This window comes from Gallinula chloropus (assembly GCF_964237585.1).
Source record: "Gallinula chloropus genome assembly, chromosome: 1".
Taxonomy (NCBI): domain Eukaryota; kingdom Metazoa; phylum Chordata; class Aves; order Gruiformes; family Rallidae; genus Gallinula; species Gallinula chloropus.
Window position 1 is genome coordinate 66868135 of NC_140085.1, and position 141214 is coordinate 67009348.

Here is a 141214-nt window from a genome sequence, read left to right on the forward strand (position 1 = left end):
TTACTCTGGGAGTTTAGCTTTTCGGTTTTATTCCAGGTTTTAAGGTTCTGCTCTTCTGGATGTACCCCCAACTCTGAGTGATTACCAGGGGTGTTACAGCATTTTCCACCTCCTCAGGAATGCCTTCACTATTTGACCTGCAAAAATAACCTTTTCCCTTTCCCGAGGGGTCTCCTCAGCACCCCAGCCGCCTCCAGAGATGCCCGCGGGAGTGACCCGTGCAGAGCCAGCTGCGGGCTTGCCGGAGGTCCCGACATTTGCTGTTGTTGGAGAATCAGGGAGAGATCTGGGGCAAGACAAGTTCTGAAACCGTTTCCATTCGGCATCACAGGCAGTTTGCCGGGAAGGGCACACCCGGAAGCCGGGAAAGCTCATGCCACCTGCCGGACACCACCGCCCCAAACCCCTCTGTGTCCTGCGCTCCGGCAATTCCGACCCCGTGATAATCTCTCCTGGCAGAGCTGCCGCTCAGGAGCCATGGAACGCCCGGATAGAGGGACAAGGACCTGCAAAGGTGAAGGGGCGAAAGGAGAGGGCCCGGGGGGAGACGTAGCGGGGCTGCCGTGGCCGCAACTAGGCGGGGAGCCAGGAGACCCCGCCGGACAGAGGGGCCGAGAGCCGGCGCTCCGTTGGTGTCTGGGGTGGTCGCCAGGCCATTTGAGCCTTCTGGTACTGGAGCCGCGGGTCTGGGCGCGGCGGCAGCGGCCCGGCGGTGTCCCGGGAGCCCACCCACCTCCGAACCAGCTCACCGCTGGCTTCTGGAAGGCAGGTGCGGAGCGAAGGTGGCTCTGGAAAGCTGTCGCTGTGGGACAAAGCTGGACATTGCTCAGGAGCAGTTCTGGGCTCTGGAGTTGGTGGGTTGTCTTCTCTTACCCGTGCCACGTTTGGGCATCAGGTCAACCTCGGCCTCGGTGCCTTCACCCTCGTTTGTCCCATGCTCATTCCTTTTTCCATCCCGCTGGAGCACAGGGAGCTACCTGGCTATTGGGTGAAGTTCTGAATGATGTAAGTAAATTTGAGAGCCAGTCAGAGTTCTTGGTAGCTACAGAGTGTTGTGATGCCAAGCTGCATGTCACACACTTCCTGGGCTTCTTCAGCTCTGTTGCTGGCCTGCTCTCCCCCAGAGAGTGACTTTTTTGGGGAGGGAACAGCTTCACAAGTCCTGGACCCTGTCAGCTGGCTGTATTTCTGTTTTGGGTTTTATTTTAATTCATCAGGTGGGGTTTTTTTCAGGTCTGTGCTCAAATATCTGGCTTTGGAGAGCTGTTGCTGGAGTCCTTGCTGCTGTTACTTTGATTGTGTGTATTCTGCTTGGTAAGTGTTTAAATCATCTAAAAAGAGAATGCAGTTGGCCTTAGAAATAACTGGAGTTTTAGATTGTCAGAAGTCCCTGAAAAGTTTCATTCGGAACTTCCTTTACCTCCAGGTTGAACAGAAGTCTCATGAGATGCCAGGGTTGTTGACAAGTACTGGAGCAGTGACTCCACTAGTTAGTGGGGTTCGAGGGGGCTCAGTTTAGTCTTGGCATTCAAGTTCATAACTGCATGGTTGGTCTTAATCCAAGGTCAAGGAAACAAATAGCAAATGGAAGATTTTTCTTTGCAACCCATCTGTTCTCCTTCAAAAAAATGTCAGTATAATAAAGCAAGCTATTAATTCAGCTGCAAGGGAGCAGTGCTTGCAGAAACTATACTCCCCAGAAACATTGAAGCTGTACAAGAGTCCTTGGAGGATACGTTATCATCACCCTCTCAGCTCCTCCTACCAACCTCCCCCTTTTCACCACTGTAAAGGTGTGTCAGCAGCCACAAGCGTGCAGCAGCCAGAGTGTGTAAGGAGTTTACAATAGATATTTCTGCTGTGCAGCAGTAATAATGCCATGGTTAGACTGCGATGATTTTAGACGATGCAGGGAGAAGGCAAGCTAAAAGAGCTCCAGGAACCTTTACCTGTTGGAAAAAATATGTGGAATGTTTTTTTTATCGTTTCACAGCAAGACCTTATTCAGCAAAAGATGTTCCTGTCTGTCCTTCCCTGCAACCCTGTCCATCAGGTTGGCTGCATTTCCAGGGCAAATGCTACTACATCTCAGAGGTTGAAGATGACTGGAGCTCCAGTCAGAGGTTCTGCTCTCAGCACAATGCTTCCCTTCTGGTGATTGACAATCATCAGGAACTGGTAAGGGAACAAAAGGGGCATCCTGGATTCACCCCATCTCACTTCTAGGGAGCTTCTCCATGAACCAGTGTGTTCTTCCATCATCTTAAACTGACTGGTTTGAACAGTGATGTGAAGACCGAGAGGAGTCAGGGCTTGCAGAAAGCTGCATGCCTCCTCTCCTTGCAAATCTCAAACCTCAGGTTTTGCAGTTGGTGTTTTAAGAAGTCCCAGAGGCTTATCTGAGCTGAGTTTGGCACTGGCCACAGTTATAAATACTCACATTGAAGGCATCTACCAAGGTGAACACTGTTGCATGGGAAGGTGGTTGGAACTAGATGGGCTTTGAGGTCCCTTCCAACTCAAACTGTTCTATGAGTTTATGAAATTTAAAATACTGAAATAATAATTGGGCAGGGGAGGAGCTCCTACATGCCAGTCTGAAATTCAGGAAACACCTGCATGTACCAGCCTATTTAGACCCAGCTGCATACTAGAGATGATTAAACATAGAGACACAGCCCATTGGTGCCAATGTTATAGATAACAGAATGATAAGCTAGTCTTCCTCAAAAGTCTCAAGAGGAATTTGCTTATTTTGAGACCTCATGTTGAAAAACATGCTTTTCTTTTCTCTCTTTTTCTTTCTCTCTAGCATTCTTTAGCCAAGCTTTTGAAAATAGCTAACTGCTGGATTGGATTGCAGAAGAGAGGTGAAAGCTTCTACTGGGAGAATGGCACTGCCTTGAATGTGAACCTGTAAGTGCCTTGTGATTTTCTGACATACTTAAGCAACTGTGCAATTGGGGTTTACAGCACAATGTTACTTCTAGAGGGATTCTTTTTCTTCCCTGACATTTGGAAATATGAGTTTGAAAATTCACACTTTGCAGTTATTACTGGTCTGACTCCATCAGCATCAATGTAGAGAAGGCCCTGACTCAAGAAGAATTTTTGGTAGCTCAGCTCATGAAGATAATAATGCTGATATATCATGTATTTACCTTAATTTATTCATATTTATCATTACATTGTATAGACGTTTCAGTCGCTTTTCAGATCTTCAGGATTCTCAGTTTCCAGTGTGATTCCTTGTGCTCTGCTGTCTGAAGTACCCAATATCTGTCAACTGTGCACACATTTTTATAGGGGTGAAACAGAATGAAGTGACAGGTAGGGGGGATTAATTCAGGGGGGTTAAGCAGCTTGATAAGAAAAATCATACCTGCTTTAGTGAGTTTGTCATGACCTGCAGCCAAGCCAGATTTCACCCCTATTTATCTTAGAAAATGTGTGGGCTATAGCAGCTCTGCATCAGGCCCATTAAACAGCAGTTCCCATTGCCTTGCTTTCCAGAGCATTTATCACCCTGGTAATTCTAGGCAGGATATACCATGAGCTGTCTTTTCTCTCTCCTCCTGGTTTTGTAGGATGTCTGGTATGGACCGTTCATAGTGACAGAGATTGGTGTAACACTCATGAGCTCAACAGGCTTTTCTAACACCATTGATCACTCCCTTGCTCTTAGCAGCTGCAACTGCCGTATCTGAAGGGACCAAAGTCAGCTGGAAACTGCTCCAGCAAAAGCTTTGTTTTACAGCAAGCTAAAATACTTGGGCCACTAGTAGAAATTGTTCAGTAATCCCTGTTTTCTTCCTGTATTTTGTCAGGTTCCCGATACAGGGTCTCTCCGACTGTGCCTACTTGGGTGCCTTTGGTGTTTCTACATCAGCGTGTTCTGACCACAGGCGTTGGATCTGTATCCACCTTCCCTGAAGGGATGACTTGGATCTTAATTTGATAGGGGCAGCTGAGATGTGTCCATTATAAAGCCCCTTTGGACAGATGTCCTATCTCTGGAGGTCTCCTAGGAGAGAGGGCTATGTTCAGGGTTGGGTGTTTGTATCCCATGGAAGCAGTGTTTTTTTCTGTGTAAAACCCCTCCTGCTGCTGGAAAGAGAGTGTGGTATTCACTGATCAGGGAAGGTCATGTTTGCAGCTGCCAGGTGTGGCAGGCAGGGACATGAGAGCTGCCACCATTTGCTGCCCCTCTGCTGAAGCTTCCCAAGGCCGGTAAGCGCAGCCCCTCAGCTTCTCCATCCCCAGGTGAGTGTGGGGCGCCCACAGGAGCTTCTGAGAGTTGTGCTGTGTGGCAGAATTCTCCAGCAGATGGGGTACAACAGGGAGCTGGGGATAGTAATAGGCAGGTGCCAGTGATACCAGCTTCACACTCTTGTACTTCCACAGCCGATTGCACTAAGCTTATCCCTGCTTTGCACTGATGTATATGAGGTCAGAACCTGTCTTCTCTGTCTCAGATGTTGTGCAGGTTGGTATGATGTCTAATTTTGGATGTTCCCTCGGGAATTCTGAACCAAAAAGTTAACCAAGAACTGCCTTGAATAAATTCCTCTTGTGTAAAGCTACAGGTTTTGGTTTGTGTTTGTTTAGGCTGAACTAAGCTCTTTTCTGTTTACCAAAGGCCTTCCCCATGTTGGCAGGTTTCAGGGATGGGATACTTTTTATGGTCAAAAGACAAGTATTCAGTCTCAGGTGCTGAAGACATACTGTACATGTGTGCCAGAGTTGCAGTCAATGGCTCAAAGTCCAAATGGAGACAGGAGATGATTTGTGTTCCTCAGGGTACAGTATTGGGACCAGCAGAATTCAATGTCTTTGTCGGTGACAGGGAGAGTGGGATCAAGTGCACCCTCAGCTGTTTGCCCAGGACACCAAGCTGTGTGGTGAGGTTGACACCCTAGAGGGAAGGGATGCCGTCCAGAGAGACCTGGACAGGCTTGAGAGGTTGGTCCATGTCAAACTCATGAAATTGAACAAGGCCAAATGCAAGGTCCTGCACTTGGGTTGGCACAATCCCAAGAACTAATACAGGCTGGACAGGGAATGCCCTGAGAATAGCCTCAGGAGGAGAAGGATTTTGGGGGTGCTGCTTAATGTCGAGCTCAAGATATGCCAGCAGTGTGTGCTAGCAGCTCAGGAGGCCAACCATGTCCTGGGCTGCATCAAGAAGAGCATGGCCAGAGGTTGAGGGAGGTGATCCTGCTGCTCTATTCTTGTGAGACCCCATGAGACCACCCTACATGACCTGTAACATCAGTGCCATTTGCTAGAAGATGTACCCATTATCTGCCTTCTTGGTTTACACCCTCCACTAGACCAGGGTGCCCAGAGCCTCATCCAGCCTGGCCTTGAACACTGTGCCAGGGCTTGACAAGCTGCCCTGAAGAAATTGGTTTTGCATTTGTGAAGAGTTCTCCAGGAAAGTTTCCATTGTCAGGTCCTTCAGCAGTTTCAAGAATGAAACTGTATTACCAAGAACGTTTTTTCTTTGCCAGGGCTGGTGACCCATGGCAGTGGTTCTCTCCAGTTGAGACTGGGGCCTGGCCACCTCCTCCTACCAATTTCACTGAGCCTCTGCAGACTACCCAGGATGTGGCTGCAAAGAAAGCCAATCCCTGGGATGCAGAGGGGGCAGAAGGGATGCCTTCCAGGACTCAATCCCCTGGGCCAGTGACCTTCCATGGAGGTCCTGGGCACCTCACTTAGTGTTAGGAGGCCCTGTCTACAGTGGCTGAGTGCTGGATCCTGCAAGCCCAATGAGGCCAGCTAATTCAAGCAACTAAAGATGTCTAACTTTGGTACTTCTTAATAAGGCAAGTGTTACCCATCTCTTATAGCGGGGTGGTACAGAAATGAGTTACTCCAGGTGTAATCTAAAAGCTGCTCTGCAACCACATGAAAAGACAGGCAATGATGCCCCTTCCCACTTCTCTGGGGACATGACTGGTTTTATTAGCATAGCATTAGCATTTTTACAGCCATGTGACAGCCCTCATTTGCAAAGATATGCCAGTTTATTTCCAGTGGCATGTGTAACAGGATAACTGTTCTACTTGGAGAAAAAAAAGCCTAGACTGTCTTGCTGCATAGTATATTGAAAAGAAAACTCACAAGCTTACCTCAGATGGCTCTCCATTCACTCAGAAGAACTTGTTTCCATTCCTGCACAGCCCAATCCAGAAGTCTTTTATTTGTATTAGAGACATTGGAAAGTTCTAGGCAAATCCCAGACAAAAACGGCATATGGCTGTGAGAGGGTTTCAGTGATTATGAGTTTAGAGCTTTTTGTACAAACAGATATGAACTGCAACACAGAATGTGCCATGGTGGACTTATCCCCTCCTCCCCAGTGACTGATGTTTTACTGCTAAATTTAATTAGATTAGATTCTAAAGGAAACCCTGGATCCATTACTAATGGCCAGTGAGGTCCCAGCTATGTAGTTGGCAGTCAGGCCGAGTGTTACAGACCCTTCCCCACCTCGTCATTAAAAACACCCACATGTCACTAAAAATACCATATCTCATCCCAAAAGGGTCAGTTAGTACAGGGGGTCACTGTATCACCAGGAGAACGGTGTTTCGGTACAAGGACGTACGTTGAGTGGGAACACAAGAGCCTGACACAGCACAGGTTGCCTTGACTCTTACCTCACATAATTCCTTGGATATCAGTTACCTTGTGTCTCTATCAAATCCAGGTTACACTCCTAAACACCCCCACCCCCACCCCCCCCCAGCTTCCCAGTTTTCACACTTCCAGTCCTGACAAGAATTGTGTGGTGGGTGAGGTCATTCTGTTTTCCTGTCTCTCCTATTCCCAATCTGAAACTCAGCTGGGATTGTCTAAACCCGAAGTCTGGGAGGTCTGAGGCCCCACAAGGAGTTTATAGTTTGCAGGGTGGATAAAACAAAGTCTTTATCGATTCTTTTCTTAGGGTCCTGCAGCCAGCACTGAAACACATTTCTAATGGCACTAACACAGGAGAAAGAAAATGGTTTGAATGTAACAAAACCCACAGGTAGAACCTACTGCTCAGACCAGGTACTTCTCAATGCCATTGGTCCCACCATCACATAACCACAGCCAGTCTTCTCCTTTTGGGGAAACAGGAGAAATGGAGTATTTTGCCCAGAACTAACAACACATTTCTGTTCCTCTGTTGTGCTTGAGAAAACACCCTGTAAATGAGCTGTGCCCTTCAAGAGTATCGAGAAGGTACAACAGACAGAAGTGCACCTGTGTTCTGTAAACTCAAAATGAGTCTAATACATCTGTGTTGTGGGAATTGCTCAAATGCACTTTTGGGTGCCCACAAATGGAGGGAGTGAACGTCAAGAGGGTGTGAAGGGAGAGGACAGGACTTCAAACAAACACATAAATTCCCAGTTTAAAAAAATCCCAAGAAACCAAACCCACACGTTCTGTATTAGCGATTAGGAGGCACAACTCCATTTCTAAACTCTTTCAGCCTTTACTTTTAACTGCCACACAGTTTGCCTTTTAAATTGAAGAAATACCCTCTGAGGTGAGAACAGAATTTCTACAGTGGATTTAATGAACAGACCACGTCGCCCTGAAGAAGTCTGGAGGCTGTACCAGGACATCAGGTTTCCAGCCCTACCAGAGAACAAGAGATGGAATTACAGAAGCCCTTAGGGCAGCAGAAGGAGCATGAATCCAAGGTGCTGGACACCTTATCAGCTCTTGTTGGCTGCCAATCACTGCAAGGGAAACGCCATAACTAAAGCAGGACTCCTGGCTGGAATTCCAATCTGCCACAGCTCCTGAATGACAGGAACACTTCTTCTTATGGTACAGCCAGTCATCAGGGCACAGCTCTGTCTGTTGAAACTTTGGTTGATCTTTTGTTCAAATTAAGACATGATGAGAATGTTACTTACTTGTCATTATGTGTTTAAAATCATAGAATGGTCTGGGTTGGAAGGGACCCTGAGGATCACAGAGTTCCTACCCCCTGTCACAGGCAGGACCACCAACCTCCAGGCCTGGATCTACACAAGGTTGCCCAGGGCCACATCCAGCCTGGCCCTGAACACCTCCAGGGACGGGGCATCCACCACCTCTCTGGGCAGCCTGTTCCAGCACCTCACCAGTCTCTCTGTAAAGAGCTTCCCTCTAAAATCTAATCTAAACCTTCCCTCCTTCAGCTTCAATCCATTCCCCCTTGTCCTGCAGTTGTCTACCCTTTAAAACAGCTGATTCCCCTCCTGTTTCTCTGCTCCCTTCAGGTACTGGAAGGCTACAGTGAGGTCCCCCCACGGGCTTCTCTTCTCTAGGCTGAACAAGCCCAGCTCCTTCAGCCTCTTTTCATAGGGGAGGTGCTCCAGCCCCCTGACCATCTTCATGGCTCCTCTGAACCCTCTCCAATAGTTCTATATCTTTCTTGTATTGGAGCCCCCAGGTCTGGACACAGCACTCCATGTGGGGCCTCACGAGGGCAGAGTGGAGAGGGACAATCACCTCCCTGTCCCTGATGGCCACCCCTCTGCTAATGGAGAAGGGGGGGCTGCAGAGATGGCTGCTGCAAGAAGGAGATAGAAGCTCTCTGTAGGCCTCAGAGACTAAACATCGTCCAATTCAAGGCCAGAGTTGCTGCTGACCAAGGCCGAGCCAATTGGCAATGGTCACAGCACCTCTGGGAATCACATTTAGGAGAAAGAAAACCTCAGGCAGACACATTTTGACACCAGAGAATGGAGTGGGAAGATGTAAGAAGCTGTGCAGACACCAAGACCAGGGGAAAAGGAGGTGGAGGGGAAGAGTGAGGTGCTCCAGGTGCTGGAGAGAGAGATTCCCCTCCAGCCCATGGAGAAGACCATGGTAGAGTGGGTGTCCCCTCATAGCCCTTGGATAATGACGGGGAGCAGAGACCATCTACGGCCTGTGGAGAGGCCGGCCCATGCCACAGCTGGTTTGCCAGGGGACTTGTGACTGTGGGGGGGACCAGGCCGGAGCAGTCTGGGCCCAAAGCTCAGCACCCCATGGAAGGGAGCCACGCTGAGGCAAGTGGTGAGGAGATGACTCCCCGATAGAAAGGGCTCTCACTGGAGAAGTTCATGGGGGACTGTGTCCCCTGGGTGGGAGCACGTAGAATAAAATGATGAATGAAGTCTGCTAAGAAGGGAGGGTTCGGGGGGAAGGTGCTTTAAGACCTGGCTGCACTTCTCATTACCCAACTCTGGTTCACTGGGTGTGTAGTTGTAATAAATTAGTTTTCTTTATTCCCTGTAGAATCATGACACTAGTTGCTGAGTGATCCCTCTCTGTCCTTATCTCAAATCCTAAGACTCTCAACATAGATTCTCTCCCCTTTCTGGCTGAAAAGGGGAGTGATAGAGCAGCTTCGGTGGGCATTTGGCCTCCAGCCAGGGCCAGACCACCTCAGTCCCTTTTGGTGCCCAGACACAGAGACAGGGACACAGGTCTGAGGACAGAAAGAAACATGAATGCTCACCGGGTACTAAAGCCCATGTGAGGAACTGAAGACTCGAGGAACAACCCAACGTGCAGAGACACACGAACTTCACGGAGATTTTCCACACCCTTCCAGCTGCCCCTGAGGCGACTCCGTGCTGCAGAGCTTCGGCACGTCTGAAACTCCAGCAGACTGTTTCCCAGCTTTTCAATTCCCAAACCCCTCCGAAACACTCGCAGGTGTCCGAGTGCTCAGTGTCCCCGGTGCCGCCCTGGGGACGAGGGGCAGTGCCCCGCGGCAGCCGGTCCGCGGTTACTCCTCCTGCTCCAACCCGTCCCGTCCCGTCCCGCCCGCTGCTGGGAGCCAGGCCCCGCCCAGCCGGGCGAGCCGCCCCAACGCTTTGAGCAGCGCGTCCGCCTTCGGCCCCGATACAGCCCGTCCCGCTTGTCGGCAGATCCTGACAGCTCCAGCCGGTCCCGCAGCGGATCGGAGGAGAACCGCAGCAGAGGGAAGGAGCGAGAGGCCGCGCCTGCAGCCGGAGGGGCCGGGGCGGCTCGTTTGGTGCTCGGGGGCCGGCGGCAGCGGCGCTCAGCATCGAGAGACGCTCCGGCCGCAGCGCCGAGAGCAGGTAGGGTGCTGCTGGGGTGCTGGCTCGGGCCGGGGTCCCGCATGCGGCCCTCGCCGGAGCCGAAGGGAAGGTCGGGCTGCAGAGCAGGACTAAAGCGGAGGGAAGTGGTTTGTGTGGAGGGAGGCGGCAGCCTCCCTGTGTGTGTCGGGCAGGCGCAGGCGGAGGGCAGCCTCCCCGTGTGTGGGGGCGGCGGGTCCCCCGGTGCCTCCCCCAGGCGCTCGCTGGCGGTTGCCGGGCCCCCCCGGGCTACACACGCGGGTCGGGCGCGGCCGGTCCCGGTCCCGTCGTCGTCCCCCACCCCGTTTCCAATCTGCTGACACTTCTGTTAATTATTTTCTAAAGGAGACTAATTTTTGTTAATGTTCAAAGTGAGTCGCTAGTGAGGCCTCATGTCCCACAAGTGTGAACTCTGCCGCCTTCTTCCTTCCCCTTCCCCTTTCATTTCAGTATCTAAAACATGGAACCCCTGCGTCCCGTCCCCCCTCGCACCCCCTCCCCGGCTCACTGACAGCGAGCGGCCGCTGCCTGGTACCCAACCAGTGCCCAGGCACTCACATGCACAAAGAGTTTTGGGGATGAGCAGAGTCTTGACCTTCTTGGTAATTCCAAGCCTTTCTGCTTTCGTAGGATGGGCCAAGTGCAAGTGGAGCCTGAGTCTTGGAGATATTTAGGCACCTGATTAGCATAAATAATACCAGCAATGAAACTAAAGCTCCTGAAGCCTTTTCTAAGGAGGAGTGGTTTATTTTTTCCTTACTATTACCTAACTGATACCTGAATGGAGCATACAAACAGGAGGGGAATCACTTTTGTCTTCACACAAGAGGATCAAATATAAACAGTTCACACTGGGACCCAACACAACAGTTATCTCCTTTTTCATGACTACCACTTTGCCTAGAAGGAAACTCCAGAGTTTTGTCTAATCCAAGCCAGGGGACCACCTGGATTTGGAGCTGTTCTTCAGATTTCCTGCAGGAAGGTGCTTTACCAAAGGAAATAAACATCTGACATTTTGACTTGAAGAGCTGCTCTGTGACACCTACATGGTCTGGAGAGGGATATTCACTGTACCCTTCTGTTATCGCTCCAATATGGGATGTTTTTCTTAAATTGATGTTACTGAACGGAGGAGTTAAAACAAAAAGTCACCCAGAGAAGAATTTGCAGCTATAAACATTATTGTGTCAGTGCAGAAATGTCAATGTATCCATTCTGACAGCAAATACTTATCTCATTCTTTAGTTTACTGGGTCTAATGAAAGACAGATCATTGCAGGGAGCAGTGTAATATTAACCCATGGCAAATGCAGTTTCTGTTGCCTGCTGTCATTCTTTGCTGTGTTTGATGTAGATTGTTGCAAACTTCTGGAGCAGTGACCTCTCTTTATCTGTACATCCACAGATAAAAAGCTTTACATTTGAAAGCCATACAGGGATTTATTGCAAGGGCATGTAGTGATAGAACAAGGGGTAGTGCTCTTAATCTGAAAGAGGGTAGCTTTCCATTACATATTAGGAAGAAACTGCTAATGTGAGTTGTGAGTCCCTGGCACAGGGTGCCCAGAGAAGCTGTGGCTGCCACCTCCCTGGCAGTGTTGAATGCCAGGTTTGATGGAGTTTGGGCAACCTGGTGTAGTGGAGGGTGTCCCTGCCCACAGTAGGGGGTTGGAACTAGGTGATCTTTAAGGTCCCTTTCAAATGAACCCATTCCATGATTCTATAGAATAGGCAGCCTCCCCGTGTGTGTGGGGCGGTGGGTCCCCCGGGCCTCACGCGCGGCTCGTGCGCGGTCACACCCTGTTGTCCACCCCACTTACAATCTGCTGACATTTCTGTTAATTACTTTCTAAAGGAGACTAGGTTTGCTAATGTTCAAAATGACTCGCTAGTGAGGCCTGATGTCCCACAAGCCACTCACCCTGACTTCTGCTACCTTCTTCCTTCCTCTTTTCTTTCATTGTCGAAAACACGGAAACTTAAAGGTAAGCAAATGCTGCCTATCCAGCGTAACTATTTTACTTTGGGAATTTAGCTTTTCAGGGTTTTTTACATGTTTAAGGATAATTTTTACTAGTTCTGCTCTTCTGGATCTACCCCGAACTCTACTTGTGCATACCATGGGTGTGATAGCATTTTGCACCTCCTCAGGAATGCCTTTGCTGGCCTTGGCTTGTTCCTGCAACATGGAGACTCGTGTCTTGACAGCTTTAGATTCAGAGGTTAATAACAGAACTTCTCATTTCCTCAACAGGTCCCATCCTAAAAGTGGCAGGTGGCATTCAGGCATATGTGAGAACTGTTGAATTCCCATTGTTTTCCAAGCTTCAAATGTACAGGGGGAAAGAAGGCACACTCTTGTGTTTTCCCTGTAGCACCCACAACACTTATTGCTTCATCAACCCCAATGGTTCGGGGAGGCACTCTGCTTTTGGAGGGGACACTCACTTCCAGTACTCTTCCTTTTTACAGTAAGTACACAGATTTTCCTCATTAGCCAGTTTATATAACAGCCATCAGTGATTACAGTACTTCATGAAGTTTTCCCCTCACCTGGGGCTCTGTCAATCTGTGTCCAGTGTATTAAGATACAACCCAAAGGTGACTTTTTCTGGATGCCTCCCTTGGAAAATTCCACACACCTCCCCCCGCCACATTAAGTGTAAATAATGAAACAACTCTCTCATCTGCACACACAAACCCCCAAATTTGTAGTTCTGATAACCAAACCAGAATTCAGAGACTGATTAAGACAATTAAACAAGCTGGGGACTCTAACCCCTTTATCACCAAGTTGGGGGCTTGAATCCTCTTTCACTCAGGAGTTTTCCAGCCTTTTGTCTGAGAGAATAACTCAGGACTCAAATCTCTCCTGATTTGCGTCTACAGCCCAACCCTCTGCAGCTTCCTCTTCATCTGATGGGTGCCTGGCCAGCACACCAGTATGAAAGACACATCTTAAACTTACATTGGCTCTTACTTGGAGCTCTTCACTGTGGGGATTGCAGGTTCTCCCTGAGAATCCCTCAGTGCTGGCTGGAGGTCCTGTGATGCCAATTTGGGAGTTTCATTCAGCAGGCATTCCTCATGGCAGTGCTGGGTGCACGGGGGCCGCTCCAACTCCAGGTGCATCCCAATGCACGTTGCACAACAGAAATGTTGGAAACTTCAAGATAAGCCAGTGCTGCCTTTCCAGCCTAACAGTTTTACTCTGGGAATTGTAGGAACCTCTCAGCATCACCCTGGAAATGTATCAGCTCTACAGAGTAACAGGTGCTGGAATGGTAAAATATTACTGCTATTAATGAAGAAATGTCTTGCTGTAGAGATGAACAGACAACTAATGAAGAACAAACTTCAGGAGCAGCAAGCAAAGAGCAAATCTCACGATATTTTCTTCCCTACTTACTGGCAGGATTCCTGCAGCACAGAGGCGAGCTCAGGGCAGGAGGCTTTGGGGGGCAGCACAGGGGGAGCATTGCACACAAGCCGAGCTGTTGGCTCGTTTTACGGGGGGCCTTTTTTTACCTGCAAAAAACCCCTTTCCCTTTCCCGAGGGGTCTCCTCAGCACCCCAGCCGCCTCCAGAGATGCCCGCGGGAGTGACCTGTGCAGAGCGAGCTGCGGGCTTGCCGGAGGTCCCGACATTTGCTGTTGTTGGAGAATCACGGAGAGATCTGGGGCAAGGCAAGTTCTGAAACCGTTTCCATTCGGCATCACAGGGCGATGCGCGGAGAAGGATGCGCGGAGAAATCGGGAGAAGCGCATCCCACCCACCCGACACCGCCGCCATTCCATCCTCTCCGGGTCCTGCGCGCCGGCAATTCCGGTCCCGTCATCATCTCTCCCGGATGAGCCGCCGCTGCCGAGCCTGGAGCCATGGAACGCCCGGATCGAGGGACAAGGACCTGCAAAGGTGAAGGGGCGAAAGGTGAGGGCCCGGGGCGGGGGGAGACGTAGCGGGGCTGCCGTGTCCGCAGCCGGGCGGGGAGCCAGGAGACCCCGCCGGACAGAGGGGCCGAGAGCCGGTGCTCCATCGGCGGCTGGGGCGGTCGCCGGGCGGTCCCGAGCCCTGGGCGCCATTTGCTCCGGCCGGCCGGGAACGGAGCGGCGGGTCTGGGCGCGGCGGCAGCGGCCCGGCAGTGTCCCGGGAGCCCACCCACCTCCGAACCAGCTCACCGCTGGCTTCTGGAAGGCAGGTGCGGAGCGAAGGTGGCTCTGGAAAGCTGTCGCTGTGGGACAAAGCTGGACATTGCTCAGGAGCAGTTCTGGGCTCTGGAGTTGGTGGGTTGTCTTCTCTTACCCGTGCCACGTTTGGGCATCAGGTCAACCTCGGCCTCGGTGCCTTCACCCTCGTTTGTTCCATGCTCATTCCTTTTTCCATCCCGCTGGAGCACAGGGAGCTCCCTGGCTATTGGGTGAAGTTCTGAATGATGTAAGTAAATTTGAGAGCCAGTCAGAGTTCTTGGTCGCTACAGAGTGTTGTGATGCCAAGCTGCATGTCACACACTTCCTGGGCTTCTTCAGCTCTGTTGCTGGCCTGCTCTCCCCCAGAGAGTGACTTTTTTGGGGGCAGGGGGAACAGCTTCCCAAGTCCTGGACTCCATTCCCCTGTCAGCTGGTTGGGTTTTTTTTTAAATTCATTTGGTGTTTTTTTCCAAGTCTGTGCTCAAATATCTGGCTTTGGCGAACTGTTGCTGGAGTCCTTGCTGCTGCTACTTTGATTGTGTGTTTTCTGCTTGGTAAGTGTTTAAATCCTTTAAAAAAAAAAAAGTAATTAGCCATAGAAATTTGCAGAGTATTAGGTTGTCTTAATTGTTTTCTTGAACTAGGATTAGCAAATGGAAGATTTTTCTTTGCAACCCATCTGTTGTCCTTCCAAAAGTGTCAGTATAATAAAGCAAGCTATTAATTCAGCTGCAAGGGAGCAGTGCTTGCAGAAACTATACTCCCCAGAAACATTGAAGCTGTACAAGAGTCCTTGGAGGATACGTTATCATGACCCTCTCAGCTCCTCCTACCAACCTCCCCCTTTTCACCACTGTAAAGGTGTGTCAGCAGCCACAAGCGTGCAGCAGCCAGAGTGTGTAAGGAGTTTACAATAGATATTTCTGCTGTGCAGCAGTAATAATGCCATGGTTAGACTGTGATGACTTTAGACGATGCAGGGAGAAGGCAAGCTAAAAGAGCTCCAGGAACCTTTTCCCGTTGGAAAAAATGTGGAATGTTTTTTTTATCGTTTCACAGCAAGACCTTCTTCAGCCAAAGATGCTCCTGTCTGTCCTTCCCTGCAACCCTGTCCGTCAGGATGGCTGCATTTCCAGGGCAAATGCGACTACATCTCAGAGGTTGAAGATGACTGGAGCTCCAGTCAGAGGTTCTGCTCTCAGCACAATGCTTCCCTTCTGGTGATTGACAATCATCAGGAACTGGTAAGGGAACAAAAGGGGCATCCTGGATTCACCCCATCTCACTTCTAGGGAGCTTCACCATGAACCAGTGTGTTCTTCCAGCATCTTAAACTGACTGGTTTGAACAGTGATGTGAAGACCGAGAGGAGTCAGGGCTTGCAGAAAGCTGCATGCCTCCTCTCCTTGCAAATCTCAAACATCAGGTTTGCAGTTGGTGTTTTATAAAGTCCCAGAGGCTTATCTGAGCTGAGTTTGGCACTGGCCACAGTTATAAATACTCATATTGAAGGCATCTGTCAAGGTGAACACTGTTGCATGGGAAGGTGGTTGGAACTAGATGGGCTTTGAGGTCCCTTCCAACTCAAATCATTCTATGAATTCATGACATTTAAAATACTGAAATAATAATTGGGCGGGGGAGGAGCTCCCATATGCCAATCTGAAATTCAGGGAACACCTGCATGTACCAGCCTATTTAGACCCAGCTGCATACTAGAGATTATTAAACATACAGACAGACACAGCCCATTGGTGACAATGTTGTAGATAACAGAATGATAAGCTAGTCTTCCTCAAAAGTTGCAAGAGCAATTTGCTTATCATTTTGAGACCTCAAGGTGACAAACATGCTTTTTCTCTCTCTCTTTTAGCATTCTTTAGCCAAGCTTTTGCAAATAGGAAACTGCTGGATTGGATTGCGGAAGAGAGGTGGAAGCTTCTACTGGGAGAATGGCACTGCCTTGAATGTGAACCTGTAAGTGCCTTGTGATTTTCTGACCTACTTAAGCAACTGTGCAATTGGGGTTTACAGCACAATGTTACTTCTAGAGGGATTCTTTTTCTTCCCTGTCATTCGGAAATATGAGTTTGAAAATTCACCCTTTGCAGTTGTTACTGGTCTGACTCCATCAGCATCAATGCAGAGAATCATAGAATTGTAGGGGCTGGAAGGGACCTCGAGAGATCATCGGGTCCAACCCCCCTGCTAAAGCAGCTCCCTAGGACATATCACTCAGAGAGGCGTCCAAGTGGGTCTTGAATATCTCCAGAGAAGGAGATTCCACGACCCCCCTGGGGAGCCTGTCCCAGGGCTCTGTCACCCTCACTGTGAAAAAGTTCTTCCGCATGTTGGTGCGGAACTTCCTGTGCTCCAGCTTGCAGCCATTGCCCCTTGTCCTGTCTCCACAGACCACTGAAAAAGGGCTGGCTATTTCTCCCTACTTCCCATACTTTTTCTGGGTGCCTCCCTTAGACAATTCCACACACCTCCCCCGGCCATATTAAGTGTAAATAATTTTTTTTACCTGCAAAAAACCCCTTTCCCTTTCCCGAGGGGTCTCCTCAGCACCCCAGCCGCCTCCAGAGATGCCCGCGGGAGTGACCTGTGCAGAGCCAGCTGCGGGCTTGCCGGAGGTCCCGACATTTGCTGTTGTTGGAGAATCACGGAGAGATCTGGGGCAAGGCAAGTTCTGAAACCGTTTCCATTCGGCATCACAGGGCGATGCGCGGAGAAGGATGCGCGGAGAAATCGGGAGAAGCGCATCCCACCCACCCGACACCGCCGCCATTCCATCCTCTCCGGGTCCTGCGCGCCGGCAATTCCGGTCCCGTCATCATCTCTCCCGGATGAGCCGCCGCTCCCGAGCCTGGAGCCATGGAACGCCCGGATCGAGGGAGAAGGACCTGCAAAGGTGAAGGGGCGAAAGGAGAGGGCCCGGGGGGAGACGTAGCGGGGCTGCCGTGTCCGCAGCCGGGCGGGGAGCCAGGAGACCCCGCCGGACAGAGGGGCCGAGAGCCGGCGCTCCGTCGGCGGCTGGGGCGGTCGCTGGGCGGTCCCGAGCCCTGGGCGCCATTTGCTCCGGCCGGCCGGGAATGGAGTTGGGGGTCTGGGCGCGGCGGTAGCGGCCCGGCGGTGTCCCGGGAGCCCACCCACCTCCGAACCAGCTCACCGCTGGCTTCATAGAATCAGAGAATCACAGAATTGTAGGGGTTGGAAGGGTCCTCAAGAGATGATCAGGTCCATCCCCTCTGCTAAAGCAGCTCCCTAGGACATATCACTCAGAGAGGCGTCCAGACGGGTCTTGAGTATCTCCAGAGAAGGAGACTCCACCACCCCGCTGGGCAGCCTGTCCCAGGGCTCTGTCACCCTCACTGTGAAAAAGTTCTTCCACATGTTGGTGCAGAACTTCCTGTGCTCCAACTTGCAGCCATTGCCCCTTGTCCTATCCCCACAGACCTCTGAAAAGGGGCTGGCCCTTTCCCCCTGCATCCCCTGCTTCAGATAATTATAAACTTTAATTAGGTCCCCCCTTAGTCTTCTCTTCTCAAGGCTGAAGATTCCCAGCTTACTCAGCCTATCCTCATAGGGGAGATGTTCCAGGCCCCTAATCATCTTCGTGGCCCTTCTTTGGACTCTCTCCAGGAGATCCCTGTCCTTTTTAAACCAAGGAGCCCAGAACTGGACACAATACTCCAGGTGGGGCCTGACCAGGGCAGAGTAGAGGGGGAGGATCACCTCCTTTGACCCCCAGGTCCTTCTCCACTGAACTCTTCTCCAGCAGGTCATCCCCCAGCCTGTACTTATACAAATGGTTGTTCCTTCCCAGGTGCAAGACTTCACACTTGCTTTTGTTGAACTTCACCTGGTTTCTCCCTGCCCAGCTCTCCAGCCTGTCCAGGTCTCGCTGGATGGCAGCGCAGTGTTCCTGCGTGTCAGCCACTCCTCCCAGCTTTGTATCATTGGCATACTGGCTGAGGGTGGATGCTCTTCCCTCATCAAGGTTGTCAATGAAGATATTAAACAGAATTGGACCCAACACCGAGCCCTGGGGAACACCGCTAGTAACAGGTGTCCAGTCAGATTCTGCTCCTCGAATCACAACCCTCTGGGCTCGGTCCAACAGCCAATTCTCAACCCACCTCACCGTCCACTCATCTATCCCATGCTTTCTCAGCTTTGCTATCAGGGTGTCATGGGAGACAGTATCAAAGGCCCTGCTGAAGTCAAGGTAGATGACATCCACTGCTCTCCCTCCATCTACCCAGCCTGTTATGAGATCATAGAAGGCTATGAGATTGGTCAGGCACGATTTCCCCTTGGTGAATCCATACTGACTACTCCTCATGACCTTCTTCTCTTCCAATTGCTTAGAGATGGCATCCAGAACAAGCTGTTCCATTACCTTCCCTGGGACAGAGGTGAGGCTGACTGGTCTATAGTTACTAGGTTCCTCTTTCTTGCCCTTTTTAAAGACTGGAGTGACATTGGCTATCCTCCAGTCTTCAGGCACTTCTCCTGTCCTCCAAGACCTGTTGAAGACGATAGAGAGCGGCTCAGCAATCACCTCCGCCAGCTCCCTCAGCAAACGTGGATGAAACCCATCAGGGCCCATGGATTTGTGTGCATTAATCCCTTTGAGCCGCTCCTGGACCTCCCCTACCTCAGCCACAGGGAAATTCTTCGTTTCCCCAACACTCCAACTTTCATACAGGATCTGTGGGTCCTGAGGGGCCTTTGAAGTGAAGACCGAAGCAAAGGCAGCATTCAGTATCTCCACCTTCTCAGCATCCCCTGTTACCAGGACACCCTCCTCATTCAGCAAGGGTCCTACATTATCCCTGGTCATCCTCTTACTATTCACGTATCTAAAGAAACCCTTTTTATTATCCTTTATGTCCCTTGCCAGCTTCGTTTCCAAGAGGGCTTTAGCCTTCCTAGTTGCATCCCTTCAGGCCCTGACCACATTCCTGTATTCTCCCCAGGTGCTCAGACCCTTTTTTCATAATTCATAGATCTTCTGCTTCTCTTTGAGTTTACTCAATAGCTCTGTGTTCATCCATGCAGGTCTTCTGCCTCTCTTTCCTGATTTCTTGCTCAAAGGGATGCATGGTTCCTGTGCTTGGAAGAAGCACTGTTTGAATAACAGCCAGCTCTCACAGGCTCCCATTCCTTCAAACAGCGTAGCCCATGGGATAGCCCCTATTAAGTAGCGGAGGAGATCAAAGTTAGCTCTTCCAAAATTCAGGGTAGCTATTCTACTTTTTGGCTTGCTGCTTCCACCCAGGATCTTGAATTCAACCATTTCATGGTCGCTTTGTCCTAAGCTGCCCCCAACCTTCACTTCCCTAACGAGCCCGTCCTTGTTGGTAAAAACAAGTTCCAGCACCCGCCCTCCCCGTGTAGGCTCCTGCACCATCTGTAGCAGGAAATTTTCTTCAACACACCGCAGAATTTGTCTGGACTGCATACGACTGGCCGTGCTGCTTGCCCAGCAAATATCTGGATAGTTGAAGTCCCCAATAAGGACCAGTGCCTGGGATCTGGAGGCTGTTTCTAACTGCTTATAGAATGCACTATCATCCTGCCCCTCTCGATCAGGGGGCCTATAGCACACTCCCACAACAATGTCACACGTAGCAGTTTGCCCCTTTGTTTTAACCCACAAGCACTCAACAGATTGTTCATCCTTTCCCAGGTGGAGCTCAATACATTCCAGCTGCTCTCTCACATAAAGAGCAACTCCTCCACCTCTCCTCCCTAGCCCATCTTTCCTAAAAAGCACGTAGCCATCCATGACAGCGTGCCAGTCGTCCAGGCTGTCCCACCACGTCTCTGTGATTGCAATGAGATCCTGGCCCTGCGACCACACAAAGATCTCTAATTCTTCTTGTTTGTTGCCCATGCTACGTGCATTTGTGTGAAGGCATTTTAGTGGGGCAGCAGATGTAGGTACCCTCAACAGTCCACAGTGAGATTTCTGACAGGGGACTGTCAAAAGTGGCTCCACTGAGGAGTAATCAGGGCAATCCACAGAATTTTCACTACTGCCACGTGGAAAAACGTCCCCAAGTCCACCACTGCGCTTTTGGTATTTACCTTTTTCCACCATCAGCTCCCGCTGTGACTCCTGAAGTACTTGCCTAACCCTAGCAGCCTTCGTGGTATCCCCTTCCCCCTTCCTAACTGGTTTAAAGCCTGATCGATGAGCCCTGCCATCTCCTGGGCAAGGATCCGCTTTCCTTTATGGGACAGGTGAGCCCCCTCAGCAGTCATCATGCCAGGAGCAGAGTACATCATCCCCTGATCAAAAAACCCGAAGTTCTTCTGCCATCACCAGCCTGTCAGCCACACATTCAACTCGTGGGTTCTCTTGTCCTGCTCTGAGCCCCTCCTCCCACAAGTGGGGATAGAAGAGAATATTATTTGGGCTCCTCCCCCCTCAACTAAGCACCCCACGTCCAGGAATTCCCTTTTGACAGCTTGCAGGCTGCACTTTGTGATCGCGTCCCTGCCTGCTGGAACTATCAGTAATGGAAAATAGTCAGTGGATCTTACCAGCCCTGGTAGCCTTCTGGTGATGTCCCTTATCTGGGCTCCAGGGAGGCAACACACCTCCCTGCATGTAGGATCTGGTCTACATATAGGCCCTTCTGTCCCTCTAAGAAGGGAATCCCCTACTACAAGTACCTTTCTCTCTTGCCTAACAGAGGCGGTCTCAAGGCGTGCGGATGGTCACCTCACTCTAGGCTTCCGCTTTCTCTGAGGCACAGAGGCTCCATTCACCTCCTCATATAACTTCTCCTCAACTACCAGGGCCCCGAACCTGTTGCTTAGGGAAACCTGGGAGAGTGGGGAAGGTAGGCAGGGGGAGTGCCTACAACGATGAGTTGGGACTGTCTTCCAGGCACCCTTGGGGTTTGGGTCCCTCCCATTTACCTGGCTAGGGCAGAGAGAGGAGACCATCTTCATGTGCAAGGTGTCTTCCAGACTCTGGAAGGCAGGTGCGAAGCGAAGGTGGCTCTGGAAAGCTGTCACTGTGGGACAAAGCTGGACATTGCTCAGGAGCAGTTCTGGGCTCTGGAGTTGGTGGGTTGTCTTCTCTTACCCGTGCCACGTTTGGGCATCAGGTCAACCTCGGCCTTGGTGCCTTCACCCTCGTTTGTTCCATGCTCATTCCTTTTTCCATCCCGCTGGAGCACAGGGAGCTCCCTGGCTATTGGGTGAAGTTCTGAATGATGTAAGTAAATTTGAGAGCCAGTCAGAGTTCTTGGTCGCTACAGAGTGTTGTGATGCCAAGCTGCATGTCACACACTTCCTGGGCTTCTTCAGCTCTGTTGCTGGCCTGCTCTCCCCCAGAGAGTGACTTTTTTGGGGAGGGAACAGCTTCCCAAGTCCTGGACCCTGTCAGCTGGCTGTTTGTGTTTTGAGTTGTATTTTAATTCATCAGGTGGTTTTTTTTTCAGGTCTGTGCTCAAATATCTGGCTTTGGAGAACTGTTGCTGGAGTCCTTACTGCTGTTAGCATTTTGATGGTGTGTATTCTGCTTGGTAAGTGTTTAAATCTTTTAGAGAGAAAATGCAGTTGGTCTTAGAAATAACTGGAGTTTTAGGTTGTCAGAAGTCCCTGAGAAGTTTCATGCGGAACTTCCTTTACCTCCAGGTTGAACAGAAGTCTCATGGGATGCCAGGGTTGTTGACAAGTACTGGAGCAGTGACTCCACTAGTTAGTGGGGTTCGAGGGGGCTCAGTTTAGTCTTGGCATTCAAGTTCATAACTGCATGGTTGGTCTTAATCCAAGGTCAAGAAAACAAATAGCAAATGGAAGATATTTCTTTGCAACCCATCTGTTGTCCTTCCAAAAATGTCAGTATAATAAAGCAAGCTATTAATTCAGCTGCAAGGGAGCAGTGCTTGCAGAAACTATACTCCCCAGAAACATTGAAGCTGTACAAGAGTCCTTGGAGGATACGTTATCATGACCCTCTCAGCTCCTCCTACCAACCTCCCCCTTTTCACCACTGTAAAGGTGTGTCAGCAGCCACAAGCGTGCAGCAGCCAGAGTGTGTAAGGAGTTTACAATAGTTATTTCTGCTGTGCAGCAGTAATAATGCCATGGTTAGACTGTGATGACTTTAGATGATGCAGGGAGAAGGCAAGCTAAAAGAGCTCCAGGAACATTTTCCCGTTGGAAAAAATATGTGGAATGTCTTTTGTCTTTTCACAGCAAGACCTTCTTCAGCCAAAGATGTTCCTGTCTGTCCTTCCCCGCAACCCTGTCTGTCAGGATGGCTGCATTTCCAGGCCAAATGCTACTACATCTCAGAGGTTGAAGACGACTGGAGCTCCAGTCAGAGGTTCTGCTCTCAGCACAATGCTTCCCTTCTGGTGATTGACAATCATCAGGAACTGGTAAGGGAACAAAAGGGGCATCCTGGATTCACCCCATCTCACTTCTAGGGAGCTTCACCATGAACCAGTGTGTTCTTCCAGCATCTTAAGCTGAATGGTTTGAACAGTGATGTGAAGACTGAGAGGAGTCAGGGCTTGCAGAAAGCTGCATGCCTCCTCTCCTGGCAGATCTTAAACCTCAGTTTTCACCTTTGGTGTCTTAAAAAGTCCCAGAGGCTTATCTGAGCTGAGTTTGGCACTGGCCACAGTTATAAATACTCATATTGAAGGCATCTGTCAAGGTGAACACTGTTGCATGGGAAGGTGGTTGGAACTAGATGGGCTTTGAGGTCCCTTCCAACTCAAACCATTCTATGAGTTTATGAAATTTAAAATACTGAAATAATAATTGGGCAGGGGAGGAGCTCCCACATGCCAGTCTGAAATTCAGGAAACACCTGCATGTACCAGCCTATGTAGACCCAGCTGCATACTAGAGATGATTAAACATACAGACAGACACAGCCCATTGGTGACAATGTTGTAGATAGCAGAATGATAAGCTAGTCTTCCTCAAAAGTTGCAAGAGGAATTTGCTTATCATTTTGAGACCTCATGTTGACAAACATGCTTTTTGTCTCTCTTTTAGCATTCTTTAGCCAAGCTTTTGCAAATAAGTAACTGCTGGATTGGATTGCGGAAGAAAGGGGAAAGCTACTACTGGGAGAATGGCACTGCCTTGAATGTGAACCTGTAAGTGCCTTGTGATTTTCTGACCTACTTAAGCAACTGTGGAATTGGGGTTTACAGCACAATGTTACTTCTAGAAGGATTCTTTTTCTTCCCTGTCATTTGGAAATATGAGTTTGAAAATTCACCCTTTGCAGTTGTTACTGGTCTGACTCCATCAGCATCAATGTAGAGAAGGCCCAGACTCAAGAAGGATTTGTTGGTAGCTCAGCACATGAAGATAATAATGTTGATATATCATCTATCTACCTTAATTTCTGCATATTGTTCATGACATGGTATAGATGTTTCAGTCACTTTTCAGATCTTCAGGTTTCTCAGTTTCCAGTGTGATTCCTTGTGCTCTGCTGTCTGAAGTACCCAATATCTGTCAACTCTGCACACATTTTTAGAAAGATGAAAAAGAATGAAGTGACAGGTAGGGGGGATTAATTCAGGGGGGTTAAGCAGCTTGATAAGAAAAATCATACCTGCTTTAGTGAGTTTGTCATGACCTGCAGCCAAGCCAGATTTCACCCCTATTTATCTTAGAAAATGTGTGGGCTATAGCAGCTCTGCATCAGGCCCATTAAACAGCAGTTCCCATTGCCTTGCTTTCCAGAGCATTTATCACCCTGGTAATTCTAGGCAGGATATACCATGAGCTGTCTTTTCTCTCTCCTCCTGGTTTTGTAGGATGTCTGGTATGGACCGTTCATAGTGACAGAGATTGGTGTAACACTCATGAGCTCAACAGGCTTTTCTAACACCACTGATCACTCCCTTGCTCTTAGCAGCTGCAACTGCCGTATCTGAAGGGGCCAAAGTCAACTGGAAACTGCTCCAGCAAAAGCTTTGTTTTACAGCAAGCTAAAATACTTGGGCCACTAGTAGAAATTGTTCAGTAATCCCTGTTTTCTTCCTGTATTTTGTCAGGTTCCCGATACAGGGTCTCTCCGACTGTGCCTACTTGGGTGCCTTCGCTGTGTCTACATCAGCGTGCTCTGACCACAGGCGTTGGATCTGTATCCGCCTTCCCTGAAGGGATGACTTGGATCTTAATTTGATAGGGGCAGCTGAGACGTGTCCATTATAAAGCCCCTTTGGACAGATGTCCTATCTCTGCAGGTCTCCTAGGAGAGAGGGCTATGTTCAGGGTTGGGTGTTTGTATCCCATGGAAGCAGTGTTTTTTTCTGTGTAAAACCCCTCCTGCTGCTGGAAAGAGAGTGTGGTATTCACTGATCAGGGAAGGTCATGTTTGCAGCTGCCAGGTGTGGCAGGCAGGGACATGAGAGCTGCCACCATTTGCTGCCCCTCTGCTGAAGCTTCCCAAGGCCGGTAAGCGCAGCCCCTCAGCTTCTCCATCCCCAGGTGAGTGTGAGGCGCCCACAGGAGCTTCTGAGAGTTGTGCTGTGTGGCAGAATTCTCCAGCAGATGGGGTACAACAGGGAGCTGGGGATAGTCATAGGCAGGTGCCAGTGATACCAGCTTCACACTCTTGTACTTCCACAGCCGATTGCACTAAGCTTATCCCTGCTTTGCACTGATGTATATGAGGTCAGAACTTGTCTTCTCTGTCTCAGATGTTGTGCAGGTTGGTATGATGTCTAATTTTGGATGTTCCCTCGGGAATTCTGAACCAAAAAGTTAACCAAGAACTGCCTTGAATAAATTCCTCTTGTGTAAAGCTACAGGTTTTGGTTTGTGTTTGTTTAGGCTGAACTAAGCTCTTTTCTGTTTATCAAAGGCTTTCCTGATGTTGGCAGGTTTCAGGGATGGGATAATTTTTTATGGTCAAAAGACAAGGTTTGACTTGAGGTCAAAGGCTTTCAGGCAGAACAAGCAACTGGCTTGCTGGTCAGTGATATTGGCACACAGACACTGCTTCAGCTTGGTTTTCTGGAACAAGTATTCAGTCTCAGGTGCTGAAGACATACTGTACATGTTTGCCAGAGTTGCAGTCAATGGCTCAAAGTCCAAATGGAGACAGGAGATGATTTGTGTTCCTCAGGGTACAGTATTGGGACCAGCAGAATTCAATGTCTTTGTCGGTGACAGGGAGAGTGGGATCAAGTGTACCCTCAGCTGTTTGCCCAGGACACCAAGCTGTGTGGTGAGGTTGACACCCTAGAGGGAAGGGATGCCAGCCAGAGAGACCTGGACAGGCTTGAGAGGTGGGCCCATGCCAACCTCATGAAGATCAGCAAGGCCAAGTGCAAGGTCCTGCACTGGGGCCGGCACAATCCCAAGAACTAATACAGGCTGGACAGGGAAGGGCTTGAGAACAGCCTCAGGAGGAGAAGGATTTTGGGGGTGCTGCTTAATGTCAAGCTCAACATAAGCTAGCAGCTCAGGAGGCCAACCATGTCCTGGGCTGCATCAAGAAGAGCATGGCCAGAGGTTGAGGGAGGTGATTCTGCTGCTCTATTCTTGTGAGACCCCATGAGACCACCCTACATGACCTGTAACATCAGTGCCATTTGCTAGAAGATGTACCCATTATCTGCCTTCTTGGTTTACACCCTCCACTAGACCAGGGTGCCCAGAGCCTCATCCAGCCTGGCCTTGAACACTGTGCCAGGGCTTGACAAGCTGCCCTGAAGAAATTGGTGTTGCATTTGTGAAGAGTTCTCAAGGAAAGTTTCCATTGTCGGGTCCTTCAGCAGTTTCAACAATGAAACTGTATTACCAAGAACAACATTTTTTCTTTGCCAGGGCTGGTGACCCATGGCAGTGGTTCTCTCCAGTTGAGACTGGGGCCTGGCCACCTCCTCCTACCAATTTCACTGAGCCTCTGCAGACTACCCAGGATGTGGCTGCAAATAAAGCCGATCCCTGGGATGCAGAGAGGGCAGAAGGGATGCCTTCCAGGACTCAATCCCCTGGGCCAGTGACCTTCCATGGAGGTCCTGGGCACCTCACTTAGTGTTAGGATGCCCTGTCTACAGTGGCTGAGCACTGGATCCTGCAAGCCCAATGGGGCCAGCTAATTCAAGCAACTAAAGATGTCTAACATTGGTACTTCTTAATAGGGCAAATGTTACCCATCTCTTATAGTGGGGTGGTACAGAAATGAGTTACTCCAGGTGTAATCTAAAAGCTGCTCTGCAACCACATGAAAAGACAGGCAATGATGCCCCTTCCCCACTTCTCTGGGGACATGACTGGTTTTATTAGCATAGCATTAGCATTTTTACAGCCATGTGACAGCCCTCATTTGCAAAGACATGCCAGTTTATTTCCAGTGGCATGTGTAATAGGATAACTGTTCTACTTGGAGAAAAAAAAGCCTAGACTGTCTTGCTGCATAGTATATTGAAAAGAAAACTCACAAGTTTATCTCAAATGGCTCTCCATTCACTGAGAAAAGCTTGTCTCCATTCCTGCACAGCCCAATCCAGAAGTCTTTTATTTGTATTCGAGACATTGGAAAGTTCTAGGCAAATCCCAGAGTAAAACGGCATATGGCTGTGAGAGGGTTTCAGTGATTATGAGTTTAGAGCTTTTTGTACAAACAGATATGAACTGCAACACAGAATATGCCATGGTGGACTTATGCCCTCCTCCCCAGTGACTGATGTTTTACTGCTAAATTTAATTAGATTAGATTCTAAAGGAAACCCTGGATCCATTACTAATGGCCAGTGAGGTCCCAGCTATGTAGTTGGCAGTCAGGCCGAGTGTTACTGACCCTTCCCCACCTCGTCATTAAAAACACCCACATGTCACTAAAAATACCATATCTCATCCCAAAAGGGTCAGTTAGTACAGGGGGTCACTGTATCACCAGGAGAACGGTGTTTCGGTACAAGGACGTACGTTGAGTGGGAACACAAGAGCCTGACACAGCACAGGTTGCCTTGACTCTTACCTCACATAATTCCTTGGATATCAGTTACCTTGTGTCTCTATCAAATCCAGGTTACACTCCTAAACACCCCCCCCCCCCCCCCCCCCCAGCTTCCCAGTTTTCACACTTCCAGTCCTGACAAGGATTGTGTGGTGGGTGAGGTCATTCTGTTTTCCTGTCTCTCCTATTCCCAATCTGAAACTCAGCTGGGACTGTCTAAACCCGAACTCTGGGAGGTCTGAGGCCCCACAAGGAGTTTATAGTTTGCAGGGTGGATAAAACAAAGTCTTTATCGATTCTTTTCTTAGGGTCCTGCAGCCAGCACTGAATACACATTTCCCATGGCACTAACACAGGAGAAAGAAAATGGTTTGAATGTAACAAAACCCACAGGTAGAACCTACTGCTCAGACCAGGTACTTCTCAATGCCATTGGTCCCACCATCACATAACCACAGCCAGTCTTCTCCTTTTGGGGAAACAGGAGAAATGGAGTATTTTGCCCAGAACTAACAACACATTTCTGTTCCTCTGTTGTGCTTGAGAAAACACCCTGTAAATGAGCTGTGCCCTTCAAGAGTATCGAGAAGGTACAACAGACAGAAGTGCACCTGTGTTCTGTAAACTCAAAATGAGTCTAATACATCTGTGTTGTGGGAATTGCTCAAATGCACTTTTGGGTGCCCACAAATGGAGGGAGTGAACGTCAAGAGGGTGTGAAGGGAGAGGACAGGACTTCAAACAAACACATAAATTCCCAGTTTAAAAAAATCCCAAGAAACCAAACCCACACGTTCTGTATTAGCGATTAGGAGGCACAACTCCATTTCTAAACTCTTTCAGCCTTTACTTTTACCTTCCACACAGTTTGCCTTTTAAATTGAAGAAATACCCTCTGAGGTGAGAACAGAATTTCTACAGTGGATTTAATGAACAGACCACGTCGCCCTGAAGAAGTCTGGAGGCTGTACCAGGACATCAGGTTTCCAGCCCTACCAGAGAACAAGAGATGGAATTACAGAAGCCCTTAGGGCAGCAGAAGGAGCATGAATCCAAGGTGCTGGACACCTTATCAGCTCTTGTTGGCTGCCAATCACTGCAAGGGAAACGCCGTAACTAAAGCAGGACTCCTGGCTGGAATTCCAATCTGCCACAGCTCCTGAATGACAGGAACACTTCTTCTTATGGTACAGCCAGTCATCAGGGCACAGCTCTGTCTGTTGAAACTTTGGTTGATCTTTTGTTCAAATTAAGACATGATGAGAATGTTACTTACTTGTCATTATGTGTTTAAAATCATAGAATGGTCTGGGTTGGAAGGGACCCTGAGGATCACAGAGTTCCTACCCCCTGTCACAGGCAGGACCACCAACCTCCAGGCCTGGATCTACACAAGGTTGCCCAGGGCCACATCCAGCCTGGCCCTGAACACCTCCAGGGACGGGGCATCCACCACCTCTCTGGGCAGCCTGTTCCAGCACCTCACCAGTCTCTCTGTAAAGAGCTTCCCTCTAAAATCTAATCTAAACCTTCCCTCCTTCAGCTTCAATCCATTCCCCCTTGTCCTGCAGTTGTCTACCCTTTAAAACAGCTGATTCCCCTCCTGTTTCTCTGCTCCCTTCAGGTACTGGAAGGCTACAGTGAGGTCCCCCCACGGGCTTCTCTTCTCTAGGCTGAACAAGCCCAGCTCCTTCAGCCTCTTTTCATAGGGGAGGTGCTCCAGCCCCCTGACCATCTTCATGGCTCCTCTGAACCCTCTCCAATAGTTCTACATCTTTCTTGTATTTGAGGCCCCAGAGCTGGACACAGCACTCCATGTGGGGCCTCACGAGGGCAGAGTGGAGAGGGACAATCACCTCCCTGTCCCTGATGGCCACCCCTCTGCTAATGGAGAAGGGGGGGCTGCAGAGATGGCTGCTGCAAGAAGGAGATAGAAGCTCTCTGTAGGCCTCAGAGACTAAACATCGTCCAATTCAAGGCCAGAGTTGCTGCTGACCAAGGCCGAGCCAATTGGCAATGGTCACAGCACCTCTGGGAATCACATTTAGGAGAAAGAAAACCTCAGGCAGACACATTTTGACACCAGAGAATGGAGTGGGAAGATGTAAGAAGCTGTGCAGACACCAAGACCAGGGGAAAAGGAGGTGGAGGGGAAGAGTGAGGTGCTCCAGGTGCTGGAGAGAGAGATTCCCCTCCAGCCCATGGAGAAGACCATGGTAGAGTGGGTGTCCCCTCATAGCCCTTGGATAATGACGGGGAGCAGAGACCATCTACGGCCTGTGGAGAGGCCGGCCCATGCCACAGCTGGTTTGCCAGGGGACTTGTGACTGTGGGGGGGACCAGGCCGGAGCAGTCTGGGCCCAAAGCTCAGCACCCCATGGAAGGGAGCCACGCTGAGGCAAGTGGTGAGGAGATGACTCCCCGATAGAAAGGGCTCTCACTGGAGAAGTTCGTGGGGGACTGTGTCCCCTGGGTGGGAGCACGTAGAATAAAATGATGAATGAAGTCTGCTAAGAAGGGAGGGGTCGGGGGGAAGGTGCTTTAAGACCTGGCTGCACTTCTCATTACCCAACTCTGGTTCACTGGGTGTGTAGTTGTAATAAATTAGTTTTCTTTATTCCCTGTAGAATCATGACACTAGTTGCTGAGTGATCCCTCTCTGTCCTTATCTCAAATCCTAAGACTCTCAACATAGATTCTCTCCCCTTTCTGGCTGAAAAGGGGAGTGATAGAGCAGCTTCGGTGGGCATTTGGCCTCCAGCCAGGGCCAGACCACCTCAGTCCCTTTTGGTGCCCAGACACAGAGACAGGGACACAGGTCTGAGGACAGAAAGAAACATGAATGCTCACCGGGTACTAAAGCCCATGTGAGGAACTGAAGACTCGAGGAACAACCCAACGTGCAGAGACACACGAACTTCACGGAGATTTTCCACACCCTTCCAGCTGCCCCTGAGGCGACTCCGTGCTGCAGAGCTTCGGCACGTCTGAAACTCCAGCAGACTGTTTCCCAGCTTTTCAATTCCCAAACCCCTCCGAAACACTCGCAGGTGTCCGAGTGCTCAGTGTCCCCGGTGCCGCCCTGGGGACGAGGGGCAGTGCCCCGCGGCAGCCGGTCCGCGGTTACTCCTCCTGCTCCAACCCGTCCCGCCCGCTGCTGGGAGCCAGGCCCCGCCCAGCCGGGCGAGCCGCCCCAACACTTTGAGCAGCGCGTCCGCCTTCGGCCCCGATACAGCCCGTCCCGCTTGTCGGCAGATCCTGACAGCTCCAGCCGGTCCCGCAGCGGATCGGAGGAGAACCGCAGCAGAGGGAAGGAGCGAGAGGCCGCGCCTGCAGCCGGAGGGGCCGGGGCGGCTCGTTTGGTGCTCGGGGGCCGGCGGCAGCGGCGCTCAGCATCGAGAGACGCTCCGGCCGCAGCGCCGAGAGCAGGTAGGGTGCTGCTGGGGTGCTGGCTCGGGCCGGGGTCCCGCATGCGGCCCTCGCCGGAGCCGAAGGGAAGGTCGGGCTGCAGAGCAGGACTAAAGCGGAGGGAAGTGGTTTGTGTGGAGGGAGGCGGCAGCCTCCCTGTGTGTGTCGGGCAGGCGCAGGCGGAGGGCAGCCTCCCCGTGTGTGGGGGCGGCGGGTCCCCCGGTGCCTCCCCCAGGCGCTCGCTGGCGGTTGCCGGGCCCCCCCGGGCTACACACGCGGGTCGGGCGCGGCCGGTCCCGGTCCCGTCGTCGTCCCCCACCCCGTTTCCAATCTGCTGACACTTCTGTTAATTATTTTCTAAAGGAGACTAATTTTTGTTAATGTTCAAAGTGAGTCGCTAGTGAGGCCTCATGTCCCACAAGTGTGAACTCTGCCGCCTTCTTCCTTCCCCTTCCCCTTTCATTTCAGTATCTAAAACATGGAACCCCTGCGTCCCGTCCCCCCTCACACCCTCTCCCCGGCTCACTGACAGCGAGCGGCCGCTGCCTGGTACCCAGCCAGTGCCCAGGCACTCACATGCACAAAGAGTTTTGGGGATGAGCAGAGTCTTGACCTTCTTGGTAATTCCAAGCCTTTCTGCTTTCGTAGGATGGGCCAAGTGCAAGTGGAGCCTGAGTCTTGGAGATATTTAGGCACCTGATTAGCATAAATAATACCAGCAATGAAACTAAAGCTCCTGAAGCCTTTTCTAAGGAGGAGTGGTTTATTTTTTCCTTACTATTACCTAACTGATACCTGAATGGAGCATACAAACAGGAGGGGAATCACTTTTGTCTTCACACTACAGGATCAAATATAAACAGTTCACACTGGGACCCGACACAACAGTTATCTCCTTTTTCATGACTACCACTTTGCCTAGAAGGAAACTCCAGAGTTTTGTCTAATCCAAGCCAGGGGACCACCTGGATTTGGAGCTGTTCTTCAGATTTCCTGCAGGAAGGTGCTTTACCAAAGGAAATAAACATCTGACATTTTGACTTGAAGAGCTGCTCTGTGACACCTACATGGTCTGGAGAGGGATATTCACTGTACCCTTCTGTTATCGCTCCAATATGGGATGTTTTTCTTAAATTGATGTTACTGAACGGAGGAGTTAAAACAAAAAGTCACCCAGAGAAGAATTTGCAGCTATAAACATTATTGTGTCAGTGCAGAAATGTCAATGTATCCATTCTGACAGCAAATACTTATCTCATTCTTTAGTTTACTGGGTCTAATGAAAGACAGATCATTGCAGGGAGCAGTGTAATATTAACCCATGGCAAATGCAGTTTCTGTTGCCTGCTGTCATTCTTTGCTGTGTTTGATGTAGATTGTTGCAAACCTCTGGAGCAGTGACCTCTCTTTATCTGTACATCCACAGATAAAAAGCTTTACATTTGAAAGCCATAGAGGGATTTATTGCAAGGGCATGTAGTGATAGAACAAGGGGTAGTGCTCTTAATCTGAAAGAGGGTAGCTTTCCATTACATATTAGGAAGAAACTGCTAATGTGAGTTGTGAGTCCCTGGCACAGGGTGCCCAGAGAAGCTGTGGCTGCCACCTCCCTGGCAGTGTTGAATGCCAGGTTTGATGGAGTTTGGGCAACCTGGTGTAGTGGAGGGTGTCCCTGCCCACAGTAGGGGGTTGGAACTAGGTGATCTTTAAGGTCCCTTTCAAATGAACCCATTCCATGATTCTATAGAATAGGCAGCCTCCCCGTGTGTGTGGGGCGGTGGGTCCCCCGGGCCTCACGCGCGGCTCGTGCGCGGTCACACCCTGTTGTCCACCCCACTTACAATCTGCTGACATTTCTGTTAATTACTTTCTAAAGGAGACTAGGTTTGCTAATGTTCAAAATGACTCGCTAGTGAGGCCTGATGTCCCACAAGCCACTCACCCTGACTTCTGCTACCTTCTTCCTTCCTCTTTTCTTTCATTGTCGAAAACACGGAAACTTAAAGGTAAGCAAATGCTGCCTATCCAGCGTAACTATTTTACTTTGGGAATTTAGCTTTTCAGGGTTTTTTACATGTTTAAGGATAATTTTTACTAGTTCTGCTCTTCTGGATCTACCCCGAACTCTACTTGTGCATACCATGGGTGTGATAGCATTTTGCACCTCCTCAGGAATGCCTTTGCTGGCCTTGGCTTGTTCCTGCAACATGAAGACTCGTGTCTTGACAGCTTTAGATTCAGAGGTTAATAACAGAACTTCTCATTTCCTCAACAGGTCCCATCCTAAAAGTGGCAGTTGGCATTCAGGCATATGTGAGAACTGTTGAATTCCCATTGTTTTCCAAGCTTCAAATGTACAGGGGGAAAGAAGGCACACTCTTGTGTTTTCCCTGTAGCACCCACAACACTTATTGCTTCATCAACCCCAATGGTTCGGGGAGGCACTCTGCTTTTGGAGGGGACACTCACTTCCAGTACTCTTCCTTTTTACAGTAAGTACACAGATTTTCCTCATTAGCCAGTTTATATAACAGCCATCAGTGATTACAGTACTTCATGAAGTTTTCCCCTCACCTGGGGCTCTGTCAATCTGTGTCCAGTGTATTAAGATACAACCCAAAGGTGACTTTTTCTGGATGCCTCCCTTGGAAAATTCCACACACCTCCCCCCGCCACATTAAGTGTAAATAATGAAACAACTCTCTCATCTGCACACACAAACCCCCAAATTTGTAGTTCTGATAACCAAACCAGAATTCAGAGACTGATTAAGACAATTAACCAAGCTGGGGACTCTAACCCCTTTATCACCAAGTTGGGGGCTTGAATCCTCTTTCACTCAGGAGTTTTCCAGCCTTTTGTCTGAGAGAATAACTCAGGACTCAAATCTCTCCTGATTTGCGTCTACAGCCCAACCCTCTGCAGCTTTCTCTTCATCTGATGGGTGCATGGCCAGCACACCAGTATGAAAGGCACATCTTAAACTTACATTGGCTCTTACTTGGAGCTCTTCACTGTGGGGATTGCAGGTTCTCCCTGAGAATCCCTCAGTGCTGGCTGGAGGTCCTGTGATGCCAATTTGGGAGTTTCATTCAGCAGGCATTCCTCATGGCAGTGCTGGGTGCACGGGGGCCGCTCCAACTCCAGGTGCATCCCAATGCACGTTGCACACCAGAAATGTTGGAAACTTCAAGATAAGCCAGTGCTGCCTTTCCAGCCTAACAGTTTTACTCTGGGAATTGTAGGAACCTCTCAGCATCACCCTGGAAATGTATCAGCTCTACAGAGTAACAGGCGCTGGAATGGTAAAATATTACTGCTATTAATGAAGAAATGTCTTGCTGTAGAGATGAACAGACAACTAATGAAGAACAAACTTCAGGAGCAGCAAGCAAAGAGCAAATCTCACGATATTTTCTTCCCTACTTACTGGCAGGATTCCTGCAGCACAGAGGCGAGCTGAGGGCAGGGGGGCGGCACAGGGGGAGCATTGCACACAAGCCGAGCTGTTGGCTCGTTTTACGGGGGGCCTTTTTTTACCTGCAAAAAACCCCTTTCCCTTTCCCGAGGGGTCTCCTCAGCACCCCAGCCGCCTCCAGAGATGCCCGCGGGAGTGACCTGTGCAGAGCCAGCTGCGGGCTTGCCGGAGGTCCCGACATTTGCTGTTGTTGGAGAATCACGGAGAGATCTGGGGCAAGGCAAGTTCTGAAACCGTTTCCATTCGGCATCACAGGGCGATGCGCGGAGAAGGATGCGCGGAGAAATCGGGAGAAGCGCATCCCACCCACCCGACACCGCCGCCATTCCATCCTCTCCGGGTCCTGCGCGCCGGCAATTCCGGTCCCGTCATCATCTCTCCCGGATGAGCCGCCGCTGCCGAGCCTGGAGCCATGGAACGCCCGGATCGAGGGACAAGGACCTGCAAAGGTGAAGGGGCGAAAGGTGAGGGCCCGGGGCGGGGGGAGACGTAGCGGGGCTGCCGTGTCCGCAGCCGGGCGGGGAGCCAGGAGACCCCGCCGGACAGAGGGGCCAAGAGCCGGTGCTCCATCGGCGGCTGGGGCGGTCGCCGGGCGGTCCCGAGCCCTGGGCGCCATTTGCTCCGGCCGGCTGGGAACGGAGCGGCGGGTCTGGGCGCGGCGGCAGCGGCCCGGCGGTGTCCCGGGAGCCCACCCACCTCCGAACCAGCTCACCGCTGGCTTCTGGAAGGCAGGTGCGGAGCGAAGGTGGCTCTGGAAAGCTGTCGCTGTGGGACAAAGCTGGACATTGCTCAGGAGCAGTTCTGGGCTCTGGAGTTGGTGGGTTGTCTTCTCTTACCCGTGCCACGTTTGGGCATCAGGTCAACCTCGGCCTCGGTGCCTTCACCCTCGTTTGTTCCATGCTCATTCCTTTTTCCATCCCGCTGGAGCACAGGGAACTCCCTGGCTATTGGGTGAAGTTCTGAATGATGTAAGTAAATTTGAGAGCCAGTCAGAGTTGTTGGTCGCTACAGAGTGTTGTGATGCCAAGCTGCATGTCACACACTTCCTGGTCTTCTTCAGCTCTGTTGCTGGCCTGCTCTCCCCCAGAGAGTGACTTTTTTGGGGGCAGGGGGAACAGCTTCCCAAGTCCTGGACTCCATTCCCCTGTCAGCTGGTTGGGTTTTTTTTTAAATTCATTTGGTGTTTTTTTCCAAGTCTGTGCTCAAATATCTGGCTTTGGCGAACTGTTGCTGGAGTCCTTGCTGCTGCTACTTTGATTGTGTGTTTTCTGCTTGGTAAGTGTTTAAATCCTTTAAAAAAAAAAAAGTAATTAGCCATAGAAATTTGCAGAGTATTAGGTTGTCTTAATTGTTTTCTTGAACTAGGATTAGCAAATGGAAGATTTTTCTTTGCAACCCATCTGTTGTCCTTCCAAAAGTGTCAGTATAATAAAGCAAGCTATTAATTCAGCTGCAAGGGAGCAGTGCTTGCAGAAACTATACTCCCCAGAAACATTGAAGCTGTACAAGAGTCCTTGGAGGATATGTTATCATCACCCTGTCAGCTCCTTCTACCAACCCCCCCTGTTCACCACTGTAAAGGTGTGTCAGCAGCCACAAGCATGCAGCAGCCAGAGTGTGTAAGGAGTTTACAATAGATATTTCTGCTGTGCAGCAGTAATAATGCCATGGTTAGACTGTGATGACTTTAGATGATTCAGTCAGAAGGCAAGCTAAAAGAGCTCCAGGAACCTTTTCCCGTTGGAAAAAATGTGGAATGTTTTTTTTATCGTTTCACAGCAAGACCTTCTTCAGCCAAAGATGCTCCTGTCTGTCCTTCCCTGGAACCCTGTCACTCAGGTTGGCTGCATTTCCAGGGCAAATGCGACTACATCTCAGAGGTTGAAGATGACTGGAGCTCCAGTCAGAGGTTCTGCTCTCAGCACAATGCTTCCCTTCTGGTGATTGACAATCATCAGGAACTGGTAAGGGAACAAAAGGGGCATCCTGGATTCACCCCATCTCACTTCTAGGGAGCTTCACCATGAACCAGTGTGTTCTTCCAGCATCTTAAGCTGAATGGTTTGAACACTGATGTGAAGACCGAGAGGAGTCAGGGCTTGCAGAAAGCTGCATGCCTCCTCTCCTTGCAAATCTCAAACATCAGGTTTGCAGTTGGTGTTTTATAAAGTCCCAGAGGCTTATCTGAGCTGAGTTTGGCACTGGCCACAGTTATAAATACTCATATTGAAGGCATCTGTCAAGGTGAACACTGTTGCATGGGAAGGTGGTTGGAACTAGATGGGCTTTGAGGTCCCTTCCAACTCAAATCATTCTATGAATTCATGACATTTAAAATACTGAAATAATAATTGGGCAGGGGAGGAGCTCCCATGTGCCAATCTGAAATTCAGGGAACACCTGCATGTACCAGCCTATTTAGACCCAGCTGCATACTAGAGATTATTAAACATACAGACAGACACAGCCCATTGGTGCCAATGTTGTAGATAACAGAATGATAAGCTAGTCTTCCTCAAAAGTTGCAAGAGCAATTTGCTTATCATTTTGAGACCTCAAGGTGACAAACATGCTTTTTCTCTCTCTCTTTTAGCATTCTTTAGCCAAGCTTTTGCAAATAGGAAACTGCTGGATTGGATTGCGGAAGAGAGGTGGAAGCTTCTACTGGGAGAATGGCACTGCCTTGAATGTGAACCTGTAAGTGCTTTGTGATTTTCTGACCTACTTAAGCAACTGTGCAATTGGGGTTTACAGCACAATGTTACTTCTAGAGGGATTCTTTTTCTTCCCTGTCATTCGGAAATATGAGTTTGAAAATTCACCCTTTGCAGTTGTTACTGGTCTGACTCCATCAGCATCAATGCAGAGAATCATAGAATTGTAGGGGCTGGAAGGGACCTCGAGAGATCATCGGGTCCAACCCCCCTGCTAAAGCAGCTCCCTAGGACATATCACTCAGAGAGGCGTCCAAGTGGGTCTTGAATATTTCCAGAGAAGGAGATTCCACGACCCCCCTGGGGAGCCTGTCCCAGGGCTCTGTCACCCTCACTGTGAAAAAGTTCTTCCGCATGTTGGTGCGGAACTTCCTGTGCTCCAACTTGCAGCCATTGCCCCTTCTCCTGTCTCCACAGACCACTGAAAAAGGGCTGGCTATTTCTCCCTACTTCCCATACTTTTTCTGGGTGCCTCCCTTAGACAATTCCACACACCTCCCCCGGCCATATTAAGTGTAAATAATTTTTTTTACCTGCAAAAAAACCCTTTCCGTTTCCCGAGGGGTCTCCTCAGCACCCCAGCCGCCTCCAGAGATGCCCGCGGGAGTGACCTGTGCAGAGCGAGCTGCGGGCTTGCCGGAGGTCCCGACATTTGCTGTTGTTGGAGAATCAGGGAGAGATCTGGGGCAAGGCAAGTTCTGAAACCGTTTCCATTCGGCATCACAGGGCGATGCGCGGAGAAGGATGCGCGGAGAAATCGGGAGAAGCGCATCCCACCCACCCGACACCGCCGCCATTCCATCCTCTCCGGGTCCTGCGCGCCGGCAATTCCGGTCCCGTCATCATCTCTCCCGGATGAGCCGCCGCTCCCGAGCCTGGAGCCATGGAACGCCCGGATCGAGGGACAAGGACCTGCAAAGGTGAAGGGGCGAAAGGAGAGGGCCCGGGGGGAGACGTAGCGGGGCTGCCGTGTCCGCAGCCGGGCGGGGAGCCAGGAGACCCCGCCGGACAGAGGGGCCGAGAGCCGGCGCTCCGTCGGCGGCTGGGGCGGTCGCTGGGCGGTCCCGAGCCCTGGGCGCCATTTGCTCCGGCCGGCCAGGAATGGAGTTGGGGGTCTGGGCGCGGCGGTAGCGGCCCGGCGGTGTCCCGGGAGCCCACCCACCTCCGAACCAGCTCACCGCTGGCTTCATAGAATCAGAGAATCACAGAATTGTAGGGGTTGGAAGGGTCCTCAAGAGATGATCAGGTCCATCCCCTCTGCTAAAGCAGCTCCCTAGGACATATCACTCAGAGAGGCGTCCAGACGGGTCTTGAGTATCTCCAGAGAAGGAGACTCCACCACCCCCCTGGGCAGCCTGTCCCAGGGCTCTGTCACCCTCACTGTGAAAAAGTTCTTCCACATGTTGGTGCAGAACTTCCTGTGCTCCAACTTGCAGCCATTGCCCCTTGTCCTATCCCCACAGACCTCTGAAAAGGGGCTGGCCCTTTCCCCCTGCATCCCCTGCTTAAGATAATTATAAACTTTAATTAGGTCCCCCCTTAGTCTTCTCTTCTCAAGGCTGAAGATTCTCAGCTTACTCAGCCTATCCTCATAGGGGAGATGTTCCAGGCCCCTAATCATCTTCGTGGCCCTTCTTTGGACTCTCTCCAGGAGATCCCTGTCCTTTTTAAACCAAGGAGCCCAGAACTGGACACAATACTCCAGGTGGGGCCTGACCAGGGCAGAGTAGAGGGGGAGGATCACCTCCTTTGACCCCCAGGTCCTTCTCCACTGAACTCTTCTCCAGCAGGTCATCCCCCAGCCTGTACTTATACAAATGGTTGTTCCTTCCCAGGTGCAAGACTTTACACTTGCTTTTGTTGAACTTCACCTGGTTTCTCCCTGCCCAGCTCTCCAGCCTGTCCAGGTCTCGCTGGATGGCAGCGCAGTGTTCCTGCGTGTCAGCCACTCCTCCCAGCTTTGTATCATTGGCATACAGGCTGAGGGTGGATGCTCTTCCCTCATCAAGGTTGTCAATGAAGATATTAAACAGAATTGGACCCAACACCGAGCCCTGGGGAACACCGCTAGTCACAGGTGTCCAGTCAGATTCTGCTCCTCGAATCACAACCCTCTGGGCTCGGTCCAACAGCCAATTCTCAACCCACCTCACCGTCCACTCATCTATCCCATGCTTTCTCAGCTTTGCTATCAGGGTGTCATGGGAGACAGTATCAAAGGCCCTGCTGAAGTCAAGGTAGATGACATCCACTGCTCTCCCTCCATCTACCCAGCCTGTTATGAGATCATAGAAGGCTATGAGATTGGTCAGGCACGATTTCCCCTTCGTGAATCCATACTGACTACTCCTCATGACCTTCTTCTCTTCCAATTGCTTAGAGATGGCATCCAGAACAAGCTGTTCCATTACCTTCCCTGGGACAGAGGTGAGGCTGACTGGTCTATAGTTACTAGGTTCCTCTTTCTTGCCCTTTTTAAAGACTGGAGTGACATTGGCTATCCTCCAGTCTTCAGGCACTTCTCCTGTCTTCCAAGACCTGTTGAAGACGATAGAGAGCGGCTCAGCAATCACCTCCGCCAGCTCCCTCAGCAAACGTGGATGAAACCCATCAGGGCCCATGGATTTGTGTGCATTAATCCCTTTGAGCCGCTCCTGGACCTCCCCTACCTCAGCCACAGGGAAATTCTTCGTTTCCCCAACACTCCAACTTTCATACAGGATCTGTGGGTCCTGAGGGGCCTTTGAAGTGAAGACCGAAGCAAAGGCAGCATTCAGTATCTCCACCTTCTCAGCATCCCCTGTTACCAGGACACCCTCCTCATTCAGCAAGGGTCCTACATTATCCCTGGTCATCCTCTTACTATTCACGTATCTAAAGAAACCCTTTTTATTATCCTTTATGTCCCTTGCCAGCTTCGTTTCCAAGAGGGCTTTAGCCTTCCTAGTTGCATCCCTTCAGGCCCTGACCACATTCCTGTATTCTCCCCAGGTGCTCAGACCCTTTTTTCATAATTCATAGATCTTCTGCTTCTCTTTGAGTTTACTCAATAGCTCTGTGTTCATCCATGCAGGTCTTCTGCCTCTCTTTCCTGATTTCTTGCTCAAAGGGATGCATGGTTCCTGTGCTTGGAAGAAGCACTGTTTGAATAACAGCCAGCTCTCACAGGCTCCCATTCCTTCAAACAGCGTAGCCCATGGGATAGCCCCTATTAAGTAGCGGAGGAGATCAAAGTTAGCTCTTCCAAAATTCAGGGTAGCTATCCTACTTTTTGGCTTGCTGCTTCCACCCAGGATCTTGAATTCAACCATTTCATGGTCGCTTTGTCCTAAGCTGCCCCCAACCTTCACTTCCCTAACGAGCCCGTCCTTGTTGGTAAAAACAAGGTCCAGCACCCGCCCTCCCCGTGTAGGCTCCTGCACCATCTGTAGCAGGAAATTGTCTTCAACACACCGCAGAATTTGTCTGGACTGCATACGACTGGCCGTGCTGCTTGCCCAGCAAATATCTGGATAGTTGAAGTCCCCCATAAGGATCAGTGCCCTGGATCTGGAGGCTGTTTCCAACTGCTTATAGAATGCACTATCATCCTGCCCCTCTCGATCAGGGGGCCTATAGCACACTCCCACAACAATGTCACACGTAGCAGTTTGCCCCTTTGTTTTAACCCACAAGCACTCAACAGATTGTTCATCCTTTCCCAGGTGGAGCTCAATACATTCCAGCTGCTCTCTCACATAAAGAGCAACTCCTCCACCTCTCCTCCCTAGCCCATCTTTCCTAAAAAGCACGTAGCCATCCATGACAGCGTGCCAGTCGTCCAGGCTGTCCCACCACGTCTCTGTGATTGCAATGAGATCCTGGCCCTGCGACCACACAAAGATCTCTAATTCTTCTTGTTTGTTGCCCATGCTACGTGCATTTGTGTGAAGGCATTTTAGTGGGGCAGCAGATGTAGGTACCCTCAACAGTCCACAGTGAGATTTCTGACAGGGGACTGTCAAAAGTGGCTCCACTGAGGAGTAATCAGGGCAATCCACAGAATTTTCACTACTGCCACGTGGAAAAACGTCCCCAAGTCCACCACTGCGCTTTTGGTATTTACCTTTTTCCACCATCAGCTCCCGCTGTGACTCCTGAAGTACTTGCCTAACCCTAGCAGCCTTCGTGGTATCCCCTTCCCCCTTCCTAACTGGTTTAAAGCCTGATCGATGAGCCCTGCCATCTCCTGGGCAAGGATCCGCTTTCCTTTATGGGACAGGTGAGCCCCCTCAGCAGTCATCATGCCAGGAGCAGAGTACATCATCCCCTGATCAAAAAACCCGAAGTTCTTCTGCCATCACCAGCCTGTCAGCCACACATTCAACTCGTGGGTTCTCTTGTCCTGCTCTGAGCCCCTCCTCCCACAAGTGGGGATAGAAGAGAATATTATTTGGGCTCCTCCCCCCTCAACTAAGCACCCCACGTCCAGGAATTCCCTTTTGACAGCTTGCAGGCTGCACTTTGTGATCGCGTCCCTGCCTGCTGGAACTATCAGTAATGGAAAATAGTCAGTGGATCTTACCAGCCCTGGTAGCCTTCTGGTGATGTCCCTTATCTGGGCTCCAGGGAGGCAACACACCTCCCTGCGTGTAGGATCTGGTCTACATATAGGCCCTTCTGTCCCTCTAAGAAGGGAATCCCCTACTACAAGTACCTTTCTCTCTTGCCTAACAGAGGCGGTCTCAAGGCGTGCGGATGGTCACCTCACTCTAGGCTTCCGCTTTCTCTGAGGCACAGAGGCTCCATTCACCTCCTCATATAACTTCTCCTCAACTACCAGGGCCCCGAACCTGTTGCTTAGGGAAACCTGGGAGAGTGGGGAAGGTAGGCAGGGGGAGTGCCTACAACGATGAGTTGGGACTGTCTTCCAGGCACCCTTGGGGTTTGGGTCCCTCCCATTTACCTGGCTAGGGCAGAGAGAGGAGACCATCTTCATGTGCAAGGTGTCTTCCAGACTCTGGAAGGCAGGTGCGAAGCGAAGGTGGCTCTGGAAAGCTGTCACTGTGGGACAAAGCTGGACATTGCTCAGGAGCAGTTCTGGGCTCTGGAGTTGGTGGGTTGTCTTCTCTTACCCGTGCCACGTTTGGGCATCAGGTCAACCTCGGCCTCGGTGCCTTCACCCTCGTTTGTTCCATGCTCATTCCTTTTTCCATCCCGCTGGAGCACAGGCAGCTACCTGGCTATTGGGTGAAGTTCTGAATGATGTAAGTAAATTTGAGAGCAAGTCAGAGTTCTTGGTAGCTACAGAGTGTTGTGATGCCAAGCTGCATGTCACACACTTCCTAGTCTTCTTCAGCTCTGTTGCTGGCCTGCTCTCCCCCAGAGTGTGACTTTTTTGGGGAGGGAACAGCTTCCCAAGTCCTGGACCGTGTCACCTGGTTGTGTTTGTGTTTTGGGTTTTATTTTAATTCATCAGGTGGTTTTTTTTTCAGGTCTGTGCTCAAATATCTGGTGTTGGCGAGCTGTTGCTGGAGTCGTTACTGCTGTTAGCATTTTGATGCTGTGTATTCTGCTTGGTAAGTGTTTAAATCTTTTAGAGAGAAAATGCAGTTGGCCTTAGAAATAGCTGGAGTTTTAGGTTGTCAGAAGTCCCTGAAAAGTTTCCTTCAGAACTTACTTTACCTCCAGGTTGAACAGATGCCTCATGAGATGCCATGGTTGTTGACAAGTACTGGAGCAGTGACTCCACTAGTTAGTGGGGTTCGAGGGGGCTCATTTTAGTCTTGGCATTCAAGTTTATAACTGCATGGTTGGTCTTAATCCAAGGTCAAGAAAACAAATAGCAAACGGAAGATTTTTCTTTGCAACCCATTTGTTGTCCTTCCAAAAATGTCAGTATAATAAAGCAAGCTATTAATTCAGCTGCAAGGGAGCAGTGCTTGCAGAAACTATACTCCCCAGAAACATTGCAGCTGTACAAGAGTCCTTGGAGGATACGTTATCATCACCCTCTCAGCTCCATCTACCAACCCCCCCTGTTCACCACTGTAAAGGTGTGTCAGCAGCCACAAGCGTGCAGCAGCCAGAGTGTGTAAGGAGTTTACAGTAGTTATTTCTGCTGTGCAGCAGTAATAATGCCGTGGTTAGACTGTGATGATTTTAGACGATGCAGGGAGAAGGCAAGCTAAAAGAGCTCCAGGAACATTTTCCCTTTGGAAAAAATATGTGGAATGTCTTTTTGTCTTTTCACAGCAAGACCTTCTTCAGCCAAAGATGTTCCTGTCTGTCCTTCCCTGGAACCCTGTCTGTCAGGTTGGCTGCATTTCCAGGGCAAATGCTACTACATCTCAGAGGTTGAAGATGACTGGAGCTCCAGTCAGAGGTTCTGCTCTCAGCACAATGCTTCCCTTCTGGTGATTGAAAATCATCAGGAACTGGTAAGGGAACAAAAGGGGCATCCTGGATTCACCCCATCTCACTTCTAGGGAGCTTCTCCATGAACCAGTGTGTTCTTCCAGCATCTTAAGCTGAATGGTTTGAACAGTGATGTGAAGACCGAGAGGAGTCAGGGCTTGCAGAAAGCTGCATGCCTCCTCTTCTTGCAAATCTCAAACCTCAGGTTTTGCAGTTGGTGTTTTAAGAAGTCCCAGAGGCTTATCTGAGCTGAGTTTGGCACTGGCCACAGTTATAAATACTTATATTGAAGGCATCTATCAAGGTGAACACTGTTGCATGGGAAGGTGGTTGGAACTAGATGGGCTTTGAGGTCCCTTCCAACTCAAACTGTTCTATGAGTTTATGAAATTTAAAATACTGAAATAATAATTGGGCGGGGGAGGAGCTCCCATATGCCAGTCTGAAATTCAGGAAACACCTGCATGTACCAGCCTATGTAGACCCAGCTGCACACTAGAGATGATTAAACATACAGACAGACACAGCCCATTGGTGACAATGTTGTAGATAGCAGAATGATAAGCTAGTCTTCCTCCAAAGTTGCAAGAGGAATTTGCTTATCATTTTGAGACCTCATGTTGACAAACATGCTTTTTGTCTCTCTTTTAGCATTCTTTAGCCAAGCTTTTGCAAATAAGTAACTGCTGGATTGGATTGCGGAAGAGAGGGGAAAGCTACTACTGGGAGAATGGCACTGCCTTGAATGTGAACCTGTAAGTGCCTTGTGATTTTCTGACCTACTTAATCAACTGTGCAATTGGGGTTTACAGCACAATGTTACTTCTAGAGGGATTCTTTTTCTTCCCTGTCATTCGGAAATATGAGTTTGAAAATTCACCCTTTGCAGTTGTTACTGGTCTGATTCCATTGGCATCAATGTAGAGAAGGCCCTGACTCAAGAAGGATTTGTTGGTACGTCAGCACATGAAGATAATAATGTTGATATATCATCTATCTACCTTAATTTCTGCATATTGTTCATGACATGGTATAGATGTTTCAGTCACTTTTCAGATCTTCAGGTTTCTCAGTTTCCAGTGTGATTCCTTGTGCTCTCCTGTCTGAAGTACCCAATATCTGTCAACTGTGCACACATTTTTAGAAAGATGAAACAGAATGAAGTTACAGGTAGGGGGGATTAATTCAGGGGGGTTAAGCAGCTTGATAAGAAAAATCATACCTGCTTTAGTGAGTTTGTCATGACCTGCAGCCAACCCAGATTTCACCCCTATTTATCTTAGAAAATGGGTAGTGTTCAGCAGCTCTGCATCAGGCCCATTAAACAGCAGTTCCCATTGCCTTGCTTTCCAGAGCATTTATCACCCTGGTAATTCTAGGCAGGATATACCATGAGCTGTCTTTTCTCTCTCCTCCTGGTTTTGTAGGATGTCTGGTATGGACCGTTCATAGTGACAGAGATTGGTGTAACACTCATGAGCTCAACAGGCTTTTCTAACACCACTGATCACTCCCTTGCTCTTAGCAGCTGCAACTGCCGTATCTGAAGGGGCCAAAGTCAACTGGAAACTGCTCCAGCAAAAGCTTTGTTTTACAGCAAGCTAAAATACTTGGGTCACTGGTAGAAATTATCCAGTAATCCCTGTTTTCTTCCTGTATTTTGTCAGGTTCCCGATACAGGGTCTCTCCGACTGTGCCTACTTGGGTGCCTTCGCTGTGTCTACATCAGCGTGCTCTGACCACAGGCGTTGGATCTGTATCCGCCTTCCCTGAAGGGATGACTTGGATCTTAATTTGATAGGGGCAGCTGAGATGTGTCCATTATAAAGCCCCTTTGGACAGATGTCCTATCTCTGGAGGTGTCCTAGGAGAGAGGGCTATGTTCAGGGTTGGGTGTTTGTATCCCATGGAAGCAGTGTTTTTTTCTGTGTAAAACCCCTCCTGCTGCTGGAAAGAGAGTGTGGTATTCACTGATCAGGGAAGGTCATGTTTGCAGCTGACAGGTGTGGCAGGCAGGGACATGAGAGCTGCCACCATTTGCTGCCCCTCTGCTGAAGCTTCCCAAGGCCGGTAAGCGCAGCCCCTCAGCTTCTCCATCCCCAGGTGAGTGTGAGGCGCCCACAGGAGCTTCTGAGAGTTGTGCTGTGTGGCAGAATTCTCCAGCAGATGGGGTACAACAGGGAGCTGGGAATAGTAATAGGCAGGTGCCAGTGATACCAGCTTCACACTCTTGTACTTCCACAGCCGATTGCACTAAGCTTATCCCTGCTTTGCACTGATGTATATGAGGTCAGAACCTGTCTTCTCTGTCTCAAATGTTGTGCAGGTTGGTATGATGTCTAATTTTGGATGTTCCCTCGGGAATTCTGAACCAAAAAGTTAACCAAGAACTGCCTTGAATAAATTCCTCTTGTGTAAAGCTACAGGTTTTGGTTTGTGTTTGTTTAGGCTGAACTAAGATCTTTTCTGTTTATCAAAGGCTTTCCTCATGTTGGCAGGTTTCAGGGATGGGATACTTCTTATGGTTAAAGACAAGGTTTGACTTGAGGTCAAAGGCTTTCAGGCAGAACAAGCAACTGGCTTGCTGGTCAGTGATATTGGCACACAGACACTGCTTCAGCTTGGTTTTCTGGAACAAGTATTCAGTCTCAGGTGCTGAAGACATACTGTACATGTGTGCCAGAGTTGCAGTCAATGGCTCAAAGTCTAATGGAGACAGGAGATGATTTGTGTTCCTCAGGGTACAGTATTGGGACCAGCAGAATTCAATGTCTTTGTCGGTGACAGGGAGAGTGGGATCAAGTGTACCCTCAGCTGTTTGCCCAGGACACCAAGCTGTGTGGTGAGATTGACACCCTAGAGGGAAGGGATGCCATCCAGAGAGACCTGGACAGGCTTGAGAGGTGGGCCCATGCCAACCTCATGAAGTTCAGCAAGGCCAAGTGCAAGGTCCTGCACTGGGGCCGGCACAATCCCAAGAACTAATACAGGCTGGACAGGGAATGGCTTGAGAATAGCCTCAGGAGGAGAAGGATTTTGGGGGTGCTGCTTAATGTCAAGCTCAACATGAGCCAGCAGTGTGTGCTAGCAGCTCAGGAGGCCAACCATGTCCTGGGCTGCATCAAGAAGAGCATGGGCAGAGGTTGAGGGAGGTGATCCTGCTGCTCTATTCTTGTGAGACCCCATGAGGCCACCCTACATGACCTGTAACACCAGTGCCATTTGCAAGAAGATGTACCCATTATCTGCCTTCTTGGTTTACACCCTCCACTAGACCAGGGTGCCCAGAGCCTCATCCAGCCTGGCCTTGAACGCTGTGCCAGGGCTTGACAAGCTGCCCTGAAGAAATTGGTTTTGCATTTGTGAAGAGTTCTCAAGGAAAGTTTCCATTGTCAGGTCCTTCAGCAGTTTCAACAATGAAACTGTATTACCAAGCAGCAACGTTTTTTCTTTGCCAGGGCTGGTGTGTCAGTGTTTCCTCTTGGCACTGACACTTCTTAAACAATTACAACCTTCCTGTGCAGTCTCTGTTCCTCCCTCTATGGCTTTTCCTGGGAGAAGTTTGGATAGGATTCTCTGAACAGCACCTCTTGCCCCTGTGTTCCTCCTCCAGCAAGGATTTCCAGTGTTCTTCTCATGGAGGAAGCCTCTGTATTTGCACAGCCAGGGGCTATTAAGATCTTATCTTGGCATTAAACAATCCAATGGTGCAAAGCGAGTGCCTGAGGGGGGAGCACCTTCTGGAAGAGGTGAAGGTTGGATCCATATGGACACAGTCTCTGTCATTGGATGTATTGATGGGAAACCTAACAAGCCAAGGGAAAAATACAAATTAGAGCAGAACTTAGAAGAGGTACTGAAGACCATGAAGGATCAGTATTCACGTGCATGGTGATGCTTTGATGTACCTTCTACTGAGGCTAGCAGCCCTGATCCCCACAGAGATGTACCTCATGTGATTGTACTTCACAGTCTACAATGTTTTGTGAGCACAAAAGGCACCATTCTCCAGAGTTCAGAGAGAGAGGGTCCCAGCAGGACCCATGGCAGTGGTTCTCTTCCAGTTCAGACTGGGGCCTGGCCACCTGTTCCTACCAATTTCACTGAGCCTCTGCAGACTACCCAGGATGTGGCTGCAAAGAAAGCCGATCTCTGGGATGCAGAAGGGGCAAAAGGGATGCCTTCCAGGACTCAATCCCCTGGGCCAGTGTCCTTCCATGGAGGTCCTGGGCACCTCACTTAGTGTTAGGATGCCCTGACTACAGTCAGCCATGTGACAGCCCTCATTTGCAAAGATATGTCAGTTTATTTCCAGTGGCATGTGTAACAGGATAACTGTTCTACTTGGAGAGAAAATAAAGGCTAGAGTGTCTTGCTGCTTAGTATATTGAAAAGAAAACTCATAATCTTGTCTCAAATGGCTCTCCATTCACTCAGAAGAACTTGTTTCCATTCCTGCACAGCCCAATCCAGAAGTCTTTTATTTGGATTCGAGACATTGGAAAGTTCTAGACAAATCCCAGAGTAAAATGGCATATGGCTGTGAGAGGCTTTCAGTGATTATGAGTTTACAGCCTTTTGTACAAACAGATATGAACTGCAACACAGAATGTGCCATGGTGGACTTATCCCCTCCTCCCCAGTGACTGATGTTTTACTGCTAAATTTAATTAGATTAGATACTAAAGGAAACCCTGGATCCATTACTAATGGCCAGTGAGGTCCCAGCTATGTAGTTGGCAGTCAGGCCGAGTGTTACTGACCCTTCCCCACCTCGTCATTAAAAACACCCACACGTCCCTAAAAATACCATATCTCATCCCAAAAGGGTCAGTTAGTACAGGGGGTCACTGTATCACCAGGAGAACGGTGTTTCGGTACAAGGACGTACGTCGAGTGGGAACACAAGAGCCTGACACAGCACAGGTTGCCTTGACTCTTACCTCACGTAATTCCTTGGATATCAGTTACCTTGTGTCTCTATCAAATCCAGGTCACACACCTAAAATACCCCCAGCTTCCCAGTTTTCACACTTCCAGTCCTGACAAGGATTGTGTGGTGGGTGAGGTCATTCTGTTTTCCTGTCTCTCCTATTCCCAATCTGAAACTCAGCTGGGACTGTCTAAACCCGAACTCTGGGAGGTCTGAGGCCCCACAAGGAGTTTCCTGTTTGGAGGTTGAATAAAAGAAAGTCTTTATCGATTCATTCTTTTGTTCAAACTAAGAAATGAAGAGAATGTTACTTACTTGTCATTATGTATTTAAAATCATAGAATGGTCTGGGTTGGAAGGGACGACAAGGATCACCCCTCCTGTTTCTCTGCTCCCTTCAGGTACTGGAAGGCTGCAGTGAGGTCCCCCCACAGCCTTCTCTTCTCCAGGCTGAACAAGCCCAGCTCCTTCAGCCTCTTTTCATAGGGGAGGTGCTCCAGCCCCCTGACCATCTTCATGGCTCCTCTGAACCCTCTCCAACAGTTCTACATCTTTCTTGTATTTGAGGCCCCAGGTCTGGACTCAGCACTCCAGATGGGGTCTCACGAGGGCAGAATGGAGGGGGACAATCACCTCCTGTCCCTGATGGCCACCCCTCTGCTAATGGAGAAGGAGGGGCTGCAGAGATGGCTGCTGCAAGAAGGAGATAGAAGCTCTCTGTAGGCCTCAGAGACTAAACATCGTCCAATTCAAGGCCAGAGTTGCTGCTGACCAAGGCCGAGCCAATTGGCAATGGTCACAGCACCTCTGGGAATCACATTTAGGAGAGAGAAAACCTCAGGCAGACACATTTTGACACCAGAGAATGGAGTGGGAAGATGTAAGAAGCTGTGTAGACACCAAGACCAGGGAAGGAGGAGGTGGGGGGGAAGAATGAGGTGCTCCAGGTGCTGGAGAGAGAGATTCCCCTCCAGCCCATGGAGAAGACCATGGTAGAGTGGGTGTCCCCTTGTAGCCCTTAGATAATGACGGGGAGCAGAGACCATCTACGGCCCGTGGAGAGGCCGACCCATGCCACAGCTGGTTTGCCAGGGGACTTGTGACTGTGGGGGGGACCAGGCCGGAGCAGTCTGGGCCCAAAGCTCAGCACCCCATGGAAGGGAGCCACGCTGAGGCAAGTGGTGAGGAGATGACTCCCCGATAGAAAGGGCTCTCACTGGAGAAGTTTGTGGGGGACTGTGTCCCCTGGGTGGGACCACATAGAATAAAATAATGAATGAAGTCTGCTAAGAAGGGAGGGGTGGGGGGAAGGTGCTTTAAGACCTGGCTGCACTTCTCATTACCCAACTCTGGTTCACTGGGTGTGTAGTTGTAATAAATTAGTTTTCTTTATTTCCTGTAGAATCATGACACTAGTTGCTGAGTGATCCCTCTCTGTCCTTATCTCAAACCCTAAGACTCTCAACATAGGATCTCTCCCCTTTCTGGCTGAAAAGGGGAGTGATAGAGCAGCTTTGGTGGGCATTTGGCGTCTAGCCAGGGCCAGACCACCTCAGTCCCTTTCAGTTCACAACATTGGGCAACAAAAAGGACTGAGGTGGTTCAGCCCCAGGCAGTGGCTGAGCACCACATGCTGCTTGCTCATTCCCACAGGAGAGACAGACAGAGCCTCCACGGGTTGGGATAAGGACAGTTCACTGACAAAAATCGCTGTGAATGTAGCACAATAATGGCCAGATACACACACACCCAGGGCTAACACAGAGTACCTTACTGACCTGAATAGTACAGAGCCCGGCAGCAAGGCTCCTTCAACCATACCAATGCCCGAGCCACATTCCGACTCTCCCTGCCCAAGCAGCCCCTCTTTTGGGGAGTGATGGCAGGTGGTGTGGGAAGAGCCCAGGCTGACTCAGCTCCCCTGTGCTGGCTGCTTGGGGAGGCTGACTCTGGCCTGGCCAGAACCAGGACACAAGTACAGCAAGTAAATGCGCTCACTTAAGGTGATCGACATTAGGAGTGAGATCACAGTAACTCCTGCAATTCTTCTACACGGTGCCGCCCTGGGGATGAGGGGCAGTGCCCCGCGGCAGCCGGTCCCCCGGCTCCCCGGTTACTCCTCCAGCTCCAGCCCGTCCCGTCCCGTCCCGTCCCGCCCGCTGCTGGGAGCCAGGCCCCGCCCAGCCGGGCGAGCCGCCCCAACGCTTTGAGCAGCGCGTCTGCCTTCGGCCCCGATACAGCCCGTCCCGCTTGTCGGCAGATCCTGACAGCTCCAGCCGGTCCCTTAGCGGATCGGAGGAGAACCGCAGCAGAGGGAAGGAGCGAGAGGCCGCGCCTGCAGCCGGAGGGGCCGGGGCGGCTCGTTTCGTGCTCGGGGGCCGGCGGCAGCGGCGCTCAGCATCGAGAGACGCTCCGGCCGCAGCGCCGAGAGCAGGTAGGGTGCTGCTGGGGTGCTGGCTCGGGCCGGGGTCCCGCATGCGGCCCTCGCCGAAGCCGAGGGGAAGGTCGGGCTGCAGAGCAGGACTAAAGCGGAGGGAAGCGGCTTGTGTGGAGGGAGGCGGCAGCCTCCCTGTGTGTGTCGGGCAGGCGCAGGCGGAGGGCAGCCTCCCCGTGTGTGGGGGCGGCGGGTCCCCCGGTGCCTCCCCCAGGCGCTCGCTGGCGGTTGCCGGGCCCCCCGGGCTACACACGCGGCTCAGGAGCGGCCGGGACCGGTCCCGTCGTCGTCCCCCACCCCGTTTCCAATCTGCTGACACTTCTGTTAATTATTTTCTAAAGGAGACTCATTTTATAATGTTCAAAGTGAGTCGCTAGTGAGGCCTCATGTCCCACAACTGTGAACTCTGCCGCCTTCTTCCTTCCCCTTCCCCTTTCATTTCAGTATCTAAAACATGGAACCCCTGCGTCCCGTCCCCCCTCGCACCCTCTCCCCGGCTCACTGACAGCGAGCGGCCGCTGCCTGGTGCCCAGCCAGTGCCCAGGCACTCACATGCACAAAGAGTTTTGGGGATGAGCAGAGTCTTGACCTTCTTGGTAATTCCAATCCTTTCTGCTGTTGTAGGATGGGCCAAGTGCAAGTGGAGCCTGAGTCTTGGAGATATTTAGGCACCTGATTACTGTTAGGAATGTATGGAATTAGGTATGTGCTAATTAACATGAATAATACCAGCAATGAAACTAAAGCTCCAGAAGCCTTTACTAAGGAGGAGTGGTTTATTTTTTCCTTACTATTACCTAACTGATACCTGAATGGAGCATACAAACAGGAGGGGAGTCAACTTTGTCTTCACACAAGAGGATCAAATATAAACAGTTCACACTGGGACCCAACACAACAGTTATCTCCTTTTTCATGACTACCACTTTGCCTAGAAGGAAACTCCAGAGTTTTGTCTAATCCAAGCCAGGGGACCACCTGGATTTGGAGCTGTTCTTCAGATTTCCTGCAGGAAGGTGTTTTACCAAAGGGAAATAAAAATCTGACATTTTGACTTGAAGAGATGCTCTGTGGCACCTACATGGTCTGGAGAGGGATATTCACTGTACCCTTCTGTTATCGCTCCAATATGGGATGTTTTTCTTAAATTGATGTTACTGAAAGGAGGAGTTAAAACAAAAAGTCACCCAGAGAACAATTTGCAGCTATAAACATTATTGTGTCAGTGCAGAAATGCCAATGTGTCCATTCTGACAGCAAATACTTATCTCATTCTTTAGTTTACTGGGTCTAATGAAAGACAGATCATTGCAGGAGCAGTGTAATATTAACCCATGGCAAATGCAGTTTCTGTTGCCTGCTGTCATTCTTTGCTGTGTTTGATGTAGATTGTTGCAAACCTCTGGAGCAGTGACCTCTCTTTATCTGTACATCCACAGATAAAAAGCTTTACATTTGAAAGCCATACAGGGATTTATTGCAAGGGCATGTAGTGATAGAACAAGGGGTAGTGCTCTTAATCTGAAAGAGGGTAGCTTTCCATTACATATTAGATAGAAATTGCTAATGTGAGTTGTGAGTCCCTGGCACAGGTTGCCCAGAGAAGCTGTGGCTGCCCCTCCCTGGCAGTGTTGAAGGCCAGGTTGGATGGAGTTTGGGCAACCTGGTGTAGTGGAGGGTGTCCCTGCCCACGGTAGGGGGTTGGAACTAGGTGATCTTTAAGGTCCCTTTCAAATGAACCCATTCCATGATTCTATAGAATAGGCAGCCTCCCCGTGTGTGTGGGGCGGTGGGTCCCCCGGGCCCCACGCGCAGCTCGTGCGCGGTCACACCCTGTTGTCCACCCCACTTACAATCTGCTGACATTTCTGTTAATTACTTTCTAAAGGAGACTAGGTTTGCTAATGTTCAAAATGACTTGCTAGTGAGGCCTGATGTCCCACAAGCCACTCACCCTGACTTCTGCTACCTTCTTCCTTCCTCTTTTCTTTCATTGTCGAAAACACGGAAACTTAAAGGTAAGCAAATGCTGCCTATCCAGCGTAACTATTTTACTTTGGGAATTTAGCTTTTCAGGGTTTTTTACATGTTTAAGGATAATTTTAACTAGTTCTGCTCTTCTGGATCTACCCCCAACTCTACAAGTGCATACCATGGGTGTTAAAGCATTTTGCACCTCCTCAGGAATGCCTTTGCTGGCCTTGGCTTGTTCCTGCAACATGGAGACTCGTGTCTTGACAGCTTTAGATTCAGGGGTTAATAACAGAACTTCTCATTTCCTCAACAGGTCCCATCCTAAAAGTGGCACGTGGCATTCAGGCATATCTGAGAACTGTTGAATCCCCATTGTTTTCCAAGCTTCATCAACCCCAATGGTTCGGGGAGGCACTCTGCTTTTGGAGGGGACACTCACTTCCAGTACTCTTCCTTTTTACAGTAAGTACACAGATTTTCCTCATTAGCCAGTTTATATAACAGCCATCAGTGATTACAGTACTTCATGAAGTTTTCCCCTCACCTGGGGCTCTGTCAATCTGTGTCCAGTGTATTAAGATACAACCCAAAGGTGACTTTTTCTGGATGCCTCCCTTAGAAAATTCCACACACCTCCCCCCGCCACATTAAGTGTAAATAATGAAACAACTCTCTCATCTGCACACACAACCCCCAAAATTTGTAGTTCTGATAACCAAACCAGAATTCAGAGACTGATTAAGACAATTAAACAAGCTGGGGACTCTAACCCCTTTATCACCAAGTTGGGGGCTTGAATCCTCTTTCACTCAGGAGTTTTCCAGCCTTTTGTCTGAGAGAATAACTCAGGACTCAAATCTCTCCTGATTTGTGTCTACAGCCCAACCCTCTGCAGCTTTCTCTTCATCTGATGGGTGCATGGCCAGCACACCAGTATGAAAGGAACACCTTAAACTTACATTGGCTCTTACTTGGAGCTCTTCACTGTGGGGATTGCAGGTTCTCCCTGAGAATCCCTCAGTGCTGGCTGGAGGTCCTGTGATGCCAATTTGGGAGTTTCATTCAGCAGGCATTCCTCATGGCAGTGCTGGGTGCACGGGGGTCGCTCCAACTCCAGGTGCATCCCAATGCACGTTGCACAACAGAAATCTTGGAGACTTCAAGATAAGCCAGTGCTGCCTTTCCAGCCTAACAGTTTTACTCTGGGAATTGTAGGAACCTCTCAGCATCACCCTGGAAATGTATCACCTCTACAGAGTAACAGGTGCTGGAATGGTAAAATATTACTGCTATTAATGAAGAAATGTCTTGCTGTAGAGATGAACAGACAACTAATGAAGATCAAACTTCAGGAGTAGCAAGCAAAGAGCAAATCTCACGATGTTTTCTTCCCTACTTACTGGCAGGATTCCTGCGGCACAGAGGCGAGCTGAGGGCAGGAGGCTTTGGGGGGCAGCACAGGGGGAGCATTGCACACAAGCCGAGCTGTTGGCTCATTTTACGGGGGGCATTTTTTTACCTGCAAAAAACCCCTTTCCCTTTCCCGAGGGGTCTCCTCAGCACCCCAGCCGCCTCCAGAGATGCCCGCGGGAGTGACCTGTGCAGAGCCAGCTGCGGGCTTGCCGGAGGTCCCGACATTTGCTGTTGTTGGAGAATCACGGAGAGATCTGGGGCAAGGCAAGTTCTGAAACCGTTTCCATTCGGCATCACAGGGCGATGCGCGGAGAAGGATGCGCGGAGAAATCGGGAGAAGCGCATCCCACCCACCCGACACCGCCGCCATTCCATCCTCTCCGGGTCCTGCGCGCCGGCAATTCCGGTCCCGTCATCATCTCTCCCGGATGAGCCGCCGCTCCCGAGCCTGGAGCCATGGAACGCCCGGATCGAGGGACAAGGACCTGCAAAGGTGAAGGGGCGAAAGGAGAGGGCCCGGGGGGAGACGTAGCGGGGCTGCCGTGTCCGCAGCCGGGCGGGGAGCCAGGAGACCCCGCCGGACAGAGGGGCCAAGAGCCGGTGCTCCATCGGCGGCTGGGGCGGTCGCCGGGCGGTCCCGAGCCCTGGGCGCCATTTGCTCCGGCCGGCTGGGAACGGAGCGGCGGGTCTGGGCGCGGCGGCAGCGGCCCGGCGGTGTCCCGGGAGCCCACCCACCTCCGAACCAGCTCACCGCTGGCTTCTGGAAGGCAGGTGCGGAGCGAAGGTGGCTCTGGAAAGCTGTCGCTGTGGGACAAAGCTGGACATTGCTCAGGAGCAGTTCTGGGCTCTGGAGTTGGTGGGTTGTCTTCTCTTACCCGTGCCACGTTTGGGCATCAGGTCAACCTCGGCCTCGGTGCCTTCACCCTCGTTTGTTCCATGCTCATTCCTTTTTCCATCCCGCTGGAGCACAGGGAACTCCCTGGCTATTGGGTGAAGTTCTGAATGATGTAAGTAAATTTGAGAGCCAGTCAGAGTTGTTGGTCGCTACAGAGTGTTGTGATGCCAAGCTGCATGTCACACACTTCCTGGTCTTCTTCAGCTCTGTTGCTGGCCTGCTCTCCCCCAGAGAGTGACTTTTTTGGGGAGGGAACAGCTTCCCAAGTCCTGGACTCCATTCCCCTGTCAGCTGGTTGGGTTTTTTTTTAAATTCATTTGGTGTTTTTTTCCAAGTCTGTGCTCAAATATCTGGCTTTGGCGAACTGTTGCTGGAGTCCTTGCTGCTGCTACTTTGATTGTGTGTTTTCTGCTTGGTAAGTGTTTAAATCCTTTAAAAAAAAAAAAGTAATTAGCCATAGAAATTTGCAGAGTATTAGGTTGTCTTAATTGTTTTCTTGAACTAGGATTAGCAAATGGAAGATTTTTCTTTGCAACCCATCTGTTGTCCTTCCAAAAGTGTCAGTATAATAAAGCAAGCTATTAATTCAGCTGCAAGGGAGCAGTGCTTGCAGAAACTATACTCCCCAGAAACATTGAAGCTGTACAAGAGTCCTTGGAGGATACGTTATCATCACCCTCTCAGCTCCTCCTACCAACCTCCCGCTTTTCACCACTGTAAAGGTGTGTCAGCAGCCACAAGCGTGCAGCAGCCAGAGTGTGTAAAGAGTTTACAATAGTTATTTCTGCTGTGCAGCAGTAATAATGCCATGGTTAGACTGTGATGACTTTAGACGATGCAGGGAGAAGGCAAGCTAAAAGAGCTCCAGGAACCTTTTCCCGTTGGAAAAAATGTGGAATGTTTTTTTTATCGTTTCACAGCAAGACCTTCTTCAGCCAAAGATGCTCCTGTCTGTCCTTCCCTGGAACCCTGTCCACCAGGCTGGCTGCATTTCCAGGGCAAATGCGACTACATCTCAGAGGTTGAAGATGACTGGAGCTCCAGTCAGAGGTTCTGCTCTCAGCACAATGCTTCCCTTCTGGTGATTGACAATCATCAGGAACTGGTAAGGGAACAAAAGGGGCATCCTGGATTCACCCCATCTCACTTCTAGGGAGCTTCACCATGAACCAGTGTGTTCTTCCAGCATCTTAAGCTGAATGGTTTGAACACTGATGTGAAGACCGAGAGGAGTCAGGGCTTGCAGAAAGCTGCATGCCTCCTCTCCTTGCAAATCTCAAACATCAGGTTTGCAGTTGGTGTTTTATAAAGTCCCAGAGGCTTATCTGAGCTGAGTTTGGCACTGGCCACAGTTATAAATACTCATATTGAAGGCATCTGTCAAGGTGAACACTGTTGCATGGGAAGGTGGTTGGAACTAGATGGGCTTTGAGGTCCCTTCCAACTCAAATCATTCTATGAATTCATGACATTTAAAATACTGAAATAATAATTGGGCAGGGGAGGAGCTCCCATGTGCCAATCTGAAATTCAGGGAACACCTGCATGTACCAGCCTATTTAGACCCAGCTGCATACTAGAGATTATTAAACATACAGACAGACACAGCCCATTGGTGACAATGTTGTAGATAACAGAATGATAAGCTAGTCTTCCTCAAAAGTTGCAAGAGCAATTTGCTTATCATTTTGAGACCTCAAGGTGACAAACATGCTTTTTCTCTCTCTCTTTTAGCATTCTTTAGCCAAGCTTTTGCAAATAGGAAACTGCTGGATTGGATTGCGGAAGAGAGGTGGAAGCTTCTACTGGGAGAATGGCACTGCCTTGAATGTGAACCTGTAAGTGCTTTGTGATTTTCTGACCTACTTAAGCAACTGTGCAATTGGGGTTTACAGCACAATGTTACTTCTAGAGGGATTCTTTTTCTTCCCTGTCATTCGGAAATATGAGTTTGAAAATTCACCCTTTGCAGTTGTTACTGGTCTGACTCCATCAGCATCAATGCAGAGAATCATAGAATTGTAGGGGCTGGAAGGGACCTCGAGAGATCATCGGGTCCAACCCCCCTGCTAAAGCAGCTCCCTAGGACATATCACTCAGAGAGGCGTCCAAGTGGGTCTTGAATATCTCCAGAGAAGGAGATTCCACGACCCCCCTGGGGAGCCTGTCCCAGGGCTCTGTCACCCTCACTGTGAAAAAGTTCTTCCGCATGTTGGTGCGGAACTTCCTGTGCTCCAACTTGCAGCCATTGCCCCTTCTCCTGTCTCCACAGACCACTGAAAAAGGGCTGGCTATTTCTCCCTACTTCCCATACTTTTTCTGGGTGCCTCCCTTAGACAATTCCACACACCTCCCCCGGCCATATTAAGTGTAAATAATTTTTTTTACCTGCAAAAAAACCCTTTCCGTTTCCCGAGGGGTCTCCTCAGCACCCCAGCCGCCTCCAGAGATGCCCGCGGGAGTGACCTGTGCAGAGCGAGCTGCGGGCTTGCCGGAGGTCCCGACATTTGCTGTTGTTGGAGAATCAGGGAGAGATCTGGGGCAAGGCAAGTTCTGAAACCGTTTCCATTCGGCATCACAGGGCGATGCGCGGAGAAGGATGCGCGGAGAAATCGGGAGAAGCGCATCCCACCCACCCGACACCGCCGCCATTCCATCCTCTCCGGGTCCTGCGCGCCGGCAATTCCGGTCCCGTCATCATCTCTCCCGGATGAGCCGCCGCTCCCGAGCCTGGAGCCATGGAACGCCCGGATCGAGGGACAAGGACCTGCAAAGGTGAAGGGGCGAAAGGAGAGGGCCTGGGGGGAGACGTAGCGGGGCTGCCGTGTCCGCAGCCGGGCGGGGAGCCAGGAGACCCCGCCGGACAGAGGGGCCGAGAGCCGGCGCTCCGTCGGCGGCTGGGGCGGTCGCTGGGCGGTCCCGAGCCCTGGGCGCCATTTGCTCCGGCCGGCCGGGAATGGAGTTGGGGGTCTGGGCGTGGCGGTAGCGGCCCGGCGGTGTCCCGGGAGCCCACCCACCTCCGAACCAGCTCACCGCTGGCTTCATAGAATCAGAGAATCACAGAATTGTAGGGGTTGGAAGGGACCTCAAGAGATGATCAGGTCCGTCCCCTCTGCTAAAGCAGCTCCCTAGGACATATCACTCAGAGAGGCGTCCAGACGGGTCTTGAGTATCTCCAGAGAAGGAGACTCCACCACCCCCCTGGGCAGCCTGTCCCAGGGCTCTGTCACCCTCACTGTGAAAAAGTTCTTCCACATGTTGGTGCGGAACTTCCTGTGCTCCAACTTGCAGCCATTGCCCCTTGTCCTATCCCCACAGACCTCTGAAAAGGGGCTGGCCCTTTCCCCCTGCATCCCCTGCTTCAGATAATTATAAACTTTAATTAGGTCCCCCCTTAGTCTTCTCTTCTCAAGGCTGAAGATTCCCAGCTTACTCAGCCTATCCTCATAGGGGAGATGTTCCAGGCCCCTAATCATCTTCGTGGCCCTTCTTTGGACTCTCTCCAGGAGATCCCTGTCCTTTTTAAACCAAGGAGCCCAGAACTGGACACAATACTCCAGGTGGGGCCTGACCAGGGCAGAGTAGAGGGGGAGGATCACCTCCTTTGACCCCCAGGTCCTTCTCCACTGAAGTCTTCTCCAGCAGGTCATCCCCCAGCCTGTACTTATACAAATGGTTGTTCCTTCCCAGGTGCAAGACTTTACACTTGCTTTTGTTGAACTTCACCTGGTTTCTCCCTGCCCAGCTCTCCAGCCTGTCCAGGTCTCGCTGGATGGCAGCGCAGTGTTCCTGCGTGTCAGCCACTCCTCCCAGCTTTGTATCATTGGCATACTGGCTGAGGGTGGATGCTCTTCCCTCATCAAGGTTGTCAATGAAGATATTAAACAGAATTGGACCCAACACCAAGCCCTGGGGAACACCGCTAGTCACAGGTGTCCAGTCAGATTTTGCTCCTCGAATCACAACCCTCTGGGCTCGGTCCAACAGCCAATTCTCAACCCACCTCACCGTCCACTCATCTATCCCATGCTTTCTCAGCTTTGCTATCAGGGTGTCATGGGAGACAGTATCAAGGGCCCTGCTGAAGTCAAGGTAGATGACATCCACTGCTCTCCCTCCATCTACCCAGCCTGTTATGAGATCATAGAAGGCTATGAGATTGGTCAGGCACGATTTCCCCTTGGTGAATCCATACTGACTACTCCTCATGACCTTCTTCTCTTCCAATTGCTTAGAGATGGCATCCAGAACAAGCTGTTCCATTACCTTCCCTGGGACAGAGGTGAGGCTGACTGGTCTATAGTTACTAGGTTCCTCTTTCTTGCCCTTTTTAAAGACTGGAGTGACATTGGCTATCCTCCAGTCTTCAGGCACTTCTCCTGTCCTCCAAGACCTGTTGAAGACGATAGAGAGCGGCTCAGCAATCACCTCCGCCAGCTCCCTCAGCAAACGTGGATGAAACCCATCAGGGCCCATGGATTTGTGTGCATTAATCCCTTTGAGCCGCTCCTGGACCTCCCCTACCTCAGCCACAGGGAAATTCTTCGTTTCCCCAACACTCCAACTTTCATACAGGATCTGTGGGTCCTGAGGGGCCTTTGAAGTGAAGACCGAAGCAAAGGCAGCATTCAGTATCTCCACCTTCTCAGCATCCCCTGTTACCAGGACACCCTCCTCATTCAGCAAGGGTCCTACATTATCCCTGGTCATCCTCTTACTATTCACGTATCTAAAGAAACCCTTTTTATTATCCTTTATGTCCCTTGCCAGCTTCGTTTCCAAGAGGGCTTTAGCCTTCCTAGTTGCATCCCTTCAGGCCCTGACCACATTCCTGTATTCTCCCCAGGTGCTCAGACCCTTTTTTCATAATTCATAGATCTTCTGCTTCTCTTTGAGTTTACTCAATAGCTCTGTGTTCATCCATGCAGGTCTTCTGCCTCTCTTTCCTGATTTCTTGCTCAAAGGGATGCATGGTTCCTGTGCTTGGAAGAAGCACTGTTTGAATAACAGCCAGCTCTCACAGGCTCCCATTCCTTCAAACAGCGTAGCCCATGGGATAGCCCCTATTAAGTAGCGGAGGAGATCAAAGTTAGCTCTTCCAAAATTCAGGGTAGCTATCCTACTTTTTGGCTTGCTGCTTCCACCCAGGATCTTGAATTCAACCATTTCATGGTCGCTTTGTCCTAAGCTGCCCCCAACCTTCACTTCCCTAACGAGCCCGTCCTTGTTGGTAAAAACAAGGTCCAGCACCCGCCCTCCCCGTGTAGGCTCCTGCACCATCTGTAGCAGGAAATTGTCTTCAACACACCGCAGAATTTGTCTGGACTGCATACGACTGGCCGTGCTGCTTGCCCAGCAAATATCTGGATAGTTGAAGTCCCCCATAAGGATCAGTGCCCTGGATCTGGAGGCTGTTTCCAACTGCTTATAGAATGCACTATCATCCTGCCCCTCTCGATCAGGGGGCCTATAGCACACTCCCACAACAATGTCACACGTAGCAGTTTGCCCCTTTGTTTTAACCCACAAGCACTCAACAGATTGTTCATCCTTTCCCAGGTGGAGCTCAATACATTCCAGCTGCTCTCTCACATAAAGAGCAACTCCTCCACCTCTCCTCCCTAGCCCATCTTTCCTAAAAAGCACGTAGCCATCCATGACAGCGTGCCAGTCGTCCAGGCTGTCCCACCACGTCTCTGTGATTGCAATGAGATCCTGGCCCTGCGACCACACAAAGATCTCTAATTCTTCTTGTTTGTTGCCCATGCTACGTGCATTTGTGTGAAGGCATTTTAGTGGGGCAGCAGATGTAGGTACCCTCAACAGTCCACAGTGAGATTTCTGACAGGGGACTGTCAAAAGTGGCTCCACTGAGGAGTAATCAGGGCAATCCACAGAATTTTCACTACTGCCACGTGGAAAAACGTCCCCAAGTCCACCACTGCGCTTTTGGTATTTACCTTTTTCCACCATCAGCTCCCGCTGTGACTCCTGAAGTACTTGCCTAACCCTAGCAGCCTTCGTGGTATCCCCTTCCCCCTTCCTAACTGGTTTAAAGCCTGATCGATGAGCCCTGCCATCTCCTGGGCAAGGATCCGCTTTCCTTTATGGGACAGGTGAGCCCCCTCAGCAGTCATCATGCCAGGAGCAGAGTACATCATCCCCTGATCAAAAAACCCGAAGTTCTTCTGCCATCACCAGCCTGTCAGCCACACATTCAACTCGTGGGTTCTCTTGTCCTGCTCTGAGCCCCTCCTCCCACAAGTGGGGATAGAAGAGAATATTATTTGGGCTCCTCCCCCCTCAACTAAGCACCCCACGTCCAGGAATTCCCTTTTGACAGCTTGCAGGCTGCACTTTGTGATCGCGTCCCTGCCTGCTGGAACTATCAGTAATGGAAAATAGTCAGTGGATCTTACCAGCCCTGGTAGCCTTCTGGTGATGTCCCTTATCTGGGCTCCAGGGAGGCAACACACCTCCCTGCGTGTAGGATCTGGTCTACATATAGGCCCTTCTGTCCCTCTAAGAAGGGAATCCCCTACTACAAGTACCTTTCTCTCTTGCCTAACAGAGGCGGTCTCAAGGCGTGCGGATGGTCACCTCACTCTAGGCTTCCGCTTTCTCTGAGGCACAGAGGCTCCATTCACCTCCTCATATAACTTCTCCTCAACTACCAGGGCCCCGAACCTGTTGCTTAGGGAAACCTGGGAGAGTGGGGAAGGTAGGCAGGGGGAGTGCCTACAACGATGAGTTGGGACTGTCTTCCAGGCACCCTTGGGGTTTGGGTCCCTCCCATTTACCTGGCTAGGGCAGAGAGAGGAGACCATCTTCATGTGCAAGGTGTCTTCCAGACTCTGGAAGGCAGGTGCGAAGCGAAGGTGGCTCTGGAAAGCTGTCACTGTGGGACAAAGCTGGACATTGCTCAGGAGCAGTTCTGGGCTCTGGAGTTGGTGGGTTGTCTTCTCTTACCCGTGCCACGTTTGGGCATCAGGTCAACCTCGGCCTCGGTGCCTTCACCCTCGTTTGTTCCATGCTCATTCCTTTTTCCATCCCGCTGGAGCACAGGGAGCTACCTGGCTATTGGGTGAAGTTCTGAATGATGTAAGTAAATTTGAGAGCAAGTCAGAGTTCTTGGTCGCTACAGAGTGTTGTGATGCCAAGCTGCATGTCACACACTTCCTAGTCTTCTTCAGCTCTGTTGCTGGCCTGCTCTCCCCCAGAGAGTGACTTTTTTGGGGAGGGAACAGCTTCCCAAGTCCTGGACCCTGTCAGCTGGCTGTTTGTGTTTTGAGTTTTATTTTAATTCATCAGGTGGGTTTTTTTTCAGGTCTGTGCTCAAATATCTGGCTTTGGCGAGCTGTTGCTGGAGTCGTTACTGCTGTTAGCATTTTGATGCTGTGTATTCTGCTTGGTAAGTGTTTAAATCTTTTAGAGAGAAAATGCAGTTGGTCTTAGAAATAACTGGAGTTTTAGGTTGTCAGAAGTCCCTGAGAAGTTTCATTCGGAACTTCCTTTACCTCTAGGTTGAACAGAAGTCTCATGAGATGCCAGGGTTGTTGACAAGTACTGGAGCAGTGACTCCACTAGTTAGTGGGATTCGAGGGGGCTCAGTTTAGTCTTGGCATTCAAGTTTATAACTGCATGGTTGGTCTTAATCCAAGGTCAAGAAAACAAATAGCAAATGGAAGATTTTTCTTTGCAACCCATCTGTTGTCCTTCCAAAAATGTCAGTATAATAAAGCAAGCTATTAATTCAGCTGCAAGGGAGCAGTGCTTGCAGAAACTATACTCCCCAGAAACATTGCAGCTGTACAAGAGTCCTTGGAGGATACGTTATCATCACCCTCTCAGCTCCTTCTACCAACCCCCCCGTTCACCACTGTAAAGGTGTGTCAGCAGCCACAAGCGTGCAGCAGCCAGAGTGTGTAAGGAGTTTACAATAGTTATTTCTGCTGTGCAGCAGTAATAATGCCATGGTTAGACTGTGATGACTTTAGATGATTCAGTCAGAAGGCAAGCTAAAAGAGCTCCAGGAACCTTTTCCCGTTGGAAAAAATATGTGGAATGTTTTTTTTATCATTTCACAGCAAGACCTTCTTCAGCCAAACATGTTCCTGTTTGTCCTTCCCTGGAACCCTGTCCATCAGGTTGGCTGCATTTCCAGGGCAAATGCTACTACATCTCAGAGGTTGAAGATGACTGGAGCTCCAGTCAGAGGTTCTGCTCTCAGCACAATGCTTCCCTTCTGGTGATTGAAAATCATCAGGAACTGGTAAGGGAACAAAAGGGGCATCCTGGATTCACCCCATCTCACTTCTAGGGAGCTTCTCCATGAACCAGTGTGTTCTTCCAGCATCTTAAACTGAATGGTTTGAACGCTGATGTGAAGACTGAGAGGAGTCAGGGCTTGCAGAAAGCTGCATGCCTCCTCTCCTTGCAAATCTCAAACCTCAGGTTTTGCAGTTGGTGTTTTAAGAAGTCCCAGAGGCTTATCTGAGCTGAGTTTGGCACTGGCCACAGTTATAAATATTCATATTGAAGGCATCTGTCAAGGTGAACACTGTTGCATGGGAAGGTGGTTGGAACTAGATGGGCCTTGAGGTCCCTTCCAACTCAAACCATTCTATGAATTCATGACATTTAAAATTCTGAAATAATAATTGGGCAGGGGAGGAGCTCCCATATGCCAGTCTGAAATTCAGGAAACACCTGCATGTACCAGCCTATGTAGACCCAGCTGCATACTAGAGATTATTAAACATACAGACACACAGCCCATTGGTGACAATGTTGTAGATAACAGAATGATAAGCTAGTCTTCCTCAAAAGTCACAAGAGGAATTTGCTTATCATTTTGAGACCTCACATTGACAAACATGCTTTTTTTCTCTCTCTTTTAGCATTCTTTAGCCAAGCTTTTTCAAATAGGAAACTGCTGGATTGGATTGCAGAAGAGAGGTGGAAGCTTCTACTGGGAGAATGGCACTGCCTTGAATGTGAACCTGTAAGTGCCTTGTGATTTTCTGACCTACTTAAGCAACTGTGCAATTGGGGTTTACAGCACAATATTACTTCTAGAAGGATTCTTTTTCTTCCCTGTCATTTGGAAATATGAGTTTTAAAATTCACCCTTTGCAGTTGTTACTGGTCTGACTCCATCAGCATCAATGTAGAGAAGGCCCTGACTGAAGAAGAATTTTTGGTAGCTCAGCTCATGAACATAATAATGCTGATATATCATGTATTTACCTTAATTTATATATATTGTTCATGACATGGTATAGACGTTACAGTCGCTTTTCAGATCTTCAGGATTCTCAGTTTCCAGTGTGATTCTTTGTGCTCTCCTGTCTGAAGTACCCAATATCTACCAGCAGTGCATATATTTTTATAGGGATGAAACAGAATGAAGTGACAGGTAGGGGGGATTAATTCAGGGGGGTTAAGCAGCTTGATAAGAAAAATCATACCTGCTTTAGTGAGTTTGTCATGACCTGCAGCCAACCCAGATTTCACCCCTATTTAACTTAGAAAATGTGTGGGCTATAGCAGCTCTGCATCAGGCCCATTAAACAGCAGTTCCCATTGCCTTGCTTTCCAGAGCATTTATCACCCTGGTAATTCTAGGCAGGATATACCATGACCTGTCTCTTGTCTCTCCTCCTGGTTTTGTAGGATGTCTGGTATGGACCGTTCATAGTGACAGAGATTGGTGTAACACTCATGAGCTCAACAGGCTTTTCTAACACCATTGATCACTCCCTTGCTCTTAGCAGCTGCAACTGCCGTATCTGAAGGGGCCAAAGTTTTGCTGGAAACTGCTCCAGCAAAAGCTTTGTTTTACAGCAAGCTAAAATACTTGGGCCACTAGTAGAAATTGTTCAGTAATCCCTGTTTTCTTCCTGTATTTTGTCAGGTTCCCGATACAGGGTCTCTCCGACTGTGCCTATGTTGGTGCCTTCGCTGTGTCTACATCAGCGTGCTCTGACCACAGGCGTTGGATCTGTATCCGCCTTCCCTGAAGGGATGACTTGGATCTTAATTTGATAGGGGCAGCTGAGACGTGTCCATTATAAAGCCCCTTTGGACAGATGTCCTATCTCTGGAGGTCTCTTAGGAGAGAGGGCTATGTTCAGGGTTGGGTGTTTGTATCCCATGGAAGCAGTGTTTTTTTCTGTGTAAAACCCCTCCTGCTGCTGGAAAGAGAGTGTGGTATTCACTGATCAGGGAAGGTCATGTTTACAGCTGACAGGTGTGGCAGGCAGGGACATGAGAGCTGCCACCATTTGCTGCCCCTCTGCTGAAGCTTCCCAAGGCCGGTAAGCGCAGCCCCTCAGCTTCTCCATCCCCAGGTGAGTGTGAGGCGCCCACAGGAGCTTCTGAGAGTTGTGCTGTGTGGCAGAATTCTCCAGCAGATGGGGTACAACAGGGAGCTGGGGATAGTCATAGGCAGGTGCCAGTGATACCAGCTTCACACTCTTGTACTTCCACAGCCGATTGCACTAAGCTTATCCCTGCTTTGCACTGATGTATATGAGGTCAGAACCTGTCTTCTCTGTCTCAAATGTTGTGCAGGTTGGTATGATGTCTAATTTTGGATGTTCCCTCGGGAATTCTGAACCAAAAAGTTAACCAAGAACTGCCTTGAATAAATTCCTCTTGTGTAAAGCTACAGGTTTTGGTTTGTGTTTGTTTAGGCTGAACTAAGCTCTTTTCTGTTTACCAGAGGCCTTCCTCATGTTGGCAGTTTTCAGGGATGGGATACTTCTTATGGTTAAAAGACAAGGTTTGACTTGAGGTCCAAGTCTTTCAGGCTGAACAAGCAACTGGCTTGCTGGTCAGTGATATTGGCACACAGACACTGCTTCAGCATGGTTTTCTGGAATACATATTCAGTCTCAGGTGCTGAAGACATACTGTACACGTACATGTAACGTTTGAAAGGGATGGAGATATTGCAGAGTGACTGCTAAAGCAGCAGTGACATGCTCATCCAAGCCTGTGTGAAATAAACAAGCACTGCAAGAAGTGATTCATACCCTTCTAAATGGAGATGGGAAGGCCTGAAGATTGGGTCATGCATGTTCCCTTGGGGTTGAGCAGAATTGTCGTTTCTCTCATACTTACATTGGTAAGTTGCTTAAGAACTTGTGAAACAGATCCCTCCCTTCTTGCAAAGATGCCAGTTTCAGCTGTTTTCCAACCATGCTTGGAAAACCTAACAAATAGAGGACACTTCAGACAGAGCTGAGTCTCAAAGCCAGCATCATTCAAATCAAGACTTTGGTCTCAGTGTCTGTTCACATATTGTGGGACATCAAGTTTCCAGTATTTTTTTTTCCTGATTTGAATTTTTCCTCTTGAAGATTATAGATCCTCTTCTGTTGGAGGAAGGAGGAGTCTCTCCAACAGGCACGTGTTCCACAGCATCTGTCAGTAGCAGGTAGAGCACTATTGTGTCATTAGAAAGAGTTGGGCTGCAAAGGGACTGTATGAATCCAGAGTGAGTGAAAGAAATTCCACTTCGGCCAGTTACAGAGAGATGAACAGGGAGCAGGATCCACTGTAAAAATCACTGGCACTTCCCAAACCCACCAGTTGTGCATGTTACAGAGGCTCACTGAATTGAATTTATTTTCTTCTGAATCAAAGTTGATGTGCTGAAAGAGGAAAGAATCACAGAGTCACAAGGTTAGAAGAGGCCTTTAAGGTCATCGATTCCACCTGTTCCTGTGCTATGCTAAACCATATCCCAAAGTACCTGATCTGCCTTTTTTTTAAACACATCCAGGGATGGTGACTCAACCCTCTCCCTGGGCAGCCTGTTCCAGGGCCTGACAGCTGTTTCAGACCTAAACCACCACAATGCCCTCATGGGCAGGGGTCCTTCTTCTAATCCACAAGTACAAGTGCTGTGGGGTGAACCCCTTTTAGAACAATCTCAAAGGATTGGAATGTCTGCTCTGATCAAGACCATGGAGATGGCTGCCCCTTCTCAGCACTATGGCACTGTAAGGCAGGGGCCAAAAGGGCCGTTCCTGCCATTTGTGGAGAAAGTAACTGTGCTTGAAATGCAAGTTGAGGACAACAGTCTACAATACATCCTGTGTAAACAATTGGCAAAAGACAATGGTAATGGTGACTGCCCTAAGGTAATGGAAGCTTTGCCTGGGGATCCCTCTGTAGAGGAAACGGTGGCTGCCTGTTCGAAGATCAGCGCTGTGGAGCATAAAATGGCCGCTCACACTGCATGTGCTAAAACCACTCAGGTTTGTGCTTCCCAAACCACAAAACCCAGCAGAATAGATTCATTTGATTGCACAGGTATGTCTTGTTCTTATGAATATTCATCTAGTAAACATTCATGGAAACGATCATTGCTTTGTTTCCCTCAGGCCCCTGGAATGACAAGAAACAGCAATAGAACAAGTTTTGTTTCCTTTTTTGTGATTGGCCAAATTGCAGCTGTTAGTCAATGCTTAGTAACTGTTCAGAGTTATTGGTAGTTATTGGAAATGTTATTTCAAGATTGTTAATTGCTTGAATTGTAGTTATTAGATATTGCTAGCTATTGTAAGCATGCTATTTCCTTTCCTTCTTCCTTTACCTACCTCTACCCTCCATGCAGCATGGAGGTTGCCCCCAGGAGTGTTTTAATATGTGGAGACTGGGCATAGCCAGGCCTCCCATCTGCTGTAGTAAGGGGGTCCGTGTGCCATTGGTCACTTGTCACTGCTTATGCCAAATCTTAGCATGATTATTAATCATACCCATTGGCACGGCCAAAGGCGTCTCCAGTGGGTGAGCAATGTGATGATCAGGCCTGGGGGCTGGTGGCCCTGCCTCTGGCAGGGGGGGTTGGAACCTTATGGTCCTTTCCAACCCAGACCATTCTATGACTCTATAATATTTCTTTATGGAATAGAGGGGAGATAACTGTTGCCAGCTTGTTTTTTTCTTTGAGCTGCTGCTGCAAAGGCTTTGACTCAATTCAGTAAGGTAGCCCGTTGGTTGGCAAAGCAAACAAATGCAACAGCAAAGGTATTAAGTGCCTCAGCTACAGCTGTGGATTCTGTAAGAAATGCTGCCTTACAGAATTGTGCAGCAATTGATTTTTGTATTCCTGGCTGGTGGGCATGGATGTCAGGATTTTGATGGTCTGTGCTGCATGAGTCTGATCCCTCGAGTCGATTCACACGAGCAGTCAAAAATTAGTAGACTAAACCCAAAAGATACAAGAAGAAAACAGATGCTGTGGTTGTCTTGGTCCTACTGCCCTGTTTGTTGAGTTTTCTGCAACGAGCCCTGCAGAAATCTCTACAGGCAGCCTTTGTGACACAAGTACAACAAGGGGGAATGGTTGGGGAAGGCAGCGGGTCTGCCAGCAACCTGACTCTAATAAGGGATTTGCCTTGACAATATCCCGGGTTTCCCTTGAGATAGAAAAGTCACTCATGCTGAAAGCTTTGTTAACAAGTTGGCTGAACACAGTGAGCATGAAGACAAGGTGTGCAGACCATACTGAGCCAAGAAGGAGGTAAAAAGACCAACTAATGGAAAAAGTGGAAAACAACCCTTTAGCCTGTAGCATTTGTATGGGATGCTTGTTGATACTATAAAAATGCCTGTGCTGTTGCAATAAAGCAAGCAAGCATCCTGAAGCGTTTTCATCATCAACTGATGTGTCGTGTCTGTCTCTACAATAACACTGGAGAGATGGATTTGATGGATTGACCACTCAGTGGATAGGGAACTGGCTGGATGGTCACACTCAAAGAGTTACAGTCAATGGCTCAATGTCCAAATGGAGACAGGTGACAAGTGGTGTTCCTCAGGAATCGGTACTGGGACCAGCACTGTTCAACATCCTTATCGGTGACATGGACAGTGGGATCAAGTGCACCCTCAGCTGTTTGCCCAGGACACCAGCTGTGTGGTGAGATTGACACCCTAGAGGGAAGGGATGCCATCCAGAGAGACCTGGACAGGCTTGAGAGGTGGGCCCATGCCAACCTCATGAAGTTCAGCAAGGCCAAGTGCAAGGTCCTGCACTGGGGCCAGCACAATCCCAAGAACTAATACAGGCTGGACAGGGAATGGCTTGAGAACAGCCTCAGGAGGAGAAGGATTTTGGGGGTGCTGATTAATGCTCAACATGAGTCAGCAGTGTGTACTAGCAGCTCAGGAGGCCAAATGTGTCTTGGGCTGCATCAAGAACATTGGGGCCAGCAACTGTGGAGTTGATCCTGCAACTCTGCTCTCGTGAGACCCCATGAGACCACCCTACATGACCTGTAACACCAGTGCCATTTGCTAGAAGATGTACCCATTATCTGCCTCCTTGGTTTACACCCTCCACTAGACCGGGGTGCCCAGAGCCTCATCCAGCCTGGCCTTGAACACTGTGCCAGGGCTTGACAAGCTGCCCTGGAGAAATTGGTTTTGCATTTGAGAAGAGTTCTCAAGGAAAGTTTCCATTGTCAGGTCCTTCAGCAGTTTCAACAATGAAACTGTATTACCAGAAGCAACGTTTTTTCTTTGCCAGGGCTGGTGTGTCACTGTTTCCTCTTGGCACTGACACTTCTTAACCAATTACAACCTTCCTGTACAGTCTCTGTTCCTCCCTATATGGCTTTTCCTGGAGAAGTTTGGGTATGATTCCCTGAACAGAACCACTGCCGCAATGCCTGTCATGATGAGAGGGAAGGATGCAGCCAGCCAATATGGTTGCTAAAGCAACTTCAACTTTATTGCAAGCACACGCTTCCTTTTATGCTATTCCTGCTACGTGCTATTCTTGTCGTAGTCGAATGGCTCTTAACTAAAAGTTATACTCCACCCATCTTGCAGCCTGGGAATCATGTCTCTTTCTCAGTCCCAGCAGCAGTGAATCCTTACCACAGCTCCTGCTCCTACATCTTGTGACCATACTGTATGACACACAGAAATACACTGACCGATTGTTGACCCTTCTGTTCTCACCAAGTTGGCGTGGGGCGCGGTCTTATTAAGCTACACAGGCCACTGCTTGGACAACCACTCCATAGGCTCACGGCCTTGCTCCCACCCCCTGGGAGGTGCTGCAGCGCGGGGCCCGGCTGGTGCGTGGGAGGATGAAGCAAAAGCTGTTAGTGCAGGATAGGAGCGAGGGAAGAAGCCACATCTGCAGCCGGAGCAATCGGGGCGGCACGTTTCTTGCTGGGGTCCCATCGAGAGACGCTCCGGCCGCAGCGCCGAGAGCAGGTAGGGTGCTGCTGGGGTGCTGGCTCGGGCCGGGGTCCCGCATGCGGCCCTCGCCGGAGCCGAAGGGAAGGTCGGGCTGAAGAGCAGGACTAAAGCGGAGGGAAGCGGCTTGTGTGGAGGGAGGCGGCAGCCTCCCTGTGTGTGTGTGTAGGATAGGAGCGGGCGGAAGGCAGGCACCCTGTGTGTGGGGGGTGGCCGGGACGGGCCGGGACTGGCACTTTCTCCCCACCCCCCCCCCCAGGCCTGCTCTTGGCGGGGCTGCTCGGCGCCCCCCCCCCGCCCCCCGGCCTGTTCCTGGCGGGGCTGCTCGGCGCCCACCCCCCACCCCCCCGCCCCTGGCCTGCTCCTGGCGGGGCTGCTCGGCGCCCCCCAGCCCCCCGGCCTGCTCCTGTCGGGGCTGCTCGGCAATCCCTCCTCGCCTCCGGCCTGCTCCTGGCGGGGCTGCTCGGCGCGCCACCCCCGCCGCCGGCCTGCTCCTGGCGGGGCTGCTCGGCGCCCCCCGCCCTTCCCCGGCCTGCTCCTGGCGGGGATGCTCGGCGCTCACCCCGCCCCCCGCCCCGCCCCTGGCCTGCTCCTGGCGGGGATGCTCGGCGCTCACCCCGCCCCTGGCCTGCTCCTGGCAGGGCAGCTCAGCGCCACCCAACCCTCGCCCCGCCCCTGGCATGCTCGCGGCGGGGCTGCTCCGCGCCCGTTGTACACTGACAGCGAGCGGCCGCTGCCTGGTACCCAGCTGTTGCTCACTGCTACAGCACAGACAGCCAAGGGTGCGGGAGAGGCTTTGTCCCTCCTGTGGCCAGGAAGGGGCAGCAGAAACTTCTCCGTGGCCAGAGCCAAACTCCCAGCTCTTTCAGCACGGTGAGGCAGCGTGGCACGCTGGCTGCAGGAGCAAACACCCATTCCTGTACCACCCAGCCAGTGCCCAGGCACTCACATGCACAGAGAGTTTTGGGGATGAGCAGAGTCTTGACCTTCTTGGTAATTCCAAGCCTTTCTGCTTTCGTAGGATGGGCCAAGTGCAAGTGGAGCCTGAGTCTTGGAGATATTTAGGCACCTGATTACTGTTAGGAATGTATGGAATTAGGTATGTGCTAATTAGCATAAATAATACCAGCAATGAAACTAAAGCTCCAGAAGCCTTTTCTAAGGAGGAGTGGTTTATTTTTTCCTTGCTATTACCTAACTCATTAACATAAACTGATATTTCTGCACTGACACAAGAAACTTTATAGCTGCAAACTCTTCTCTGGGTGGCTTTTTGGTTTTAGTTCTCCTTTCAGTAACACAAATTCAAGAAAAACTGTGAGGAAAACATCAGGAATTGGAGTGAGCACAGAAGGGTCCAGTGACTATCCCTCTCCAGGCCGTGTTCAGCCTCACTTGGGAAATTGCCTGAAATTGTCACATGTAGACAAAACTGCTTTCAGCATCAGAGTTGTGAAGTGGAAAGCTCTGTCTTATGTGATGTGATGCTCCCCTCCTGCCCCATTCCTTACCTATCACATTATCCCCGTCTGCCCTGTCCCTTTCCCTCTATCACAGTCCTCTCTACCCATCACCCCCCTCTCTGGGAAAAAGTATATGTGGAACCCATGTGACACCCACCTTCTCCATTCAGTGAGCATCAGAGAAGTTGCACAAGCTCTGTATTTTCTATTTGTTTCTTCATTTCTCCATTCACCCTGCCCTCATCCCTGCAGATACAGGCAATAACTGAAGGAGCTTTGGGATTTCTACTATTTCCATTTGCTTAGGAACACCAGAGGAAGCACTCATTAAACATAGTATCTTTCTTTGTTTTCCAGCTGTAGATGCAGTCTGAAAATGACCAGAAGCTTGAGATCACCTGCATGGGAAAAGCACCTCTTGAGAACACAGAGTTCCCTAAAGTCAACCAAGATGACAGACAAGAAATGTCAGCTAGTTCATGGATGTGGAGGACAGGTAGATGCTACACAGAGCGGCTCCTCAAGTCAAAATGTAAGATTATTATTCTTCCCTTTGGTAAAGCACCTTCCTGCAGGGAATCTGAAGAACAGCTCCAAATCCAGGTGGTCCCCTGGCTTGGATTAGGCAAATCTTTGGCGTTTCCTTCTAGGCAAAGCGGTAGTCATGACAAAGAAGATAACTGTTGTGTTGGATGCAAGTGTGAGCTGTTTATATTTGATCCTGTAGTGTGAGAAGAAGCCTGTTTCCATGTGGTAGCTTATCTATATGAAATACTCTGGGGTAAGATGTAGGAAGTGAAGCCAGGCCTCGTGAGAGAAAACAGGCTGTGCCTTTGCAGCAGATCAGCTGGCACATCTGCATTAAACTCTGTGTGTGAAGGACAATTTGTGACAGACAGAAAATACAATTGACCCAAGACTGCAGCCATACCCTGAAACTCAGCCTGTAACGTTTGCATTGCATGAGAACATTCTGCAGTTCTCCAAACGTGGATGTAGCTCGATTGGAGTTAGCAATGACCTACAAGTTCTTGGCCTCCAGAGGTATTGCTGAGGGGGTCTGTAAAACATAGAGGGAGAGGATAAACTTGGGACCAGAAGGCTTAAATTTGCTCTTCAGGGATCTACATATCTCTGAAAAACTGTGAAAAACATGGATCAAAAAACCCCAAAACAATTAGTTGATAGTTGGCCACTTTACCCACCTGTCGAATTGCATAACTGCCATTTTAGGGTGCCTGACTTGACCTCAGTAGGGCTTTGTATTTACAAACTTGGAGTTTAAATGAAGGGCTATCCTGCTGCTTCATACTGAAATACAGTGTGAACCTAATTGCTCATCTATACAAAACCACTAATTATCTTCTTTTTCACAGTCTGTTTGTTAGGTCTGTTGGTTGGATTTGTGGTGTTGCTGGTCATCATTGTAGTGGGTAAGCTTTTGGAACATTTCCTATTTGAGAAGTCTTTCCTCTGACTACTGGTCTCCAGGATCACAGCAGTCAAGTGCCACAACATTAACAGGGAAACTTCATTTGCATCATATCAACACTTAATTGATTTATCAAACTCTTAAAGGTCTGATAGAAGATCAAAGCAACTTGTCATCATGAAATATCTCACCAGTTGTAGATATTGCAGCCAGTTGATTCCTTGAATTGTTTTGAGCAATATATTAACAGTATAAGGTTGGGAGGTGTGTGTGTGAAGTATAGATGATCAATTGTCAATGCCTCTAAGTCTCTAAGATTCAGGAGTGTTTTCCAAACCCTGTTTGTTTTCTCCTGATTGTAGTAATTAGGTCCCAGCCCCCAACTTTCCCGTGTCTCAGCTGAAGACAGTGTCTGAAAGGCAGGGAAGGTCAGGACCCTTGCCCTTCCTTTGGTTTGTCTTTTGGCATTTAGTATGGCATTGGCTTTCAAAAAAACCAGTCTGCATTTTAGGTTGAGCTATGTTGATGAATGCTGAGATTTTTACCTGGTAGAAATGTTGCTCTCTCTTTTTCCTTTGTAGATAAAACACTACTGAAGCCTGGGAAATCTCCACCTGTAGAGTGCCCCAGCGAGTGGATAGGTTACAAACAGAAATGCTACTTCATCTCAGAGGAGGAAAAGAACTGGCCATCTAGTCAGAGGTTCTGTGCTAAGAATGCATCCTTGCTGGCCATCTTTGAAAGCCAGGAAGAAATGGTAATGGGAAACCCAGTAACAAAACAGAACACAACTTCTTTCAGGGTGTTTTTTGTTTGTTTGTTTGCTTTTGGCACTTGAGTACTTCCTTATCCTTTACATTTTTGTAAACAAAGAGAAGTGCCTGCTTTGTCACTGAGTAGCTCCAGCAGGTGCAGCTGCCCTGTGCTGCTTTGGTGCCTGGATTTGACTTGAATGACAATGAGAAGCTCTTTGTTATGAATTTTTGCCTGGTTTTAGTTCAGTTATTTTTCTGTCTTATGGGCCCTCCTCTTCAGACCAGATCTGAATTTGTCCAACATCCAGTACAGACAAATAAATGGATGTTTTGGTTTCAAGAAGGAACCAAGCATTTAAAACTATTTCTCAGCAGTGTGGAAAATAGCTATCTACATCTGCTTGCACCTGTTTCTAGGTATGCCTTAGTGCCTCTTAGAGATGTGTGCTTTTAACTGTGGTGGGAATATACCTCTGCCTGGGATATTTTCTCATAAGCTTGTTAAAATACTTTGTATTTTAACTAATGCAGCTTGTGTTATGGTCCAGTTGTATTGAGTTGGTGAATGCTAGAGACGTGTTATCATAGGTGGTCTGGGTTGGAAGGGACCCCAAGGATCACAGAGTTCCTACCCCCCTGCCACTGGCAGGGACACCAACCTCCAGACCTGGATCTACACAAGGTTGCCCAGGGCCACATCCAAACTGGCCTTGAACACCTCCAGGGACGGGGCATCCACCACCTCTCTGGGCAGCCTGTTCCAGCATCTCACCACTCTCTCTGTAAAGAGCTTCCCTCTAATATTTAATCTAAACCTTCCCTCCTTCAGCTTTAATCCATTCCCCTTGTCCTGCAGTTGTCTACCCTTTCAAAAAGTTAGTTCCCCTCCTGTTTCTCTGCTCCCTTCAGGTACTGGAAGGCTGCAATGAGGTCCCCCCCACAGCCTTCTCTTCATGTTACTACTGCATGCTACAAAAACTGTCATAGGCTTTTACAGACCTGCTGTCTTTTGACTCTTGTCAACAAGAAACTAGCTTAATGAAGAAATTATTTTGTGTGTAGGTTGATGTTTGAGCTTTCTTCTTGCTGTGATTGTTGAGTAGAGGTCACAAGGTTACTTTTCCAGTTGTCTGGTACATAGTACTGGTGTAGCAGGTAGTGAAATGGAGGAAACAGTGAATTACACAGATTGTCACATCTGAATTTGACTTGTGCTAATGAATTTTGTACAGTGACAGAAACCTCAGCAATGGGAAGGATGCAGGGCCCAGTTTCTACTGCACGTGGGAGTCCCTTCCAGAACGCGGTCTGTCACTTGATCCCATCATCAGGCCCCTGTCTTTGCCAGTAACTCCAACCATACTTGCCAGCTTGTCCCCTCTCCACAAGCCCCTTCTGCATTGCTGCCTTGTGGGTGATCAACTCCACCAAATGTGTCAATGCCTCTTTTCCTTACTCATGCACAGTCTTCACTGGTAACTTGTGGCCTGTGATACTCAGCTGATAATCAGCGAGAGAGAAACCTGTGTTCTTTAAGCTGCTGCTTCAGAACCTTGTTCCTGCAGACTGTAACCCAACTTCTGACAGAGAACACAGGAAAGGTGCAGGTTGGCCTCCTGGGTCAGATCAGTGCTCTGTGGTATGTGTTGCCTGCTCCCCAGCACTAGACAGCGTGAGCTGCACCAGAAGAAGGCACACCAACACCTGCAGAGGTGGTATGGGGACCCTGAGACAGTTTCTTCTGAACTGAGTTGAGGTCGCTGGGGGAAGCTGGAGGAGTACAAGTGTGCTCTGTCTCCATGTCCATTAGAGTCTGTACTGACAGCAAATACTCATCTCTTTCTTTAGCCTACTGGGTCTCATGAAAGACAGATCATTGCAGGGAGCAGTGTAATACTAACCCATGGCAAATGCAGTTTCTGTTGCCTGCTGTCATTATTTGCTGTGTTTGATGCAGATTGTTGCAAACTTCTGGAGCAGTGACCTCTCTTTATCTGTACATCCACAGAGAAAAAGTTTTACACTTGAAAGCTGGAGAGGGATTTTTTAGAAGGGCATGTAGAGATAGGACAAGGGGTAATATTCTTAAACTGGAAGAGGGTAGATTTACATTGCATATCAGGAAGAAACTGGTAATGTGAGTAGTGAGTCCTTGGCACAGGTTGCCCAGAGAAGCTGTGGCTGCCCCCTCCCTGGCAGTGTTGAATGCCAGGTTGGATGGAGTTTGGGCAACCTGGTGTAGTGGAGGGTGTTGCCTGCCCATGGTAGGGGGTTGGAACTAGATGGACTTTGTGGTCCCTTCCAACTCAAACTGTTCTATGAGTTTTTGAAATTTGAAATACTTAAATAATAATTGGGAAGGGGAGGAGCTCCCATATGCCAGTCTGAAATTCAGGAAACACCTGCATGTACCAGCCTATGTAGACCCAGCTGCACACTAGAGATTGAGAAACATACAGACAGACACAGCCCATTGGTGACAATGTTGTGGATAACAGAATGATAAGTTAGTCTTCCTCAAAAGTCACAAGAGGGATTTGCTTATCGGTTTGAGACCTCAAGGTGACAAACATGCTTTTTTTCTCTCTCTTTTAGCATTCTTTAGCCAAGCTTTTGCAAATAGATGACTGCTGGATCGGATTGCGGAAGAGAGGTGGAAGCTTCTACTGGGAGAATGGCACTGCCTTGAATGTGAACCTGTAAGTGCCTTATAATTATCTGACTTACTTAAGCAACTGTGCAATTGGGGTTTACAGCACAATATTACTTCTAGAAGGATTCTTTTTCTTCCCAGCGATGTAGAAATGCAACTCTGAAAATGTACCCTTTTTATTACTGATCTGACTCCATCAGCATCAATATAGAGAAGTCCCTGACTCAAGAAGGATTTTTGGTAGCTCAGCTCATGAAGATCACAATGCTGATATATCATCTATCTACCTTAATTTATACATAGTTTTCATTACATAGTGCATGTAACACTCATGAGCTCAACAGGCTTTTCTAACACCATTGATCACTCCCTTGCTCTTAGCAGCTGCAACTGCCGTATCTGAAGGGGCCAAAGTCAACTGGAAACTGCTCCAGCAAAAGCTTTGTTTTACAGCAAGCTAAAATACTTGGGCCACTAGCAGAAATTGTTCAGTAATCCCTGTTTTCTTCCTGTATTTCTTCAGGTTCCAGATACAGAGTCACTCTGACTGTGCCTACTTGGGTGCCTCCACTGTTTCTACGTCAGCGTGCTCTTTGCCCAGGCGTTGGATCTGTATCCGCCTTCCCTAAGGCTGAAAAAGCTCACTCAGATCCCTGCTAGTCTTCTGATGAAGAAGGATCTTCCCTCCTTTCGCCACAGGGACTTGGGGATACTCGGAGGCCAGCAACACCAGCCAGCCAACTCACCTACAGAAACAGTGAAATCAGGGATCTTTGGTTTCCCCAACAGTGCCTTATGCTCTTTGCTGAAGTTTACACTGACTATACCTCCTTTCTTTCCTGTGCTGACCAGTTAATGTGGGTTTTCTGTTACACTTTTGTTGTTTAAAGTAACATACTCAGTTTGCACCATGGCCAGCCAGGAGCCACCACTCTCATCAACATTTCTGATGGCCAAAGTCATGGGAAGTTCAGTACTTATTGAAGGAATGGGCTCCTGCCTACTGACAGAGCCTTTCCTAGTCTGCAGTAGTCCAAGTAAAAGGCCACATTGAGAGTTGGGGGTATTTGTATCCCATGGAAGCAGTGGGTTTTTTTTTTTTTTTTCTGTGCAAAAGCCCTCCTGCTGCTGGAAAGAGAGTGTGGTATTTACTGATCAGGGGAAAAATTGTTTAAAGCAGACAGGTGTGGCAGACAGGGACATGAGAGCTGCTGGAATTTCTGTAGGAGCCTTCAGTTGGCTGGTTCCTGAAGGGACATCAGCAGAGGTTTCTACATTTCTCTCCCACTTGTATCATCCCACCAGCTAATGAGGACAGAGTCATAGAATCATGGAATCTTTTTAAGTTTTAAAAGACCCTGAAGATCATCAATTCCAACTGTAAATGCTCTTGCAGCCTGGTAAGAAATTCCTGTGAAAATGTCCAATATACACGTGGTGCTGAAGGTAACGGGCTGTGCCACTGACCTGCCCCTCGTGATGTGTGTAGGGACGCTGGTCCTGCATCAGGAACCAGTGATAGCAACTTGATACTCCAGTGCTTCCACAGCCAATTGCACTAATCTTATCGCTACTTTGCACTGTTGCAGATGAAGTCAGAACTCATGTTATCTGTTTCAAATGCTGTATTTGTATTTTAACTTATTTTTAATACAATAGGTATTAATTTCAATATATAGAGAACACTAAAGGGAATGTAAGGAATCTTGAGGACTTGCAATGTGGAAAGCTCTGTTACTGAGAGTCTAGGAAGGGGCTGTTTGAGATCAGATCAGGAGACAATGTAAGCCAGTTTGGGGCTCTTGTTGATTTGGATGTTCCCTCTGGGATTCTGAGCCAAAAACCAAGAACTGCCTTGAATAAATTCCTCTTGTTTAAAGCTACAGATTTTGGTTTGTGTTTGTTTAGGCTGAACTAAGCTCTTTTCTGTTTACCAGAGGCCTTCCCCATGGTGGCAGTTTTCAGCGATGGGATACTTTTTATGGTTAAAGACAAGGTCTGACTTGAGGTCAAAGGCTTTCAGGCAGAACAAGCAACTGGCTTGCTGGTCAGTGATACTGGCACACAGACACTGCTTCAGCTTGGTTTTCTGAACCAAGTATTCAGTCTCAGGTGCTGAAGACATACTGTACATGTGTGCCAGAGTTGCAGTCAAATGGAGACAGGTGACAAGTGGTGTTCCTCAGGGTTCACTACTGGGACCGGCAGGGTTCAACGTCTTTACCGGTGACAGGGACAGTGGGATCAAGAGCACCCTCAGCTGTTTGCCCAGGACACCAGCTGTGTGGTGAGGTTGACACCCTAGAGGGAAGGGATGCCATCCAGAGAGACCTGGACAGGCTTGAGAGGTGGGCCCATGCCAACCTCATGAAGTTCAGCAAGGCCAAGTGGAAGGTCCTGCACTGGGGCCGGCACAATCCCAAGAACTAATACAGGCTGGACAGGGAATGGCTTGAGAACAGCCTCAGGAGGAGAAAGCTTTGGAGTGCAGCTTAATGACATGCTCAACATGAGTCAGCAGTGTACACTAGCACCTCAGAAGGCCAACCATGTCCTGGGCTGCATCAAGAACAGTGGGGCCAGCAACTGTGGAGTTGATCCTGCCACTCTGCTCTCGTGAGACCCCATGAGACCCGCCCCCTACATGACCTGTAACACCAGTGCCATTTGCTAGAAGATGTACCCATTATCTGCCTTCTTGGTTTACACCCTCCACTAGACCAGGGTGCCCAGAGCCTCATCCAGCCTGGCCTTGAACGCTGTGCCAGGGCTTGACAAGCTGCCCTGAAGAAATTGGTTTTGCATTTGTGAAGAGTTCTCAAGGAAAGTTTCCATTGTCAGGTCCTTCAACAGTTTCAAGAATGAGACTGTATTACCAAGAAGCAACATTTTTCCTTTGCCAGAGCTGCTGTGTCAGTGTTTCCTCTTGGCACTGACACTTCTTAACCAATTACAACTTTCTTGTGCAGTTCCTCCCTGTATGGCTTTTCCTGGAGAAGTTTGGATAGGATTCTCTGAACAGCACCTCTTGCCTCTGTGGTCCTCCTCCAGCAAGGATTTCCAGTGTTCTTCTCATGGAGAAAGCCTCTGTATTTGCACAGCCAGGGGCTATTAAGATCTTATCTTGGCATTAAACAACCCAATGGTGCCAAGCGAGTGCCTGAGGGAGGAGCACCTTCTGGTAGAGGTGAAGGTTGGATCCATATGGACACAGTCTCTGTCACTGGATGTATTGATGGGAAACCTAACAAGCCAAGGGAAAAATTAGAGCAGAACTTAGGAGAGCTATTGAAGACCATGGAGAACAAAGTAGAGAATGATTTCAAGTGAGCCACTGTTCTCATTGGGAGGATCCGTATTCACGTGCATGGTGATGCTCTGATGTACCTTCTACTGAGGCTAGCAGCCCTGATCCCCACAGAGATGTACCTCATGTGATTGTACTTCACAGTCTACAATGTTTTGTGAGCACAAAAGGCACCATTCTCCAGCGTTCAGAGAGAGAGGGTCCCAGCAGGACCCATGGCAGTGGTTCTCTTCCAGTTCAGACTGGGGCCTGGCCACCTGTTCCTACCAATTTCACTGAGCCTCTGCAGACTACCCAGGATGTGGCTGCAAAGAAAGCCGATCTCTGGGATGCAGAGGGGGCAAAAGGGATGCCTTCCAGGACTCAATCCCTTGGGCCAGTGACCTTCCATGGAGGTCCTGGGCACCTCACTTAGTGTTAGGAGGCCCTGTCTACAGTGGCTGAGTGCTGAAACCCACAAGCCCAATGAGGCCAGCTAATTCAAGCAACTAAAGATGTCTAACTTTGGTACTTCTTAATAAGGCAAATGTTACCCATCTCTTATAGCGGGGTGGTACAGAAATGAGTTACTCCAGGTGTAATCTAAAAGCTGCTCTGCAACCACATGAAAAGACAGGCAATGATGCCCCTTCCCCACTTCTCTGGGGACATGACTGGTTTTATTAGCATAGCATTAGCATTTTTACAGCCATATGACAACCCTCATTTGCAAAGATATGTCAGTTTATTTCCAGTGGCATGTGTAACAGGATAACTGTTCTACTTGGAGAAAAAAAAAGCCTAGACTGTCTTGCTGCAGAGTATATTGAAAAGAAAACTCACAAGCTTGTCTCAAATGGCTCTCCATTCAACCAGAAGTACTTGTTTCCATTCCTGCACAGCCCAATCCAGAAGTCTTTTATTTGTATTCGAGACATTGGAAAGTTCTAGGCAAATCCCAGAGTAAAACGGCATATGGCTGTGAGAGGGTTTCAGTGATTATGAGTTTAGAGCTTTTTGTACAAACAGATATGAACTGCAACACAGAATGTGCAATGGTGGACTTCCCCCATGCACCCTCCAAGTGACTGATGTTTTACTGCTAGATTTGATTAGATTAGACACTAAAGGAAACCCTGGATCCATTACTAATGGCCAGTGAGGTCCCAGCTATGTAGTTGGCAGTCAGGCCGAGTGTTACTGACCCTTCCCCACCTCGTCATTAAAAACACCCACACGTCACTAAAAATACCATATCTCATCCCAAAAGGGTCAGTTAGTACAGGGGGTCACTGTGTCACCAGGAGAACGGTGTTTCGGTACAAGGACGTACGTTGAGTGGGAACACAAGAGCCTGACACAGCACAGGTTGCCTTGACTCTTACCTCACATAATTCCTTGGATATCAGTTACCTTGTGTCTCTATCAAATCCAGGTCACACACCTAAACCCGCACCCAGCTTCCCAGTTTTCACACTTCCAGTCCTGACAAGGATTGTGTGGTGGGTGAGGTCATTCTGTTTTCCTGTCTCTCATATTCCCAATCTGAAACTCAGCTGGGATTGTCTAAACCCGAACTCTGGGAGGTCTGAGGCCCCACAAGGAGTTTCCTGTTTGCAGGGTGAATAAAAGAAAGTCTTTATCGATTCATTCTTTTGTTCAAACTAAGAAATGAAGAGAATGTTACTTACTTGTCATTATGTATTTAAAATCATAGAATGGTCTGGGTTGGAAAGGACCACAAGGATCACCCCTCCTGTTTCTCTGCTCCCTTCAGGTACTGGAAGGCTGCAATGAGGTCCCCCCGCAGCCTTCTCTTCTCCAGGCTGAACAAGCCCAGCTCCTTCAGCCTCTTTTCATAGGGCAGGTGCTCCAGCCCCCTGACCATCTTCGTGGCTCCTCTGAAACCTCTCCAACAGTTCTACATCTTTCTTGTATTTGAGGCCCCAGAGCTGGACACAGCACTCCAGATGGGGCCTCACGAGGGCAGAGTGGAGAGGGACAATCACCTCCCTGTCCCTGATGGCCACCCCTCTGCTAATGGAGAAGGGGGGGCTGCAGAGATGGCTGCTGCAAGAAGGAGATAGAAGCTCTCTGTAGGCCTCAGAGACTAAACATCGTCCAATTCAAGGCCAGAGTTGCTGCTGACCAAGGCCGAGCCAATTGGCAATGGTCACAGCACCTCTGGGAATCACATTTAGGAGAGAGAAAACCTCAGGCAGACACATTTTGACACCAGAGAATGGAGTGGGAAGATGTAAGAAGCTGTGCAGACACCAAGACCAGGGAAGGAGGAGGTGGGGGGGAAGAATGAGGTGCTGCAGGTGCTGGAGAGAGAGATTCCCCTCCAGCCCATGGAGAAGACCATGGTAGAGTGGGTGTCCCCTCATAGCCCTTGGATAATGATGGGGAGCAGAGACCATCTACGGCCTGTGGAGAGGCCGACCTATGCCACAGCTGGTTTGCCAGGGGACTTGTGACTGTGGGGGGGACCAGGCTGGAGCAGTCTGGGCCCAAAGCTCAGCACCCCATGGAAGGGAGCCACGCTGCGGCAAGTGGTGAGGAGATGACTCCCCGATAGAAAGGGCTCTCACTGGAGAAGTTCGTGGAGGACTGTGTCTCCTGGGTGGGAGCACGTGGAGGTGTTAAGATCTGGAGAAGCAAAGTAGCTAGTGAGGAACTGACCAAAACCCCATTCCCCAATTTCCCTGCCCCTCCCAACACCATGTGGGGGAGGGAAGATGTGGAAGAAGGGAATAAAATGATGAATGAAGTCTGCTAAGAAGGGAGGGGTGGGGGGGAGGTGCTTTAAGACCTGGCTGCACTTCTCATTACCCAACTCTGGTTCACTGGGTGTGTAGTTGTAGTAAGTTAGTTTTCTTTATTCCCTGTAGAATCATGACACTAGTTGCTGAGTGATCCCTCTCTGTCCTTATCTCAAACCCTAAGACTCTCAACATAGATTCTCTCCCCTTTCTGGCTGAAAGGGGGAGTGATAGAGCAGCTTTGGTGGGCATTTGACCTCTAGCCAGGGCCAGACCACCTCAGTCCCTTTTGGTGTCCAACATGGGGCAACAAAAAGGACTGAGGTGGTTCAGCCCCAGGCAGTGGCTGAGCACCACATGCTGCTTGCTCATTCCCACAGGAGAGACAGACAGAGCCTCCACGGGTTGGGATAAGGACAGTTCACTGACAAAAATCACACTGAATGTAGCACAATAATGGCCAGTTACACTCACACCCAGTGCTAACACAGAGTACCTCACTGACCTGAATATTACAGAGTGCTGCCTGGCAGCAAGGATCTGCCAACTGATCCAATGCCCCAGCCACACTCAGGCTGAACTGGAGGCAACCAGCCCCTGCCCTTCCCCAGCCAGCCCCTCTTATGGGGGAGTGATGGCAGGTGGTGTGGAAAGAGCCCAGGCTGACTCAGCTCCCCTGTGCTGGCTGCTTGGGGAGGCTGACTCTGGCCTGGCCAGAACCAGGACACAAGTACAGCAAGTAAATGCACTCACTTAAGGTGATGGACATTAGGAGTGAGATCACAGGAATAGTGACTGTGCAATTCTTTCCACACACTTCCAGCTGCCCCTGAGGTGACTCCGTGCTGCAGGCGCAGGCGGAGGGCAGCCACCCGGTGTGTGGGGGGTGGCAGGTCCCCCAGGCCCCACGCGGGGCTCGTGCATGGTCACGCCCTGTTGCCCCCTCCGCACCGCTTACAATCTGCTAATACTTCTGTCAATTACTTTCTAAAGGAGTCTAACTTTGTTAATTTTCAAAATTACTTGTTAGTGAGGCCTGATGTCCCACAGGCCACTCACCCTTACTTCTGCTACCTTTCCCCTTCCTCTTTTTCTTTCATTTCATTGTCTAACACATGGAAACTTGGATATTTATGTATGATTTTTACTTCTCTGACCACTTGCATGTTATATAACAGAAACATTTGCAACTTAAAGGTAAGCAAATGCTGCCTTTCCAGCCTAACAAGTTGTCTTTGGCAACTTATCTTGCCAGTTTTGTTCCATGTTTAAGGATAATTCTTACTAGTTCTGCTTCTTCTGGATCTGCCCCCAACTCTACATGTGCATACCATGGGTGTTACAGCATTTTCCACCTCCTCAGGAGGCTGTTTCTGCAACATGAAAACTCTTGGCTTGACAGCTTTAGATTCAGGGGTTAATAAGTGAACTTCTCTTCCTCTACAGGTCCCGTCAGGCATATGTAAAAGCTGGTGAATTCCCAATGTTTTCCAAGCTTCAAATGTACAGGGTGAAAAAGGCACACTGTTGTGTGCCATTTCCCCTGACATCTAATACAGAGTAAGTTGCTCCAGTATCCTTAAGAAAATCTCTTTTCCACTTCCCCAGCGCTGCTGCAACCAGGCGCTCTGCCCAGGGGCATTTCCCCGTCGCCTTCAGTTCTCTCCTACTGTAAGTAAAGGGTTCAGGGAGGCACTCTGTTTTTGGAGGGGACACTCATAGAATCATAGAATTGTAGGGGTTGGAAGGGACCTCGAGAGATCATCGGGTCCAACCCCCCTGCCAAAGCATCTCCCTAGGACTTATCACTCAAATAGGCATCCAGACGGGTTTGGAATATCTCCAGTGAAGGAGACTCCACCACCCGCCTGGGCAGTACCCTTCCTTTTTACAAGAAGTACCCTGATTTTCCTCATTAGCCAGTTTATGTAACAACCATCATTGTTTACAGTAATTAATGTAAGTTTTCCCCCCACTCAGGGGTCTGGCAATATGTGCCCAGTGTATTAAGATACAACTCAAAGGTGACATTTTCCAGATGCATCCCCTAGATAATCCCCCACCCATATTATGTATAAATAAAAAACCCCAAACCAAACTCTCTCATCTGCACACACAAAACCTGAAATTTGTAGTTCTGATAACCAAACCAGAATTCAGAGACTGATTAAGACAATTAACCAAGCTGGGGACTCTAACCCCTTTATCACCAAGTTGGGGGCTTGAATCCCTTTTCCACCCAGGTGTTTTCCAGCCTTTTGTCTGAGAGAATAACTCAGGAATCAAACCCCTCCTGATTTCTGTCTACAGCTCAACCCTCTGCAGCTTCCTCTTCATCTGACGGGTGCATGGCCAGCACACCAATATTAAAAGAACATCTTAAAAATGACATGGGGTCTTACTTGGATCTCTTCAGTTTGGGCATTGCAGGTTTTCCCTGAGAGCCCCTCAGTGCTGGCTGGAAGTCCTGTGATGCCAATTTGGGAGTTTCATTCAGCAGGCATTCCTCATGGCAGTGCTGGGTGCACGGGGGCCGCTCCAACTCAAGGTGCATCCCAATGCACATTGCACACCAGAAATCTTGGAAACCTCAAGATAAGCCAGTGCTGCCTTTCCAGCCTAACAGTTTTATTCTGGGAATTGTAGGAACCTCTCAGCATCACCCTGGAAATGTATCACCTCTACAGAGTAACAGGCGCTGGAATGGTAAAATATTACTGCTATTAATGAAGAAATGTCTTGCTGTAGAGATGAACAGACAACTAATGAAGAACAAACTTCAGGAGTAGCAAGCAAAAAGCAAATCTCACAGTATTTTCTTCCCTACTTACTGGCAGGATTCCTGTGGTACAGAGGCGAGCTGAGGGCAGGAGGCTTTGGGGGGCAGCACAGTGGGAGCATTGCACACAAGCCGAGCTGTTTGCTCATTTTACAGGAGGCATTTTTTACCTACAAAACAAACATTTTCCTTTCCCATGGGGTCTCCTCAGCACCCCAGCTGCCTCCAGAGATGCCCGCGGGAGTGACCTGTGCAGAGCGAACTGCAGGCTTGCCGGTGAGTGTAATACAAGGGAAGGACTGTGCTCTGTCTTAGCTTTTTCCCGTTATACCAGCGATGGCATGTTCAGTAATTCCTGATTACACACTGACACGCTGGGTATGTGCCAGCAGACTTTGGCATGTGCAAGGGCAAATCTCCAGCTACACCAAAGACTACATGGGCAATAAGGTACAGGGACCATCTAGCACAAAAAGTGCTAAGACACTAGTTATCTACTGTGAAACTGCTGAAATTTGACCCTAAACAGGATGTGGTTCACTGTACTTAGCTGGTAACATAACACTACAAGCCAGAGACAAGTCAGTGCTGCCTCCATAACCTGCCTACGGCTTTGCCACTCCGTGTTGCCAGGCTGCAGTGCAATGAAATCCTGCAGGATACATTTCCTGTGGGATTTTGCTGTACTGCAGCATGGCAAAATGGAATGGAAGAGAAGAATTAAGTAAGAATGAAGTAAGCTGAATGGTACAAGGAACGACTGCCTAAGGACCAGCTGTAAGACAATCTACTTTCAGTTCCTGGATTTGAACCTTTGTGTAACAGCAGCCATGACAGTGTGTGAGAGCTGGAAATGTCCCTGAAAACCCCTTAGCAATGACAAGACAGCAAACATGAGAGAGAGAGAAATACTGAACTTCTCTCTCCAGAGCTGAGGTTTGTTTAAAGTAAATAAAGTAAGTGCACTCACTTAAGATAATCATCATCAGGAGTAAAATCACAGTAATGGTAATGGAAACTCCTGCAATTCTTCTCCAGAGAGAGGTGTGAACACATGTCTAAGGAAAGAAAGAAACATAGATGCTCACCGGGTAATAAAGTCCATGTGAGGAACTGAAGACTCGAGTTAAGAAACATGCAGAGATACATTAACTTCATGAAAATTTTCTAAACACTTCCAGCTACCCCTGAGGAGACTCTGTGCTGTGAAACTTCAGTACTTCTAAAACTAGAGCAGATTTTGTTCACAGCTTTTCAATTCCCAAACCCCACCGAAACGCTCGCAGGTGCCCGGGTGCTCAGTGCCGACAGTGCCGCCCTGGGGATGCAGGACAGTACCCCGTGGCAGCCAGTCCGCTGGCTCCCCTGTTTATTCTTCTCCCCTCCCACTCCCCTTGCCCTTCCCTTTCCCTCCCCTTCCCATGGTGCATGGCCAGCACACCAATATTAAAAGAACATCTTAAAACTGACATGGGGTCTTACTTGAATCTCTTCAGTCTGGGCATTGCAGATTCTTCCTGAGAATCCCTCAGTGCTGGCTGGAGGTCCTGCGATCCCTTGGATGCCTCAATGTCCAGAAGCAGTGTCTCCTCTGAGTCTTCAAAAAGTGTTACTGGAATAGTTGGTTATGAAACTCTCGAAGAGCCAATTTGGGAGTTTCATTCAGCAGGCATTCCTCATGGCAGTGCTGGGTGCACGGGGGTCGCTCCAACTCACATGTATCCCAATTCACATTGCACAACAGAAATACTCCCCTTGCCCTTGCCCTTGCAGTTCCCCTCCCCTGCTCCTTCCCTCTCCTTCCCTCCCCTTCCCTTCCACGCCCCTTCCCCCTCCCCGCCCCCTCGCCCTCCTCTCCTCACCTCAACTCACCTCACCCCACCTCACTCAGGCGCTGATGAGAACCACGACCCGCGCCGTCCCGTCCGGCCCCGTCCCGCCTGACTAACCCGTCCCTGCGTTGCGCGTCCCGTCTCTGCTTTGCGTCTCCCGGCCGTTGCCGCTGTCTCGAGCAGCCTCTGTCCCTTCGGCACCGACCCGGCCAGCACCACGGACGGGCGGACCGCGACAGACCCATCCCCAGCCGGCCCCGCAGCGGATCGGAGGAGAACCGCAGCAGAGGGAAGGAGCGAGAGGCCGCGCCTGCAGCCGGAGGGGCCGGGGCGGCTCGTTTCGTGCTCGGGGGCCGGCGGCAGCGGCGCTCAGCATCGAGAGACGCTCCGGCCGCAGCGCCGAGAGCAGGTAGGGTGCTGCTGGGGTGCTGGCTCGGGCCGGGGTCCCGCATGCGGCCCTCGCCGGAGCCGAAGGGAAGGTCGGGCTGCAGAGCAGGACTAAAGCGGAGGGAAGCGGCTTGTGTGGAGGGAGGCGGCAGCCTGGATTTCGGTGGTTCCCTGGCGGTTGCCTCGTAGCTTAGAGCAGGCAGAGCCGCTGGTCTTTCGTCCAGAGGGGAAAAAGCCCTGCGCAGAACAGTGAGATCAGGTTTCCTCGGCTAAATGAGCTCTCAGAAATGGAGGTATTTCTTGAGGCTCAACAAAAAATTGCCGACATGACGTACTTCTTCAGGTTGCCCAGAGAGGCTGTGGAGTCTCCTTGTCTGGAGACATTCAGAACCCTCCTGGATGAGTTCCTGTGCGATTCAGTCCAGGTGACCCTGCTCTGGCAGAGGGGTTGGACTAGATGGTCTTTCGAGGTCCATTCCAACTCCCAACGTTCTGTGACTCCCTGCTTTGAAAGGCTTTATTCCAGCACCTGCCTTTGGGAAACATCCCGCACTGATAGCGAGCGGCCGCTGCCTGGTGCCCAGCTGTTGCTCACTGCTACAGCACAGACAGCCAAGGGTGCGGGAGAGGCTTTGTCCCTCCTGTGGCCAGGAAGGGGCAGCAGAAACTTCTCCGTGGCCAGAGCCAAACTCCCAGCCCTTTCAGCACGGTGAGGCAGCGTGGCACGCTGGCTGCAGGAGCAAACACCCATTCCTGTACCACCCAACCAGTGTCCAGGCACTCAAATGGACCTGCATGCCTGAAGGGAGCATACAAACAGGAGGGGAATCAACTTTGTCTCTCTGTCACAAATTGTCCTTCACGCACAGAGATTAATGCAGATGTGCCAGCTGATCTGCTGCAAAGGCACAGCCTGTTTTCTCTCATGAGGCCTGGCTTCACTTCCTACATCTTACACAAGAGTAGTTCATACAGGTAAGCTACCACATGGAAACAGGCTTCTTCTCACACTACAGGATCAAATATAAACAGCTCACACTTGCATCCAACACAACAGTTATCTTCTTTGTCATGACTACCGCTTTGCCTAGAAGGAAACTCAAAAGTTTTGCCTAATCCAAGCCAGGGGACCACCTGGATTTGGAGCTGTTCTTCAGATTCCCTGCAGGAAGGTGCTTTACCAAAGGGAAAAATAATAACCTTACATTTTGACTTGAAGAGCCGCTCTGTGTAGCATCTACTTGTCCTCCACATCCATGAACTAGCTGACATTTCTTGTCTGTCATCTTGGTTGACTTTAGGGAACTCTGTGTTCTCAAGAGGTGCTTTTCCCATGCAGGTGATCTCAAGCTTCTGGTCATTTTCAGACTGCATCTACAGCTGGAAAACAAAGAAAGATACTATGTTTAATGAGTGCTTCCTCTGGTGTTCCTAAGCAAATGGAAATAGTAGAAATCCCAAAGCTCCTTCAGTTATTGCCTGTATCTGCAGGGATGAGGGCAGGGTGAATGGAGAAATGAAGAAACAAATAGAAAATACAGAGCTTGTGCAACATCTCTGATGCTCACTGAATGGAGAAGGTGGGCGTCAGGTATCTAAGTTCCACATACACTCTTTCCCAGAGATGGGTGTGATGGGTAATGAGGACTGTGATAGAGGGAAAGGGACAGGGAAGATGGGCATAATGTGATACGGGGCAGGAGGGGAGCATCACATCACATAAGGCAGAGCTTTCCACTTCACAACTTTGTAGCTGAAAGAAGTTTTGTCTGCTTGCAAATATTTTGGGCAATTTCCCAAGTGAGGCTGAACACGGCCTGGAGAGGGATAGTCACTGGACCCTTCTGCGCTCGCTCCAATTCCTGATGTTTTCCTCACAGTTTTTCTTCAGTCCTACTTTCAGTAACATAAATTTTAAAGTCACCCAGAGAAGAGTGTGCAGCTATAAACATTATTTATGTTAATCTGTTCATTCAATCCAGTTCATAGCTCATAGAATGAGTCCGTTCTAACAGCAAATACTCATTCTTTAGCTTACTGAGTCTAACGAAAGACAGATCGTTGCAGGGAGCAGTATAATATTAACCCATGGCAAATGCAGTTTCTGTTGCCTGCTGTCATTCTTTGCTGTGTTTGATGCAGATTGTTGCAAACCCCTGGAGCAGTGACCTCTCTTTATCTGTACATCCACAGATAAAAAGCTTTACACTTGAAAGCTGGAGAGGGATTTTTACAAGGGCATGTAGTGATAGGACAAGGGGTAGTGCTCTTAAACTGAAAGATGGTAGATTTACATTGCAAACTGGGAAGAAATTGCTAATGGGAGTAGTGAGTCCTTGGCACAGGTTGCCCAGAGAAGCTGTGGCTGCCCCCTCCCTGGCAGTGTTGAAAGCCAGGTTGGATGGAGTTTGGGCAACCTGGTGTAGTGGAGGGTGTTGCCTGCCCATGGTAGGGGGTTGGAACTAGGTGATCTTTAAGGTCCCTTCCAACTGATATTCTCTGAAATACAATCTGCTAATACTTCTGTTAATTACTTTCTAAAGGAGACTAACTTTGTTAATGTTCAAAATGACTCACTAGTGATGACTGATGTCCCACAAGCCACTCTCCCTTACTTCTGCTACCTTTCCCCTTCCATTTTTTCTTTCATTTCATTGTCTAAAAGATGGAACAATGGGTATTTCCTGTATTTTTTTTACTTCTCTGACTACTTGCATGTTCTGTAACAGAAATGTTTGCAACTTAAAGGTAAGCAAATGCTGCCTTTCCAGTGTAGCTATTTTACTTTGGGAATTTATCTTTTTGGTTTTGTTCCATATTTAAGGATAATTCTTACTAGTTCTGCTTCTTCTGGATCTACCCCCAACTCTATTTGTCCATACCATGGGTTTTACAGCATTTCCCACCTCCTCAGGAATGCCTTTGCTGGCCCTGGGTTGTCTCCTCAGCACCCCAGCCGCCTCCAGAGATGCCCGCGGGAGTGACCTGTGCAGAGCGAGCTGCGGGCTTGCCGGAGGTCCCGACATTTGCTGTTGTTGGAGAATCAGGGAGAGATCTGGGGCAAGGCAAGTTCTGAAACCGTTTCCCTTTGCCATCACAGAGTAGTTTGCTGAGAAGGACGCACCCAGAAGGACGCACCCAGAAGCCGTGAGAAGCGCATCCCACCCGCCAGACACCGCCGCCTCTCTCCCCTCTCCGTGTCCTGCTTCTCGTGATCTTCCCTCCTGGCAGAGGCGCCGCCCCGGAGCCCCGAGCCATGCATCGCCTGGAGCGCAGGATGAGGACCCGCGAAGGTGAAGGGGCGAAAGGAGAGGGCCCGGGGGGAGACGTAGCGGGGCTGCCGTGGCCGCAGCCGGGTGGGGAGCCAGGAGACCCCGCCGGACAGGGACCGAGAGCCGGCGCTGAGTCAGTGGCTGGGGCAGTCGCTGGGTGGCCCCAGGACCGGGACGCCGTCTGACCGGCCGGCCGGGAACGGAGCGGCGGGTCTGGGCGCGGCGGCAGCGGCCCGGCGGTGTCCCGGGAGCCCACCCACCTCCGAACCAGCTCACCGCTGGCTTCTGGAAGGCAGGTGCGGAGCGAAGGTGGCTCTGGAAAGCTGTCGCTGTGGGACAAAGCTGGACATTGCTCAGGAGCAGTTCTGGGCTCTGGAGTTGGTGGGTTGTCTTCTCTTACCCGTGCCACGTGTGGGCATCAGGTCAACCTCGGCCTTGGTGCCTTCACCCTCGTTTGTTCCATGCTCATTCCTTTTTCCATCCCGCTGGAGCACAGGGAGCTACCTGGCTATTGGGTGAAGTTCTGAATGATGTAAGTAAATTTCAGAGTAAGTCAGAGTTGTTGGTCGCTACAGAGTGTTGTGATGCCAAGCTGCATGTCACACACTTCCTGGTCTTCTTCAGCTCTGTTGCTGGCCTGCTCTCCCCCAGAGAGTGACTTTTTTGGGGACAGGGGGAAGAGCTTCCCAAGTCCTGGACTCCACTCCCCTGACAGCTGGTTGTGTTTGGTTTGTGGGATGGATTTTTGTAAAAATTCATCAGGTGGGTTTTTTTTCAGGTCTGTGCTCAAATATCTGGTTTTGGCGAGCTGTTGCTGGAGTCCTTGCTGCTGTTACTTTGATTGTGTGTATTCTGCTTGGTAAGTGTTTAAATCATTTATAAAGAAAATGTAGTTTGCAATAGAAATTAACAGAGTTTTAGATTGTCTTAATTGTTTTCTTGAACTAGGATTAGCAAATGGAAGATTTTTCTTTGCAACCCATCTGTTCTCCTTCAAAAAAATGTCAGTATAATAAAGCAAGCTATTAATTCAGCTGCAAGGGAGCAGTGCTTGCAAAAACTATAGTTGTCAGAAACATTGAAGATGTACAAGATTCCTTGGAGGATACGTTATCATCACCCTCTCAGCTCCATCTACCAACACCCTCTGTTCACCACTGTAAAGGTGTGTCAGCAGCCACAAGCGTGCAGCAGCCAGAGTATATAAGGAGTTTACAGTAGTTGCTGTGCAGCAGTAATAATGCCATGATTAGACTGTGATGATTTTAGATGATGCAGGGAGAAGGCAAGCTAAAAGAGCTCCAGGAACATTTTTCCATTTGGTAAGAATACACTTTTTTGTCTTTTCACAGCAAGACCTTCTTCAGCCAAAGATGTTCCTGTCTGTCCTTCCCTGGAACCCTGTCCATCAGGTTGGCTGCATTTCCAGGGCAAATGCTACTACCTCTCAGAGGTTGAAGATGACTGGAGCTCCAGTCAGAGGTTCTGCTTTCAGCACAATGCTTCCCTTCTGGCGATTGAAAATCATCAGGAACTGGTAAGGGAACAAAAGGGGCATCCTGGATTCACCCCATCTCACTTCTAGGGAGCTTCTCCATGAACCAGTGTGTTCTTCCAGCATCTTAAGCTGAATGGCTTTAACATTGATGTGAAGACTGAGAGGAGTCAGGGCTTGCAGAAAGCTGCATGCCTCCTCTCCTTGCAAACCTCAAACTTCAGTTTTCAAAGTTGGTGTTTTAAAAAGTCCCAGAGGCTTATCTGAGCTGAGTTTGGCACTGGCCACAGTTATAAATACTCATATTGAAGGCATCTATCAAGGTTGCATGGGAAGGTGGTTGGAACAGGATGGGCTTTGAGGTCCCTTCCAACTCAAACTGTTCTATGAATTCATGAAATTTGAAATACTTAAATAATAATTGGGCAGGGGAGGAGCTCCCATATGCCAGTCTGAAATTCAGGAAACACCTGCATGTACCAGCCTATGTAGACCCAGCTGCACACTAGAGATGATTAAACATACAGACAGACACAGCCCATTGGTGACAATGTTGTAGATAACAGAATGATAAACTAGTCTTCCTTAAAAGTCACAAGAGGAATTTGCTTATCATTTTGAGACCTCATGTTGACAAACATGCTTTTTTTCCTCTCTTTTAGCATTCTTTAGCCAAGCTTTTGAAAATAGATGACTGCTGGATTGGATTGCGGAGGAGAGGTGGAAGCTTCTACTGGGAGAATGGCACTGCCTTGAATGTGAACCTGTAAGTGCCTTGTGATTTTCTGACCTACTTAAGCAACTGTGCAATTGGGGGTTACAGCACAATGTTACTTCTAGAAGGATTCTTTTTCTTCCCAGCGATTTAAAAATAAGACTTTGAAAATTTACCCTTTGCAGTTGTTACTGATTTGACTCCATTACCATCTATGTAGAGAAGGTCCTGACTCTCAGCACATGAAGATAACAATGCTGATATATCATGTATTTACCTTAATTTATACATAGTTTTCATTACATAGTGCATGTAACACTCATGAGCTCAACAGGCTTTTCTAACACCATTGATCACTCCCTTGCTCTTAGCAGCTGCAACTGTCGTATCTGAAGGAGCCAAAGTCAACTGGGAACTGCTCCAGCAAAAGCTTTGTTTTACAGCAAGCTAAAATATTTGGGCCACTAGTAGAAGTTATTTATTAATCCCTGTTTTCTTCCTGTACTTTGTCAGGTTCCCAATACAGGGTCACGCTGACTGTGCCTACTTGGGTGCCTTCACTGTTTCTACATCAGCGTGCACTTGGGCCAGGCGTTGGATCTGTATCCACCTTCCCTGAAGGGATGACTTGGATCTTAATTTGATAGGGGCAGTTGAGACATATGCATTATAAAGCCACTTTGGACAGATGTCCTATCTCTGCAAGTGTCCTAGGGAAGAAGAGAAATGTGTTCTTCTTACAAAGGTGTCTGCCACTGATGCTGACAAAGTTCGATGAGATCCCTGCTAGTCTTCTGATAAAGAAGGATCTTCTTCCCTCCTCTCAGCACATGGACTTGGGGATACACAGAGGCCAGAAACACCAGCCAGCCAACACTACTACAGAAAGAGTGAAATCAGGGATCTTTGCTTTCCCCAACAGTGTTTTATGCTCTTTGATGAAATTACACTGACTATTTCAGTACATTTCCCTGTCTGCCAGTCTGGGGGTTTTCAGTCCGTTTCTCTCGAGTTGTTTTCCTTCTTAGTTGGGGTGGGAATTCCACACACCCCCCCCTCCCCCTGCTGCACTGGGGGGTACCACCCATGGGAGTGGGTGCCTGTGGGTTTTTTTTTTCCTAAAAATGATTCCCAGACGTGCTGTGACCATCGCAAATTGGCTCAGCCTTGGTCAGCAGCAACTCCGGGCTGGAATAGGCCGATGTTTACTCTCTGGGGACTGCAGAGAGCTCCTGGCTGCTTCTTGCAGCAGCCATCTCGGCAGCAACCGCCTTCTCCATTAAAATCCAGCTACGCAGAACTGCAACACCCTGTCTGCCAGTCCTCTGACCTCAGCTTCAGCCCCCATTTGTCACTCTTAGCTCCTTTCTTTTCTGCCCTGACCAATTAATACAGTGTTTCTCTGTTACACTATTGTTGTTTTAAGTAATGTACTCAGTTTGCCTCATGGCCAGCCAGGAGCCATCACTCTCATCAATGTTTCTGATGGTTGGAGTACTGGGAAATTCAGTACTTCTCAAAGGAATGGGCTCCTGCCAACTGGCAGAGCCTTTCCTAGTCCACTTGATCTTTGTTTTGGCTTTCATGTTAATGTTGACCAAGTTTGTTCATGTGAAGATTTCAGCTTGTTCAAAAAAAGCTTTAGGAGTCTCCTACCTCAACACAGCAGGTTTATTCCTGGCCAGTTGCATTATATGCACCTCTGGTGTGCAGTAGTCCAAGGAAAAGGCCACATTCAGGGTTGGGGGTATTTGTATCCCATGGAAGCAGTGTTTTTTTCTGTGCAAAAGCCCTCCTGCTGCTGGAAAGAGAGTGTGGTATTTACTGATCAGGGGAAAAACATGTTTAAAGCAGACAGGTGTGGCAGGCAGAGACATGAGAGCTGCTGGAATTTCTGTAGGAGCCTTCAGTTGGCTGGTTCCTGAAGGGATATCAGCAGAGGCTTCTACATTTCTCTACCACTTGTCTCATCCCACCAGCTAATGAGGACAGAGTCATAAAATCATGGAATCTTTTTAAGTTTTAAAAGACCCTAGAGATCATCAATTCCAACTGTAAATGCTCTTGCAGCCTGGTAAGAAATTCCTGTGAAAATGTCCAATATACACGTGGTGCTGAAGGTAACAGGCTGTGTCATTGAACTGCCTCTTGTGATGTGTGAAGGGATGTTGGTCCTGCATCAGGAACCAGTGATAGCAACTTGATACTCGAGTGCTTCCACAGCCAATTGCACTAATCTTATCCCTGCTTTGCACTGTTGCAGATGAAGTCAGATCTCATATTATCTGTTTCAAATGCTAAGTAATTATTTTTAATATAATATGTGTTTAATTTGATATATAGAGAACACTAAAGGGAATGTAAAGAATCTCGAGGACTTGTATTGTGGAAAGCTCTGTTACTGAGAGTCTAGGAAGGGGCTGTGTGACATCAGGTGAAAATGTAATCCAGTTTGGGGCTCTTGTCAATTTGGATATTCCCTCTGGGATTCTGAGCCAAAAGTTAGCCAAGAACTGACTTGAATAAATTCCTCTTGTTTAAAGCTACAGATCTTGGTTTGTGTTTGTTTAGGCTGAACTAAGCTCTTTTCTGTTTACCAGAGGCCTTCCTCATGTTGGCAGTTTGCAGGGATGGGATATTTTGTATGTTCAAAAGACAAGGTTTGACTTGAGGTCAAAGGCTTTCAGGCAGAACAAGCAACTGGCTTGTTGGTCAGTGATACTGGCACACAGACACTGCTTCAGCTTGGTTTTCTGGAATAAGCATTCATTGTCAGGTGCTGAAGACATACTGTACACCTACATGTAACGATGCAAAGGGACAGAGATATTCCAGAGTGACTGCTAAAACAGCAGTGACACGCTCATCCAAGCCTGTGTTAAATACTTCAAATGCTTCTCAATGGAGATGGGAAGGCCTGAAGATTGGGTCGTGCAAGTTCCCTTGAGGTTGAGCAGAATTGTGGTTTCTCTCATACTCACATTGGTAAGTTGCTTAAGAACTTGTGAAACAGATCCCTCCCTTCTTGCAAAGATGCCAGTTTCAGCTGTTTTCCAACCATGCATGGAAAACCTAACAAATAGAGGACACTTCAGACAGAGCTGAGTCTCAAAGCCAGCATCATTCAAATCAAGACTTTGGTCTCTGTGTCTGTTCACATATGGTGGGACATCAAGTTTCCAGTATTTTTTCCCCTGATTTGAATTTTGCCTCCTGAAGATTATAGATCCTCTTCTGTTGGAGGAAGGAGGAGTCTCTCCAACAGGCACGTGTTCCACAGCATCTGTCAGTAGCAGGTAGAGCACTATTGTGTCATTAGAAAGAGTTGGGCTGCAAAGGGAGTGTATGAATCCAGAGTGAGTGAAAGAAATTCCACTTCTGCCAGTTACAGAGAGATGAACAGGGAGCAGGATCCACTGTAAAAATCACCGGCAATTCCCAAACCCACCAGTTTTGCAGGTTACAGAGGCTCACTGAATTGAATTTATTTCAATCTCAATCCAAGTTGATGTGCTGAAAGAGGAAAGAATCACAGAGTCACAAGGTTAGAAGAGACCTTTAAGATCAATGAGTCCAACTGTTCCTGTGCTATGCTAAACCATATCCCAAAGCACCTGATCTACCTTTTTTTAAACACATCCAGGGATGGTGACTCAACCCTCTCCCTGGGCAGCCTGTTCCAGGGCCTGAAGAGACCATCACGAACCCCTACAACCTCCCTTCAGGTAGTTGTGGGTGCTGATAAGGTCTCGCCTCAACCTCCTCTTCTCAAGGCTAAACATCCCCAGCTCCTTTAGCCGCTCCTCATGATTTGCCCTCCAGCCCCTTCACCAGCCTGGTTGCCCTTCTCTGCACTTGCTTAAGGACCTCCATGTTCTTCGTATGGTGAAGAGCCCAGAACTGGACACAGTACTTGAGGTGTGGCCTCACCTATGCCGAGTACAGGGGCACAGTCACCTCCCTAGACATACTGGCTACACTATTCCTAATACAAGCCAGGATGCCATTTGCCTTCCTGGCCACCTGGGCACATTGCTGACTGATATTCAGTCAGCAGTCAACCAACACCCCAGGTGCTTTTCTGCTCAACAGCTCTCCAGCCAGTCTCCCCCAAGCCTGTAGTGTTGCATGGGGTTGTTATGTCCCATGTGCAGCACTCTACAGTTGGTGGTGTTAAACTTCATCCCATTGGTCTCAGCCCATTGGTCCAGTCTGTTCAGATCCCTCTGAAGAGCCTCCCTACCCTCAGGCAGATCAACACTTCCTCCTGGTTTAGTGTCATTTGCAAACTTGCCAAGGGAGCATTCAATCCCTTCATCCAGGTCATTGATGAAGATGTTGAACACAACTGTACCCAAGATTGAGCCCTGGGAAGAAGCACACAGGTGAGAACTGTGCTTGGGGTGTGATTGTCCAACAACCTGTCCTCTTTGTAGGAATTCCTGCTGTAACAAAGAGACCACCAAGTGGAAGTACACTGCAGGTTAAGGAACTTGTGCTGACTGTGACATGGTAGGGGGCTGCAAACTATGGCAAGCCTCGGCACAGAGAAGAGACAGTAGACGTTTCTAACCCTGTCTCTCAAGCCTTCACCTCAGGCTCTGTAACAATACATCTGCCAGCCAGCCCTGCTGCAGCTGAGCAGCAGTGGATGTGGCAGGCAGCGCTCATCTCAGCCCTGGCAAAGACAGAGTGGAAACTGCCTGTACGTAGACACACACTGCAGCGAGCATTGTCATGTTACTCGGAGGCTTTAAAGGCTGCTGAAACCACAGCAGTACCTGCCAGGAGCTCAGACCAGCTCATCTGAAAGCTTCCTCAGACAGTATTTGCACCGTTTTTCTTAGAATCACCCCCAAGTCAGAGCAAGGTGATCCAGAAAATGTGGACCTATTTCCCAGGAAGAAACAGCTTCAGAAGGAGTCGCTGAGGAAATATAAACCATTATGTTGTGACAAGCAGCGCAGAGTCTAGTTGGAGGCCTGGAGCTGGCAGTGTGCCCCAGGGGTCAGTACTGGCTCCTGGCCTGTTCACCTTGCTTATCAATGACCTGGATGAGGGGACAGAGTGCACCTTCAGCAAGTTTGCTGATGATGCAAAGCTATGAGGAGTGGCTGACACACTGGAAGGCTGTGCTGCCGTCCGGAGGGATCTGGACAGGCTGGAGAGTTGGGTGGAGAGCAACCAAATGAAATTAAACAAGAGCAAGTGCAGGGTCCTGCACCTAGGGAGGAGCAACCCCAGGCACCAATCTTGAGTAGGGAATGGCCTGGTGGGAAGCAGCTCTACGGGGAAGGACCTGAGAGTCCCATGGAACAACAAGCTCTCCATGACATAAAGGTGTGTCCTTGTAGGCAAGAAGGCCAATGGTATCTGGGCTGCATTAAGAGGAGCCTGGCCAGCAATTTGAGGGAGGTTCTCCTCCCTTTCTACTCTGTCCTGGTGAAGCCACATCTGGAGCACTGTGTCCAGTCCTGGGCTCCCCAGTCCAAGAGAGGCAGGGAAATACTGGAGAGACTCCAGCAGAGGGCTGTAAGGATGATGAAGGGACTGGAGCATCTCCTGTATAAGGAAAAGCTGAGAGAGCTGGTTGTGTTTAGCAGGAGAAGGGAAGACTGAGAGGTGACCTTATCAACTCTTATAAATCTCTTGAGGATAGTTATCTAGAGGCTGAGGTCAGTCTTTTGTCAGTGATGCCCAGTGACAGGACAAAGGGCAATGGGCACAAAGTGGAACACAGGAAGTTTCATCTCCATATGAGAAAACACTTCTCCACTGTGAGTGTAACAGAGCACTGGGACAGGCTGCCCAGAGAAGTTGTGGTGTCTCCTTTGATGGAGTTTTGAAAACCCACCTGGACGCTGTCCTGTGCAGCCTGCTGTAGGTGATCCTGCTTTATCAGGAGGGTTGGGTTAGATGATCTCCAGAGGTGCCTTCCAACCCCTAGCCTTCTGTGATTCCTCCAGGCTGCTTTGCAGAAGACAAAGTTAAGAAATTGCAGAAGCAATCCAAAGGCAGAGTAAGGGGCTTTATGGAAAAAGATGGGCTCAGCTTCTGGCTTCTTTTGTTGGGTGGGTTTTGTTCAATCTTTACTTGTAGATATTCCAATATATTTTCACTTATACCCCAAAGTTTTAAAAAATAATTAGAGAGTGTAAAGAGGATTTAGTACAAGTGAAACAAAAGACTATAATATTTAAACAGTTTATTTTCCAGATGCATGGCTTTTTAAAACCGATTTGCTCCTGTTCCATCTAGGAAACAATTTATGTCAATATTCCCATGGGTGATCTCTTGGCAATCTTTTTAAGAGCTCCCTGAGACAAACATGGATCCACTGTCTTTGATTTACTAGAGCTTAAGACAGCTTTGCAAATATATAAGAAAAAAAATTAAAAAGAAAAAGAATATAAACTGGTAAGATGACTGTGGTGGGTTGACCTTGGCTGCCCAATGCGCAGCCAGCTGGTGTCTTATTCCCACTTCTTCCTGGGAAGAAAATAAGAAGGAAAGCCTGAGGGTCACAAGAAAGGCAGAATGATCACTTACCTGCATCTGAGGACTGTGATACTGCGTTGGAGAAAACACAGTGTTAGGAGTGTCTGTTAGAATGGTCTCGAGTTTGCCAGAGAGAGACGTTGGAGCTGAAAAAGAAGAGAGAGTTCTCCTGTCCATGCAGTTTATAGTGTCAATTTCCTTTGCATAGATCTTCGGCTAAGAAAGCGCGCATGGCCATCCGCTGTGCCCTTCCTGTTTATCACACCCATTCGAAGCATTTCCCATAACTAGTTTGACACCAGCAGTCAAACGGTCTTCAATACGAAGAAGCGATGAAAAGACCTTGAGATGGAGAACGAAGAGGGTTACACAGAACTGCAGTTCAAGAGGCGGAAGAAAAGCTGCAGGGCAGGTGAGCGTACGAGCATTTACGCGGCGCCGTCGGGCTCGTTCTGTCAATAAAAATTCTCTCCAGCTGCATTCCAACTATGTTGAGTTGTCATGGGAAAACCCAAATCTGCCAAAGTTTTAGCTGGCTCTTCTAAACCTGCTAATGACACATAGCAGCATGCAGAGGAATATGATGGAGAGTAGATAAAATGCAGCACTAATGTTACCACCGGTTTGGTCAGTCAGACATTTTGTGCTGACAGTCTCGGCACAAAATGGAGACTGTGAGAGAGAAGCATGAGGAGTTCTGAGGAAAACATGAGGCAGTAGTTGTCAGGGCTTTTGGCAGTGGTTAATGGCTCATTAGCCATTTACGTTTTCTACTGGGTTTTTGCTTGGTTTTGTTTGTTTGGGTTTGGGTTTTTTCAATTTTGGATGGTTTTGTTTCCAGGAATCACAGCTAAGAAGATTTTAAGAGTAATTTAAGTGAAAACTATTGAGACAGTAACTTGGTGTCCAGTGAGCTTTTTTCAACAACTTCTCAGGATTTTTTGTCAAAAGTGTCAGGAGCAGCAAGGGAGAAAGTACAATGTTATGTGCTTTCACACAAGTGAACTTCAGTACAAGAACAAGAGCGAACTTCAGTTACTCAGTATGGCAGTATATATTGTGTGCAATGTTACTGATTTAAACTGTGCCAGTTTGTTATTACAACAGCATAGCTGAGAGCCCGTTCCCAACTGCAGTAAACAGAACTAGCATATTGGAGGAAAAAAAAAGTCAGAAAAAGCTAATATTTATTTCATTAAGAATTTTCAATCATCTTAAAAATATTTACCAATGTGCACAAAAGTTGTAGGGATCCCTTCCAATTCAGTATATTTTGTGATTCTACGATTTGAAGAAGCATTGCTGTAATGGAGTAGATTATTTCCAGTTAAAAGAAGCAGAGAGTCAGACATGATGTATGTGGCACATACACAGAATAGCGTGTGACCACAAACTGTCTTCATCGTCTACCTGCATGACACAACAGGGCAGCAGAGCGACTGCAGATAAGCAGCCGAAGAGAACAGCGCTCTCACTGAGCTTGTTAAACAACTCACTGCAGGCTGAGTGTCTGCTTGTGGAGAAAGGTGTGCAGCTCTTGCAGTAGAGAAGGAAGACCCCAACGCAGAGCCCCCCTTTACTCTTTGCAATCCCACCTGGTTCTACCAGTGATGCAAGCTGCAGAGCTGTCTTGAGAGGCTGGGAAAATGATGAGCTGTTATACCGTGTGTTGCATCAAGGGCAGCGATGCCCGATTTATCGTTCTAAGCAAGGTTGTGTTCTGTGCACTGAACTAGCACAATTTGGACTCACAAATAATGAAAGACACCCTTGGCCTAGTCGTGTTCCTTGAACTGCCACAGCTGTACTTAGAAGAGGTCAGTCGCATTCAATGAGAACTAACACGGCCAGCTTAATGAAAGCGTAGTTTATGTAAGCAACAGGCACTTGGATTGCTGGTGATAAATTCACTGCCTGCAAAGTGCTTGCAAATACCAAGGGTCTTAACTACTAATGTGTTGAAAGATATACAGTGAGTCTGTGGAGAATTCTAAATTTCCCTGGGAGGCACTTGGTGTGACCAAGTGTTCAAATCCTACCCAAAGGCATCCCAATGGGGGGCTGCGGGGAAGAGAAGCTCAGCCCGTTGTCTGATCCCAGGGGTCAGAATGGTACGTGGTGGTATCTTCCCGTACATGATGGCATCTTCCCTAACACTCCTTAGATTTTGGGCTACTTTTATGTTTTTTCCTATCTCTAAGGTGGAGCCTGAGTGACTCGAGTCATGCATCCCTTTACTGTGATTGGTATAAAGCTCCCTCACCTTATGTTTAGAGGTAGAGAGTAAGAAACTTCAGAGCACATGCTCAGTGAAGGGTGGTCGTACCTCGGAGGTGGGTAGCTCCTGGGATGGAGGTATGTTTTTGTATTATAATGATATTATAATAGGCATAGTTCACCAAAAGGACGGTGTTTTGTCAAATACATGACAGGTCATGGGCCCAGGGTAACAAGTACGCAGCTTGTCAGTTTTGTTTAGCCTTCAAGTCCCCTTCAAGTTATCACAGAGCCTGGCCACAATATCTCCACTCCACTCCAGACTCCGAGTGGCTATCTCAGTGTTAGAATGTCAAGCTCCCTTGATGTTACCAACCTTCAAGATTACCTTGGAACTTATTGTGAGGGAAGGATGTTTAGGAACTTTTGGCGACAAGGATGCTTGGCATATCAGTTGCTTATCACTCTGGAGTGTTTCTTGAATGCTGAACCTTTCTTTAAAATGTGAACATAAATTTAATTTCTAAATTACCCCCAGTAATTATTCCAGATTATCCACTCTGTGACTATAGTCACTCAAGCTTCACTACATTTGAAATACATTGCATGTATCACATATGTTCTCATAATGGGGATTATTGAGTACATACTTAAGTGTTTCATCATTATCCAAAGTCTAACATATAAAGCAATTGTAAGTATAAAACACAATACAGTGTTAGGAAAACAATGGGGTGAAGAATCTTGTTAAAGATTCCCATTGCAGATGGTGACCATCCAAAGAGAGTGTCCCTCCAGTGATGTTCTCCATCCTTTTTCACTCTTTCCAACACTTGAAGTATTTTTTCTACATCGTGGGGGAGAGTAATCAGAGTCTTTTTGTCCATTTTCCTGAGCTTGTTCCCACAACTGCATCAGGTCTTCACATTGTAGCAGGTTTTTTTATCAGGAAAAGGTTCATTCCTATGGGGGTAGGCAGCAGTCCTCAAAGTAGAGTATGGTTGGATTGTAACAGTTTATGAGTTGTAACAGGAGTTGGATAATCAAAGTCTCATCCTACTACTTTAGTAAAGTTCCAAGCACAAATATTCAAATAGTTGCTCATGTCTATGGTAATGTTATCTGCAAAGGGTTCTCATGCAAACACATCCCTTTCCAATATATACAAATACAGTTTATGGGGTTTCATTGGGATGCATTTCAAAACGACAAATATTTTGTTCAGTGTCAAGACAAACATCTTGTGCTCTGATGGTTTTACTTTCACAAATGAACCCTTGTTGTTCCCGTACCGCACATGTCAATAGTTTGCTGTTTGCCTTCATTCTGTTGGGCCCATACTCTATGCTCTATAGGATAGAGTATGTTTCCGTGATGATTTAAGCCCAGTGCAATGGTTTGGTACATGGTGTATACTGAAACATTATATATGGTTTAGACAAAAGCCGTGGCTTTGCCATCAGTAGGGTTGTAGGTGAAATTAACTGGATACCACCAGGATTGGCATTTTCTTTCAAATTTAGGTGCATTGTCCCAAATTACCTTTTGAGTTTCAGTGGGTCAGGTGCCTTCCTCACCTTCCCGTATAATTGTGGCTACTATAGAGGGCATCCACAATTGAGCCTGGATACCATTAAGAGCTAGAGAAACATTATTCTGGGTAGCACTGAGTGCATTGGCAATCAGCTGGTGGTCTCTTTCATTTACCTTTCCCCACTGAGGCAATATATCTAACAAGAGCCATTCATTAGTCCCCAGAGCTGTGAGAGAAGACTGTAAAGGGTGTTTCAATGCTTTTAAGCCACTGGTTATGGTGGTTAATTCATTAGCAAGTGTTTCATCATCTATGTTTAAGACTCCCAGTCCTGTTCCCAAGAAACCAATCACAACCCTTTTAGATCGTTTTGGAGGGATGACCGTCTGTGCATGAAAAACCACATTGACCATCTTGCATAAGATGTACTCATGAATGGTGAACCTGTGGGTTTAATTGCAGAGATAATTTTCTGCATTGTTAATTCCACCTGCTTGAGGGAGTATGATGGATTAAACAACTCTTGTTACTGACTTGTATTTTTAATTACATAAGGGCCTGTGTTGAAGAGGAGGGGAATTAGATTAATGGGGGACTGAGTTGGTGCATTTTTAGATATTGGTGGGGGCCAAGGTTTCTTATCCTTTGTGACCAGCACAGATGTCGCTGTATTAGTTATAATCTTGAATTTAAAGGACAGCCCCATGCTGTAGTGGGCCCAGAGTTACACTACAAAGACTGGATGAGCCAAAGTAAAAGTGTACCAACAGTCCGATTTTTCTATGACACAGGCTTTTTTCTGTTTCTTTGTTGTTTCTACTTTGGTTACTATGATTTGAGCTGCTGGCTGGTGAGTGGATTCACCAGTTACCCTGCACCCCACTTTTATTTCTTGCCCCACTGTTCCCAGCAGCTGTGGAAGTCCATCGGTGTTGTTTCAGTTGCACTCATTTTCTAAGTACACTTCCATCCCGTGCATAACCACAGTAGCTAAATTTAAGTTTTTCTCAATGGAGCATCTTCCCATACTTCCAGTGTGTCCAACATAGGCTTGGGACCATGGCCATTCTGGGCCCTTTTGGCCACACATCAAAGGGAGTTGTGTTAGAATCAGTTAAACACCGCATAATTCACGTAGTTGCTTCATTCTGATTCCAATCCCACTTCTGTGAGATGATTGTTGATCCCGCAGACATCTACTTCAATCAGAGTTTTCTTCCTTCAGGATTCCTGTGAGCACAAAAGGAAATAAAAGTGCTCAGTTGTATTTAACCAGCAGGGTTAAAAAGAGGGTGAGATCCACTGAGTGCTAATCCAGTGTCCTTTTCCTGAGCAGCCTTTGGCTTCTCATTCGTAGGGATTTTGGGGAGTAGTTAGTACCATTGCTACAGTTCTAATCTGTGGCATTTTCACCAGCACAGGTTGTCCAGTGTAAAATCCTGTAGGATATTCTCCTGGTTCAGTGTGGATCTTTGGGGTTATTTATTAGCAAATGCACAGAAGGCTTTCATTTTGGGGCAGCCATCCCCACGCCACCGGTTATGCAATTGGTAGATGGCATCTTATTAATTGCAAATGCCATCCAGATTAATGGGTTTTAGCAAAGTGCTTAATTAATCTATTGGTATGTTCAACAACGCCGTTACCCTAAGGATAGTATGGTGTGTGGAATACCCACCAAATCCCTACCTCTTGGGACCAGCCTTGTACCTTTACAGCTGTAAAGTGTGAGCCATTGTCACTCTGGATTTCCTCTGGTAGGGAAAGTGTGCTGAACCATCCCCAGTTGCTGATGTAAAGTCAGCAGCCATGGTGAGACCAGATATAACCTCTACTCCCACCAGCATATAATTTTTGCCTATCCATTTGGTGGCTCCTTTAAAAACAACATATGAATCCGTGTGGATATGGCTAGCAAAGTGTCATGCAGCTAATAGAACTGCTCTAAGTTTTCCTACCTGTGCACTTTCACCTGTTTTAATTGGTTTCTCTCCTGTTGCCACTTCCTGTACTACAGCTTTGTATTTTCACTTGCTGTTTTCCCTATGGGACGTTACATCAGCAACCACACTCTTGTAAGATCACTGTTTTCCTTTAAAGAAGGTGCTTCCTGAATTGGAGAGGGTTTGTTTGGTGGAGACCGGCACAAGAAGGTACAATCTATGTCTTTTTGTAACCCTCAGTAATTGGTATCATTTCATTGATGCCCTCCAGGAAAGCAAACCACTCACATACTGTGCGTTACTGGAGGATACCAGCAGGTGGTGTGGTTTCTTTGCGCACTGCGTCCAGGAGGTGAAAGGGTACTAGGATGATTACGTTTTGGCCTCTCCTTATCTGCTGTTTGTTTTACTGCTTCCACTAGGGACAGAAAGCCCTTCTTGAGACCCAAATATCTCCTTTCAGAAATCACTAAGAGTGGGATGTAAATTCTACTGGCCTTTCTGGTCCCTCTGGCCCCTTTTTCCATAGGTTACAATGAGAACCACTTTCATTCAACCTCCATTCTATATGGATAGGGTCTCTTGGGTGCACTGGACCAAGCTGCTGGAATAATCTCAGTTCTTTCCTTAACAGTCCTAATGTGCTTGTATGCTGTTCAGCCCATTCCCATGATTTTCCTTTTCTGAGCAAATTATATAAAGGATGTACAGTAATAGCAAAGCCTGGATTGTGTTTGTGCCAATAACTTCAGGCTCCCAAAACTTCTTATAATTCCTTAACGCTAGATGGCCTCTATCCATGTTCTATTTTCTCCAGGGTGTCCTGAGGAATAGAGGCGGTTCCGTTAACCCACCAGACTCCCAGGAATTTACCTTCCTGTTTGGGCCCCCTACACTTTGAGTCTGGAATCTCGAATTCTAAATTGAGCAGTGTCTTCTGAATGCTTTCCACTGTGTCTCTTACACTTTCTTGACTCTTTCCCCTGATCAGGATGTCATCGATATTCTGATATATCATGCTATCAGGTGAAACAAGAAGCTCTGCTAAGATTTTAGCCAAAGCACTGTGAGCAATTGTAAGGGAATGTTTATAACCTTGAGGAAGCCTGTTAAAAGGGTATCAGATCCCTTTCCACGTAAGAGCAAACTGTGCTTTATCCTGTTCAAGGTGAGGAATTGTGAAAAAAGAGGAATCATGACCTTTAACATCTAAGGCAGCCAGCCAGGGATGGGCAGTGCCTTGTATCAACGTCACTGTTTCCGACATACTCGGAACTGCGACAGTCAAAGGTGCAGTATTAGCATTTAGCTGTCTGTAATCCACTGTAAAATGCCATTGCCCACTTGGTTTCTTTGCTGGTCACACCACTGAATTGTAAAGCGAATGGGTCCTTTTAACAATGCCTCTTTCTTCCAATTCTGTTGGTGCCCCAGCAATCCCCATAAGTGCTGTAGCTGGCAAAGGATGTTGTCAAACATTAGTTGTTTTAGAGGGGGGTAAAGGTACAGATGTTTGTATCAGACTCAATCTCACTATGCCTGAATCCCCTTGATTTGTTGCAAAACCCCACACAGGTCCATCGGGGAGTTTCCATGTCCGACCACATGGTACATCGAATCCTAAAATATCAATATTTGCAGCTCCAACTGCTACTTCTGCCCTGGTTTATTTTTGCAGTGTGTCATTCCTTTTCCTCACCAAGGATTCACGTGAATTTGACCCTGTGTCAGCCACATTTTATGCTGAGGGGCTGTGCTGTGTCATCAGTGGCCACTGACAATGGGGTCCCAGTATCAATAAGAAAATTTCCCAATATTTTCCGAGGTCTAATGGGAATGGCAAGGATAGGGTCAAAGTATTTGTCAGAGAGCCACTGAATAGATGATACCCACCGAGCAGGGTGGCTCACTGCCCTCCCCAGGGATAGAAGTTTTCTTGTGGAAACTCCACTTCATCCATTTGGATTAGTGCAGAAGGTGTGTTTTCCTTGTGGGCCGGGGTTTTCCTGGCTAGGCAGTTCCCCCTAGACTGGGTGAGGTGCTTATTCAGAGATCAGGCCAAGGCGCGGAGTTCCTATGAAAAAACAGAAACTGTTCAGCAGTCATTTGTGGTGGTTTAACCCTGGCTTGAGGGCAGATGCCCACAAAAGTTTCTCTATCACTCCTCAGCTGGACAGAGGAGAGGATATATATTGAGAGGCTTAGGAGTCAAGATAAGGACAGGGAGAGATCATTCTGCAATCAGCATCACGGGCAAAGCAGACTCAGCATAGAATAACATGCACCCAACTTATTTCCCAATCAAAACTTAGTAGAACAAGGAGAAATAAAAATAAAACTTAACACACCTCCCCCCATCCCTCCCCTCTTCTTCACTCCTGATTTCTTTACCTTCTCCCCTGCAATGGCACAGGGGGATAGGGAATAGGGGTTAGGGTTTGTTCATCACCTGTTGTCTCTGCCGCTCCTTCCTCCTCAGGGGGAGGATTCCTCACACTTTTACCCTGCTCCAAGCGTGGGGTCCCACTCACAGGAGACAGTTCTCCACTAGCTTCAACATGAGCCCTTCCCACTGGCTGCAGTTCTTCACCAAATGCTCCAATGTGGGTCCCATCCACATAGTGCAGACCTTCAGGAACAGACTGCTCCAGCATGGGTCTTCCATGGGGTCACAAGTCCTGCCAGAAAACTTCCTCCAGCATGGGCTCCTCTCTCTGCAGGCTGCAGGTCCTGCTCGAAGCTTGCTCCAGTGTGGGCTTCCCACCAGGTCACAATCTCCTCAGAGTCTCCACCTGCTCTGCCGTGGGGTCCTCCGCAGGTAGAATGTCTACTCCCCATCATCTTCCATGAGCTGTAGGGAGACAACCAGCCTCATCATGGTCTTCTCCATATTTTCATAAATGAATGTTTATTAGAAGCACTTGATGTGCAGGAGGCAACCAGAAAGGAAAAAGCAACTGTGACAAAACACATGACTAAGCGACAGTAATGGGTGTTCAAACTGAAAAATGTCTAGAGAAACTCAGACTTATGTCCTGGGTAGCAATTGATGCTGCATTTGTAAAACCTTCTTATTTCTTGCAGAACCCCCCTCTAATTCTTCAGGCTTGTGGTATCTTGCTGCTTTCTCAGGATTTCTGAATGTTGTACTCCTGGGAGCTGTGATTGCATTGATTCTGCAACGTGAGTGACCAAGTGAAATGTTTTGCTTTAATTCTTGTGAAAATGATAAGTAACAAGTATCAATCCTTAACTTGAACAAGTTTTGCAAATAAACTGTTTTGATAAGTTGACAAGACCACTCATATTTTCTACTATTGTGTTTCTAATGAAGGTGGAGGGAGTCACTGGTATTTTGGGGCTGTGGATTTGCAGAAAGTCAACAGTTTTCAGAGGACTGTTGCATGTTTAGGGTCTGCGAAGGGGGCTGGAGTGTTTCTCATTTTTCAGTCCCCCAATCTGAGAGTTCCTCCTGTTTCTTTCCAAAACTGGACAAAGCAACAAAGTTTCTATACAAAGAATCCATCCATCCACCCAAACAATTTGAAAAACTTTTAATAATGATACAGAACTCACTCCAAAATATGATACAAGTGGAACCCATGCTACTTTTCCTCCCTTCATCCTCAAGCTAGTCTTCACCTCCCAACGCCCTGCTTTGCTTACATTAAGTCTCAGCCACATGTGTGCAATGGGAATGTGAGCTGGCGTTCAAGGTTAGGTGAGATAGGAGGCTGGAAGATAGCAGGCACAGTTGGAAAAGACCTCTCTAATCTGAGATAAAAATGTGTGCCTCTAAGTTTATAAAAGTGGCCTTTGCTTTGTCCACAGAATTTGTGCATAAGCACTAGTTCACTCCCAGCATTGATCATGTGCATATGGAGCTTACCTATCCAGAACAGATGTGTGCCATTACTCCTAAGCATCTAAACTTGCCCTGGTCAAGCAATTTGAGTAAGTTTTAGGTTTCCATCAACAAGCGTCTGAATATTGATCAAGGAGTCTAATTTTAGTTTCCTCCTTAAGAAAATCTTGGCCTGGTAGTCCCAATGTTCAGCCTGCTTCTGGAAATCAAAATCACTTGGCACACCAAAATCACTTGAGAGCACAGGAGAAGATGAGAATTCAGAAGGAATTCTGGGCAAAAGCATTCTGCAGTTCACTGTTCTCCCTTTCTCTGGATGCGAGCCCCGCCCTTTCACATCAACCCATTCTTGTTTGAAATAAGATCAATACAAATTTCAGGAACTAGAAAATTAAAGGCACAACCATGTTATTTGAAAGGCAACTGTTGCATACCATTGTTGTCAAAAGCATCATGATAATGGAATCTATGCTGCATTTGTGATGTCAGTCACCTCATTCATTTAATGCGCGTGGTTTGGATGCTCAGCTCTCCACCTACGATTCAGAGGAGAGCTGGAAGGACAAATGATCAATCTGACCTTCCACTTAAAGAAAAATACTATGGGGTGTCTATGCAGTTTACTTACCCAGCATTATGTTAAAATGTTGGGTATTCTTGTCCAGGTGGGTTGCTATCAAGTGACACGCGGAAGCTCAGAGAGAGTGGCAGTACCTTTGGTGAAGATTTTAACAAAAGCAACTTACTGACTACCTTAAAGGAAAGCTTATGCACACATGTAAATGGTAAGGAAATAAAGTCTTGCTTATTGTCCCATAAATAGTCAGAAGCTCCTGCAAAGATTAATATAATAATGAACACCTGTGTGAAGGAATTGAGCTTTAGGTTGTGGAATAAGCATGGTCATATGGATAAAGATATAGAAAGTGATTTATTTTAGAGTCCTGTTCTTGAAAATTTTAGTTTAAGCAAAAAATAAAAGTGGAGCAGGGTTACTGAAGGTCTTTGTTTTATTGCCACTGAATTGTACTACTCCCAGTAATTTCATGGCTTTTAACCCAATTATTATGTAAAATATTTAGTATAATATAGAGTTTGGAAAGATTTAAAAGCACAGAGTGTTTCCTAACCAAAGAATGACTATCCTGATTGCCACTGTAAAGCAGGGACAGTGGACTTTCTTAAAATGAGACATACCATCAAAATTTCTGCCACACCCCTGGTTCAAAACTTCTTTACTCTTTTATTCAAAAGATGCAGAAAAAGCAGGAGCTAATAGTAATGCTATTAGTTGTTGGGGAAAAAAAAGTGTGAAAAATCCCTGCATCCCAAACTCTTCACAGACTCTATGTGTCAACTCTGTCCCGTTGGCTGGAAGCTGCATTACAGGAGATGCTATTTCTACTCAGAAACTCATGACACCTGGGAGAATAGCAGAAAGTATTGCTCAAGAGAAAAATCTGAGCTCCTGGTTATAGAGGACAAGACTGAAATGGTAAGCTTGAAAGGCACTCTGTGGTTTAAATATTCTTTTTACTTATACCTTGTGAATCCACATATCAAAACATAGCTTTTCATGTGTTTTTGGAAACCATTTCTAATCCAGAGGTGCTCATAAAAGGCATTGTCAATGGAAAGTGCTCTGATGATTGGCTTCTGCATGTTAAAAAACATTTGTTTTAAAGAGAAAACCAGTAGCCTACATTTCATTTAAACAGATAGAGTTATATGTCTAGAGGTCACCTCCAGCAAGCGGCAGCTGGCATTTCAACCACTGTTGCATGTTTTATTCCACATCAAACTTGTTCTTAAATAATCTGTTGTAAAGGCTGTTCCCTTTCTTTGAGGGATCGAAATGTTTCTCTGTACTTTGTACATTTTTAAAGGTCAATACTGGGTCTGTGACAATAGAAAAAAAACATTTCTGTAGAACAAACCCAAACCTATAGTGTGTCTCCTTTGCGCTCCTGATCTCGCTTAAGCTGGGTCACACTGTCACTTCTAAATGACCCAGGAGGGTGAGCTGACAAAATGATCACCTCCCTTCTTTGTAGGGATGAAAAAGAGCAGATACCTTCAGATTCTGTGATTCAGGCCAGTCTGATCCTCGTCTAAAATGTGCTAGTGGAATAGGCCTGGGCCAGCAAGGAGCCAAAAGTTAGCTCGCTGGTTGCTCCACTTATCACCATCAGCTGTGGCACTGGGTGTAATAATTTCCATGTTTGGATTTTTTTTTGTTTTTCCTTTTCTTTCTCAATTTCTTGGGAATATTCTCTGGAATCTTTTCATACAAAAGCCTTACTGGGTTTAAAGTATTAATTACTATTGTATGTTACTGGTGCTGTAGTTTTATGAAATGTCATTGTTATGAGAGTTCAAAGACATTCCTCTCTCCAGGATTTCTTAAACCACCTGAAGGATAAAGACATTGGCTTTGTTTGGACTGGATTAAGCTTTGATGAGGAGGAAGAAAGATGGATATGGCTGAATGATCCCAGACATCCAGGGCACAAGTAGGTTCATTCTGGGGTGAATCTATGTTGGTTTCTGTGATGTATTAATCTCTACTTACTGTACCCCGGCTGTTCAGCCGTTAGACCATGAGAAAGTAGTAAGATATCAGGGCCCATACTCCAGTTAGACAGGCTGATCTATTCTGTTTTTTCTCAGTACAGAATTCTGATCAAAACATGCAATTGAAAGTGAAATTCCTTGACAGATCTCAGAAAAGCAACTAGTTTTGTTAGCAGGTGCCTATGCTGTGTAAGCTCTTAATTTCCAGCTGTATAACAAGTAAGGAAACAGAGAAATATGAATCTTACTAAACAAATAAAACCTGACAGAGAATCAAAAGAATGACAGGATAAAGAAGAAAAAAAAAATCCAGTCTTTGTGGTTTCACTCTTTGTATGTGCAAACAGTTTTTTTTCATTGATCTTCATATCTGTGTGCTGTTTGGCTCTTGCAGTTTTACAATAGAAGGAAGGAATAAAGAAGAAAAATGTGCAGCCTATAAGTTGACAGAAATGCATGCTGATAACTGCTTCTCCCTGTACAAGTGGATTTGCAAGAAGAGCGCGGTCCTTCTGGGTGTCTAAGATGTTGTAAAGTGAAAGTGAATATGCTCTTTGAAGGATCTTTGAAGGTTTACATCACTTTTGAAGGGGTAGGATTATCTGCTCTATAAAATGAAGGGAAAATGGTTGGCCTGAATTTTGATGAATCCACGCATTTTGCTTCTGCTTGTGATTATAATCCAGGAAGATTTCAGGGTTGTGTCACTCTTTAGGATGAAGGTATAAAATCCACGGGTCTTGGTGCACGCTGAGGCATTGACCTCGGAGCTATTAAAATAAACAGCTTACTAATTTACTTACAGAGTCTAAAAGTTGTGCAAACACAGGAAAAATCAATTCGGTTTTTGGGGGGTTTTGTTTTGTTTGTTTGTTGTTTTTAATCCACCCTGGCAACTAGATCATACAGCAGGCAAAAAATTGCTGTTGCTACTTACTTCAGGTGGAGAGTTGATAATCAGTGGTATGCACTTAAACAAGCCTGCAGGTCTCACCACTGGAGGTCAGATGTGGGAAGACAGCATAGGTCTGCACAAGAGAAAGTCAAGGTCTAGTATTTTTTTTTAAAGAAGTTGAATTGCATGTATGTCATTAAGTGTGTTACAGAATTTACTTTAGTTGGTGATTTGTTTGATGTATAGTAACCTCTCCTCCTGTGTCTTCTGTATCACATGTTGGACTTGAGGTGCAAGAGTGGGGTGCACTAGCACTTTTGGCAATTAACTTGAAAATTGTGGAAAATTGCTTGGTAATTTCTAAATACATTGAGCCTAGGACAGCATACAATTGCAGTGATTCCTGTGAGCTGAATGTTGCTTCTATAGGTGTGATGTAATTAAACCACATCCTTCACCAGATATTACCTTAACTACACATCTACTATCAGATAAATTATACACAATGAGGTAATTTATACTAATTTGTGGGCAATTGATGAACACGCAACTGCAATGGCGTTACATATTTCTAACATTATAGGGCTAGCTCTCCGAGGACAGAAAGCCTTTTTCATAAAATTGGTATGTGGTATGCCATGCCTGTCTGTAGTTTTTTATATCTCTGTAATTGAGGAAATTCTGGTTCCCAACAGGATCTGTTTTCTATGTAACCCAGAAGCATCCACTTTTACATAGCTGTTTTATAGCTCTGGCATCCTATGTAGCACTATACAAGCATGTAGTGGTCTCAGTCCTCACTCTATAAATGTACATGTAATAGCATACAGTCTTCTAAAATAAAACTTACCATTGTAATTATTTCTATATTTAATTGATTAAGCTTTGATTTTTGTAGCACTTCAACTGTTTTGTTCTCTAAATACACAGCATCACATCCATGTATGTTTATGTTGTATACACAGACATCATATAATGGTGGTCATGATCACTGATACTAATGGGAGGCATGTATGTCCTCATTGAAAGAAAAGGGCTTTCACTTTCTAAGAAATGGGAACACCATATAACTGGTTCCACTTTTCCCAGTTACTCTTAGACGAATGCAGTGTTCCTGATTTTAACTTCAGCCATGGGAACTGACTAAAGAGCCCCCCCACTGTAAGGGCAGACCAAGTCTGTGATTTCCTCATGAGACTGAATGTCTACAGGTCTGTGGGGCTGGATGACATGCATCCCAGGGTCCTGAAGGAGCCGCTCTCCATCATATTTGAAAAGTCATGGCTGTCAGGAGAGGTCCCTGGGGACTGGAAAAAAGGTCATATCACTCCCATTTATAAGAAAGGGAGCAAGGAAGACCCAGAGAATTACAGGCCGGTGAGCCTCACCTTGGTGCCTGGGAAGATCATGGAACAGATCCTCCTGGATGACATGTTGGACCACATGAGGGATGAGCGGGTGATCCGGGACAGCCAGCACGGCTTCACCAAGGGAAGGTCGTGCCTCACCAATCTGGTGACCTTCTATGGTGGAGTGACAGCATCGGTAGATAAAGGGAAGGCGACCGATGTCATCTACCTGGACTTGTGCAAGGCCTTTGACACAGTGCCCCACCACATCCTTATCTCTAAATTGGAGAAATGTGAATTTAATGGATGGACCATCCAGTGGATAAGAAACTGGTTGACAGAATGTAGACAAAGGGTGGTGGTCAATCGGTCTATGTCCAGGTGGGGGCCGGTGACAAGCCGTGTCCCCCAGGGGTCTGTCTTGGCACTGGTGCTCTTTAACATCTTTATCAACGACATCGATGATGGAATTGAGTGCACCCTCAGCAAGTTTGCGGATGACACCAAGCTGAGTGGTGTGGTTGACACAACAGATGAAAGGAAGCCATCCAGAAGGATCTTGACAGGCTGGAAAGGTGGGCCCAGGTGAATCTAATGCACTGCGAAGTGTCAGGTGTTGCACTTGGGCCAGAAGAATCCCAGACATATTTACAGACTGGGAGAAGAGCTCCTTGGGAGTAGCCCTGTTGAGAAGGACCTGGGTGTCATGGTGAATGAGGAAACTTAACATGAGACAGCAGTGTGCTCTTGCAGCTCGGAAGATCAATGGTATCCTGGGCTCCATCAGAAGAGGAATGGCCATCAGGGACAGGGAGGTGACTGTTGCTCTCTACTTGGCCCTCGTGAGGCCCCATCTGGAGTGCTGTGTCCAGATCTGGGGGCTGCAGTACAAGAAAGATGTAGAACTATTGGAGAGGGTTCAGAGGAGGCCACAAAGATGGTCAGGGGGCTGGAGCACCTGCCCTACAAAGAGAGGCTGAGGGAGCTAGGCTTGTTTACCCAAGATAAGAGAAGAGAAGTCTGTGGGGGGACCTCATTGCAGCCTTTCAGTACCTGAAGGGAACAGAGAAACAGGAGGGGAATCAACTTCTTTAAAAAAAAAGTACATACATATACAACAATAAAAAGAAAGCAAAACCAGCTAAACTAAATCAATGCAACCTGTAAGTAGTGATACCCTTAGGGTTGAAAAGGATTACTTGTTCTTACTCTTTTTTTATCCTTTCTTGCTTTTCCAATATGCAAGGCCCATACAACATTGGGCTGCTTCACAACCTCCTTCTCCAGTTCCACCGCTGCAGTCCACTGTTAGCAAATGGTACAGGCTGGACTAATTCCAGTGTGTTTACATCCCCTTTACTTATTTCTCATAATTCTCCTTTTTTTGCTGGATCCCTTTTGCAATTCTGTCCAAGCGATAGTTGATCTCACTGCTTGGTGTGACACCGGTGCTCTGATACTGTTTGTTCCATAAGCTCTATACTTACAGGTCAAGCACAGGCTTTGCTTTAGTTTAACCACCCCTTCAGTGCAAGTATCATCATTTAGGGGCCTTAACATCTACATTAGTATTATACTAATATGTTCTGAGTCTAACGCAATGGTGATTTGCTCTGCTCTGTTCTTGACCATACCTCTGGCCCTTTATGCTTTCACAAACAAAAGGTTTCAAAAACTAAAGGTTCTCTCAGTTTTTCATCTGGTTCTCTATTGTGGAGCTCTTACTGAAACGGGGCAGCTGGTAGTGAATAACCTTACTCCTCCAGATTCTTCCTCGCACAACTGTTATAATCCCTTGTCTTGGGAGGATCCCAATGTTGCCTAAGTTGCCCTTTTCTGCTTTATAGCTGTGTTTAATGTCCTGGAGCTAGGATATACAAAAAAACTGTTCAAATGCAACCTGGTCATAATTTCGGGATTGCCTGCCTCTATTGTTTAGAAGACTATAGGCAGAAGCTGACAACCTTTTCCCACAATCTTACATTTGTTTTGTGCTAATATATGTAATACAATGTGATGTATCCACTTATAATGATAATTTACTACTGCAAAGATTGCATCTAATACCAGTTATTCCATCAGTCCACCCAGAAACTGTAGCAGATACTCAAAAGGAATTCTCTTGGTCAGTCATGATTAAACCAGTATTTGTACCTAACTTAAGAAGCCATTTAGTGCACAGGGTTTTTTTTTTGGTTTGAAGTATCTGCTTTTCTGAACATCTGGGATCCAATGAGCAATAGTTACTATTTCTTCTCTAATAACTCGGGATGACTCTGGTTACATACTTCTCCTTCTTTCCCTCATTTGTCCATCTTCTGCTTTTACAGTAACCCAGATAGTGATGGGTGATACAGGTTTCACTTTGAACACTGGCAACACCAAGACATGTAGACTTTTAGCCTTCTACTTCTCTATGGAAAGGCCACTATCTTCATGCAATCATTAACTGCTATTCCCTAAGTCAGCATCATCATGAGTGCGTGCTTTGGTTAGGTGTATGTCTATGACTTGCTCTGCACATAGGGTGGCTCTACAGCTTCAATCTCTTCTAATTTTCTTCAGAGTTTTAACTTAGCAGGGTCCTGTTTCAGCTTTTAATTTCTCACATTTGCTTTTGAAGTCTGAATTTCCTGATCTAGCCTGTGTGTCACTGACCACACTGCCCATAAGCTGTCTCACTTGCCTTTGCAGGAAGGTTTTGGTGTTAACAATTTAAAGTTTGCAAACTGTTGGTCAGTATCTGTGTTATGAAAATTATTTTATTAGTGCTTGGGGAACCCTCTTCCCTGATTCCATTATAAAATGGAGATAAGGAAGATGCTTGCCAGGAACATGCTAGCTGCATTACGGGTCTTCTGTGATCACTGGAAACTGCCATCCACAGAAAGGATTTCACAGAAAAGCTACTGACAGTCTTTGTTACACTCAGAGTCTTATTATGGTCCAAAGGGAAACAGACACCTTACATACAATGTCAAGAAGTAGTTGTTTGGATAGCTAAAGTTGTAACAGTCTGATTAGAATACAACAAATTATTAGTCCAGTTACAATAATACTGCACAGTTGAAATTATCATAAAATGCTTCAGTAACATTACATTAAAATTGTTGACAAATATTTCCTGGTAGAGTTGTGTTCATTGTTGCAATGCCCCATGAGTCCTACATTTATGGTATCTCTCTTCCACAAGAAAAGCAGAGAGAGGGGGTGTGTGGAGTCATCAACTACTGTCCACCCAAGTGTCTTCTCAGGAGGGATATGTTGGTCATCTTTTTTTCCTCCTCATTTTTGGGTCAAGTTGGAGGTATATTTTATTTGTTTGCTAACATAGTCTGCTCAGTTCCCAACTAAAATTTGGCTGTCTTTGTTTGACTGGCTTAAAGGTACACAACAGCCTCTGCAGCCTCAGTCTGTGGGGTTAATTTTTGCTACTAAATAACATCATAGGACAACTACACATTTACTGTGTACATATGGGTGGGTTTTAGCCAAGGACAGTGATCACGTGGCCTCCCTGGGCACCACTTCTAGTGCTGCACAACCCTCATCAAAGAAGCAATTTTTCTTCTTGCAGGTCTGCAACTTATGCCCATTGCCTGTTTTGAACATCTGAGAAGAGTCTGGCTCCAACTTCTGCATACTCCCCTCCCCATTAAAGTGGTGGATAGTGGCACTATTCAGTGGATAGTGGATAGTTCCCCTCAATATTCCCTTTTCCCGTCTGTCTGGACCCTGATTCTGTCACCCCCTCACCACCTTAGTGGCTTGTCACTGTTTTTGCACCATGTTGTCAACATGTCTCTTAAAAGCAGGGTCCTGAAAAGCAGACACAGTACTCCAGCTGCTGCTTTATCACTGTGTTGAGCAGAGTGAAATAAGCACTTGGCCTATTTCCTTCCAGTGCATCCCTTCCTTATGCAGGTATCCTGGCCAGAGGGGCACACAGCTTGCTTACTGCTCAGCATGTTTTACTGCCTAGGATATTGTGCTTGTTTTCTGGGTTCATGTATCCAGTTACAGGCTTTTTCTTTGTGTGTGCAAATGTGTGTGTGTGTTCTGGTGTTTGTGCTAGGCTTAGTACCTATTATCCACATGCATTATATAAGTATATATATACTTTTCTACTCTCTCTAAGAGATTTTACCCACTAGTAGTCCATTTCCTGGTTGGCTGGTGCTGAACAATGATGAGACCTCAATCAGCTCTCACTTCCGTTCCAGATCTCTGCCCGAATGATTGCAGCACATCCAAAGATACTTGGGGAGAGGGGGGGAAATGCTCATCTTTGAATTTATATTGCTGATGCTGTCTTTGATGGAGAAGGAGGCAGTGTCAGGGGATTCCTTAACTCAGACACCGAGTTAGAGGGCGATGTATCTCCTCCTGCACTGCCTCGCTGCTTTCACTTAACTGCAGAGGGCAGTAAGACAGTTACTGTAACGGGGGCTTAACTCCGACCGCCAGACACGGGCGAGATGCTCCCCATGCAGCCTTGTTCTTTGCTCCAGCCTGGGGAAGGTTAGCATACATACCACTGACACGGTACCTATATGGTGATTCAGGGATGCTGTTACTGCTTGTAGGTACGTTTGTGTCTGTTATCTGCAGATTTTAGGAATATTATCTTAAATGTAGCTCAGTGGCAAACCTAAGATGTTTGTAAAGCTGCTCAGTAGATACTAATTCCAGTATCTTCTGGAAGAATGGTAAGATGCATGTGATCCAGCCACCTTTTGCCCATTCAATCCACACAATTTATAGATGATCCGGTTTTACAACAACTTTGCTTCCAATTTCATGAGCAGAAAGAAAATTATTGCCAAAAAACTCTGTGACATTAAATAAATATGTTAATGGCCAAGGACTGTCTAATTCTACATGTGAGTGCATTTACTGAAAGAGTTCTGGATTACATGGGAAGAAGGAAACTGATGTATCTGGATCCAGGTCTTACAATTAAATTACCTGTAAATACGTGATGCATTAATAAACCTGGCTTACTTAAAGCGGTACTGTGCTTAGGGATGGGAGTGCTGAGTGGTCTTCCAGCCTTCTGCCACTGGCTTGCTGGATTAGCTTGGGCCAGCCTTTTACTTCTGCCCTTCCAACTGCGCCCTGGGAACGGTGGCATGTCCTTCTTTGTCAAGTGCTCTCAGACCTACAAGTGAAAAAGCTACCCGAAAGATAAAACTTGCTCATACACATGCCTTAACAGGCACAAGAGCTCTTCTCAACCTGAAGGAAAGCAGACTGTTTTTGCATGGCAGAATAGAGCACATGGTGGAAGGCCTAAATGAACAGACCTCAACCCGTAACCTCACACCGTGCAGTGCTGCACGGTGCTGTAGAGATGTATCTAGCATGTTGTGTTAGTGTATTTGCTTGCACCAGGATGTATTGTCTCAACCACACCGCTGTGGTCACACCAGGGTGATCTGCTCTTCTCAACCTGAAGGAAAGCAGACTATATTTTGCATGGGAGAACAGAGCACATCGTGGAAGGCCTAAACAAATAGACCTCAACCCATAACCGCACACGGTGCAGTTAGAGGTTATGCTAGATAGAGATGTATCTAGCATACTGCGTTAGTGCGTTTGCATTGAACCACTATGTGTTCTCTCAACCACGCTGCTGTGGTCACACCAGGGTGGTCTGCAATTGTGCCAACACTTCTGCTGTGTCTCACCTTGCAGAGACATCCTCTGTTGCCCAAAGCACTAGACCTTGTTGTGTAGACATATGGTCTGCAGAGAGGTGCAGCACTTCTTCCTCACCACTCATTCTCCAAGTCATAGCTTTGTGGGTTCCAGAAGACCAGAACATCACCAAGAACATGCTACCTGTGGAATTGGTCCCAGGAGGATCACTGCTTCAATCCTCTGAAGGAAAACTAACTCAGAATACAAGAGTGCAGAAAAGGAAAGAGTGCAATACAGCAATGTTCTGGAACCAACTACTTCCTGACACATCACCACCAGACTGCTCAGGAGACTGAGCACATTCTTCTGACCACATATTCACCCCACCACTGCTTAGCATGGAAAAATGCATACAAGGGAATACATGCCACTCAGAATAAATAATCTGCACAGCAGTGCCTTTGGGAACTAACCTGAAGTTCAGAAAGAGTTGACATGCCCCCAGAAAGCCCCCCAAAGGCCCAAAACCCTGCATAGGGAAGAAATCCCTATCACATGCTTCTAGCCCTGTTTGATGCACACCTACTACAAGTCCTGCCAGCTGAACATGAAGCCACCAGCATGGAAACATTCAACTCACAATCTGCAGGCGTTGCTGGTTCATGATGTTCTTTCCATGCCCCCACCCCCCTTTGAAATTAATGGGTTTGCTCTGTTTAGATGACATCTTTTTTTTTTCTGCAGTGTGGGATAACTGCACAGACTTTCATTTATGGCAGAAAGTGTCTCTGGTTGTAGCCCTAGGTCTGATCATGTCTTCTGGGTGCCATTCTTGCAATGTGTTGTACATACAGGCTCTGCTGTGACACAGGTTTTAGAATAGAAACCCAAACTGAAGATGCACTCATGGGATTCACACAATTCAGCTTGAAAGACGTTAGACTTGGAAGTCTTCAGGAAGTGAAGGATCCATTTTTTGTTAGAGCAGCAGTTCATGGTCTTCAAAATGCGCACCACGAGGCAGCTAGAGCCCTGGGCTGAGCTGCCTGTTCTGCTGCAGAAGGTGCTGAATTCTGTTTTGCAGCCCACATTGCTGTTTTCACTCTAATTTTGCCTTTGCATGCGATGAGGGGCATACTGTCACCACCACAGAAGGGGTGTCATCCACACTTATCACATTCAGTCTGTGCATGACTGGAACTGGTAACTGTGATAACACCAGAGCATTACTAAGCGACATTCATCAGGTGTGGTGGTTACAAGTGGAGAAGGTGTCTACACACAATCAGGAGCACATGTCAAGGTGGAGAAGAACATGAACTCACATTCATTTACCTACCTCAGCAGAGACACTGAAACTCCAGATTGCCAAATTCTAAGTCATATGTGGTGGAATCCCAGACAACAACCCCACCATCTTTCCCTGAGGCAGCAGATGCTGCAAGAAAGTCTGAACTGACAAATAGCTCCATGCTTTGGCAAAGAGGTTGAGAACTCAAGGCTAACGAATCACTTCTCCACTCTCCCTGACATGAGGCTGACTGATGCACAGCAAGACTTGCTGTTTTACTGGCCTCACCAGCATTTGTGTACTGTAAGCTGAGTACGCCTCCTGGTTCTGGCCAGGACAGAGTTAACCTCCCCAAGCAGCCAGCACAGGTGCCTGGGAGAAAAGAAGAGGGTGAGGCAAGGCTCTACCTGGTTGATGTCAAAAGACATGAAGTAGTGGTGCATCCTGGGAAAAGTTAGGTCACATGGATACACAGCCCGGATTACAGCTGCAACCTACGCTTGTGAAGAAGCATTCTGGTATTTAAGCAACGGGTTTTTCCCCCCCCCCCAGGAGTAACAAACCAAAGTGACTATGACATCTGAATAATTAGATGTGAAAAGATGACAGTGGGGGAATGACTAGACTGAACCAGGCTTCTGAAGCATTTATTCTGCAAAATACACTTGTAGGCAGCAGCAAAAAGGTCTGTTCCAATTCTGGGGGTATTCCTGTGAGAGAAGTGCAACTGTGACACTCTGAACAAAGCAGAACTCAGTTTAGCAGAATTACAAGAAATGCCAATCATTTATTTTAAGATACGTGGCACATAGTGAAAGAGGCTTGTTCTATAAAAGTTAATGTTAGCCTATTAGATTGTCATCAGCGTTCTGTTAGATAACCTACAAAAAGAAGGTTACAGAGAAGTCAGAGTGGAACACAGCAAAAGGACAAGATGCAATGGGTACAAGTTGCAGCCCAGAAACTGTGACCAGGCAGAAGCAAAATATTTCTTCCATCGTGAGAATGGTGCAGCTCTCCAACAGGTGTCCAGGGAGGTCATGGGATCTCTGTCCATGAAGATATCAAAAGCCGGCCTGGAAAAAGCCCTGAGCAACCCTGACCTATCTGTGGAATTAGCCCTGGTTTGAGCAGGGTTTGGGCTTGAAGCTCCCAGAGGTCCCTTCCTCCCTCGATGACTCCTTGATCCTGCAATACAAAAGCTGGCAATGCTCTTAGCCCCGGACACCTGACTCGTTGGTCTGAGTGGAACTGCCACCCCAGGACACGTAAACAGGAAAGATGGGGCTTTCCATCATCTTCATGAGCAGTAGGTTATTTTGCTAACAAGCATCACTTGGTCCTGTGGTGGCCGTTTCCTACAACAGCCTGGATTTTTTCTTCTGAAAGCGCTATTGGCAATGAGAGATGAGTGGGTCCGACTTGGTCACCCACATCTGGGTATTAATAAATAAAGCCAGAATTTTAAATGGAATGAAAGCAAAGAAAATGATGAAGATACAGACCAAAAATTATTAACATTAAAGAAAATAGTTATCAAACACAAATTCTGTAGCAGTGCAATAACCATTTTAAATATGAGAAAAAAACCCCACAGTTTTCAAGTAGGATAGAAAAAATTAAAGAAAAATGCCTTGCAAAGGCTGCTGCTCACCTATTCCTTCTAGAAATTAAAATTTGTTTTCCTTTTCATTATCAGTCCTAACAGCATGCAGCATGTAGACTTCAAATCCAAACTAAGAACTGCTTATGGCTATTTTGTAAGTTTGCTCTGGAAAATAACTCTTCATTCATCATTTTCTTCAGGCAAGTGGGAATCTGCTAGGTCACAATGGATGTAGTTGCCTGAAACTGCATTGTGCACTTAACTGGGATTACTCTTGTGGCTGAAGATGTGTTTTTCAGAGGAGAGGAGAGGAGAGGAGAGGAGAGGAGAGGAGAGGAGAGGAGAGGAGAGGAGAGGAGAGGAGAGGAGAGGAGAGGAGAGGAGAGGAGAGGAGAGGAGAGGAGAGGAGAGGAGAGGAGAGGAGAGGAGAGGAGAGGAGAGGAGAGGAGAGGAGAGGAGAGGAGAGGAGAGGAGAGGAGAGGAGAGGAGAGGAGAGGAGAGGAGAGGAGAGGAGAGGAGAGGAGAGGAGAGGAGAGGAGAGGAGAGGAGAGGAGAGGAGAGGAGAGAAGATGTTCCCTTAAAATAGAAACACTGGGGGTTTTTTTCCACTTGCTTAAAAAGACTTGTTCAAATAGATCCACTGTACGTGATTACATCTTGATAGTTTTGAATCATTTAGAAGGGGCTCATGTGAGAAAAGACTTAGATGTTTTTGCAGTGATGGAAAGAGAGAGTAAGAGTTCAAACAACCTGCTTGGCATTCTGGCTCTCCTTAATGGACTAAAGTTTGAAAAAAACCATTGAAACAGCAAACAAGGAAAGTGGGGTTTGGTTTGGCCTTGTTTGTTTTGTTTTTTGCTTTGTTTTTTCCATTTCAGACCCTAAATACCTTGCTGTAAAGGATGATGGGAAGTTCTAGGCGAAGCAATGGAAACTGATTCGATCAGAGGACGAAAGTTTTGTTTCAGGTTAGGATCAGTCATATGGCTGGTATGTAGGTTGTCGTGAAACAAACCTTATCAGTATCCACTTAACAGTATCCACATCTGCATAGTGATCACTTTGTGGCTGATGATAAAGCAACAATGATTTAGACATGTTGCATATATATTGTACCTGAGTGGCACTTGTGAGTAATCTGTTCCGTGACTATCAAAGGTTCTTCTTTTTTTTTTTTTCCCTAAACCTTTTTCTTTCTGCAGTTAAAACTGTCACCAACGTTGAAAGTAGGAAGGGAAAAGATCAGTAATAGAAGATCACAAACCCATTTTAATCTGCAGTGTTGTAGGTCATGCTGTATGGAGCAGTAAAGGCGAATAGTCTGTATCACAGAATAGAGACATCAGTTTCAATTGACTTGTGTGTTTTGTAAAGCCTGTAAGTGTCGAATGCTACAAGAATTTTCCAAGTGGAAATAAAGGACAAAAGCAAAAGCGTAGCTCTTAGTCAGGACTGCACACACACAGCTTTGCATGTTCTGAAATGTATTTTTAGGTTTTAGAAGGGCTTTAAGTTTCAATTCAAATCCGTGGGGCTTTCGGTTTTTTTGTCGACATCTTTCTTTTTTCTTCTTTCCCCCAAATAGAAGACAAAAACAGCCATTGAAATACACTGTAGGAAACAGATGGGTCACGAACAAGGTGTTAAAGACAGTTCAGGCTTGCTGCTTGTGGAGCTGCTGTGTCAAGCAGGGGACAGCTCAGGCAACTGAGGAACAGCAGCTCTCGTCCTCGTCACTACTGTTACCGTAAAGTATTGAAACTTTCTTTAAAAGGCATTGATCATGTTACTTTTCATTTTATTTTGAGTTAAATGTAATGCATCATTAATACAATCTAAATTTAGTTGTTAAACCATTATAGCACTTGGTGGATGGAGCAGGCTAGAATTTGAGTTCAATTTTTGTAGCTTTAACTGTGGTTGCAGTTACATTAGCCCCAAAACATCATATACTGATATATATCTTGTTTATCTTCCTTTTAGGTGAACAGACTATGCAAGATCATGCACATGAGCATAATACATTCACATCACAGATCGTACTGCTTTAGCTATTCTCGTGAGAACCAGCAAAGCTTCTGTACCGGTGTAAGTCTATTTTGAGGTATTCCTTAGAGACTTTGCTCTGCTTTGGCAAAAATGTTATCTTTTTTTAATAGCTATTAATGAAAAGAAAGGGGTTTTTAATCTACATTTTCTCCTGTATTCTGAAGGGTAAGACATCATGCAAGAAAAGACAGAATGGTGGCTGAAAATAGGCTTTGAAGCTGTATTGACATAAGTAACTTCCTTCCTTTTATCTGTTTTTCAGCCTTCCTCAGAGTCATATCACAGTGTATGTATACTTCTGGAGGCAGGCGAAGCTAATACAGGATGCAACCCAGTGTATTAAACCAGCTCTTTCCATAACTCAGAGGCACTTGCTCAATGGCAGGTGATATCACGTATGTGGACGTGACAATGCTACCGCGAGAAAGACCACATGCTCCTTCTCAGGGATCAGTTCCAGGTAAAATTTCTACTCAGATCTTGAATGTATACTGTTTCTTTCATGCTCTCTCTCTCTCTCTCTTTCATTTTTAAAATTGTCACTGGATAACACTAGAAGATTGATGTAAAATGTTGCATGTAGAAATTTTGGGAAGGGTAAAATGTTGAAAATGTTGGAAAAGATCCTCACAGCAAAACTACTAAATCAGTATTACTGTGGAGTACTGTCTCACTTCTGTTCTTGTTTTAAATAACAGAATGAGAAACAAAAAGAAAAAAGTTAATTTCTGAAAAAAAAATATTTTTTTTTTAATATATGAACATCATGATCAAAACCCTGTTGGAATGTGTTCTGCCAAATTGCTCCCTAGTCCAAAAATCAGTTCAATGCATTTTACAATGTCTTCGTGGAAAAGGAGCAGGAAATTCACCAGTAAATGAGAAGCCTAGTGGTATTTGAAAGTGCAGTCACTGTCACTGAAGGAAGTACTGAATAACTCCTAAAATCCTCTTGCTCTTCCTCTTTATTTTTCCAGTACTGGTTTTCCAAAACCACACTATCACTCTGTGATCACTTCACATATTTGGAACAATAGGCAAAGGGTCAATATTCAGGGTAAGGAGATGATTTAAAACATTTGTTTTTTTAAGAAATATAATTTCCACTACTTGGAAAACATGCAATTCATTCATAAAAGCGTTTTGTCAAAATTCTGGATCACAGTTAATACGAATGATGACTTCTCGCTATGAGCAAATAGGAAATGCTTGTGGTCAGAGTAAGATGATATTTTCATGCTTTCAAGGTTCATTAGTAATTAATGTATTTAATTGCTTAAGGAAACAACACTGTGTAATGTAATGAACATTTCTGGAAGACATTCTTGCAGTGTAGACTAACAGTGACAATGGTGCTCTGAACGTATGTACTAAAATGATAGAAAATTTATGTATCTATTATTTTTCTTAATATTATTTACAAATATATTTGAACTTCTAAAAAAATTAGTTCACTTTGTTATATGTCTAAGAGAAAATGCTACCTTAGACTGTATGTTCATGCACCCATGGGTGTTGTTTGTACTACTGTAACCTGTAGGACACACAGCACCAGTTTTGCCTAGAATTTTTCCAAATTTCTAAGGTGACACTATTTTTTCACAGAGAGACGGAGAGACAGACATAAACTCTTGACCAGAAGACATAAAAAAATGTCAATTGGTCATGCAGTGTAAGGGGAAAACTTGAATTTGAATAGACTGGGCTTTATTTTTAAATTAAAGTTCTCATTAACATCTAGATGGTTCTTATTAAACCTTTCTCAAACAGATTTTAACACTTGATATTTTCTCACATGAAGTTACTGGCCACACTAGTCAACTAATTTCTCCATTTCCTTTTCTCTTTAAACTTTTGTCTTAACTCCCAGTATCACCTTTCTATCTGGTTAGACTCAAAAATGTGCTGCTTAACTGGGCTTGAACATCATGGCTGTCCTTATTTATTGTCTTGTTAACCTTTCTGCTATTTTCAGACACAAGTATAAAAAGCCCCAAATAGTGTTAAGCAGCATTGGACCTCTTATCTGTATAGGACATGCTAGAAATGTCTCCTTGATGGCAATTATTTCTCTGTCTTCATCATTAACATATATTAACATGGGTTTATTGCTATTAAAACAGACAAGAGCTTGAGCCACATTATCATGTTTTAAAATTTCAAATGAACAGTTTCAGTTGCTTGTTCTTTCCTTGAGGTTTTAATGCTTTGACCAAAATTCACACATACTTATCCAGCTGAGGAGTATTCTTTTATAACAAGAAATTATAAGAAGAAAAAGGAAAAAGTTACTTTTACTGTAGTAAAGAATGAGAGAAAGTGCAATTTTCTCACAGAATTAGTTCTGTAGTTTTCAAAAGCTTAGTAGGATATTCAGGAAAAACCCCTGGAATGTGATAGTCATGTTGAGAAATGTTCACAAAACAGACTTAAGCTCGCTGTAAGTACAGCAGTGATGTACCGTAAGGTTACCTATTGCATAGTGAACTTTGGTGGAGGTGCCCTGCATTTCTTTACAGCTAATGGAGGAAAATCTGGGATCCCAGTATAGTGAGCTAGGAAGTGCCCAAAGTAGCTAATAGGAGAGAGAGACAATGCAAGGTGCCGATCAGTTAGCTGCTTCTGGGAGTTAGATCATTCCCTGCAAGCTAGAAGTAGCTCTCTCCTACATGGACTGGGCTCACGTTTGCTTTGGACAGGACAGCGTCCACACACCAAACACAGTTCTGGCATGTCCCACTTCACATAACAATATTTCAGTGTCTCCTGCAGTTTGGAGCAGGAATTTGAAGCTGCTTCTCAGAACAAGAGTCGCAGCTCCAAGCCATCTCTTTGGCTCTGGGCTCTGTCCCGACTGAAATGTCTGCTGGAGGATGGCAAGAACCTTTGCCAGGTTTTGTGCTGGTCTTGCTCTTGGCCAGGGTTGTCTGAACATCTTGCAGAACAAGAAGCAGCTTCACAATGGGCATGAGGGAAAGCACTGCTTGGTTAAAACTCTCACTGTGGAGGAGGGAGAGCTGCAAATTCGGATGGTGCTGAATGCTCTGAGTGGAGTAGATACTAAAAAAGATGAGTTGGGGCATAGCTAGTTTGCCTGGCTACAGCACAGCTGCTGTCAAGGTCTGGAGCACATGGAGCATAAACGTGTGGGGAGCTGAACTTCTGCCAAAGTTCTCTAGTAGTTGAGTGGGTGTTTGAAATATGTAAAATTTGGATTTGAGAATGAAAAGTCCCTTTACAGATGCAGCGCCCATAATTTTTATTTTTTTTTAGCTTTCTCTTACCCAGGAGAAAGGGATGTGCTTTGGTCAACTATGCAGAGTTTCTTGGAGCTCTCAAAAATACTTATCTCAAACTCTATTAACCATATTTTATGATGGTAAAGAAAAAGATATACAAATCACCGGTGGCACAGTTGCAAAGACTGTGTAAGTCTACAATGTAATGAAAAGGAAAGCTCACTTATTAGAAACTATTGGGATAAACTTGACAGAAGACACATACTATGTTAAATAATGTTTCACACAACAGCAATAAAAAGCATCTGCAGCTGTAAGTATGGGATGCTGCACCCAGGAGAGTTATTGAAATGGATGTGCTGTGATCCTGTTCCAATGGAAATGTTGATGTCGGGTAGTTGGACAGTCAGTTGGACATCAGGTCTCAGTCAGGTGCTCTGTGTTATAAGGACAGGTCTTGGATGCTGAAGCAGAGCATGTTGAGAAGGAGGTAGTAGCTGGCACTGTCTGTGCACAGGCTTTGGCGGGCTAGCCGGTGCTATTATGGTGCACGCGCTTCAAACCAGATGTTCAAAAGCAGAGAAGTCTTCCAAAAATACAAAGAAAGATAAATATAACTGGAAAATCTGTTCTCTAATGAAAGACTCGGTTTTCACTTCTGTATTTATTGCAGAATAATTCGTTCCCCTCCTTAGCCTCCTTGGTCCTTGCAGGTCCTGACCAGGTCCACCTCCTGCTGGACCCTTGTGAGCTCCACCCATTCCTCCCTCAACAGGGCAGCCCACATCCGGGCACAATGTTCACGTGTGGCCACTGCAGCAGCAAGTGAAACAGCACAGGGCTTTGCAAGCCAGGGCTCTTCCTAACACAGCCCCACTGATGATGAGGGTGCACTGTGGGCTCACAGGCCAACAGGCATCCAGTTGGTTGTGAGCCCCATGTCTGTAAAGCCTGACTCTCAGGCGTAAATGTTCTGCAAGAAGCACTCCCCACCTGCACATTCACCGAGCAGAAGCTTCCAGTAAATAGAGAGACACCTTTCTGCACTTGACAATCTGCACACAGAAAAGAAGTGACATTTCAGTTTTAGTTAGTGACAAAGTTCTCCACCTAGTACCAGGGCTCCTTGTTGCTAAACTATGTAAGGGTGTGTAAGCATCCGGCCAAATTAAGGTTATGTGGTATTTTAAAACAATTTTCTGACTTCTGAAGACTTCACATTCAAATGACCATGCACCAAAACCCACTGCAGTAGAAGTCATATTTTTAAAAAATATTCCATTTCTGTGGATAATGTTTTTTTCATACAACCTGAGAGGTATTCTTTAAAGTCATGGGTATTTATGTGAGACAGAAAATACTCAGTAATAGTAGCAGATTTTCTAAAGTGCCTACTTTAGAAGTTTCTCCGTTTGTAATGCTAGTGCAAGTTTGAAAGTCCTGACTCTACTGTGAAAAACATTTCCATTCTGAGAAGACAAACTTTCATGAGCATTTCTTCTTGAGAACAGTTACTTATCTATACAGTCAAATGTAATTTACGCAGTTTCTGTTGTTCATTGAGCTAAAAAAATTGTAGTAATGCAAACAGCAAAGTGTATTAGGCATAGAACAACTTACCTGTATGAATAAAATTTAGTTAGCAATTAGGTCCTCAGTTATTTTTCTCCACATTGCAGCAATTCTCATATCAAATGCTACCTCATTTTAGCCTAATCAGAGTCTCTTTTTCTGCCATGTTTTCCCTTAATCAGTGAGTTTTTATAAAAGATAAATTGATTACTTCGGGCTGAAAAGCCCAAATGATCACAAACTGAGGCTAATAACACAGACACTTGCTCTTAATTCAGGTCAATAAAGCCCTACCATTTTGGGACAGAATAACAGTCTACCAAGGATCCAAATATCCTCAATAAAACTAGCCAGTAGCTCTACAAAATACCCAACTGAAACAAAATTGACAATGTGTTCAGAAAGAATCCATGTACATCTAACCCACACTGTGCTGCTTTAAATGGCTTTTTTGTTTTGTTTTGGAAATGTGCATCTGGAAAGGGATGTCTTCAGCCTTCAGGTCCATTCCTCTGCTATTACAAGCACCACCTAATATCCTGGCATAAACCTTCACAAGTCAGGAATGCCCCTCGAGAATGACCCTTCTGGAGAAGCATCTCTCTGAGTGGCAGCTTGTCTCCTTACTCCATGATGTGGTCACCTTGATTCCCCTTAAACCCCTTTGATGTCTCTTGAGATGGCTTAGCAACAAATAGGATGTTTACTATGGATAGTACCCAGGTCTTCCCCATCTGTCTGTCTGTCTTTCTGCCTCCTGGCCCAGACACACAGGACCCAGGTAGAGGAGGCTTGTCGTTACTTCCTGGCAGCAGCAGGAAATGATAAGTCATCATCTTGCCTGCTTTTTCTTAAAAAAAGAGAAAAACCCAACAAACCAGCTGAACTAGCAGCTCTGGAAGCACATGTCCCCTTTTATACAGACTTGATCTTCTGTGTGATTCTTTACTGTTTCTCCACTTCATGGCTTGCACAACCACAAATGTCAGTGTTTCCCCACTCCTTACAGGAAACACGATCACATACGCTGAGCTGCGCGTGAAGCCGAAACCCAAAGGGAGCAGGAGATCAGAGCCTTCCGCTACTGGTAGTGTGCTCTTTTGTTTGGTTGTTGTTTGCTAGTTATAGATTTAGCCTTTCCTATTACTCAACAGTAAAACCTATTGACAAGAGCCTTTATATTCAATCTCTTAATAAAGAACTGATGTATCATTTCATATGTGTTTTTTTTTTCTGCTGGGTTCCCAGATTATAATCTTTCCTGGTAAAAAATAGTCCTGAAAGGTTTTTAAAATAATTTTAAAAAATGCCCACAGTGAAAATTTAGCAGAAGAAAGTAAAATTCCATGATTTTTAGGAACCTTCCTTTAAGTGCAAGAATGGTCACAGGGACACATTTGACTTTGGAAGCAGCATAATACCCAGCTCTCTGTGTGCACTTGGTGCACTAATGATTGCCACCCTCTCTGTACAAGTCCTGAAGGACACGTGCCAGACAAGCTCACGCCCACAGAACTCTGTGAACTGTAAGGGAACATTATCAAATCCATCTTGGGCAGCTGGACGATGGGGCAGTTGCTCGTCTCACGCAGGCAAGGTCAGGAAAACAGCAGGTATGAAAGTGCAACTCTGTGGCGTGTGGAAATGGCACCTTGACCCCAAATTTCCTTGGGTCTTGCCTCTTCCTGAGCATTTCACTCTCACAAGCTGATGAATGCCAAACATCTGGATACATGCTTAGTCAGATGTACTTCACTGTGCTATGGTGCCAGTATGGGATTTACTGGCCTTTTCTGTGCATTCAGGCAGGTTAGCTTGCAGCCACACTATAGGCGTGTGTAGAGGGCGTGACCAGAAAGGGGGAACATGCCATAGACCATCCCTGCTGCTTTCCTTGAATTGCTCTGCAGGGTGTTGCAGGGTGCAGTGGGAAGGTAGAAGGAGGCAATGCTTGAAAAAATTAGCTCAAAGGAGAGAGAATTCTTAATGGAATGATTGATTGAAAATCACTTGCTATATCTGAAAAAATTCTCTATTTCACTTTCGTGTATGCAAAATGGATGCAAAGTTTTAATAAGTAAAATGTCCCCACACACTTTTCAGGCAGATGATTTTTCTGTTGTTTCCACGTAAGAAACTAGTATAAGTAAAGGCAGCATTAATTTTAACAGAGACCTTCAGCTGCTCTTCCTCCTGCCTCCCTCCAGGCTGTCAACACAGGCAACCACACTCGTTCTATGTGGCACTATTCCTGGGATTCCTTGTGCTCATCCTGCTGGGCATCATAGCCATACTATCCAAGCCATGTGAGTAGATCCCACCCTCTTCTTCATCTCTTTGTTGCAGGCATGGTTAAATCTCACAAGCAGAGTGCCAACAAAAGAAAAATTCCCTCAGTGTCACATTAAAGGTGTCAGGCTATACAGAAATATGGGAAAATGAATGTGAGGGAACATTTGCTACCTGTCATTTAACATACATAGTGCAGATGAAGGGGAGCTGCTGCAGTCTGCCCTGTCATCAGTGATTCTGAAGGGTCGTAGAAGCAGATTTGCAATCATCATGGCAGTCAGAACATCCAGGTTGTCTTTGCCAGACTAGTTATACACAAAACTGAGGGTGTTTACGCCATCAACAATGTATACACACACCCCCTCCATATCCTCACATTCACAGTATAGTACTGGATACACAAACTGCATATCCTTGACCCAGCTGTTAATAATAATGGTTTTGGTTGTTGTTGTTCTTGTTTGTTCCAGTGTTGAAGGGCAAAGCAGGATCAGAAAGTGTGTCCCAGTATGGTCTAAACAGGACTGCCAGTCTCTTGTCTTCAGGGAAGACCGACTTGGATGAGCTCCTGAAATGGATTAAGCAGGAACTATGTAAAGGTGGATGGGGTGAAGAAAGTTAGTCCTTTCACAACAAGGAAGATGTATTGTATACACACTTCTGTTCCCTCTGTTCCCATTTCTGTGGCACCCTGTGGTTTATGAGAACTCCCTGTTACTACCCAGGAAGCCTGGTGTTCCTGCACAGAAGTGATGACAGGATATAACCTAAAGGTCTTCATGACAATAGTTTTACTCTTCTCTCACTATAAACAGCTCCTGGTACATTACACTTCTGCCAGGAGCTGCTGCCAGAAATGCTAGATGTGGTAGATCCCCCCTTGTCCTGGAGAACACTTTCCAGACAATAATTGTTCACAAGAGTGGGAGGGAATTTATCTTTCTTATCCTTTTGTAAGGATCAGGCAGGGAAAGACCTTCCTGGTCTTTTTATTGTGGATCCATTATTTGTTGGCAAGTACTACTGTTTTTCTGAAGATTGATTTCAGTGATGTTACTTTGAAACATTAGAGGGAGCCAAGGCAGCAAATGTGGGGGATGCCCTGTGAGAAATGGAAAGTAGACCTGGGAACAGCAGTGTTCCCCCTAGTTAAAACAGTTCCTTCTCCAGCTCCATGGGCATAGCTTGGACGTCATCTAAATGCCTGTGTTTTCCAGTCACATCCTGTGCCAAACATGCATATTCCACATCATGTCACATTGCACAGTGTCTCCTCCCAAGGGCTGCATGTGGGAGGGCAAAAAGTGCCTTTGCAGTTCCCTAGGTCCTGCTGGCACCCTCCAGCACGTGGGTGCACAGGAAGGGGCAGAGCCCAGTGGTGCTCAGTGGGTGTGCAGAAGTGCACAGCACCATGGCAGAGGAGTGGGGAGCTGAGGAGTAGTGCTGGAGTCTTTGAACTGCTCTCCACACTCAGAGAACATACACTTGGAAGTGAGGACTGTCCACTTTTGGCCCAGCCAGGCAGGCACACAAACATAAAATGCTACAGGGCAACTGGCACTAGTCCCAGTACAAGCTAACAGCGTCTCTCTCCTCCCACAGGAAAAGTATGTGAGCTGTGTCCTCCTGAGTGGCAGCTACACAGTGGGAGATGTTACTACTTCTCTGAGGAGCCTGCAAGCTGGCTTGAGAGTGAGAAATACTGTCTGAACAGCAGCTCTCAGCTTCTTGTCTTTGAAAATGCAACTGAGATGGTGAGTTTTGTAGCAGCCCTAGAACTGTGTGACAGACATCTGCCCTAGGCAAACATCTCACCAAGTGAACATGGCCCAGATGTCAGGTTTACATGCAGGCAACCAAAAGCTGCATCAGGTGCAGAGCATCTGACCCTCCATGGAGAGGAGCTTGTTTTGGGAGTGATAACAGAGTAGAGCTGAAGAGGAGAAGCACAAGAGATGCAAGTGTAGTTTTGACTGGGAAGAAGATATGCTGGGGCCTTCCCACCCATTTCCATGACTTGCCTCTGAGAAGAGAGGTCTGATTCAAACACTGAATGGAAATTCAGAAAGCCAGACCTCCTTCTCATTTTCCTTTGGGACCACAAATTGAAAGGTATCACCAAATGGCTCTTCTGAGAAAGTCATCATTCCCTGAGGAACAAGTCTTTCACCTGAAAGACCAGGCATTGCAAGCTGGCTCATCTGAGTGAGGAGCACTACTGAGGGGGTTTTTGACAGCTGACAGGAAGCTGGTCAGCCTGAGCACCAGCCTGTGTCCAGACTCTGTGGCGGGTCACATGCATATGGGCCACTTTGCATATGGGCCAGGGCTGCTTTGCCCTGGCAGGGTCCCTGCACTTGCTCTCCATGTGAGGGACTATGTGAAAAGCTGTGCATGAGACAAGACAGTGGCCTGAGCACAGCAGAAAAGCTCTGCTGGTAGGTAATGTGCTTCTACTTGTTCCACAGGACTTTATAGACAAAAAGGAGAAAGATAACAGATATATCTGGATTGGGAGGACTGAAGACACGAAGAAACAATGGCTTTCAGCTGAAGATCCTGGACTAAATGAAATGAGGTGATGATTTGTGGGGAGGGTGTATAACAAAGTTGTGGCACTCTGCATGGAAATACAACTCTGAACCCAAGCTAATTTCCCAAAGCCCAGAGCTTGTGCTGCAGCCTCAGGCACCTCCTCAGAGTCTGTTTTGTGGCCAGTTCAGGTTAACTAGTTACTGCTGGAAACAGATTTGTTTTCTGCCTGCAAGATCAATCACTTTGGGAAATTAGTTTGGATTCAGACACAGTTCCTGTATGTATTAATGCAGAAGGACATTTATACACACTTCTCCCTCCAAAATCACTTTCAAAATACTCATTCACTTTACAGACCATGTGTTGAGTGCCTCCATTGGAGGTGATGCCTGTCACACAGGGTGGCTGCAGGGATCTGTGCAGCTGAAGGGTCCTTTCCCTTCTCTTACCATTGCAATTCATCACTGTTGCTGCATATGGAGGTTTCCTCATCCTTCTTACACCACTAACGATCCTGAGCATCCATGCCTCAGCAGGCAGCAATCTCTGCTGTGGGTGCCCATCCAACCCATGCATGGCTGTTGAGGAACTGTGCTTCAGGGGGTGACCAAATGGGCTCCACACAAACCCTCCGCTCAGGATATTATCAGTATTTTTATCCAGTACTGGATTTAAAGCTGACAACTCATTGCATTTCTTTTCTTCTCTCACCAGTACAGCTATAAATAAAGTTGAGACTGATGGGAGTTGTCCTGTTTACAGAAGAAAATACACAGTCCAAGGAGGTAATTGCCTGAGTTCACTGAAGTGGATCTGTAAAAAGAACGCATCTGTGTTCATTCTCTGAGCCAAGTTGTCAGAAAACAGGCAGAGCTTTGTGTCACAAGACCCATTTTACTGATCACACAACAGGTGATGTAAATAATTTCATGAGACTTGCACAGAAATTTGGATTTCACTCTTCTGTGGGCTTTAAGACTGTGCTGCAAACAGGGACCATTGTCAGGTGTCAGTGTGAAGGTCACGCAACAGGACTGCAACTCAGCACGTGTGGATTTGGGGGTGCTGAGCCTTCCTATGCACAGCTGTTGGCAACAGCTGCTCCTAGGAGAGGGCAGGGGACAAGAGATACTCATGTCCCTGTGCACATGAACTGCATGGTATGCAGGAAAGATGCAGTGGGTAAAGAGTGTGTTGGAGCCCACTGCTGTTGTACACATCCCTCAGGAAGCCGCTCCTGAGCAGAGGTGCTTGTGTCTAATTGCAACTAACAGAAGCCACTTAAAGGCTGGGAAAAATGCATTTATTAGTCAGTGCTGTATTCAGAGCTGATCTGCACTGCTAGTGGGTATACTGGCACCAGATCAAGCATTAAGTGACTCAGAACACTTTTGACTAATAAACTGATGGCGCCTATCTTCTTCTGATTCTCAACCTTGGGATCTGAAAGAAAGCTCTTAAGTAAGCACAAGGTTTGGACCATAGAATGACATTGCAGTGCAAGGTAATGATGATGATTGCCTGCCTTTCCATCTCTATTTTGTCCCTTTACCTGCAAATTCTTTAGTATGGAACCATGACTACTGCCTGGAAGGGATGATGATGACTGTGGTAGTTTAGTCCTGGCTGGAGGCCAGAGGCTCATGAAAGTTGATCTATCACTCCCCTTTTCAGTTGGACAGGAAAGAAAACATGTATTAAGAGGCTTAGCAGTCGATAATAAGGACAGGGAGGGATCATTCTGCAATCAATGTCATGGGCTCAACACAGAATAAAGGAAAGAAAACTCTCTAATTTATGACACTGCTCTGCACACACAGTGAAACCAGAGTCGGATAATGAGAAGAGTGACCAGATCTTAAAGCACCTTCCTCCCCCCCCCCCCCGCCACCTTCTTAGCAGACTTCACTTTAATCATGATTTTGCTTCCTTCTTCCACCCTGCTCTATGTGGTACAGGGAGGGGCAGGGACTGGGGAAATGGGGGTTTCAGTCAATTCCTCACTAGTTAGTTTCCTTCTTGGCTGGAGGGGGTGGGATTAATTCCAGACATCCTTCCCCTGCTGCACCGTGGGAGACAGTCCTTCATGAACTTGAGTCCAACATGAGTCCTTTCCCACAGGGCTTCAGCTCTTCACCAGCTGCCCCAGCGTGGGTCACTGCTATGAGGTGCAGTCATAAATCACAATGTCTCTCAGTGTCTCAGTCCCAGTCCTCCACGGGGTCACAAGTCCCCCCCAGCAAACATGCTCTGGCATGAATCTCTCCCTTGCTCATCTCTGTGTCTCTGTCTCTCTCCATGGGCTGCAAGTGCTGGCAGGGGCTTGCTCCAACCCAGGTCACAGCATCTCCTGTATGTCTCCACCTGCTCCATCCAGCATGGGGCCTCTCCATGGGCAGCAGGTGGGGTCTCAGCCTTTTCCATGGGCAGCGGGGGCACACCCGCTCCACCATGGCTTTCTTCACCTGGAGCTGCAGGGGCATCTTTCTCTCCGGCACCTGGGGCACCTCCTCCCCCCCTTCATCGACCTTGGTGCCTGCACAGCTCCTTACATCTTCTCATTCCCTTCTCTAGTGGCAAAATGCAGCTGCTTGTGGGTTTTTTTTCTCCTAAAAGTGATTCCCAGAGGCGCTGTGACTGTGGATGATTGGCTCGGCCTTGGAAAGCAACGTCTCTGGCCTTGAATTGGCAGATGTTTGCTCTCTGGGGCCTGCAGGGAGCTTCTGGCTGCTTCTTGCAGAAGCCACCTCTGCAGCCCACTCGTCTCCACCAGAACCCAGCCACACAAAACTGCAACAATGATGTACTGAAGCTGAAGACTGGTGAAATTAATGCCTGTGGGTGCACTCAGTAAAGATATTACTTGGGCATGCAACGGTCACTGACACATACTATTTCTGTGTCTAGAATACAAAAGTGCTAAGACCAGTCTGACTTACTGCCTTTTTTAGATTCATATGTTTGAAAAAAAGCTCCACAAAGGTCATGAGTTGATTTATAAGGAATCAGAGACATGGCATTTTTTTTCAGCTTTTTAAAACCCCTTATTCTAATAAAGGCTAGATCTGGAGTTAGCACGTGTCTTTGAAATCAGAGTGCCAAATGCAAGGTAAATCTTTGTACTACTGCTGAGATGTTTCCAATGATTTGTGTTGCAACAGTGAGGAAATCAAGAATGTGTAATCAGGGAAATTAAAAAGTAACAAAGGGAAATGGAGGTGTAATAAACCTCCTGTTAGCAAATCCTCTTGTGTATTGCCAGGGCCCTGAGCGCTCTAGTAGGCCTCAAGGGTCCCCACCAGCCTTTCTCCTGATGAATTTCTCTGGGTCTTCAGGCTGTGCCTGAGCTCTGTCAGTGATGTCTCTGCCTCCAGCCTCGTCCTGTCTTGTGGATGGGTCATCTGAGTCCTGCCTACATGACCAGCTGTACAATTCAACTGGTAATGGAACCAACTTTTTCTTTGAGCGATGTATCAAACATTTCTCATACAAAAGCTAATATTCAGAAAGCTCAAAAGCCCTTTCTAAATGGCAAATTGCTTATCTCATCTCTCGGGACATAAGACAAAGCAGCTGACACACTTTCATACCTACATACTGCTGTCTTGCAAAGGTGTAAAATCTACTTCTCTGTGCTTACAGAGAGAGTTGCTTAAGTAAATACTCGTTTTATACACAATAGTTCAATTTCAGGAAGGGTTTCTTCAAATGCCCTTGAAGTTGACTCTACTGTGCTGTATTTTCCACAATAAGAAGTTAATTTCTTATAGGGAACTATGAAGAGGGTCCAGTGAAGGGCAACAGAGTTGATGAGGGACTGGAGCATCTTTTGTATAAGGAAAAGCTGAGAGAGTTGTGGCTGTTTAGCCAGGAGAAGAGGAGACTGAGAGGGGAACCTTATCAACGCTTATAACTAACTAAAGAGTGGATATCCAGAGGATGGGGCCAGACTTTTCTGGTGCCCAGTGACAGGACAAGAGACAATGAGCACAAACGAACACAGGAAGATCCATCTGACCATGAGTAAAAACTGCTTTACTCTGAGGATGACAGAGCAGTGGAACAGGCTTCCCAGAGAGGTTGTGCAGTCTCTTTCTCTAGAGATATTCAAAACCCACATGGACATGATCCTGTGCAATCTGCTCTAGGTGATCCTGCCTTAGTAAGGATATTGGACTAGATGATCTCCAGAGGTCCCAAAACCAAAATCTAATATTAACATCCAAGATGCCACTCTAACAAATAATGCACAGACTGGAATTAAAGTCCTTACTAGCAATGAGAGAAAGAACATGGCTTTTGAAATGTAGAGCTTTTAGCTCATCTTTGCGTGATACACATAATTAAGACTGCTGTAGTTTCCAAGGTACATTGTCTCATACCAGCACTAGATTTGTAATGCCTCCATGGAGGCTGTGGTTAATATCTAGCAACTTGAAATGAGTAACTCACAGATACGCTTGCAGATGAGCTTTTGGTGTGAAGTACCACAGCTTTAGCATGCACCTGACTGCAGCTGTGGAAGAAAATGCTCATGAGCAGTGTGGTAATACCAACAGACTGACACCCCTCTGTCTAAGGACACTGATATATAACACCTCACTTAATTATGGAGAGAAAGAGATATAGAAGAGTACAAGTGAGAGGTGAAAAGGTGTAGCGATCTTCACTGGAAAGAGACACCAAGCATGTGATACTGTCTGCTCTGTCCCACCCACACAGCATGAGGGGTCTTGTGCAGGCTTTCACTGGGATAGAGTTAAGTTTCTTCCTAGCAGCTGGTAAAAGGCTGTGCTTTGGATTTGTGCTGAAAACAGTGCTGACAACATTGGGAAGTCTTCATTATTGCTGAGCAGCACTTACACAGAGCCAAGGCCTTTTCTGCTGCTCATCTACCCCACCAGTGTGTGGCCTGGGTTTCACAAGGAGTTGGGAAGGGACACAGCTGGGACAGCTGACTCCAACTGGCCAAATGGATATTCTATACCAGAATATGTCATACTCAGCTGTCCTGGTTTCGGCTAGGATAGAGTTAATTTTCACAATAAGCCTGGAGAGGGAAGAGAATATATAAGGAAAGGCTGGAGGGTCAAGATAAGGACAGGGAGAGTCATTCCACAATTAAAGTCACAGGCATAACAGACTCACCACCTGCATCTAATTTATTACTCAATCAAAACAGAGTAGGATAATGAGAAATAAAATCAAATTTTAAAACACCTCCCCCCATCCCTCCCTTCTTCCCAGGCTCAACTTTATTCCTCTTCTCTCTACCTCCTCTGCCTGAGCAGCACAAGGGGATGGAGAATGGGGGTTTCCATCAGTTCATCACACGTTGTCGCTGCTGCTCCTTCCACCTCAAGGGGAGGACTCCTCACACTCTTCCCTTGCTCCAGCATGCAGTCCCTGTCACAGGAGACAGTCCTCCATGAACTTCTTCAGGTGAGTCCTTCCCATAGGCTGCAGTTCTTCATGAACTGCCCCAGCATGGCTATCGTGGGGTGCAGACCTTCAGGTACAGACTGCTCCAGTGTGAGTCCTCCATGGGGTCACAAGTCCTGCCAGTAAACCTCCTTCAGCATGGGCTCCTCTCTCCATGGCTGCAGGTCCTTCCAGAAGCCCGCTCCAGCGCAGGCTTCCTACCAGCTCACTGCCTCCCTCACATACATCTACCTGCTCCACAGGCTGCAGGTGGAATCTCTAGTCCCCATGGGCTGCACAGGGACAATCAACCTCATCATGGTCTTCTCCATGAGCTGCAGGGGAATATCTGATAGGATGCCTGGAGCACCTCCTTCCCCTCCTTCTTCATTGACCTTGGTGTTTTCAAAGTTTTCTTACATCTCACTCCTTCCTCTGGTGGCAGACTGTCTCCAGTTGCGGTCTTTTTCCTTGTGAAATATGTTGTCACAGAGGCACCACCACCATTGCTGATTGTGTCAGCTTTGTTCAGCGGTGGGTCCGTCCTTGAGCTGGTTGGTACTGGCTCTGTCAGACCCGAGGGAACCTTCTAACAGCTTCTTGCAGAAGCCAGCCATGCCCGCCCCCAGCAACTACCAAAACCTTGCCACGCAAACCCAAAACATTAGCCTATAAGGGGCTTGGGGAAGAGGAAGGAAAAAGGGGTGCAGGGGCAGTGGCCTTCAGAGAAATTACATTTGTCTTTCCAAGTCACTGTTAGGCATGATGGAGCCCTGCTTTCCTGGAGATGGTTGAACACCTGCCTGCCCACGGGAAGAGGTGAGTGGATTCCTTGTCTTGCTTTGCTTGTGTGCGTGGCTTTTGCTTTACCAATTAAACTGTCGTCTTCTGAACCCACGAGTTTTCTCACTTTCACTCTTCTGATTCTCTCCCCCGTCACATGGGGGGGGGGGGGGGGCGGGGAGTGAGCGAGTGTCTGTGTGGCGCTTAGCTGCCAGCTGGGGTTAAACCACCACAAGATCTTCAGAAGGGTTTTGGGGCTACAGATTAAAACATGAACCGTACGTTCTGCGTGGCTGACTTCCTTTCAAATGAAAAATCAACACAGATTTACCCTGCAGAACGCCACATCAGCAGCTGAAGGCTCATTTGAAAAACGGCTACCATTCTCATGTTAAAAAAAACAATGAGAAAAATCCCCCACACTCAGTGCAGCCCGTGAGGGGGGAGGAGGTTTGGTTTGTTTATTCTAGACAGAGAAGCTAAGGCAAGAAAGGTCTGAAATGAATAAGATACATCTATCTGTCTGTCTACATCTATACGTCTGTAATAGATAGTTATACAGAGATACATAGTTATAGGTAACTTCCTCAACAAGTAAGTGTAACTTCAGAGTACTTAAAGCATACCCTTCTCCATGCATCAGAGTTGACTGCTGAATCACTGCTTTTATGGCAGATGTTTCTCGAGCCATGATGAATTTAACAGGAAAACCCTAAGCTCCCGTGCTGTCTTCTCTCAGATTTATTGTGGTGTCTGGGTTTTAGCAATATTCATGAGACATCTAGTATTTGAGCATTCTCGCTATTACTAATGGCATGAACCGTGTTTGTGCAGGGCCTGATTGAAGGTTTTGCCTAGGTTTGGAACAGCCACTAACACTTGAGTAATTCCACCAATTGAAAAAACAGAAGAAAACAAAAAGGTCATTGAAGTGAAGTAGTTCATCAAACCCCACTCTCAGT

The 141214-nt window shown here is 47.5% G+C and overlaps 5 protein-coding genes and 1 long non-coding RNA gene across 13 annotated transcripts; all 6 read left to right on the plus strand.

The window, feature by feature from the left end:
* The first annotated feature begins 2017 nt into the window (after positions 1 to 2017).
* On the plus strand, positions 2018 to 4445 carry LOC311205152. The gene is made up of 3 exons (XR_014618142.1): positions 2018 to 2178; positions 2813 to 2916; positions 3828 to 4445. It is a non-coding gene; the product is annotated as an uncharacterized lncRNA (long non-coding RNA).
* A 9178-nt stretch (positions 4446 to 13623) lies between these two features.
* Positions 13624 to 33080, plus strand: LOC311205149 (C-type lectin domain family 2 member B-like). 5 transcript variants are annotated; one of them, XR_014618140.1, is made up of 9 exons: positions 13624 to 14015; positions 15332 to 15516; positions 16146 to 16249; positions 16384 to 16523; positions 16993 to 17186; positions 21739 to 21822; positions 22499 to 22683; positions 23312 to 23415; positions 24328 to 24353. XR_014618140.1 is itself a non-coding variant. In XM_084279449.1 (9 exons), exons 5-9 carry the CDS (start codon positions 17150 to 17152, stop codon positions 24431 to 24433), a joined length of 516 nt encoding a protein of 171 aa, XP_084135575.1. In that variant the 5' UTR covers positions 13624 to 14015; positions 15332 to 15516; positions 16146 to 16249; positions 16384 to 16523; positions 17007 to 17149; the 3' UTR covers positions 24434 to 25075. The 5 variants fall into 5 exon arrangements, 4 of the variants coding, with proteins under 4 accessions (XP_084135575.1, XP_084135574.1, XP_084135576.1 ...); XM_084279449.1 differs by having other exon boundaries at positions 17007 to 17186; positions 24328 to 25075; XM_084279448.1 differs by lacking the exons at positions 22499 to 22683; positions 23312 to 23415; positions 24328 to 24353 and adding an exon at positions 32926 to 33080.
* A 1143-nt stretch (positions 33081 to 34223) lies between these two features.
* LOC311205148 (uncharacterized protein) lies at positions 34224 to 45680 on the plus strand. The gene is made up of 9 exons (XM_084279447.1): positions 34224 to 34592; positions 35908 to 36092; positions 36722 to 36825; positions 36960 to 37099; positions 37569 to 37762; positions 42317 to 42400; positions 43077 to 43261; positions 43890 to 43993; positions 44906 to 45680. Exons 1-6 carry the CDS (start codon positions 34541 to 34543, stop codon positions 42380 to 42382), a joined length of 741 nt encoding a protein of 246 aa, XP_084135573.1. The 5' UTR covers positions 34224 to 34540; the 3' UTR covers positions 42383 to 42400; positions 43077 to 43261; positions 43890 to 43993; positions 44906 to 45680.
* An 8194-nt stretch (positions 45681 to 53874) lies between these two features.
* Positions 53875 to 93857, plus strand: LOC311205151 (C-type lectin domain family 2 member B-like). 4 transcript variants are annotated; one of them, XR_014618141.1, is made up of 9 exons: positions 53875 to 55302; positions 55808 to 55992; positions 56622 to 56725; positions 56860 to 56999; positions 57483 to 57662; positions 62215 to 62298; positions 62975 to 63159; positions 63788 to 63891; positions 64804 to 65576. XR_014618141.1 is itself a non-coding variant. In XM_084279455.1 (8 exons), exons 4-8 carry the CDS (start codon positions 57626 to 57628, stop codon positions 93563 to 93565), a joined length of 516 nt encoding a protein of 171 aa, XP_084135581.1. In that variant the 5' UTR covers positions 53875 to 55302; positions 55808 to 55992; positions 56622 to 56725; positions 57469 to 57625; the 3' UTR covers positions 93566 to 93857. The 4 variants fall into 4 exon arrangements, 3 of the variants coding, with proteins under 3 accessions (XP_084135581.1, XP_084135579.1, XP_084135580.1); XM_084279455.1 differs by lacking the exons at positions 56860 to 56999; positions 62975 to 63159; positions 63788 to 63891; positions 64804 to 65576 and adding exons at positions 92089 to 92273; positions 92894 to 92997; positions 93460 to 93857 and having other exon boundaries at positions 57469 to 57662; XM_084279453.1 differs by lacking the exon at positions 56860 to 56999 and having other exon boundaries at positions 57469 to 57662.
* On the plus strand, positions 72592 to 77044 carry LOC311204939 (C-type lectin domain family 2 member L-like; the record flags this gene model as incomplete). The annotated part of the gene is made up of 4 exons (XM_084279206.1): positions 72592 to 72619; positions 73589 to 73764; positions 76358 to 76461; positions 76939 to 77044. The coding sequence occupies 4 exons, from the start codon at positions 72592 to 72594 to the stop codon at positions 77042 to 77044; spliced, it is 414 nt and encodes a 137-aa protein (XP_084135332.1).
* Positions 93858 to 99792: 5935 nt separating the features above from the next.
* LOC311193640 (killer cell lectin-like receptor subfamily F member 1) lies at positions 99793 to 112101 on the plus strand (the record flags this gene model as incomplete). Its single annotated transcript, XM_084266530.1, has 6 exons — positions 99793 to 99856; positions 108223 to 108321; positions 109669 to 109788; positions 110347 to 110498; positions 111401 to 111516; positions 111972 to 112101. The coding sequence occupies 6 exons, from the start codon at positions 99793 to 99795 to the stop codon at positions 112099 to 112101; spliced, it is 681 nt and encodes a 226-aa protein (XP_084122656.1).
* Between the last annotated feature and the right edge of the window lie 29113 nt (positions 112102 to 141214).

Excerpts from the sequence above, each read along its gene's own strand:
- LOC311205151 (XM_084279455.1), top strand. The coding sequence starts at position 57,626 with ATGGAACGCCCGGATCGAGGGACAAGGACCTGCAAAG. Across the intron at positions 57,663-62,214 it reads AGGGACAAGGACCTGCAAAG|GTCTGTGCTCAAATATCTGG; the intron begins GTGAAGGGGCGA and ends GTTTTTTTTCAG. Across the intron at positions 62,299-92,088 it reads GATGCTGTGTATTCTGCTTG|CAAGACCTTCTTCAGCCAAA; the intron begins GTAAGTGTTTAA and ends GTCTTTTCACAG.
- LOC311205149 (XM_084279448.1), top strand. The coding sequence starts at position 13,964 with ATGGAACGCCCGGATCGAGGGACAAGGACCTGCAAAGGTGAAGGGGCG. Across the intron at positions 14,016-15,331 it reads CAAAGGTGAAGGGGCGAAAG|CAAGACCTTCTTCAGCCAAA; the intron begins GTGAGGGCCCGG and ends ATCGTTTCACAG. Across the intron at positions 15,517-16,145 it reads TTGACAATCATCAGGAACTG|CATTCTTTAGCCAAGCTTTT; the intron begins GTAAGGGAACAA and ends TCTCTCTTTTAG.
- LOC311205148 (XM_084279447.1), top strand. The coding sequence starts at position 34,541 with ATGGAACGCCCGGATCGAGGGACAAGGACCTGCAAAGGTGAAGGGGCG. Across the intron at positions 34,593-35,907 it reads CAAAGGTGAAGGGGCGAAAG|CAAGACCTTCTTCAGCCAAA; the intron begins GTGAGGGCCCGG and ends ATCGTTTCACAG. Across the intron at positions 37,100-37,568 it reads TCACTCAGAGAGGCGTCCAA|GGCGATGCGCGGAGAAGGAT; the intron begins GTGGGTCTTGAA and ends TCGGCATCACAG.